The 143,780-nt window shown below is 36.7% G+C and overlaps 7 protein-coding genes, 1 long non-coding RNA gene and 1 pseudogene across 11 annotated transcripts; 3 read left to right on the top strand and 6 right to left on the bottom strand.

The window, feature by feature from the left end:
• Positions 1-40,528: 40,528 nt before the first annotated feature.
• LOC107824535 (uncharacterized) lies at positions 40,529-43,235 on the bottom strand. Its single transcript, XM_075251129.1, has 3 exons — positions 42,496-43,235; positions 41,088-42,210; positions 40,529-40,741 (listed from the first exon to the last, which is right to left on the bottom strand). Exons 2-3 carry the CDS (start codon positions 42,075-42,077, stop codon positions 40,694-40,696), a joined length of 1,038 nt encoding a protein of 345 aa, XP_075107230.1. The 5' UTR covers positions 42,078-42,210; positions 42,496-43,235; the 3' UTR covers positions 40,529-40,693.
• A 10,058-nt stretch (positions 43,236-53,293) lies between these two features.
• LOC107824519 (uncharacterized) lies at positions 53,294-70,737 on the top strand. Its single transcript, XM_075251381.1, has 14 exons — positions 53,294-53,689; positions 54,518-54,608; positions 54,741-54,825; positions 54,982-55,066; positions 55,626-55,695; positions 57,496-57,565; positions 63,324-63,369; positions 63,458-63,704; positions 63,794-63,999; positions 64,190-64,264; positions 68,588-68,657; positions 69,261-69,341; positions 70,219-70,298; positions 70,381-70,737. The coding sequence occupies exons 1-14, from the start codon at positions 53,574-53,576 to the stop codon at positions 70,457-70,459; spliced, it is 1,401 nt and encodes a 466-aa protein (XP_075107482.1). The 5' UTR covers positions 53,294-53,573; the 3' UTR covers positions 70,460-70,737.
• Positions 60,198-61,241, bottom strand: LOC142180255 (uncharacterized; annotated as a pseudogene).
• A 13,370-nt stretch (positions 70,738-84,107) lies between the features above and the next one.
• On the top strand, positions 84,108-92,238 carry LOC107824525 (uncharacterized). 2 transcript variants are annotated; one of them, XM_016651311.2, is made up of 5 exons: positions 84,108-84,544; positions 84,657-86,357; positions 86,505-86,697; positions 91,579-91,924; positions 92,008-92,238. In XM_016651311.2, the coding sequence occupies exons 2-4, from the start codon at positions 84,760-84,762 to the stop codon at positions 91,789-91,791; spliced, it is 2,004 nt and encodes a 667-aa protein (XP_016506797.1). In that variant the 5' UTR covers positions 84,108-84,544; positions 84,657-84,759; the 3' UTR covers positions 91,792-91,924; positions 92,008-92,238. The 2 variants fall into 2 exon arrangements, with proteins under 2 accessions (XP_016506797.1, XP_016506798.1); XM_016651312.2 differs by having other exon boundaries at positions 91,582-91,924.
• Positions 92,239-95,690: 3,452 nt separating this feature from the next.
• LOC107824524 (transcription factor MYBS1) lies at positions 95,691-97,686 on the top strand. Its single transcript, XM_016651310.2, has 2 exons — positions 95,691-96,510; positions 96,984-97,686. The coding sequence occupies exons 1-2, from the start codon at positions 96,089-96,091 to the stop codon at positions 97,450-97,452; spliced, it is 891 nt and encodes a 296-aa protein (XP_016506796.1). The 5' UTR covers positions 95,691-96,088; the 3' UTR covers positions 97,453-97,686.
• A 724-nt stretch (positions 97,687-98,410) lies between these two features.
• LOC107824523 (histone deacetylase 15) lies at positions 98,411-112,629 on the bottom strand. 2 transcript variants are annotated; one of them, XM_016651306.2, is made up of 19 exons: positions 112,351-112,629; positions 112,185-112,263; positions 111,405-111,709; positions 111,135-111,311; positions 110,906-111,020; positions 109,795-109,868; positions 109,509-109,584; positions 109,243-109,307; positions 108,655-108,710; positions 105,992-106,115; positions 105,785-105,910; positions 105,601-105,651; positions 105,077-105,145; positions 104,805-104,913; positions 100,970-101,049; positions 100,785-100,867; positions 100,644-100,689; positions 99,458-99,629; positions 98,411-98,813 (listed from the first exon to the last, which is right to left on the bottom strand). In XM_016651306.2, exons 3-19 carry the CDS (start codon positions 111,684-111,686, stop codon positions 98,680-98,682), a joined length of 1,839 nt encoding a protein of 612 aa, XP_016506792.1. In that variant the 5' UTR covers positions 111,687-111,709; positions 112,185-112,263; positions 112,351-112,629; the 3' UTR covers positions 98,411-98,679. The 2 variants fall into 2 exon arrangements, with proteins under 2 accessions (XP_016506792.1, XP_016506795.1); XM_016651309.2 differs by having other exon boundaries at positions 112,185-112,257; positions 112,351-112,569.
• Positions 112,630-116,794: 4,165 nt separating this feature from the next.
• LOC107824534 (uncharacterized) lies at positions 116,795-118,431 on the bottom strand. The gene is made up of 5 exons (XM_075250675.1): positions 118,225-118,431; positions 117,876-118,038; positions 117,435-117,528; positions 117,087-117,286; positions 116,795-116,979 (listed from the first exon to the last, which is right to left on the bottom strand). The coding sequence occupies exons 1-5, from the start codon at positions 118,282-118,284 to the stop codon at positions 116,795-116,797; spliced, it is 702 nt and encodes a 233-aa protein (XP_075106776.1). The 5' UTR covers positions 118,285-118,431.
• Positions 118,432-124,796: 6,365 nt separating this feature from the next.
• LOC107824533 (uncharacterized) lies at positions 124,797-127,290 on the bottom strand. Its single transcript, XR_012708518.1, has 5 exons — positions 127,151-127,290; positions 126,981-127,066; positions 126,579-126,724; positions 126,374-126,481; positions 124,797-125,030 (listed from the first exon to the last, which is right to left on the bottom strand). It is a non-coding gene; the product is annotated as an uncharacterized LOC107824533 (long non-coding RNA).
• Positions 127,291-131,876: 4,586 nt separating this feature from the next.
• Positions 131,877-139,752, bottom strand: LOC107824518 (uncharacterized). Of its 2 annotated transcripts, XM_075251382.1 has the most exons (9): positions 139,330-139,752; positions 137,679-137,852; positions 137,171-137,573; positions 135,231-135,511; positions 134,569-134,637; positions 134,411-134,467; positions 133,450-133,502; positions 133,269-133,344; positions 131,877-133,115 (listed from the first exon to the last, which is right to left on the bottom strand). In XM_075251382.1, the coding sequence occupies exons 1-9, from the start codon at positions 139,368-139,370 to the stop codon at positions 132,173-132,175; spliced, it is 2,097 nt and encodes a 698-aa protein (XP_075107483.1). In that variant the 5' UTR covers positions 139,371-139,752; the 3' UTR covers positions 131,877-132,172. The 2 variants fall into 2 exon arrangements, with proteins under 2 accessions (XP_075107483.1, XP_075107484.1); XM_075251383.1 differs by lacking the exon at positions 133,450-133,502 and having other exon boundaries at positions 135,231-135,351.
• Positions 139,753-143,780: the final 4,028 nt, after the last annotated feature.

A 143,780-nucleotide genomic window follows, 5' to 3' on the forward strand; every position in this document is an offset into this window, starting at 1 on the left:
ATGGTTCAAGGGCAACAAAAAAGTTATTAAGTCGGCTTATGAAGTACCCCCCCCCCCCCAATGACTTGGGACGAAATACATAATGCATATTGCGCCAAAGTCCGAGTAGATGAGAACGACCTTAATGGACCGACCCATCGACTGACCTTGGTGCAAGAAGAATCCAGGAAAGATCGAAGTAATGGTACCAGAAGAGATCCCGCAGCCTCACGACCCAACCGTGAACGGCATCTCCCATATGTCAAAACCACTGCTGCGTCCTCATCCCATCATGAAGAGGGCTCACCCCGATCAAGAACAAGGACTCACTAGAACGAGAGAGGTATGCCACCTTTACTATCCGCTCACAATTTTTGTGTGCCACCTACAGAGATAGTCTATGCCTTGGAGAATCTCGGACCAAAGGTGAAGTGGACACAAAAGATGAGGTCAGAACTGAACACTAGAAAATCAGATGCCCTCTGCGAGTTCCATCAATAGCGAGGGCACAAAACTGAAGATTGCATCGCCCTAAGACAGGAGGTCACCTCAATCGTAAACATGCTATGACAAGGACACCTTAAAGAATTACTGAGCGATCGGGGAAGGACCAACTTTGCCAGAGGACATGAACAACTTCAAGGGCCGCCGAAACCACCCTCGCCGGTCCGCACCATCCACATGATCATCGGTGGCGGGGACGATGCTTCCATCAACAGCGTGAAGTTCACCATAACCCACAAGCTCAAACGGTCGATCACTCACGAACGATATGATGAACTCGAAGAAAGTATCATCTTTGATAAGTCAGATACCAGCGGTTTGGCTTTCCCTCACTATGATGCTCTTGTTATTACTTTATGAATTTTAGATACCGACGTAAGACATATTATGGTAGACAATAGGAGCGGCACATGCATTATCCATCCTCGAGTACTTGCACAAATGAAACTCGAGGACAAGATAGTGTCGCGCTGCATCACACTAATAGGTTTTATAAATGCAGTTGAGAGAACATCCAGCGAGATCACACTCCCCGTCCTAGCAGGTGGCGTCACTCTGGAAACCACATTCCATATCATGGACCAGGACACAACATACAACGCCATAATAGGGCGACCATAGATACACACCATGAGAGCCATCCCCTCCAGCTTGTACCAAGTCATTAAATTCCCAACTCCATGGGGAATATTCAGTATATGAGGGAGCAACGCACGTCCCAGGAATGCTACCACATCGCCTTAGACATCATCAGAGACCCCAATATGGTCGAGGCCGCAGGATCGACCATAGAGGACCTCGACCGTGTTTAGTTAGACAACAACGATCACAGCAAGAAAGCTTACATCGGCTGCAAATTTCAGGAACTAAGTTTCATGAATTTTTAACTGCTAACGCGGACTTGTTTGCTTTTAGCCATGCAAATATACAAGGTATCCCAAAGGAGATCGACACGCACAAATTGAACGTCAATCCATTCCACCCCCCGGTGTGGAAGGTTAGGCATAAGTTCAACTCCGCAATCAATAGCGCAGTACACGATGAGGTGGAAAAATTGTTAGAAAACAGTTCCGTCAAGGAATTGAAGTCCCCCCCCCCCCAATGGGTCGCCAACTTAGACATGGTGAAAAATAAGAATGACAAATGGCGGATGTGCATAGATTTCACTGACCTGAACAAAGCTTGCCCCAAGGATTCATTTCCATTACCCCATATCGACCAACTCATCGACGCAACGGCCGGGCACGAGCTACAAAGCTTCTTGGATGCTTACTCAGGCTATAATTAGATCCTCATGGAGGAAGGGGACGTACTGCTACAGGGTCATGCCCTTCGAACTGAAAAATACGGGGGAAACTTATCAAAGGTTGGCGATGAAGATGTTCAAAGACCAACTCGGTAAAACGATGGAAGTCTACATAGATGACATGTTGGTCAAGTCTAAAAGGAAAGAAGATCACATCGACCACTTGAGAGAAGCCTTCGCCGGCATGAGACTGAATACCAAAAAATGTGTATTCAGCGTGGTTTCAGGAAATTCTTGGGTTTCCTAGTATCGCAACGAGGTATCGAGTTCAATCCCGACCTAATCAAGGCCATCGAAGGAATACCAGAGCACTTGACCACCAAAAAACAAGTTTAGAGATTGACTGGCCGTATCGCCACACTTTCAAGGTTCATTTCACGATCCTCTGATAGGTGCCATAAGTTCTTCGGCGAACTAAAAAAGGATTACAACCTCCAATAGACCCCTGAGTGCATCCAAGCTCTAAGGAGTTAAAGGTGTACTTGTCATCGCCACCGTTGCTTTCAAAACCAGAACCAAGACAACCCCTCCTCGTATATCTCGCCGTGTTCGAAGTAGCTGTGAACGCGGTTCTGGTCCAAGAAAATAAATGTACGCAATCCCCATCTATTGCATTAGCAAAACACTAGTCGACTCCGAGACAAGATACCCCCATCTCAAAAAACTAGCTTTGGCCTTAGTCGTAGCTCCACGAAAGCTTAGACCATATTTCTAATGCCACCCCATCTCGGTCGTCATGACTTTCCCCTTAAGAAGCACTTTGCATAAACCCAAGCAATTAGGCAAGCTATCCAAATGGGCCATCGAATTGAGAGAGCATGATATCACATATCAGCCGCGAACGGCGATAAAGTCACAGGTCCTCACAGACTTCGTCGCCGACTTCAGTGCAAAAATAATGCTCGAAGTTGAAAAATAAGCCGTCCACGATTCTCCCCAAACACAAGACCTCTGGGTCCTGTACACTGATGGCGCGTCTAACGCGTTAGGGTCTGGTCTAGGACTCGTACACGATGTTCCAACAGGCGAAGTGATTCGCCAGTCCATAAGATGCCCGGACATGACTAATAACGAGGCCAAGTATGAGGCCGTAATTGCAAGACTAAGACTAGCACTCAAATACGGGGCAAAGCGGCTAAGACTACGCTGTGATTCTCAACTCGTGGTCAACCAAGTCACAAGGAATTTCCAAATCAAGGAACAAAGGTTACAAAAGTACCAAACCGAAATCTGCAAGCTGCTACCCGAGTTCGAAGAATGTCAACTTGACCAGATCCCCCGAGCACATAATACAGAGGCAGACGGTCTCGCTAAATTAGCCGCAACCACCAAAAACATTACAACTGGAGAAAGAAATGTGGTCCACCTCCTCAACTCATCGATAGATCAAATTGAGGTATGAACCATAAACCTGACTTGGGACTGGCGCAACCGTATTATTGCATATTTACAGGATGGCGCACTCCCAGATGATAAAAAAAGAGGCTAATAAGTTGCGAATGCAAGCAACCAGATACAACATCGTTCATAACGACCTGCACAAGAGAACGTACGGCGTTCCTCTGGCGAAATATTTAGGCCCAAGTCAAACGCGGCGCATCCTTGAAGAAGTACACGAAGGCCACTATAGAGCCCACTTCGGCAATCGATCTTTGGTCAGATGCCTCATACAAGCATGATATTACTGGCCCACCATAAAAAAAAGAGGCTGAGGATTATATGAAAAAATACGAGCAATGCCAGAAGTATTCCCCAATGATTCACCAAGCAGGCGTTACCTACACTCAGTGACTTCCCCTTGGCCATTCATCAAATGGGGAATGGACATCGTGGGCCCCCTACCGGCAAGACGAGATAACATGCGATTTCTTTTGGTTTTAACTGACTATATCTCTAAATTGGTAGAAGCAGGAGCATTCGCCCAAATACGCGAACAGGAAGTGATTGCCTTTATATGGAAAAATATCATATGCCATTTCGGTCTCCCCAAAGAGATCAGCTGCGACAACGGACCCTAATTTGCGGGAAAAAAGGTCGCTGACTTTTTTGAAAAATGGCATATCAAAAGAATGCTCTCAATGCCCTACCACCCCACGGGCAACAAGCAAGCGGAATCCTCCAACAAGTTGATATTGAATATCATGAAGAAGAAACTTGAAGACCAAAGGACTGTGGCCGAAAATATTACCAGAAGTATTCTGGGCCTACCGAACAATACCAAAGATGAGCACTAGAGAAACACCATACTCGTTAGTCTATGGGACTGATGCAGTAATATCGGTCGAGGTCGGGGAGCCCAGCCTAAGATACTCCGGCGAAAGCGGACCCCAGAACGATGACAACAACATGCAGGAGCTCGACGAAGTCGAAGAACGAAGAGATATGGCCTACGTAAGAATGGTCGCCCAAAAACAACAAACAGAACGCTATTATAACAAAAAGGCAAAGATCAGGCCACTCAAAGTCGGGGACTACGTACTTAAAGCCAAAACACAAGCAAGCAAAGACCCACGGGAAGGCAAACTAAGAACAAACTGGGACGGCCCCTACAAAATCACGGCAACAACAAACAAAGGGTCATTCCAACTAGAAACAATAGAATGAAATCGACTACAAAACAACTGTAATATTACACACCTCAAGTACTTCAACTTTTAAAAGATGGTGTCCCCAAAATCGTACTCTTTTCCCCCCACTTAAGTTTTGTTCCAATTGGGTTTTCTTGAGGAGGTTTTTAACGAGGCGATGAAAGGGACACTTCAGTATTGAAGTGCGCACAGATGACAGCACTGGACGGCTAGTTCATTGCTCGACCTCTCAATACTTTTCCAGGTCAACCAATGAATGGACTAGATAGACTAGGACTGGGACTGGGACTGAAATGCCAGCCAACGCACGGAAAATATATAAATTTTAAAAAGTGTATGAACAAAGCATAATTACATGAAGTTTATTTCTATTCTCTCCAAGCATAGGTTATATTCGACCTCGTTTGAATCAACACCTAATCGGCCCTTGGCCATAACTAAGCATAGGTTATATTCGACCTCGTTCGAATCAACACCTAATTAACCCTTGGCCATAACTAATCATAGGTTATATTCGATCTCATTCGAATCAAAACCTAATCATCCCTTGGCCATAACTGAGCATAGGTTATATTCGACCTCGTTCGAATCAAAACCTAATCGTCCCTTGGCCATAATTGAGCATAGGTTATATTCGACCTCGTTCGAATCAACACCTAATCATCCCTTGGCCATAACTAAGCATAGGTTATATTCGACCTCGTTCGAATCAACACCTAATCGGCCCTTGGCCATAACTAAGCATAGGTTATATTCTATCGAGTTCGAATCAATAACTAGTCGACCCACTGCTATAACTAAGTATAGGTTACATTCGACCTCGTTCGAATCAACACCTAATCGGCCCTCGGCCATAAATAAACACACGATATGTTCGACCTCGTTTGAACTAACGTCTACTGTCCCCCGGCCATGATCAAACCTAAGTTTGTTTCAACCTCGCTCAACCCTACTCGAGCTAAGTTATTACGACCAAGAAAACCAAGGCAACCAAGCAGCAAAATCAAAAAGCATACAAACTCGAATAGAAGAAAAAATGATCAGGTACAAATAATAAAACTGGTATTTCAATACTTAGAATATATTTTACTTAGGCTCGAGAAGACTCCCACCAAAAAACGTACAAGTCTGCAGCAAAACAAGAGAAGGAAAAGAAAATCTACTAATCGCCGCCTGGCCCAGCAGCGCCATCAGCCGAATCGCCTAGGACATCCCTATCCGCCCCTTCACCATCACCGTCTCCATAGGATACTCATCATTATACCAGGCATCCTCTTCAATTCTCTCCACGCCCACATCCTCTCCATCATCACCGGCTTTCAGTGTAGCAGAATCATATCCACAAGCGACCCGAGCTCCACGTGCTTTAATACGAGCATCCTCGAGGACGGCTTTTGAAACGGTTCCTGCCCTCATCAGATATCTAGATATATCCAGCTGGGCCTTGGCGTGAATTCACTCCTCGTATAAATCTTGAGGAACATCAGGGAAATTAGAAACACGGGAAGAGGATGGTCAAGCCAATAATTGTGCCTTCTCGGCCTCCAGAGCGACGACTCGATCACAAAGGCCAGAATCCTCTTTCTCCAATTCTCCAATCCGTTCATCAATCCTTTCTTCTTTGAGTCTGGCCGTCTCCAAGGCATTCTCTCGCTCGGAACGGAGAACACAGATTACTATCTCCAAAGCCACCATCTTCCTCATAGCCCACGACCGAGCTAACTCCGCCTTCTCGAGATCCGCTTCCCTCTCGGCGACCTCGCCACTTAAAGCATCATCTTTGAATTCACACTCCTCGAGTTCGGCGCGCAACGAGAGCTCTTGGGCTTGTTGATCGCCGCACCGGGCTTTGACCCCCTACTAACCTCCAGCTCCTCTTCTTTGTCCCTTAGCGCCCCCTCAAGAACGCTGTATTTTTCAGTAACCTTCACTAGCTCATAATCCTATTCCTTCAGATTATCTCGGAGAGCTCGAAAATTGCCGCTCTCGCCAAACCGCCTACAAATCTCGTGATACTTACCGCGATACTCACAGTAGTTTCTCTCCATCTTCAGAAAAATAGCCTTACGCCTCTCTTCTCTTCGGGCGCTTTCAATTTCCAAAATCACAGTCTAAAAGAAAGAGAAAAAGAAAACGAAGAGTAAGAACGAAACAAACTTTGAACTTGACAAACAAAGATGAGAGAGATCGAAAATCTTACCCTAAGAGCGAGCCAAACTATGCTCTTAGATAAAGTAGCATCATTCAGCTTTTCGAGGGTTTTACCCTCCACATCAGAACAGAGGGGACCAAGGGAATGGAGCATGTTCTCCGTGTTGACCAACAAATCTCGATCCATGAGGATCGCAATGGTCCGCGTGGACACCTCTAATCTTACTTCGAGCTGGGTAAATCCCCCCCCATCATCCTTACCTCATCGGTATCAACATCAGACCTCGTCTCATAACCATCCTCGGCTAAGCACTTTCATTTTATGTCGGCCATCGAAGAAGGACCCTCGGCCGATCGCGAGTCTGATGGCTCATCTCGCCGCAAGTTATCAGAGACTCTCGCCGATGGCCCTTCAGCTTCCATGTGGTCTTTGGAAGAGACATACCCTCTGCGGTTTCAGTTGATGGCAGAACCACGAGCGATAACTCGGCGTCATCTTCAAGCTATATGGTCGCCATTTCATGGATGACAAAATCGCCCATCACTAAATCCACCGTCAGGCAATCCCATCACCGACATCAACCAATTTCCTCTTACGGGGAACCAAATTCCCATCACTCAGCAATATTCCTCTTCCTAGTCCACTAGATGAAGAAAAGGAGAAGTCGGAAGCTCAATTGACGATATATCCGCGGGCGCAGAAGAAGCCCATACGGAAGCAGTAGTAGGTATGGCCAACGAATGAGTAGACCTGGCCGCGACAGAAGAACGAATAGAAGAAGATGACCGAGCAAGCCTAGCCGCGATCACAGCAGGAACAGACTCCGAAGAAGCAGCTTTCCTCTTACGAAATGCAGGAGGAGAAGTCCTCGGCCTCCTCGAAGATCCTCGAACTGAAAAAGAATGATCGAAGGTTGTCACCACCAGTAATAAGCTATAGCGTGAAAATGACCATGCGGTCAAAAGAGAAGACAAATAATATATATATATATATATATATATATATATATATATATATATAAAATCGACGAACTCACCGCCCAAGGAATATATATATATATATAAAATCGACGAACTCACCGCCCAAGGAAGAAGCAGGCTCGAACCTCTTGAGAAAGCCCGGCCACTCACGAATCCGCATAGTGTGAGGCGGAATCTGGCCAACCCAGTCGGAAATGTCCCCGACCAAAAGAGGAGGCATGGCCTTGGCTGTAAAAAGAAGAGACAAAATGTTAGAGCCTACGACTAGAAACAGACAAATCAAATACCTTTCACAAAAGACGGATACTTACGAGCATGATTCCAAGTCTTAGGAAAGCTGTAACGACCCGACCGGTCATTTTGAGCATTCACACTCCTTTAAACTATTTAAAGTCTTGAATAACTTCCTACAAGATATTATGACTTGTGTGAATTGTCGATTTTGGTTTTAAGGTATTTCGGAGTTAGCTTGGAAGAAACAATTTCATGTTGGAAGCTTAAGCTAAAATAGTTGACCATATATTGACTTATGTATAAACGACCTCGGATTCAAATTCTGATAATTCCAATAGCTATGTATGGTGATTTTCGACTTAGGAGCATATCCGAAAAATTATTTGGAGGTCCGTAGTAGAATTAGGCTTGAAATGGCGAAAGTCGAATTTATGGGAAGTTTGATCGGGGGGTTGACTTTTTGATATCGGGGTCAGAATTCAGTTCTGAAATTTTAATAGCTCCTTTATATCATTTATGACTTGTGTGCAAAATTTGAGGTCAATCGGAATTGATTTGATAGGTTTCGGCATCGAAGGTAGAAGTTGAAAATTCTTAAGTTCCTTAAGCTTGAATTGGGGTATGATTCATGGTTTTAGCATTGTTTGATATAATTTGAGGTTTTGACTAAGTCCTTATGATGTTATAGGACTTGTTGGTATGATTTTACAGGTCCCGAGGGGCTTGGGTGTATTTCTTTTTGGATTATTGGTTGAGAAACTAGTAAGGTTAAGAAATTTGGGCGTTTGACCATGGTCAATATCAGGTCAAAACGACCTCTTTTCAGTGTTTTGAGTGCACGAGCAGGTCCGTAGCATGTTATATTATTGAAATTCATATATGGTTTGTGTCTGGGAGGTTTCGGATGGTTAACGGATCAAAATTTAGACTTAAACAACTGTTGGAAATTTATGCTGCTGGAAATAACCGAGGTCATGAAAAAAAATCGAGGTCATAAAAACTGAAGGCCGGAGGCCGAGGACCGAAGGCCGAGGGCCTGGACATAACTGTAAGTTATAAAGCAGGGGACTTCATCCAATTTTCCATTTTTGTCAAATTGGAGCTTGGGGAGAGGTAATTTTGGGAGGTTTTTCCAGAGAAAACATCGGGGTAAGTGTTCTTAACTCAATTATGGTTAGATTACCCGAATCCATCATTTGTTTTCACCATTTAATTAGTGTTTTGAGATTGAAATTTGGGAAAATTTTAGAAATCATATAGAAACGAATTTTTGAGATTTCGGTATTGATTTAGAGTCGGATTTGAGTGAAACTAGTATGGTTGGACTCGTAATTGAATGGGATATCAGATTTTGTGAGTTTCGCCGGATTCCGAGACATGGGCCCCACGGGTGATTTTTGAGCTAAAATTTGGGTTTTTATGGAAAATTAGCATTTTCTTATAGAATTAATTCTAATAAATTTTATTGACTGAATCAAACTATTTATGGCTAGATTCGAGGTGTTTGGAGGCCAATTCACGAGGAAAAGGCATAACGGAGTAAAGAATTATACGATTTGAGGTAAGTAACACTTCTAAACTTAGTTTTGAGGGTATGAATCCCCAAATTTGGTATGATATAAATTGTTTGGAGGTGACACTCACGATAGGTGACGAACATGTAGACGTGCACCATATAAATTATGTCTTGAATAAATCCTGTGCAGTTGTAAGATTAATGAATCACGTTATTACCTGAACATTCTCTACGTGTTAGGAAAATTGAGCTGAGGCTCCTATTAAAGATCATGTTTAAGCTACGTGCCAATATTTTGGGACCCATGGGGTCGTGTTGTTGTTGAATTAATTATTCAAAAATATACATTTCACACTGAGTAGTAATTGTCCATTGTGAGGATATTTATGGGATTGAGCCGCGCAACGCAGCATGCCATAATGGCTTTATACATCATTATTATATGGATCGGGGATGCCCGCCTGCAGCAGGCCTTATTGGCTTTACTATTTTATGGATTGAGGCTGCCCGCCTGCAGCAGGCCTTATAGGCTTTATTATTATACGAATCGGGACTGCCCGCCTGCAGTAGGCCATAAAGGCTTTATATCACGCTTGGGCTGAAAGAGCCCCTCCGGAGTCTGTAAAACACCCCCAGTGAGCGTATATGATTATACATATTCGGGGTGGATTTCCCGGGGCATGGACATGCCTTACGTATTTATATTATAATGAATTTACCTGGACATGCATCTTGTCCGTATCATTTACATTTGGGGATAAATTACCCCAGGGCTGGATTGGCCTTATACAGTACTGAGTGACTAACTGTCAGTCGATGTGTATTTATATACGGGTTGGAACACCCCTGGGCTGTATTGGCCATAAATTGTACCGAGTGACAGAATAATTTATGACCAGTATTTATATGAGGTCTTTCTACTGGGATGTCATATTCCTCATATCATGCAGTATTGATCTATTTCACTTGTACTGAGTTTAACTGTTGAACTTGAAAGCATGCTTACATTTTGTACCATTATTTATACTGGAATGTACCTGCGGAGCTCGTCACTACTTTCAGCCTAGAGGTTAGTCTTGTTACTTATTGAGTTAGTTATACTCATACTACACTCTGCAACTTGTGTGTAGATCCGGGTGCTTCCGGACACGGCGGCTGTTAGACCTCAGTGTGTTACCAGTTGGAGACTATCAGGGTAGCTGCCTGGCGCCCGCTGACCTTGTCTCTCTTTCCTTCAGTTATTGTATTGTTTTATACTTTCAGACATTGGTTTTTTATCAGTCATACATTGTATTCATATTAGATGCGCACGTACTTAGTGACACCGGGTTTTGGAAGTGTTATATTTGTATTTGTGAGATTTCTTCTGCTAATTTTAATTATCATGTTTTCAAACTTAAAAGATATGGTGGTTTATTGAGATTGTCGGCTTGCCTAGTATTGAGATAGGCGCCATCACGACAAGTGAGATTTTGGGTCGTGACAAGTTAGTATCAGAGCCTAGGTTGCATAGGTCTCACGAGTCATGAGCAGGTTGAGTAGAGTCTTGCGGATCGGTACGGAGACATCTGTACTTATCTTCGAGAGGCTACCGAACCCTTAGGAAAAATTTCACTTTCTTGTATTCTATCGTGCAAACTTGTTGATTCCAGAAAACTAAAATTTTGTTATTCTATTCTCTCACAGATGGTGAGAACACGTACTACCAGATCGGACGGTCAGCCACCAGTGCCACCAGTTAAGGCCGCGAGAGGCCGGGGCCGTGGTAGAGGCCGGGGCCGAGGTATAGGTCGAGGCGTCGCTCGTACAACAGTTGGAGCAGCACCTGTAGCACCACCAGTTACTCCAGCTCAGGAGCAGATTTCCACATATAGCTGAGCCGACAGGACCAACTCAAGCACCAGCTGTGCCAATTGAGATTCCAGGCCTTCAGGAGACTTTGGACCAAATATTGACAGTTTGCACTGGCCTTGCTCGGGTGGTTTCGGCTCAGGAAGCACCATCCACTTCTCAGGCCGGGGGAGGTACTCATACCCATATTGCCCGTTCTCCAGATCAGGTAGTACATGGAGTTCAGATACCGATGGCACTACCAGCCCAGCCGGTTGTAGCTGCTCAGGCCCCGGTAGTTCCTGTTATGGCAGATGATGAACATAGGAGACTTGAGAGATTTGGGAGGCTTCGACCTCCATCATTTAGCAGTGCTGAGTCAGAGGATGCTCATGGTTTTCTGGATAAGTGCCAGTGGATGCTTCAGACAGCAGGTATTCTGGAGACTAGTAGGGTCTCGTTCACTACTTTTCAGTTTTCTGGAGCTGCCTTCAGATGGTGGGAGGCGTATGAGAGGCGCAAACTGGTTGGTACAGTACCACTTACATGGCAGGAGTTCTCCATTCTCTTTTTGGAGAAGTTTGTACCGCAGTCTCGTAGAGAGGAGCTGCGCATACAGTTTGAGCAGTTACGTAAGGATGGCATGTCTGTGACGCAGTACGAGATGAGATTTTCTGAGTTGGCTCGTCAGGCAGTTTAGTTGTTTCCCACTGATAGGGAGAGGATTAAGAGGTTCATTGATGGCCTCACATATCAGCTGCGGTTGCTTATGACTAGGGAGAGGGTATCTTGCTCTAATTTTGACGAGGTGGTTGACAATGCTCGACAGATAGAGGTGGTTCGTAGCTAGGAGCGTGGTGACAGGGAGGCTAAGAAGCCTGGAGGTTCGGGCGGTTTTGGTGGGGTACCTTATGGAGGGCAGTTCTACCATAATAGGGGCGTCCAGTTCACCGTGGTGCATCATCCAGCCATGGTTCATACAGTTCTCATCAGATTCAGTCATCTCTCAGTACACTTCTAGCCCCGAGTACTCCCCGTGCACCATCCATTCAGGGATCATATGTACCAGGTCCTTCTGGTAGTTATTCTAGTTCCCGAGGTACGCCTCAGAACTCGCCACCATTCTTCGAGATGGAGTGCTATGAGTGTGGAGAGCTGGGTCATGTGAGGAAATATTGTCCCCGCCATATGCGAGGTCCAGTTCAACAAAGGAGTCAGGCTACTATTTCTGCACCAGTTGCTCCACCGCCCGCCCAGCCAACTCGAGGTGGGGCTCAGACAGTTAGGGGCCGCCCAAGAGGGGGAGGCCGATCCGGTGACGGTCAGGGCCGATTCTATGCTTTTTCTACTAGACCTTATGTTATTTCTTCAGATGCAGTGATCATATGTATTGTCTCAGTGTGCCACAGGGAGGCATCTATATTATTTGACCCTGGTTCCACATATTCATATGTTTCATCATATATTATTCATTATCTGGATATGCCCCGTGAGTCCTTAGTTTCACATGTTCATATATCTATGTCGATGGGCGATACTGTAATTCTGGACCATGTGTATCGGTGGTGTGTGGAAATTATTGGGGGGCTAGAGACCAGAGTTGATCTTTCATTACTTAGTATGGTCAATTTAGATGTTATCTTGGGTATGGTGAGTTATCAGATGTTTTGTTATATGACTTTGAGCTAAGTGGGGGAGTTTGCTATCTATGATTTGATTGAACGATTTTGTATGATATTGGTTTTTGGGCCTAAGCATACTTGTTGATTAGTTATGACTTGCAGAGGTTGATATTGGGGATGACTTGAGTAAGAAAATTTCTTGAATATGGGTTATATTGCACTTTATGAAAAATCATGCAATGATCAAATTATTATTTTGAAAGATGTAGTGCGCACGAAGTATGAATTTGACTGGTGGTGTTAAGGCAGGGTTCCTTCTTTAGGGGCCGTTGTGCTAATGGAACTTGTGTCTTTCGGCCTGTTTGTGTAGTTAATATCTCTGCGTTCACTTGATGATTTGAGTAGTGATAGCACACATTGGACCTACCTATTCTATGGCGTGTTATTTGTACTCGTCCAGGAGTATGAGAATCATAATTCATTTATCATATACATGTGTGCTTATTTGATCGCTCATGTATGATATGCTTGGACTGGAGGTCAGTGACCATGCCAGGCGGATTCTATTTTTGGCACGTGAGTTGTTCGTGCGGATCCATATACTGATATTATTAGCATGTGAGTTGTTCGTGCGGGTTCGAATATTTATACTATAGCACGTGAGTTGTCCGTGCGAGTGATGATAATGTGAGCTCTAGAAGAGATGGTTACTCTTATTAAATTCGGGTGTCTTGGTTCTACTATATATAATGAGCTTATAGCATTGCAGTTGTGGTGGTGCTTGTTAAACTTGCAATACGTTTCTCTACTTTGAGACATCTTCCATTTTGGGTACAAGGTTGCACAGTTGTGGCTTGAGTTGTATTGGTGTGGCATATCAGTGGGATAGTTGTGTTTAATAATATATGGTCATTGGACCTAGAATGGGTACTATCGGATTTCATTACGGTATATTGGGAGGATAATATTGAAAGTCGTCTTAGAAGGACATTATGATTCTGGTTGGGGAAAGAAAGCTCCATGACTTGTTGATTTAATAAGGGGTTATGAGATTCCACACGTTTCTTTCATTATCAGCAATGTATGAAGGTTTTGGAATGAGGTTTGGCTTGGTATAGGGTTTAATACTATTACCGGGTTAGTGTGGAGTAGAAACTATGATCGAAAATGGTGTTGCAAGCGTACGAATTGTGTAGTATGTTAAGTGATTATATCTGGGGGTATGGTTATGGCTTGATACAACTTGTTCAGATTGATACAATATGTTGATGTGAGATCCAGGTCTTGAAAAGAAATTCTGAATGTTGGAAATTGAATTCCAAGGTTTATGGGCTATGGTTGAAGTAATGATTTTTAATTATGTTGTGTTGTCAGGCCTATACAATTTACACGGAATAGGGTGATGTGGGATCACCCCCAGGTATGTGCATGGTAAGGACGAACAGTGATTTAAAGGCTTAGGAACAACTCTTGGCACGTTCGAGGATGAATGTATGTTTAAGTGGGGGAGATTGTAACGACCCGACCGGTCATTTTGACCGTTTACGCTCCTTTCAACTATTTGAAGTCTTGAATAACTTCCTACGAGGTATTATGACTTGTGTGAATTGTCAGTTTTGGTTTTAAGGTATTTCGGAGTTAGCTTGGAAGAAACAATTTCATGTTGGAAGCTTAAGTTAAAATAGTTGACCAGACATTGACTTATGTGTAAACGACCTCGGATTCGAATTCTGATAATTCCAATAGCTATGTATGGTGATTTTGGACTTAGGAACATGTCCGAAAAATTATTTGGAGGTCCGTAGTAGAATTAGGCTTGAAATGGCGAAAGTCGAATTTATGGGAAGTTTGACCTGGGGGTTGACTTTTTGATACAGGGTCAGAATCCAGTTCTGAAATTTTCATAGCTCCTTTATATCATTTATGACTTGTGTGCAAAATTTGAGGTCAATCGGAATTGATTTGATAGGTTTCGGCATCGAATGTAGAAGTTGAAAATTCTTAAGTTCCTCAAGCTTGAATTGGAGTATGATTCATGGTTTTAGTATTGTTTGATATAATTTGAGGTTTCGACTAAATCCTTATGATGTTATAGGACTTGTTGGTATGATTTGACAGGTCCCGAGGGGCTTGGGTGTATTTCTTTTTGGATCATTGGTTGAGAAACTAGTAAGGTTAAGAAATTTGGGCGTTTGACCATGGTCAATATCGGATCAAGACGACCTCAGACCGAGAGCCGAAGGCCGAGGGCCTGGACAGAACTGTAAGTTATAAAGCAGGGGACTTTGTCCCATTTTCCATTTTTGTCAAATTGGAGCTTGGGGAGAGGCGATTTTGGGAGGTTTTCAGAGAAAATATCGGGGTAAGTGTTCTTAACTCAATTATGGTTAGATTACCCGAATCTATCATTTGTTTTCACCATTTAATTAGTGTTTTGAGATTGAAATTTGGGAAAATTTTAGAAATCTCATAGAAACGAATTTTTGAGATTTTGGTGTCGATTCGGAGTCGGATTTGAGTGAAACCGGTATGGTTGGACTCGTAATTGAATGGGTTGTCGGATTTTGTGAGTTTTGCCGGATTCCGAGATGTGGGCCCCACGAGCATTTTTGAGCTGAAATTCGAATTTTTATGAAAAAATAGCATTTTCTTATGGAATTAATTCCAATAAATTTTATTGACTGAATCGAACTAATTTATGGATAGATTCGAGGCGTTTGGAGGCCAATTCACAAGGAAAAGGGCATAACGGAATAAAGAATTACACGGTTTGAGGTAAGTAATACTTCTAAACTTGGTTCTGTGGGTATGAATCCCCGAATTTAGTATAATATAAATTATTTGGAGGTGACACTCACGATAGGTGACGAACATGTGGACGTGCACCATATAAATTGTGTCTTGAATAAATCATGTGCAGTTGTAAGATTAACGAATCGTGTTATTACCTGAACATTCTCTACGTGTTAGGGAAATTGAGCTGAAGCTCCTATTAAAGATCATGTTTAGGCTACGTGCCAATATTTTGGGACCCATGGGGTCGTGTTGCTGTTGAATTAATTATTCAAAAATATACATTTCACACTCAGTAGTAATTGTCCATTGTGAGGATATTTATGGGATTGAGCTGCGCAACGCAGCATGCCATAATGGCTTTATGCATCATTATTATATGGATCGGGGTTGCCAGCCTGCAGCAGGCCTTATTGGTTTTACTATTTTATGGATCGGGGATGCCCACCTGCAGCAGGCCTTATAGGCTTTATTATTATACGGATCGGGACTGCCCGCCTGCAGTAGGCCATAAAGGCTTTATATCACGCTTGGGCTGAAGGATCCCCTCCGGAGTCTGTACACACCCCCAGTGAGCGTAGATGATTATACATATTCGGGGTGGATTTCCCAGGGCATGGACTTGCCTTACGTATTTATATTATAATGAATTTACCTGGACATGGATCTTGTCCGTATCATTTACATTTGGGGATAAATTACCCCAGGGCTGGATTGGCCTTATACGGTACTGAGTGACTAACTGTCAGTCGATGTGTATTTTTATACGGGTTGGAACACCCCTGGGCTGGATTGGCCATAAACTGTACCGAGTGACAGAATAATTTATGACCAGTATTTATATGAGGTCTTTCTACTGGGATGTCATATTCCTCATATCATGCAGTATTGATCTATTTCACTTGTACTGAGTTTAACTGTTGAACTTGAAAGCATGCTTACATTTTGTACCATTATTTATACTGGAATGTACCTGCGGAGCTCGTCACTACTTTCAGCCTAGAGGTTAGTCTTGTTACTTATTGAGTTGGTTGTACTCATACTACACTCTGCACTTTATGTGTAGATCCATGTGCTTCCGGACATGGCGGTTGTTAGACCTCAGTGTGTTACCAGTTGGAGACTATCGGGGGTAGCTGCCTGGCATCCACTAACCTTGTCTCTCTTTCCTTTAGTTATTGTACTTTTCTATACTTTCAGACAGTGTTTTTTATCAGTCAGACATTGTATTCATATTAGATGCTCATATACTCAGTGACACCGGTTTTTTGGAGTGTTATATTTGTAAGATTTCTTTCGCTGAATTTAATTATCATGTTTTCAAATTTAAAAGATATGGTGGTTTATTGAGATTGTCGGCTTGGCTATTTTTGAGATAGGCGTCATCAAGACAGGTAAAATTTTGGGTCGTGACAAAAGTCGTTCGTGTTGGCCACCACATCTTCGGTTCTGACGAAAACTTAGTTGAGCCAGAACTGACGATTTGCTTTGTCGTCCATCTTCATCACCAGGCATTTACTTCCTCGGTGGCGAAGATACAACATCGTCCCCTTATAAAAGCTAGGGGCGAAGAGATGCATCAAATGGCGGAGTGTGACCTCGACTCCGGCCAATTCGGTAAATTTTGAGAGCATCCTGATAAGCTTGTAAATGTACGGAGAAAGTTGGGTCGGGCAAACACCATAATAGCAGCAAAATTCCTCCGCCAATGGGAGAAGAGGGAGATCTGGAAAGGATACGCATAGAACGCATAATATCCGGGGCGGTGGATTTGCACCACGTTGCATTCTGCTGGGACCAGATCGATATGGGCAAGAATGTTGAATTTTGCCCTAAGCTCGGCCAGATCGGCCTCTTCCATAACTGATTTCGAGACTTCAAGCGCACCTCCAAGCGCCTTCGAAAAATCAGACCTAACTTTCTCACTACGAGGGATTATTTCCTCTACCATAGGAAAATTCTCTTCTTCACTAGCGACAAAGACTCTATCAGCATGAGGAGGTATAAGCACCGCCAAAGGGACAGGCTCAGTTGCCATACCGGAAATAGAGGGTACATTAGCCATATTGTTAAGGGAGGATATTCAAACAATGAAGTGTTAGAAGCAACGAGAATCGCTGAAACTGGTAAGAAAGTACATGACAATGGAGGAAGAAGAAGGAGGCTAAGGATTCTGATAAGAAGAAGACAACAATGGGGGAAGAAGAAGAAGATACATAGTTCTTTGATGCAAGGATTTCGTAAAAATTGAAACGTTACCCCCACACCCCTATTTATAAAAGCTCAAGAGTCGAAACTAAGGAATTAATCATCATTACCTGGCACTGTGATCGAAGCGACAGACTCATTCAGAAGACGGGCATGAAACGAATCAATGTATCGGGAAATTGTGTCATAATGACGTCTGTCGTCATGATGTCATCCTGATTCGTAGGACTTACAACCCCAGAAATTACGGCTTACAAAGGGACACGCTGCCAACTCGCCCCAATCATCATGGCTCGTTCAGGTCATCCAAATACTTTAACCATATTATACAATATCCGCTCATCGAGCCCGCCTGAGGCCGGCCTCACTAAGGAGAGGGACTAACTGTATAGGATAAAATCCGCTCTAGAATATTTAGGGTAATATAGCATTAAGGAAAGAGTCAGCCAAGGTCGGCTAGGGAGCCGCGAGATTCGTGGTCTAGATGTCAACAATAACTGAAGTCGAGCACCGCTGACAGAGCAATAACGACTAATTTTTGAAATAGGATATTAAAGAGAATATTCTAGTGAATATTCTCTGCACTTGTACTATTAGGGTTTGCTAGAGATACGTCTCAAATAAATAAGGAAAAAAGAGAAGGAATAGAGGCATGTAATATTCATTGTGATAAGATCAGACTTTATAAAAAAGATTCTCTCTCTCTGGTAAAGATACAAAGACTACCTTTTTATCAAGATTTTTACCCATATTATTCCACACTTTTCCACTAGATCCGAGAATAGTTCGAACAAATCTTGGATTTATTTGTCAGGAGGAACATTCGTCCAATCCATCCTTTATTGGGCGAATCATTTCTCCTATTTACTTAAATGTCATTTATTGCTAGTTACACCTCCATTATTGCTCATACTTTATGAACATTTTTTGCTTATCATTGTCAACACGTCATTGGATATGTCTCATCTCACACACGTTTTCAAGATTCACATCTAGAGTTATTATCATTAACTAGATTTAAACCGTTATTACATAAATTTAGTACTGTAGCCGAAAATTATACTTTTTGGTCAAACAATACCCCATTTCCAACCATCAAAAAAAGGATAAGATCGTATACCTTTTATATTAGTAAAATATAATGGAAAGAGTAGTAAATAATATCCTTGAATCGTTACTGAAAATATCCCGAAACTGATCTCTTTATCTCCTTTATAGATCAATAGCCTGTTTGGCCAAGCTGGAGAAATCAGCTTATTTTGAGAAGTGCTTTTTTCAAAAGTGCTTTTGAAAAAAGTACTTTTGGACAGAAGCAATTTGTGTTTGGCTAATCACTCTGAAAAGCACTTTTGAGCAATAATTTGTGTTTGGCCAAGCTTTTTAGAAAGTGCTTTTAAGTATCAAATTACGAATAAGGACATGAGTATATTTACTTAATAGTTAATATTATAAGTAAATAAATAATCTCAAAAATTTGTTATTACATGCAATAATTAAATCTTTTCATTTTATTTAAGTAAAATATGAAAATAAAATTTAAAAGTACTTAATTCTTTTAATATAAGTTAAATATATTAAAAATTATTCAACAAATATAAAAGCATTCACCCCTAAAGTCACTATATATTAGAAAGCTATCCTAAAAATAATAAGAAATATGTATACATTAATACCCTAAGTATTAGGTTTAACGGTTATTTTGGTATATACTATATTTTGTTAAGGGTATTCTTGGTAAGAAGAAAAGTCAAAACTGCTTCTGCTTCTGCTTTTGGAAAGAAACTACTTTTTTCTGCTTCTCAGAAACTGCTTCTGCTTCTTCCCAAAAGCACTTTTTTTCTCCAAAAAAGCTTGGCCAAATACCTCAAGTTAGAGAAAAAAAGTGCTTTTGGGAAGAAAAAAAAATACTTTTGACCTCTTAAGAAGATTGGCCAAACGGGCTAAGTCTCGTGTTGCATTATATGTTTAGTTTTAAACTATACATGTAGTTAAGATTTTTAAAAAATACATATTTGTTGTGAGCTTGCATCATTGTCACAAAAAAAAAAAAAAAACGAGTGCACGTTATGGTAATTTGAATTTACTGATTTAAAATCCTGAATCAACTTGGTTATAATACTCCATATTATAGGAAAACATAAATAAAATTTGTTAGGATCGGAAACCCGGGTAGTGCGGAATTTAGCCAAACAACGGTATAATGACAATAACAAAGATAATGGAAGTTGATAAAAACGGCAATTAAAGAAGATAAAGAAGACACAAATATAACGTGGTTCGGTCAAGGTGACCTACGTCCACAAGCGGAGAGGAGCAATTTCACTATACCAACAAGAGTACAAAAGAGAGTACAAAATTAGAGTAAATACTCTAATTAATCCCAAATACCCCAAGAGAATAACCTCACAAGATCACTCCAAAGAAAGGGTTCACACAAGTATTTTCCAACACTCATTCTCTTACAATATACTCTATAATGAAATAAAGGAGGAGAAAGAAAGACAAGAGTGAAAAGCTCTTGAATTGGTGTGTTTGCAAATAAGGAGAAACTCCTCTATTTATAGCAAGAAATCTTTCGCCTAATAATGGATATTATGTCATGGCAAATGTCATGAACCACAAATTTGTTATAATGGATATTATGTCATGGCAAATGTCATGAAAATTTGACCATATTACGAATCTCCACATTGGCCTAATTTCAACTTATATATAGTAAATTTGCTCCACCTTCTCCGCAAAAAAGTTCTTCATAAATGCCAATCAAGTTCAGGCAAAGCTTGAACTTGGACAGTGGAAGAGGTTTTGTGAATATGTCAGCAGGATTGTCTCTAGTGTTGATCTTCTGAACAGAGACTTTTCTTTCAGCAATGGTTTCTCGGATGAAATGATACTTTATATCAATGTGCTTCGTCCTCTCATGATACATTTGATCTTTAGTCAAGTGAATGGCACTTTGACTATCACAGAAAATGGTAATACCACTTTGGTGTAAACTGAGTTCCGCAAATAGACCATTCAACCATAAAGCTTCTTTGATCACCTCGGTCACTGCCATATATTCTGCTTCGGTAGTAGATAAAGCTACTACATGTTGTAATGTAGCTTTCCAACTAATAGAGCAACCACCGATGCAAAATACATAGCCTGTCAGTGATCTTCTTTTGTCAAGATCACCTGCATAATCTGAGTCTACAAAACCAACCAAAGTGTTAGTATTTCTCCCAAACTCCAAACATGTGTTTGGAGTATCTCGCAAGTATCTGAGAATCCATTTCACAGCATGCCAATATGCTTTACCAGGGCAAGCCATATACCGGCTTACCATGCTCACTGCTTGTGAAATGTCTGGACGTGTACAAACTATTGCATACACAATACTGCCGACTGCACTGGAATAAGGAACCTGTGCCATGTACCTCTCTTCTTCCTCTGACTGCGGGGACTGAGCAGTTGATAACTTAAAATGAGCAGCAAGAGGGGTACTAACTGGTATAGCATCTTTCATGTCAAACCTCTCCAAGACTTTCTTCAACTACTTCTTCTGGGTCAGAAATAGCATGTTGGCTTTTCGATCTCTTTTGATCTCCATGCCAAGGATTTTCTTAGCTGCTCCCAAATCTTTCATCTCAAATTCACATTTCAACTGACTTTTCAAGTTGTGAATTTCTATTAAATCCTTAGCAGCAATGAGCATGTCATCAACATATAATAATAGATACACAAATGAACCATCATTTAACTTCCGGAAGTAAACACAACTATCATACATGCTCCTCGAATAACCATGACCCAACAAAAAAGGAATCAAACCTTTTATACCATTGTCTTGGAGACTGCTTTAATCCGTACAAGGATTTCTTCAACAAGCAAACATGATCTTCTTTTCCTTCAATTTCAAATCCTTCGGGTTGATACATGTATATTTGTTCCTCAAGTTCGCCATATAAGAAAGCTGTCTTAACATCAAGTTGTTCTAATTCCAAATCATACATGGCAACGAAGGCAAGCAAGACACGAATAGAGCTATGTTTAACAACAAGTGAGAAAATATCATTAAAATCAACTCCTTATACCTGACTATAGCCCTTTGCAACTAATCGTGTCTTATGCCTCGCATCTTCAACCCCTGGAATGCCATCCTTTTTCTTGAAGACCCATTTGCAACCAATAATTCTTTTTCCTGATGGCGGCTTCACAAGAGACCAAGTACCATTTTTGTGGAGAGTCTTAATTTCTTCATTCATTGCAATCAGCCACTTGGCTGAGTCAGCACCAGAAATTGCTTCTAAATATTTTGATGGTTCTCCAATTTCTTCAGTTTTCTGTGCAACTGAAAAAGCAAATACAACATAATCTCCAAACCTTAATGGTTTTTTACCTTCTCTTTTTGGTCTATGTTTGGCTATAGAATACTCCTCTTCTTCTGGTTCAACTTCAGGAGTCTCAACTTCAGGAATTTCGGCTTTTATCTCAACTTCAGGAGTTTCAACTATATTTTTCTCCAAAGTTGATGAGCTTCGCTCAGAAGGAATCCCAATCTCAATCTCTACTTGGTTCTATGTACTCTTTCCTTTATCTGTATTACAAGAACTAGAAGACTCTTTTCTAGAATGTAACATAGAGGATTCATCAAAGGTTACATCTCTGCTAATTATAAATTTAGGTGTCATGGTGTCAGGATACCATAGTCGGTATCCTTTCACCCAGATGCATACCCAAGGAAAATGCACTTTTTAGCCCTTGGCTTTAATTTTCCATCATTTACATGCATGTATGCAGGGCAACCAAATATTTTTAAATCAGAATAATTAGCAGGAGTACCTGACCACATTTCCTCTGGAGTCTTAAAGTTCAAAGGTGCAGAAGGAGCTCGGTTGACAATATAACAAGTTGTAAAGATAGCTTCTGCCCAAAAGGCGTTTGTCAACCCAGCATTTGAAATCATACAACGAGCCCTTTCCAAAAGAGTTCTATTCATCCTTTCTGCCACACCATTTTGCTGAGGTGTCATTCTCACAGTACGATGTCGAGCAATTCCTTCATTCTTGCAAAATTTATTGAATTCATCATTACAAAATTTAAAGCCATTATCTGTTCTAAGCCGCTTAACCTGTTTTCCTGTTTGCTTCTCAATCAAAATTTTCCATTGTTTGAAATTTAAGAAAATATCACTTTTATTTTTCAGGAAATAAACCCAAACTTTCTTTGAATAATCATCAATGAAAGTTAACATATACCTGGCACCACCTTTTGATGGGGTACGTGAAGGACCCCAAAGATCTGAATGAATGTAATCCAAAGTACCTTTTGTTCTATGAATCGTTGGAGATTTGAAACTGACTCTTTTCTGCTTCCCGAACACACAATGTTCATAGAATTCCATATTTTCGGTACTTTGGTCACATAAGAGACCTCTTTTGCTGAGGATGGAAAGACCTTTTTCACTCATATGCCCCAATCGCATATGCCACAATTTAGTGATGTCAGAATCTGATTTATCTGATATTGAAACTGCAGCAGCACCTGTAACAGTAGATCCCAAAAGAGTATATAACGTACCAGTTTTGCGTGCTTTCATGATCACAAGACCACCGTGAGAAATTTTCAAAACTCCACCTTCACCTGTGTACTTGCACCCAAGAGATTCTAGAGTGCCTAAAGAGATGAGATTTTTCTTCAAGTCAGGAACATGTCTAACATCGGTGAGAGTTCTCACCACACCATCGTGCATTTTGATTCGGACTGTACCTTTTTCAATAACTTTGCAGGCAGCATTGTTGCCCATCAAGACAACTCCACCTCCAATAGATTCATATGTGGTAAATAAATTCCGACTGGGATACATATGATAAGAACAACCCGAATCTAAAATTCACTCATTGTTAGATTTGAAACTATTATTAGTTGCTAAAAAAATAGTTCTCCCAGTCTCATCAGCAGCTACACTTGTTTCGGCAGTGTCAGTATTTTTGTGCTCAATTTTCTTTTCTGTATGCTTTTCTTTATTTTTCAATTTAAAGCATTCAAAAATAATGTGACCTTTCTTATGACAATATTTGCACATGACATTTCTGTATCTGGATTTTGACCTTGATTTAGGTTTCTCACTACTTGAATCTTTCTTATTGGATCTACCTCTTATGAATAAGCCTTCCCCTTGGTTCCCACTAGTTTTCCCAGTAATATCTCTATCTATTTGTTCTTTTGATTTCAAAATAGATTTGATATCTTTATAAGAGATATTATCCTTTCCATAAAGCATAGTATCTCTTATATGTTTAAACGACTGGGGTAAGGAAACAAGCAATAACACAGCTTGATCCTCATCTTTGATTTCAGCATCTATGTTACTTAAATCCATAAGAAGAGAATCAAAAGTATCAAGATGAGTAAGTATAGAGGTGCCTTCAGCCATACGAAAAAGTGTAGAGTTTTTGCTTTAAGTAAAGTCTGTTTTCTACTATTCTTTTCATATATAGGATTTTAAGCTTTTCCCATATGCCTTTGGCTGAGCTTTATGCTGCAACTTCACGCAAAACCTTATTTGAAAGATTTAAAATAATACATGCTTTTGCCTTTTTGTCTATGACGGCAAACTCCTCGTCCGTCATTTTATCCGGCATCTTCTCCTTTCCTTGCAATGCCAAATCTAAGCCATACTGAATAAGGATAGCTTCCATCTTTAATTGCCACATTCCGAAGTTTGCACTTCGGTCAAATTTCTCAACATAAGACTTTGTTAGAGTCATTTTGGCTATTTAAACTAACCCGGTTAGATCTGGCTCTGATACCAATTTGTTAGGATCGGAAACCCGGGTAGTGCGAAATTTAGCCAAATAACGGTATAATGACAATAACAAAGACAATGAAAGTTAATAATAACGGCAATTAAAGAAGATAAAGAAGACACAAATTTAATATGGTTCGGTCAAGGTGACCTACGTCCACAAGCGGAGAGAAGTAATTTCACTATACCAACAAGAGTACAAAAGAGAGTACAAAATTAGAGTAAATACTCTAATTAATCCCAAATACCCCAAGAGAATAACCTCACAAGATCACTCCAAAGAAAGGGTTCACACAAGTATTTCCCAACACTCACTCTCTTACAAAATACTCTATAATGAAATAAAAGAGGAGAAAGAAAGACAAGAGTGAAAAGCTCTTGAATTGGTGTGTTTGCAAATAAGGAGAAACTTCTCTATTTATAGCAAGAAATCCTTGGCCTAATAATGGATATTATGTCATGGTAAATGTCATAATCCACAAATTTGTTATAATAAATATTATGTCATGACAAATGTTATGAACCACAAATTTGTTATAATAGATATTATGTTATGACAAATGTCATGAAAATTTGGCCATATTACAAAATTAATAAATGCATGAACAGAGAAGTTTGCTTAAAGCAAAAGGAAAAGTACTAATTAAATGAATGAAAAGCTGTTGAAGTATTCCACAAGGTTCGATTCTCAACCTTTAAATCTTTCCCCTAACCGTACATCCTAAAGAAAAGTACTCCCAATGTCATAATTCATTACTAGGGTCAAAACACTTAATGCTCTATGTAAATTCATGCATATATACTTTGCTAGCGTTTCAACATAGATTAGGTTGAATAATGAAAGAATAATTTTTGAATTTGTGTTAAAATATAATTTTTAAAAATTGAAGATGTGCTTGAACATGTATTTTATTTGAAAAAAATTTAAAAATTTGTTAGTGAAAAAATAATTTTCACCCAGAAACTGTCCTAAATAAATTTTTGAGAACTTAAAATTTTTTATGATTTATTTTTCAGAAACTGATCATATTTCCATGATCAAACGATGTTTTTAATTTTTTTTATAAAAAAAGTAGCTAAAATCTATGGCCAAACAAGAGCAAAATATGTTGTAAAATAATGTTTTCATATTTGTAAACAACATGAATAACACTAGTACAAGTCAACATGGCTAATGATTTTTGAAATATTATTTAAAGAAGTTTGAGAAAAATCGTAATATAAATAATCTGCTTAACTCTCGAGACTGTAATACCTTCACATAAAAGGAGATGGATAGAGTGGTATTATGTAACAAAAAGAAACAACGAAGAGAAAAAGGAAGACAAAAGAAGCTATTGTATAATTTTTTTGCAAGAGGGTAAAATGACAGCCCCGTGCACAATAGTGCATTTTGTACTCCGGCAAGGTTCGAGAAAGGGCCGCACCTCCAAAGGTATTATGTGGACAGCCTACCATAATAGGAACATTGTTGGCTACTTTCGTGACTTGAACCCGTGACTTAGCTCACGTTCAAATATGCAAAGAGGGTGGCAGGGGGAAAATGATGTCTATATAGGGGTGATTGATGCAATCTTTCTTTTGGGGATTTGTCTCTCTATTCTTTAGCTTCCCTTCACGCGTCTCTTGTCTCCCGTAAATTACGTCCCTCTTAGCTAGCTACTTCTTCTCTGTGGTCGTATCCTATGATATATTACACTTCTTTTGGAGTTGCCAGCATTTTTTATTTCTTCCTCTCAACGTTATTCCTTCATCAACAGCTTCTCGCTTTCTCACTAGCAGATGGAGAAACGTGCATGGACCGAAAGAATGAGCCACATAAATTGCTCTTGACAAAAATATTGAGAATGTACTATGTCAAGCAAAATATATAAGGTAATAGCAGAAAATGCCGCACAGCAAAATATTATCTTAGATGTTTTTAAATGTGAAAGAAGATCTTGGAAGCTCTTTCTAAATGTTTTGTGTTCCTTCACAATATGTAATGCCTGCTAATACGGTAATAGTACTTTATATTTTCATCAGCTGGCAGATGGAACTATGAAGATGGAAGTATTTTGATAGAAAGACTGGTAAATGAGCATATGATTTCAGGTCAGTCTTAATCACTTCTCATGATTTTCTTGTCTTTATTTTCTGCTTCTTTTAGGAACCTAAAGCTATTCTTAATTCTACTTTCAGCACTCTGTATCATACCCCGTTTTTCTTTTATACTATTTTTGTTTGGGGAGAATAAGTGGGACTTAAGTGAAGTAAAAACAAGAAGAGGTACGTTGATGTGACTTGGATCAACATTTAGTGCAAAGTAAAGTTGAAACTATTAAATTACAACTCTTTTCTCCTTTAAATCATACTCATAATTACGAAAATAGTAGTAATATACTACTACTAAACGACCAAATTATATGCAATAGATTTTCAAACAAGGAACATCAGGCGGCCCGATACCACGACCTGGCCTTTGGCCCATTTACATTTTCTTATTTGAAATTGGGTCGAATTTAGATCTGGGAGTTGTAGAAGACCCAAGTGGAATCGACCGTGACCACTTTAAATGGCTGCTATTTAAGACAAATAAACGAACACATGATGGAATGCCCTCGAAGAAAGCATTTTTTATTTTTTATTTTTTCCGTGTAAACAATTGAATCCCTATTTCTTTTCCATCCTAAACAAGCCATGTAACAATCTTTTCCTTTTCTTTTCATTATTCCCATTCTATTTATATTGCTATACCAATAACTAATGATGGGACTTACAACTATAGCTTTTTAAAATAATTTTAGCACATCAATCTTATTAAGGGTCATGTTATTAAAGCAGGGAATTTTGGTCATGTTTTGGCCAAAAGATGCCAACCGAATATTGATATCAATGTCTGCAACAGTACTAGAGTAATACGTACACATGAAAACAATGGCAGAGCTAGGGGTCCGAACCCCTTTGCCGGAAAATTATACTGTATATATAAGGTTAAAATTATTTTTTATGTACATATAGTAAATGTTAAATTTTATTTATATAACTCAAAAGGTGTTTGTTTGTTTGTTTACTTCTTTATATTTGTATTCCCCTTAGTGAAAATTGTGATTCTGTTACTGCTTGAAAAACAAGAGAAAAATAATTCGAGATAATGAACAAGTGATGAAGAAGATATCAGCAACGTTAGTGTTTGTGTCTCTGCTGAAGCACATAAATATCTTAAAAGGGTGCCCAGGCCAAAACTTGTTTGTTAAATTCGCTTTTGGGAATGTTGACATCTCTCATATCCTTTAGTATTCGTCTCTTAAAGACTGATGCAAAATAGCGACAGAGGATAAGGGTCCTCTAGGATTAGACAACATTTGGTACAAGCTTTTTATTCAATTATTTTGCTGGGCTATAATGCGTTACACTAACTAAACCACGGGAAAAAAAAAAAAAGAAGAAAAAGGAATGTGTACTTGACATCTACAGAGGATGAGATGAAATAATAAAGTGAAGTGATTGATCCTTTAATTTGACCCAAGCGTGACCCTTGGCGATCTCAGGTGTTATGCTTCTTCTTATTGGCTGTGTGTGCCACTTCTCCATTCGTGTCGTCATCTGATTTTATCTCAATCAGGTCAAGTATGTGTTTGAGGGGTTTATATAATAATATTATCTACAATTTCATGAACAAAATAAAAAGATGATAGATATTTTTAAATATTTTAAATACAAACTTTATCCTAAATGTTTTTCGTTTTCTTCAAGTACATAAATAACAAAATTGTAATTCAAGAAAAATAAGTAGAATTTGGATTGAATGTATTAATATCGAATGTATTTATATGTTCATAAAATAATATTATTTGCGTGCTTCTTTGAGTCGTATAAGTTTTCAAGTATTATTTTTTTATGAAAAAAATAATATTTAATATTTTTCGCGCAACTTATGGGAGGAAATTAGGAAAAAAGGGATTTGGATCACTATGTGATTTTGTTTTCAGTCCCTAAGTGGGATTTGAACTTCTATTTTTGCCTTACTATAAGTCACAAGTAGGAATGTCCATCTGTTACCATCAAAGATGTGGCCGAGATGCTACCGGTCACTTTTAACTATAGATCTCGGGTTCGATTCTGAATAAAAATTCCATGAGGCCACTCGGTCATTTTTCTATGTACCCTCCCCAGCGCTCCCTCAGTTGAGTGGTTTTTCAGGCGTCAAACTAGTAGCGTTGAAAGATCTCAATACTCTTCCATTGCTGTAGGGTTGTTTTCACTTCTATTTTCCTTTCCTTGTTTGTTTGAAACTTCGAATTGCCCTTGATGTTTTCTTGTCTATTAGCTAGAACAGAAGAAAAATGTTCCTCTGATCTGGACCAGCAACTGTAGCGCAGTTTCTCTCTCATCTTTTCCTCTATGCCTACCTTTTTTCTCTCTCTTAGGGGTTGGATTAAGTTTAGGGTTGTAAATTATCTAGTAATCTAGTTATACACAAAGTCAAGAAGATAATTTTGCATCTGATCCTTTTTTTAACTCTCACATCAGAAAAAAAGTTAGAAATACCCTATGGTATAATCATGGTACTTGGCATATATAGGGTTCTCCAGGTACAGTTTCAGATGCTTCTGCTTTAAGCCAAAACAGATCTGAAATGCTTTAGGCAATTAATAATGCCATTTTCACCCTTAGATCTCCATAGAATCTGAGCGGAAACTTATCTTTTATCTAGGTTTCTAGTAGATCTAATAAGTACTATTCTTCCTAGGGTTTCAACAAAATTACTAAGAAATTTCTGGAAAAGCTATCTGAGGAGTTATATTTGGAGAGAATTCAGGAAGAAGGGTCGATAAACAGCGCACGTGTATATACAGAAACCCTAGTTGGAAGAATTAACACCAAATAGTCCTAGGTCAAAAAACCTAATCTGCCCTAGCTGCTGCTTCCACCTTTAGGATGGGGACCAGGGTGAATAAGAACAGTACGTAGTACTTGCCGGTTTGAAACATTTTCCTTCATATCTTCATTATTTTGACTGGAAATGGTCTGTACTATGACCATTTACCACATGGCTTATGATACTTTCATCAATTAGTCGACCCTCTTTTTTGAGAAGAAGATCATGTCTTCGTGCTTCTGCACTCTGCTAGAAATTGTTGAACCCACCCTATTTAGCAGACAACAATATTTGGTTGAAGTTGGAGAAAGGTATATGGAGTGGAAGTTAAAAAATAGTGCTTCATTATTTTTTATAACCATGGTGTCCGGGTAAGGTTATGTGCTCGCTTCGACTAGTTCCACAAAGTATTCGCTATCTTTCACCAATGCAGGTGTTGAATAATTCTGTCCGCCTCAAGGCTTGAACAGAAGGAAGAAATCACCTACTATTATTTTACCTCCGCTGAGATTTGAACTTAAAATCTCATGATTCTCGACTCACTTTTTTAATTTTTTTATTTTTATTTTTTATATAAAGCTCCCAGTATATCTGGGCTTTCATTGATAATAGTAGATGACATGTGAGGAGGATGTGGCCTTGCCTCAGTAACAAATTAAGTTCTGTGCAATATTACATGAAGTTACTGATACAGTTACAAATAAGGAAATAAAGCACACTTAACTAACATAAAAATTTGTCTTATCAACCTACTTCATTGATTATTAAACCACACCTTTGGACGCAATGCAGAAAATGAAACTCCATTTGGAAGTTAATAAACCAAAAATTTGAGAATTTCTCATGCCACTTCAATAATTTCTATTTTTATAATAAAATGAAATTAAACTTAAACGGCTTTTTAACTAGGAGGATTTTATTAAAGAAATTGTCCGATGTTTCAAACAAAATTTTGTACTCCATTTTGTTGCTATGTCTGCTTGGAAATAGACATTAGCCTAACGGCTGCATTCTTTTTGGGCACCGACACACTGCCAAACAAGGAAAGAGATTCTTTTCTTAAAATGAATAACCTATATATTGTGGCACAGGGGAGTAGCACCACTGTCCCTAAGCAATGAAAGAGATCAACTAAAAAAAATAAGGTAGAAAACGCTTTTTCTTTAATAGACGTTACGTGATGCAAATTCGAATGAATTGGGGTCTGAATATTGAATATCGACTGAGAAAAAAAAAAAAAAAAAGAGATGAACTAGAAATTTGATAATTGAATCTTAGAATTCCTTTCCTGGCTGTAAAGTTCATCAGCTTGCTTCTTCCAAGTCAACTATTACTGCTATAACTACTATAGTAATTACCATAAGGCGGGGTGGGGGGCGGGGGTAAGCTAAATCGGCGTGCAGATTTATGTAAGCTTAGGAACTTTTTCATAGAAAAAAAGAAACAAATTATTGGCAATAGAGCAACATACAGACACACAACAATAAGCAAAGTTATAGCTAGAAGTGTTGACGTTTCTGTCTTCCTTCTTTTTTCCTTTCTGCTGTGCTAATTAACATTTACTACTAGTACTACTACTACTACCTAATTTAAATAGCAGAGGAATTCATTATTCAGATACATAATGCTCAAGTTGGAATGACGAGTCCTCCCCATTCAGCTAAAGATGTGGCGCGTGGCAAAAAATTTCTTTAGAGACTATTGTTGTTCAAGTCGTTTTGGTCCCATGGACAAAAAGGTAGATTTTTTTTCTGGTATCATGTGTGCAACACTATTTGTTTGAATTGGATTAAGTATATACACATAACATATATAAAATCTTTTAAGTAGTATTTGTCGCCACTTGTTAAGAAGAAAGGAAGAGAACATATAACAACGGATGACCTAATCACTGACGGGCGACGGCGGCCTAAGCTAAATTAACAATTTTTAGATTGCATGCGACTAAAATTAAGAAATGAGAAATCCCCCCGTGTTTTAAATATATATAATAATTCTCTTTTCCCGTTGTAATTTCTAGCGCAGACATATTTCCTATATTAGAGATATAACATATTTTTTCTTGTAAAGGCGATTATCAATAGCTAATTAGTTTAGAGAGTCTTGCCATCGAGAAAGAAGATAATCATTTTGGAATGTAATCTATAACTTAAGAGGATATGGTTTAGAGGCGGATCTAAGATATCTAAATAATGAATGCACCATAAAAAACAGGAAAGAAAAAAATGTAAAGTGAGAATTGATCCTTGTTTTTTTAAGTAAATAATCAAGTATTGAACCAAGTGCATCATTCAACCTTTATGGAGCATGGGTGCAAATACATAATATTGGACGAATTCTAGAAAATATATACATAAAATACCTAGTTTTTCGAAGGGAACATGAGTTCACGTGACCCATAATTGAGGCTATAGATCCGCTCCTGTATGGTTTATTCCTATGTTCCCCACTTTTGTGCATCTCTTTTTTTGGTTCATTTAACCTACACAATACCTTTTTCCCCTTTCTTTCTTCCTCACTTCCATTCAACCTTTATTTTCATTAAGCAATCATTTGCAGGGTCTTATCACTTTCTTGGTCCTGGAAGCCAGCCACATTTATCCTGATCTATTCCTTTTGTGAGTGCTCTTCTCTTTGCTTATTAATCCAGTACCGATCATTGAGGAACAATGTCTGCCATGAGAAATTAACTTCTGTTAAATTTTGGAGCATTTTCGTCCAAAATTTATCTGTTTATTAATCTATTTAAAACTATGGTAGAAGAAAATTAGAGAAAATTATTAATCTCATGCTTTTTGTGGAATTTTTATACACATATATTCATAAATTGACTAGTCTTTCTCATTTTAAAATCTTTGGGCAATGGATTTGAGTTCATATAACTTAGAAATCCATCTTTTATGTGACATTTGAGTTTCTTGTTTTTTCTGCTTTATTTGTAATCCTGATATATAGTTAAACAAATATTAATCACTTGGTAGTGAAGATTAGTTTGAGAAAGGCTAGCTTTTGTAGGAACTAAATTATGTAATGATAGCATATCTTAATTGAAGTAAACGGCATATCTTAATATTTGTTTCCTACCTGAAAATGCCGTCTAGGAATAGTGGAAAAGCCACTATAATTCCATTCTAGTAGGAGATTAATTAGTGTTCCTCAGATATGACTTCTTATTAGTAGGATCAAATACGATGAATGTAACCTAGTAAATCGTCCATAATATTACAACATTATCCTCTTCTTTGACTTTTGAGCCGTAAATGAAGAGTTGCATTTGTTATCTTTATGGTCGAGTAGAACATAATGCCATTTCTCAAAGCTCAGAACTAACTAATAGTTAGACTCTCTTGGCCACTCATCTTGCCAGGTTGTACTATAAGTAGGTAAATGGATATAAAAGAATCATAGTAATGATGCTGGCAACGATGATAAGTCGTAAAGAAACTAATTAAGCACTATAATTACATCAGATGTTGATATGGAGAATTATTTGATTTCGCAGAAACAAGATCTTAAGGCATTTACTTAATACAATACTCTGCTGAAAACAAAAGGACTGCAGCGACTTAAAAAATTATGGAAATTAATTTTGATGGCTTAGTCTAAAGAGAAACATCTTCTATATATGGTTCAAGCTGAGTTACTGTTTGGCCTCAACTCTCCTAATGATATTCTTAATATTGTGTTACTTCGCACATCTAACAATGTCCCCCTCGAACTAATTAATTTTACGTGACCCATCATCACGATTCACATGTCACCGCCTCAAACTAAGCTCCATGTGAATCATTATAATGATCCACATGATAATTTAATGAGATTCACTGTTTACCACCCACATTACCATGCATTTATGGCCACCGAAGTCCAGAACTAGCTTCTTCTTGTGTGCGTGAGTCTCCAAGCTACCTTTGGCAAGGTAAAAGTAGTTAAAAACAACTTCAGCATTCCGTCATCTCCATACTCCTCCTGTCAAATTATCGGCTCCGATTAAAGTTGTTGGGCTAAGTCAACTCAAAGATACTCTTAACATGAAGTGATATTGTCTACTGCATGCCAAACCTACACATTTTATTTTTCTTCAAAAGTCTTCACATCATTAATAGTATCACTACAACTTATATATTGTTATGGAATAATATGAAATAAAGTAAAACAAGAAGAATTTAGAGCGAGATAATACTAGATCCTTTCTTGATGATATTATTCAAATGAGTAGAGATGTCTCATATTTATAATAGAGTTGCTTGGTGACCAAGTAACCAATCTTGGTGACCAAGTAACTTCATAATATATGGATATTCACTCTTAATATTATTTATAACACTCCCTCTTGAATGTCCATTAGTAGATAATGTGACTCCTTAAAACCTTACTAGGAAAACCCCAATGGAAAAAAATTCTAGTGAAGGAAAAAGAGTACACATGTTTAATAATACGCATTTTGGTTGCCTCGTTAAAACCTTGCAAGAAAAACCCAATGGAACAAAATATGTAAGGAAAAAAGAGTACAACGCATATTTACTCCCCCTGATAAGAGTATCAATTGACATCTCTAAGCATTCGCATCCCAATCTTGTACGCTAGCTTCTTGAAGGTTGACGTCGGTAGAGATTTGGTGAACAAATCAGTCATATTATCACTTGAACAAATCTGTTGCACATTGATATCACCATTCTTTTGAAGATCGTGTGTGAAAAATAATTTGGTGAAATGTGCTTTGTCCTATCCCCTTATATGAATCCTCCTTTCAATTGGGCTATGCATGTTGCATTATCTTCATATAAAATCGTGGGTAGTTTGTCACACTTCAAACCACATTTTTCACGGATAAGATGTATTATAGACCTCAACCACACACGTTCTCGACTTGTTTCATGAATAGCAAGATACATTAGTGCACCAATTTTACTATGATATGGTACTTCAGGACCAAAAAGTTCTTTATTATTTTCTTGAGGTCGGAACGGATCCTTATTCACTTCAAGTGATCGAACCATCATCGGAGTACTTAATGGATGTGCTCCATCATGCAAAACCGTTTCAATACCTTTTCTGTGTAGGCAGATTGATGAATAAAAATCTCGTTTGCCAAATGTTCAATTTGCAAACCAAGACAGAATTCTGTCTTTTCGAGATCTTTCATCTCGAATTCCAATAAGGTTTATATCATCAACATGTACGACAAGTACAACAAACTCCTATGTCGTTTTCTTTATAAAAACACATGGACAAATGACATCATTTATATAACCTTCTTTTAATAAATATTCACTAAGGCGGTTATACCATATTTGACCTGATTGCTTTAGACCATACAAAGATCTTTGCAATTTGATTGAAAACCTTTCTCGAGACTTTGAGTTATGTGTGTCAGGAATTTTAAATCCATCGGGAATTTTCATGTATATTTTGTTATCAGGTGTGCCATAAAGGCAGACTGTAACCACATCTATTAAATACATGTCAAGCTTTTCATGGACAGCAAAACTAATGAGATAACGATATGTTATTGTATCCATAACATGTGAATATGTCTCTTCATAATCGACACCAGGCCTGTAAAAATCCTTAGGCAACAAGGCGAGCCTTATATCTTTGTACCTCATTCTTCTCATTTCTCTTACGTACAAAGACTCATTTATAGACATCATGCTTAACACCTTTAGGTGTTTGGACTACATGCCCAAAAATTTCACGTTTCGCAAGTGAATCAACTCAGATTGGATTCTTCTTACCATTTTGGCCAATTACTTCTTTGTCTGTAATCACATCCATTAAATGCATGTCAAGCTTTTCATGGACAGCAAAACTAATGAGATAACGATATGTTATTGTATCCATAACAGGTGAATATGTCTCTTCATAATCGACACCAGGCCTTTGTGAAAATCCTTAGGCAACAAGGTGAGCCTTATATCTTTGTACCTCATTTTTCTCATTTCTCTTACGTACAAAGACCCATTTATAACCAACAGGCTTAACACCTTTAGGTGTTTGGACTACAGGCCCAAAAACTTCACGTTTCGCAAGTGAATCCAACTCAGATTGGATTGCTTCTTGCCATTTTGGCCAATTACGTCTTTGTCGACATTCTCCAATAGATTGAGGTTCAAGATCCTCATTATCTTTCATAATGCTAGATGCAACATTATATACAAAAACATAATCCACCACTATATCCGATCAATTCAAATTCGTCTCAATATCAATTGGATTTATTGATAGTTCCTTATTTTCTTGAGTCTCCGGCTCAGTGATTTTCTCATGAATCTCAAGATTGGTTAAATCATGAATTTCTTCATGAGACTTATTCGTAGTGTCATCCTGATTATTTCTTTTTCTTTTTCTAGGATTTCGATCCTTAGAACTCATTGGTCTGCTACGCTTTAGGCATGCTTTTGACTCATTAGATATGCACTAGAACATTGTCCAACAGGATATCAATACGGATTGGAACATTCTCTGCAAGGATATATGATTTCGTTATGCGTCTGCATTTGATTTGCTATTTTCTACAAATGGATAATCTTTTGTACATCTTTTTCACAATAGAGGCACATGGATAAAGATGAAATAATTATGGATTTGTTCACAAAATTTCTCATTTGGTTTCACCATTTTCTCCCCCTAATTTTGGGGAAAATGCCTCATCTAATCGATAATCTGCAAGTCGAGCAGTGAACAAATCTCCCGTTAATGTTTCGAGGTAGCGAATAATGAAGGGCAATTCAAACCCAACATATATTCCCAACCTTCTTTGGGGGCCTATCTTGGTGCGATATGGCTGTGATATAGGCACATATACTACGCACCCAAAAAATTTTAAATGGGATATATTAGGTTCGTAACCCAAAACTAATTGCAACAGGGAATATTTATGATAATTTGTCGGTTTGAGACGAACATTTTACATCGGTTCCAACATTTTTTCCTACAGACATAACAAGGAGATCTCTTTATTCATTTCAGGTACCTGAACATTTCCTGGGGATTTATGAAATATTATGGCATGTACTCTTCTAGAGCACTTGCCTCTTTATTATGATCGTTTTAAGGCTTTTGCTCCTCTTCTTTATCAAGAATTTTATTTGGTACCGATTTGTCTATCTGCTTCGGGCGTTCCATAGACTTTATCATTCAATAACTTATTCTAATTAGAGCATTTGTAGTGAGAATATAATTGCTTTCTTTGGGTCAACAAATGAGCCTGGCATGCTTTGCAATATATTGTCGATGGATTATCGTTTTATGAACTTCAAGTTCATATTATCTTATTCAATGATCTAGATGTAAAAATGATAATTCATTTCACGTAACATTTTCTCAAATGTTTATATTGTCTCCCCCTCATGTTAGAATAACTAACTTGCTCCCTCAACTTTGAGAACCCATCTTTGTGCGTTATGGTGTTAATCAAAATATACATAGCACATCAACAATAATAATATGGAATTATTTGATTCCTAATCCTGAACCACTTGTGAAGGGAGAATGTAATATACTTTTGTATATAACGTATATCAAACTGATATAGATAACGTTGTTCTCATAAGCAATAATTTAGCTATTAAGTAGAGGCACTCAATAAATCGTTTTGCTAAATCAATTGTGATGTAAACCAACTTATCGATATGATGTAAACCAACTTATCAAGAAGAACTGTCTTGAATAGAAAATTTGGAAAAAAGAAACCTGACATTCAAGTTGTGAGTTGATAATAAACACACATGTAACCATCTCATAGATGCATCTTTATAAGGTTCACATGACAGGTGAATGGGCCCATATTCACCTTTGATAAATTTCAGAATTCAATGGATTCAATCCCAATTTTAGTTGGTATAATAATCGCGAGAACAAGCAACACAAGGAAAATCATAGAGAATCTTCTTCAACACTTACCTATGTGAATTCTCATTTATTTTTGCACATCATACGTATATCAAGATTGCTCAATAGGCCATGCCTAATAAAACTGTATGTATCAGTAAACTTCAAGTTCACATCATGACATGTGCAATTGTTAATTAAATTCCTAATTTGCTATGACATGGGTTATTATATCAATAAACATCCAGTTTATTATGTCATGTAATCTTTTATTTGTGTAGTACAAATTAGGCAATAAAGCAGTAGTTTTCATATACATATTACCTTGCTACAGTTGTAGTAATATAAAGATATTAAATCTTTTCATTATTTATAGTCTCAATATAACCAACCACTTTCGCGAATACTTTAGAATCTTTATAAGTTTCTTTGAGACTTAATACAACACAATGACTTATTGATAATCAATTTTATTCCTCAAAAATAGTGATAATTGGCTCTTCCAGAGCTCTCAATTAATTTTATACTATCATAAATTTATCTACATTTATATGCTAAATATCTCTTTTAAAGAGAAAGTTATACCATTATGGTCATGGTCAAAATTAGATGCAAGATCTGTTTCTTGCATTATTGTTGTCCTTTAATGATCACATTGCCAAAATATTTTATCGTACAATAAGTATGTGACCAATGGTCATTCATTCCATAATAATGACATTATTTTCTTATTTCATCTCAAATCCCCTTCTAGGGGTGAGTGCGGTATATTCACTACCACTAACACGTTCATATTCTTTTAAGAATGAATATGTATTCATAATGATTATCACATTGTATTCACATTCACTTCAGGAATGAAACATAATAATCCATGCGTACTTTATAAAATCTCATGCCATATCAATGGCAAACATCACTTTCACAAAGTGAATGATTATTTTGAGAACTATTATTGGTCTCATTACCACAATGATGACGATTATAATTTCGTCAATTACCACGTCCACATTCATTCATACCTCCACGGTAGCATCATGTCTTATTTTAGACTTATGGGGCGGGTTTTCACTATTGGTGGCGATTGAATTTAATTTGCATATACGATCTTTTATTGACGGAACTCAATCAAATAAAAAGTATCAAGCAAATATAGAAAAACATATAATCAATTAAAATCTACATGTCCTTTGTGATAATTAACCCACTTTAAGATGGATGAGATATGTGATAAAATAGAAAGTAAAAATATGAGCTCTCTCAAAAATCTTCACTTTGTGTTTCTTAATATTAACACATAGGAACATAATACTTGTTATAGGAAAAATATTTATTGTTCTTTACACCAAAAATCCTTGTATGACTTGATGAACTTTCAAGAAAAACCTTCCGTAAAACAATTTTGTTCATGTAGGGAAACATAAATAGGAAACTTGAAAATTGATTAGAAAAGGTTAACCGTGATGGCCGAATATATGTTGGCATTGTAATTCTTATACCAGATCATCATTCTTACCATATTATTAACATTAAATAACGCTATTGGCGCTGGCAACATCATAACAACTCAGTTGACTAGAACTTCGTGATGATAACGTGTTATGGAATAATATAAAATAAAGTAAAACAAGAGGAATCTAGAGAGAGAGAATACTAGATCCTTTCTTGATGATGTTATTCAAATGAGTAGAGAAGTCTCATATTTATAATAGAGTTGCTTGGTGGCCAAGTAACTAAACTAGTTCATGACTAACTAATATGCTCCAAAGTAACTTCATAATACATGGACATTCACTCTTAATATTATTTATAACATTTATATAGTTTTTAAATTTTTTCAACCACCAATATGGGATTTTGATTGCGCACCAACCAAATTAAATTAATCTTAGTGTTGTATAGTAGACTTTACTTTATGCCTATAACTAAATACGATAACAACAATGACTTAATCCCAAGTAAGTTGGGTCGGCTATATGAGTTTCACTGTTCATGTTACTCCATTTAACCATGTCAGATCGGTTCATATATTACAAAACCTATCGTAGTTGATCCAGTGCTAGAAATTCTTTTTATTTTCGACTAGCATATATATCTCTAACAAGTCTAAATGATGCATTGCAAAAATTGAACCTAAAGTAAACTTATTAGTATGACTAAAACTTAACCTTACTAGTAATTGATATTGCCAATATAATTTGTTTTTCATTGTACCCTATTTTTTCGCTAGGTCTACGTAGCTTTTAAGAGAATGTAGGTACATCCATTTTAACATTTGTATTTATGCAACGCTCATTTTCTGGATATGTTGGATTTTAAAGGCCAAAACATTTACTCTCATATAATATTAGTCTTACATTTGTTCAATAAAACTTGTTTTTTTACTCTGGCAGGTATATATTCTTTTATCACATGATATTCTAGTGACACTTCTCTATTTCAATCATCTTTGCTAATAAGCCTGGATATTTGAATTATTTGCATTTAGGCATTTCCCAATCTAGTCTCACCTTAGTTTCACTCTTCCTATATTTAAGCTAAATACATGGTTAATCAATAAATGTATTACGGTCGGTTTCTCGTGCATTGTTAGATTTCTGCTATAACTTGTTAGGAGAAGTTGCAAGTTGCTTACAGCTTTCAAAATGAAAAGGCAAATAAGAGTAGAGAATCATGTAAACTAGGTAGTGTGCATTAATCATGAATTCAAAGTAACTTAAAGGACTGAATTCAATTATAACAGTGACATGGACCCATATGTTGACGGTTTCTATGTTCTCGAATAATAACATACTATATGCTTCTCGTTGATGATATATCGAGTACTGTCAATCTCGTAATATATTAGCAGATGTTACGTGTAGAGAAGTTAAATTAAATCTTTGGAACGTCTTCTATTAGATTGTTGAATCTTAATTACTATAATAGCAGAAAACTGAAATATGTAAATAGAATCCATAAGACACCAGAATGCATGGAGTGTTTTGTGATTTTGCTGCTTCGTCACAAAAAGTTTGTTCCCATAGTGTTGATAACACTATGTTGATATAAAGTTAATTGGACCAAATTTTATGATTAGTTTGAAAAAGAAAAACTGGGAGATTTTGTAAAATTGATTAAGCAGGAAATGATCAAAGTATGGAACTTTCAAGTGGCGGTTATCCCATCTTTATTGATTAGTATACATGAGTACTATTCTCTTTTTGGTGTTTTTAGGTGGTTTGATTACATTATCGATATAACTAATTAACTATACATCAATACTAAACAAGTTACGGTTCATGTTCCCCACTAAAATTCAAAATTAATTTTGATTACATTTTTGGAATGACTTAAAAGAAAAAATAGATCAGTTTATTTTCAAACAAGTTATTCATAGAATACGCAAAATGAAATAGCTAGACAAATTTATTTTACATTACCAAGAGAACCAAATAGCCTTCTTCTGGTTGAGTTGCACTAAATCAACAAGAGGTGGCTCATTGAACTTCCTTGTCCTAAACTTCCCAAAACTTCCCAGAAAACTGGAAGTTTGTAAATTGTTGCTGCAGGAAGAAAAAATATAACGAAAATGAAGAAGTAAATAAATAAAGCTGATGAGAATATTTAAAACCAAGTACTAAAAGAATTTGGCTTAGAACTCATGAATCTCTAAACCTTAACTGGATGTCATCTTTCCAAGTTTCTCTTCTTATGTGGTTATAGTCATCGGTTGATGTAATATTCAAGCAATAGTTCAATTGAACCCACAATATTTTTACACCATATATATATATAACCACAAAATTCTATAAATAGGGTAAAACCGAGATGTTTTGTGCACCGGGCGAACCTTTTTTTTTAATCAGAATATAGAATAAATCTTGGATTCAAACGAAGTGTAAAACCTACCTCGTGAGAAATTTCAGTATTGTGGTGATAGTTGAAGATAGTAAATGGGTTCCAGTTGCCAGTAACAACCAAATTACAGCCATCAACATTCTCTTTAGTCCCCAAAAGATGCTCCTCGTGGTTCGTAGTGTGTTGGTCTTCTACTTGATGATTAGTACTATAGCCTTGAATACCTGATTCTTCACCTGTTTCAAAAGGACTCCAACATCCTAATCGTTTTAAATCATCAGCCGCCATAGACTGATCACCAATATTTAAAAGGCTTTTCTTTATTTTTGTTCTCTCCCTTGCCCTCGCTCTAGCTTGTTTCCTTGATTCCTTTGCCACAGGATTAAATGCAGCTCTACGAGCTAGTTTATTAGCCTTTTTCTTCTCCCCTACTTTACTTCTATTTGGCTGCTTCTGAATATCATTAGTGGTTGTAGATTCATCAATTCCTGATATCACTTCACACTCGGATGTCGTAGAGGATGTACTAATTGCACCAGTAGCAGTACTTTGGACGAGCTCATTGATAGCAGATTTGGACTTGGTAAGCAACCACTCCACAGTTTTGCTGGCCTTATCGAATCCAAGCAAGTCTTGCAAATTGAAAAATTTGCGAGCAACATCGAGAGAAAGTCTCATTCTTCGATCTCTAGGGCCGTGAGCTGTATTAATCTTGCTGTGTCTATCTTTCTTGTAAGCAACAGCTCTCTTATTTTCACCATTTTTGTTCTTGCAGCTGCCTTGTAATTCAACTTCTTTAGGACCTTCCAGTTGATTAATAGTACTACTGATTACGGTATCTTTGTTGGAATCTGCTGCCATGTAATGATCAGGTGTAGTCAAGAGTAGTTGTTGTTGTTGGGGTTGAAGGAGATGATGGTCGTGGAAATATTGGAAAAGTTCGTGTTCATATTGCATAGAATTAGGAGATGGAATGTGAAATAAGTTATTTGAGGAGGAAATATTGGGGTTGTAATTACAGATGTTGCTTGACGGATACATTTTTAATTTGCTTGAAGTGGGACTAGAGCTTGAGAAGGACGGATATACAAGCACAAGTACTACTCTTAGCTTTTTATTGAAGTTGAAAGAACCACAACATCTTCTGAGTTTGTCAATTTAATAAGCTAGCTAGCTGCAGCAAGATGCAAAACAAGGTTAATTAAGACTTTTGAGAGAGACAACATAGCTTTTTAAGTGCATAATAAAGTGAGAGATAGAGGGGAAGGATAATTATAGGTAATTTGTCAAAATGTTGATGATAACATAGCTTTTTGGTTGAGAATGACAGCTAAATTAATGTGTGGTTTTACAAAAATATATGTAGCTAGTGGCTATAATGTGTTCGTGGGAGTACTCTAAGCATTATAAGATAGCTGGAAATACTGGAGCTTGAGAAAGACAGGCAATGGTTTGTTACCTGCAGAGACAAAGAGAGCTGTAATATTGTCCTTCCATCTTAGCTAAATACCTCTAAAGTAAAAGAAAGGCTTCTTTTTCTAGCTGTGGAATTAAGCTTTAAAAGTATGAAAGGGAATTGGGGGAAAGAAAGAAAAAAAATGGAGGGGACACTCTTAGTACTTGTTGTAGTTAGAACTGATTTTATGGGAAGTGAAATCACATAGACTTCTCTAATTGTGCCCCTTCAGTTCACGTGATAGCAACTGACAGATATTTGACAAAAAAACCTTCTCTTTCCCTCCTTAGCTCAAGTCTTCAACCACCACTTCTTCCTCTCCAAAAAGAAAGAACAAAAAAAAATATCAAACCTTAAGAGCTTGCATGTTAGCTTTCTCCCTTTAGCGTAAACTCCAAAGAGGAAGAACGAAGAAATAAGAGGTTTTCTGCCTCTTTTTCCCCTTTCCTTATGAAAACGAATCCAGAATTTTAAATCTATTATATATATATATATATATATTGAGTGGAAAGCAATTATTTAATTGAATTCACATAACTCGACCTAAGAGTTACCCTAATTGCTGAAGTTACACGTGGCCGAGTCCAAGATCGACAAGCAATATCATTTCAGAGAAGAAGACAACAGTAAGAAACCATAGTATGGATAAATGAGACCTCCGATTTGGGGGTATATGAACAATAAGGGTCGAGGGAATGAGAGGAGAAGATGGCCAGTCAGGCCTTTAGAAACGTTAAGGCAAAAGCAACTTTTGACCAGGGTTCTCAGTCTAGCTATATATGTCGCTTTCACTAAAAAGAGAAACCTATCTCTTCCACAATTAAAACAGCAACCCCACCCCCCCCTCTAGCTCCTTGGACACTCTTTCTATCCCCACTTAAGTTTTTATTCCCCTTATAAGTTATATATCTTTCCATCAGCATGACTTTGTGCCAAGTCTATATGGTGAGTTGAGAGATAGTGATAGAGATATTTTTTAATGTTTGAAGCCTAACATATAACTATTATTGGAGTAGCATATATACTCTAATTGTACTTGCCACTGATGTTAACAAGACCTCCGATCCCTTAAAACCCTAGCCGTTGAGCCACTTGTCCATCTTTCATTTTCTTACACCTCTGTTATGCCATATTAAGCCATTTGTTTAATTCAGGGTAAAGTGTTTCTTACTAAGAAATTTTCCATTCACATGATTCAATCTTGAAATCTCATTAGAGTAAATCTTAATTCTTCCACCACACTTCTTGCTAGGGGTGCTTATCGGGCGGATCAGGCGCGAATAATTACGCTTAACAGTTATCGGATTATATATGTAGTAATCCACTAGTCATCCAATGAGACAACGGGCGGATTGATATCAGATTAATAATTATCGGACGGCTTATCGGCTAAACCAAATAAAAAAAATTAACAATCATTCAATCAATACCAAATTTTTAATATCATCTAAGATCTAACCAAATAGTGTTTTTTAATTGAAGAGTCTTCAAGACTACTCATATTGTCATTCACGTATTAACCAAATTTTTAATACCATTAGGACTACTCATACAGACATACACGTATTAATCATTGAGATTTCGATTTTTCGATTTCTCAGTTCAAGAGAGAGACGAGACTGGCGACTTCTCTGCCTCTGGTGGCGGCAGACAATTGAGAATTAGAAAATAGAAATTAGGGATTTAGTCATTTAGGGTTTCAATAGTATTTTATATACATAGAGGTAAAAGTATAAATATAAAAAAAATTAACGGTTTACCCGATAAGAAAATTGAGTAATCCGTCTCAAACCGTTAAGCCGTTAATTATAAAATCTCAATCCGTTCACCATCCATTACCCCGATAATCCGATATCAATAAGTCAATAAATCGTCGATTCGATTAATGGTTTCGGTTCGATTTTTAACGACCCTACATCTCGCTGGTATTTCTGCTTGTACTTGCTATTGATGTTAACAAGACCTCCCTTAAATCTCTATCCATTGAGCCGTCGTCTACCTTCTTTCAAAATGTTTACACCTTCGGTACGAAAAATTACTGATTCGATTAATTCAGACTTCGATGAATAGATCTACTAAAGGGTAAAGTGCTTTCTACGTTAAGAGTTCTTTATTTAAAAAAAGTTCTGAATTAAAATTTAAAAAGAGTATAGTAGAAGAATATTCCATCAGACTCCACAGTCTTCGGTGATAATACTGCATGTACTTGCTAATGATATTCACAAGACCTCCCTTAAAACCTTAGCTATTGAGCCCACTTGTCTATCTTCTTTCTATTTTTGAGTTATTATTATCCATCTACCCTCTTCTTCATTGTTAGGTATATGGTAAGCCCTTTTCCACAATTGAAAAGAATCATCTTTGCAAACCACTAACTTCTCTTTTCCATATATGCATGCCGGCTTAGCAAATGCCTACCCCCTGTACTCAACCCCCCCACCCCCACCCCCACCCCACCACAAGTCCTAAGAAGTAGTGAGAGTGGGGTGGAGGGGGGATGTGGGCTGTCCTATTTTAGAATTTTAGACTGTCTAGCATTATTATGAGAACCACAATAAATGGTCGACTTGAAGGGGTTGATTTCATGAGGTTGCTTTCAGAAGTCTAGATAACTATGAACCAAAAAAAAGGATGATGGATAATGTACCATTTAAGGTTGGGTGACAGTGAGAGCATATATAACATAACCCTTATATATCAAGTGCTTTCATTTCCATTGAAAAAGAAGGAAAAGCAATAAAAAAAGTCTTATTCTTTCATCTATTGCTTTTTTTTTTTTCACCCGGTATTAGTTATCCATTGTAGGATTAATTAATTGAAATTCGCGAGGGGAGAAGTTTCATTTTGGAGATTAAAGTGCTCGCTATCAAAAGCGACTTCAAACTTAATACTCGAATCTGAAACCTATGGTTAAGAATAGATGCGGACCTATGTGTTATAGTGAGGGGCACCGGACCCCGTAAGGTTGGGCAGAAATTTTATATATTGTATAAGTATTACCTTGAAAATAGTTAATTTAAAGCACTTGACACCTGAACACTAAAAATTTTTATGGGACATTAGTTGAATAGAATACCGTACTCTCATCGCCTAAAAATTCTGAGTCCGCCTCTAATTAAGAATGAAAAATATACTTACCATTCTACTACCACCTTCATGGTAGTCTTTCATCTACTACTGCCACATTTTCTTGTGCTCTTTAATTGTATTTGTATCCAAATTCAGAATCCTATTAAACACATAGTTAAGGTGTACCGTTCATTATTTGTCCTTCCAGCCTGGATACAGTGCACCTAGCTTGTACTCGGAAAATTTAGCAGATGAACCAATTTCTATTGGTAGTAAAAATCTTTTACGGGATTAGTTTGCAGGATCCAATAATATATATATATATATATATATATATATATATATATATATATATATATATCACCGGCGACGTCGCCCCGCTGCAGCTCCGTCGACGACCCTCCACTGCCAGGTAGGTTTCCCTCACCCTCCTTTGTTATTTTATTTTTTAAAATACACTGATTTTGTTTAATTGCTCCTAATTTGGTTGTAAATTAAAATTGATTGGTGTTAGCTAGCTAAAGTAAATCTATGACTATTGTTAGTAGCTAAATTAAAGTTAAGTGTTGGTTATTTAGAGTTATATGATAAAGTTATATGTTGGTAATTTAGGATTATATGTTAAACTTATATGTTGGTAATTTAGAGTTATATGTTGCTAAATTAAAGTTATATATTAAAGTTATATGTTGGTATATGACCTACTAATTTGGGGATAACATTACCAAGTTGGGGATAAATTTACTAAATAATTTTACTAACTAATTTGTAGAGTTGTTACATATATAGCAATTCATCCCATTTGATTATATTGGGGAGGGTACTAATTTTAAGAGGAGAAAGTATGAAGAATCTATTAAAACTCTTAGTGCTAATTGACTACTTTTGACAATATGTCTAACTCCTAGCTTTTTAAATATTTTTTGACTTTCATGGAATTAAGCTTAATTGAAATCTATTATCATTTTCATCCATTAAATTATTAAATTATTGTTATAGATTAGTCAATTATTTTTGCATAATTGTTATTGTAGATCCCAAATATTTAAAAAAAAATTACTTTATATTAAACAATTATGCTCTTTAAATTAAATGCCTCATTTTTTATCTTCTATTTGAATTCTTTAATTTTTATATGTTGAAATAGTTTAAATAACTGTTAATTACGACTATTTCTTTTGTTTGATAACAATGAAGCTCGTGGGTAAACTTATAAAATGTGATGTAGCTAGTATGATTTTAACAATAGTGAAGTAAATGATTGTAAAATTAAAGTTGATTAAATAAAAAGAAGAAAAATATTGTGCCATCCACGAGTGATCACATTCCTCCACACATGTCTAGGATGAGTCCTCCTCCTAGTTTTTCTCGTCCTTCTCGGCCGACGAATGCATTACCACCTGAGTTTTTCAGAGCTCCCCTCCCCGCTAGCATAGTACAGTATTATTCCATGCCGGCCAACGGTGGTTCAGCCTCAGCCTCACCCTCCACTACCATAAAATTTATGCCCACGCCTAATTTTTTACCTTTGAGTCCTTGTTTCACTGCTAGTCAACATGATGGCTCACCATTGATTCCATCCTAGGGAGGGCATGATGGTCCATCTTTTGTGCCTCCATCATCATCCACTCCATTATCATCTCCATCATCATCTACTCATAGTATTTCTAGACTTGATATTGGAGGATCTCAGGCGGTTGCATCCCCATCTACTAGTGCTGTTTCAGTTGCTCCTTCACGGAAACAGTATGCTAGTTTGACTATAGAGTACGATCATATGCATCGATTGATTATCGTACCCCATGGGACGGGTAAGTAATTCTTTAATTTTTAATTATTAGAATAAAGATCTACATATATTTAATGAATGTTTATTTTACATATAGTGCAGGTTTTTACCATCCTTTCAGGCCACACATATGGTTGTGGAAGCTATGAAGCCATTTTTTCATGAGCCGTGGAATTCCTAAAGAGAGATTCCATACCAAATCGGATTGAATATGTGATTTCAATTTAAGGTACGAATAAATATAATTTATATAATATTTATTGTGTTCGTCTAAAATTTATTTTAATTGCAGACTAAGTGTGTATGGCAGCCTTAGCATGAAATTTTGGTGAATGAAATTTTTTAGAAGAGAGCTCAGAACAGGATTAAAGATACTCATTTTGTTGCTCGGAAAGGTGGGAGCAGGCCTTTGTGGTTGCGCCAAGATATCTGGAATCAACTATTGGCGAAGTGGAATATCGAAGAATGGAAGCAGACGAGTGAAAAGGCGAAGGCAAACAGAGCCTCCAGTAAGGGTGGCTCGTTATACACCGGAGGTTCAATTAGTCTTGCAGCCCATCGATTGATATTGGTAAGTTATTTATAAAATTTTACTGCTTTACTTATATGAGATTCAAGTAATAAACTCATATTTTTTATTTTGAAAGGAAAAGGCACATGGGGGAGATGTGTCTCATGCAACCGTCTTTGAGGAGACACATAAGAAGAATAAGAAGAATGATGGTACAAGAGAGGCATGGGTCGAACCGCGTGCATCGGAGACATATGTAAGATTCTAACAATACTACCTTTATTCTTGGTTAAGATTAATTCGTTTATATAATGTTTGTCAACAATATTTCAGGAAGGGTATCACAGAAGAATGGAGGAGTGACAACAAACTCAGCCCGATTCTCAGCCGACGCCCGAAGATATGACTTCGATATGGACACAAGCAGCCGGAGAAGTCAATAAAGGTATAAAATATTTTAGTAATTTTTTAGATATGACTTCGTTTTAATATTATTTTGCACAAGTTGTATGTTTCTTCTCTTACTCATTTAAATATATTATTTTTATTTCTCATGAAAATAAATAAAGGTAGAGTCTACGGGATTGGAGTGAAGCCGTCGTCTAGCCGCATTATTTAGTGGTGCTTCTTCTTCACCCGAAGAAATTGAGACAATGCGTACGCAAATCAATGAATTGTCTCAACAATGGAATAATGCTCAAGAAACAATAAATATGATGTGGACATTCATGGCAAATCATGAAAAATAACCTAGGATGGAAGAATCTAACAATGAAGAGACTGAAACCGATGATGATCAGTAGTAATTTTGAATGTAATATGAATTTAGACTTTATTGGTTTCGGCTTGGTTGGGTTTACACTTGGATTGTGTGTTTTATACTTGAATGCCATATGGTTGAAGTTTTTACACTTTAATGTGTTATAATAGATGTGTTTTGACTTGTTTGAAAGTGTTGTATAGATTGGTAGTTTGATATTTGATGGTTTGTATTCAATTATTTGAGCAATTGTGACACATATTAGGATGAATGATTAGTTTTGAATTGCAGGTGGTGTAGCTTAAAATGCAACAGAATTCTACTGAAATTTTTTAGAATTTCTGACTATTTTGGTCGGAAAATTTAACTGAAAATTTCCAGATTTATGACTGAAGTGGTTGCAAAAATTAATTATTTTTTAATTTAATTTTAATTTTTCCAAGACCGATTTGGTTGGAAATTTCGAATTTAATTTAAATAAATTATTAACATCACCGACCAAAACGGTCGGTATTGGCACGAAATAATTAATTATTTAATTTAAATATACGACTGTTCTGGTCGCAAAATTACTGACCATTTCGGTCACAAAAGACAATTTTAGCCGGTCACCCAGATTTTTCCTCTTTGCGACTGTTTTGGTCGCAAATTTCCGATCGTTTTGGTCGAAATTTTTTTGCGACCATCTATATTCTGACCACTTATTTCGGACCGATTTAGTAGTCGGAAATTTGACATTTTCTAGCGGTGCTTTGTTTTACATTCATGTTTTGAAGACTGGCCAAAGTCCATGTTCCTTTCCATGCGCATGCCAAAACTATCTTGTCAAATAACGACCAAAACGGTAAATAAAAAATGACGTCGGCATCAAGATTAGAAACAGAATAGGAAATGATCAGTAATTATATCTCCCAATTTATATGGTGTATAATTATAAATACTTAGCTCCTTTTTTTCTCTAGAACATATAAGAAATGATTGACAAGGTGGCATTTGATTTGGAATTGATTTGAGGTTTGATTATTGGCAAACAATTTCTTATCTCTGAATTTTGCTTTTAGATGGATAAGTTTATAAAAATTCGTGTGTGCATTTAACTGTTTTTTCAAAATCTATAAAGATATAATTTTGATTCAACCTTTTGAAAAAATATAGTAACTATAATTAACTACATATAAAAAACAGTAGACATTGTTGTATGGCTAAAAGTTTAAAAAAACGATTTGATATACTTATTTGAGCTAATTGTGAGAGGGGAAGGTTCCAAGTAACTTTTTCTTTCCAGGAAAATAATACGACGTGAATTGGCAGTGCTATTACTATTTTCAGAAGTTCAAAAAATTTTCCAATCTAACCTGACTATTCTTTATGTTTTGACTATTAAATATAGAATTATTGAAATAATCATGCAATAATTTAGGTGATAATTGAACTTTAATTTGTAAACAAAATGCCAGACAACAGTACTAGAGCTGCACCAACTATTTTCATATATCATTGCATATATATGTTGTGGATTTCATTTATACAAAAGGAGAGGAAAAAAATAATGTGTTAGGTTTTTTGCTCTTCTTTTTTCGGACGATCTAATCTAATCGAAATCGACTAACTCACGTAGAATAAGGCGTTAGTAATTTTTATCGAGTTAGTCGATTGAGTTTGTGCGCCTATATATGTATGTCACCACAGTAGTTGTTCATTTGCAAATAGCATTTTCCTTTGTTTTCTTGTGCTATGGTACGATTCTGTAGAAAAAAGACCCCTTTACAAGAAGACTACAAATACAGCTATCCGTTGTGATAATTTGCAGCATAATGACAAACTATAGTTTAATCATTGTCATCTTAGCTATTCCTTTTAATTTTTTTTTTCCATATTTTTGTTTTTCCCCCTTTTCGTATTTTTATTTTTCTTGGGCGTTTACATAGCAAGGATATGTTCCGTTGACTTAAAGACTTTATAAAACAACATTATTTATTGGCGGGCAACTTTGATCCCTCAAAATTGTTAATATTGCTAGTTAAAATTAGAGCGTTATTAATATTCCAAGTTGCATTTTTTCTCATGTGACGTATACCTTATATACATTGAGCAGTTATCAAACAATTGCATGTGCCGATTCTCTCTATACCAAAATTGACTTTTCCACTTTCTTCTTTTGATCTTTATAAACAAAAGGAAAAAACTCTACACTCTTCATGACTTATTTTGCACCATTTATTAAGAAAATACGTCGAGAGTTGCTTCTCTGCAATTCTTACGCAGGGGCGGCCCAATCTTAAAGCAAGTGAAACACTTGCTTTAGGCCCCAAAAATTTAAGGGCCCCAAAATTACTAGTATTCTCTATATATAGTAGTATATTATTTATATAATTATCTTTTATTATTGATAAATTTATTTCTTTATTGTCATATTAATTTTTAATAACTCGATTTTTTTTTCTAATTAATATAACTAAAATAGTTTTCTGTCAATCTTATTTTACTTTTTTACATAATTATATTTCTCTATTCATTAGTTGGTCACGTAACTATATCTAATAATCTAACTTATTATTTATTTTCCTTACATAAATTATACTCTCTCCGTCCTAATTTATATGAAATTGTTTAACTGGGCATGAATTTTATAAAATAAAGGAAGGCTTTTGAAACTTGTAATCTTAAATAAATCTTTAAATTTTTTGTTTTAGAAATCATCTCATTAGTGGTAAAAAAAATAATTTAAAGTTGAATTGTTACCAAATAGAGAAAGGGACTTACTAAAAAAAAGGAGTCACTTATGTTTTTTGGGTTTTCCCATTTCAGTTGTGATGCAATCAACGTTAAATTCATTTAATTTTCTGTATTTTATAAAACTAAGTTCTCATTTTTTTAAATTCTACATCCTCACTTGTCTAATTTTTTTAAAAAACGATGTTCATTAAATAATATATATATATATATTAAGGTTTCTTATTAAGATTTTGCTTTAGGCCTCCGATGAGGTTGGGCCGCCCCTGATACTAACCAACAATTTTTAACCCCGTTTGAACAACATTCTATGACAACATTCAAAAATTTCAAAAGAAAGGTCATTGTTATTACCATTTTAACACACTTTTATTTAAATATAATAATATTTGAAGTGCTTTAGTAACTCCGTCAAACAAATGGGACAACTAAATCGAGAAGAAATGAGGGTTTTTACCAGAGGAAATTAAAAGAGTAATTGTTTGGAGAAGGTAATATTGTAATTTGAGTACAAATTGGGGGTAGTATCCAAGTCTGTATGCCTAACAAAACCTCGGGCCTGGCCAGCAATCCGAGTCCAGTCCATTCTCCTCCATACAAGATAAGAAAGCTTACGATGGGCCATTAGATAGGTAATAGGCCCAAAAGAGAGACTAACAACATACAGCTCAAAGTAATAATTCTAAAGCATATTTTTTTTAAAGTTTGTTTGATTAGTCGATTGATGCTATTCTATACATGTATAATTCAAATTGGTAAATATCACTTGTCAAAATATCTATCTTTTGAAACCTACCAATTTTACGAGAAGATCGATCTCAATTGAGCTTTAAAAATGTTAAATTACATGGTCATTTTTACAGAAATTGTTTTTTAAAAAATAGAACAAAAATTGAAAAATAAAATATAATAAATTTTTATACGATCATTTTCTTATAATCAAAATATAACTCGTCATAAGAGATCATTTTCTTTCCCGTTAAGGATATTATCTTTTTATTTATCTTTTACGTAATATATTTTGCATAACAACTAATCTATAGTGTAATCTACTAATCTTTTAGTGAGCTCGAGATGGGATAAAATGTGTCAGCCTAGTATTTATCAACGGATTGAGATATTTAGGCTCACATCAATTCTAACATTTTCTCCATATTCCCCCAAAGAAAAAATCTTGATTCTGAAATTTTGATGGAGACCGAAAATGTCTTTTCTAGGAATTTTTTTTTTTGAGGTGGATGTGTTTTATTTACACACTTAGAAATTTGGAATAGGATGTAGACATTCTTTTACTTGTCTCATTCCCAACCAGTGGTCCCCCAATTTTAATCAACACGAAAGAAATAATATATTTTACGTAGATTTTTTAAAATGTAAGCCTAATCAATATATTTGAATACTTTAAAATCTCAAGAATAACTCTACTAATTTGAAAATTAAATTTAAGTTTTTGTTTCTTTTCTAAGACCCGCTCTTTTATTTAGTTTATGTGCCCAAGTCTATATCAGATAGTCCGATTAAGATATTTTGAATTAAAATATTTTCCTTATAAGCATAGATACTTAAGAATTTTGAGTTTTCTTTAATAAAAAATTAATTTTAAAAAACTAACATGACGTAAATTATAGTTGAGCAGTGACGTTAACTACGTCGAGCCAATCTTTGAGCCGGCTCAAATTGTTACCCAAAGTCACTTTTTCGTAAGCATATTTATTACTTAATCATAACTGTTCTCACGTTAACTTTAGTTATTAAAATTGAGATTATCTCAATCCATGCAAATAGTAAGTGTGAGTAAATATTTAGTCTTGACATCAAAATAAAATTGATTGAATGATTAATAAGGGGAAAAAATTTATTGATTGACTCAAATAGTTAGTAGGATAAGATTTTGTCTTGTAGTGGACTTCTAAATATGCTGAAAAACATCGTGATTCGACAATATCAACGTTACTAACGTTATTTTAATGGCGTCCGTTTGTTGTGTTGAGTTGATATGAAACTTCCCCTTTAGCTTTCCTTTCCCGCAACTGCCACTTTCCTCTCCCACCCCCAACCCCCTTTCAATTCGTCTAAACCCTAAAGATCTTTTCTTGGAATTCACTCGAAATATTTTTTCTTCTCAAAATTGTACAATTGTGGATTAGTATAATTTATTCCGTATATATTGCTAGATACATATATCTGCGACTAGTAGTACTGTGTGTGAACGGAAAACAATGAGCTGGAGAAGAGTTGGGAAATCTTTTCAGGCACTGGCAGCTCACACCTTGCTTTTGTGTTTCACCGTTTTGCTGGTTCTCAAGCTCGATCACATCGTCGATTACTCCTGGTGGTCAGTTTTTCTTTTCTTTTCCCACTTTTAATTTAATTCACAAATTAAGGGCAGCCCGGTGCCCTCCCGCTGTGCGTAGCATCCGGGAAGTGCTGGACCAGAAGGGTCTATAGTTAAGCAGGCTTACCTGCATTTCTGCAAGAAGCTTTTATGACACCAACTTTACCAGTTACACAAATAATTCATTATAATAATTGATTCTCATGCCTGTATTTCCATAGATGTTTATATTGCTTGTTTAAACTATCTGTTTTTCTCCTTCCTACGAAAACTTATTTGTTCATGGGTTTGTTATTTGTTCCTGGGTTTGTCTATGGAGAAAAAACTAGGAAATACAATTATTATATATAAAAATAAGCTTAATTGGGTGTATATGAGTGGTCGAGGGAACAACCTTCTCTTTGCATATCTGTTATTTTTTTCTCTTTAAATATGGTAGTGCCGGGGCTTGCACGAACCTATGTGCTGCCTTTTACCAGCACAATTATCGGGTAACTCTGTCACCAAGGCGGAAAAATTCACCTAGTGTTATTTAGCATGAAATCTCATAGTTCTGTGACCACTAGGCCACACCTTAGGTGCGGTAACCCCAACGTTCATCTTCTCTTGAAATTTGGGTTATGCAATCTAGGGAGTAGGGAACAAGGATTAATGGGGCACTTGTATAACACTGGAATGAATTTTTTTTATAAGAGATGGAAAGATTCCTTTTATAGACAAAGGGGCTACTAGTATATTGCCCCTCAAATTTCCTTTATCAGTAACAAGAAGTCCTTTACAGGTTTAGATTTAGAAATGTTTCATTATGACTTTGACTTGGATATGCAGGATTGTATTCTTCCCTCTATGGCTGTTTCATGCTGTTGTTGCCCGAGGAAGATTCTCCCTGCCCGCTCCATCAGTTCCCCATGATCGCAATGTATGACTTTATGCAGCAATCTTCTTTAAATTTTGATCAGAAAAAGGAAGTCTGTCCAAGCAAAAGTACTTACCAAATTTCTATTCTGCTTTTGTGTTCTTTCTTCTGTCGCCGTTGCCTCCTTGTGAATAGTGGGCACCATGTCATGCTGTTGTTGGGATACCTCTGCTTATAGCCTTTGAACTACTTCTTTGTATACATCTCGAGAGCATATATGGTAAGAAAGACGAACTCCACAATCTTTGTAGTATGACTCCGACAGATTTTTTACTTCTCAATTTTCTTGTACTATCTCAAGGTGTGCCTATAGATCCTATTAGTTTGTTAGCGAGAATTGTCCTTTACTTACTTTTTCTCTTGTGTTTTTGTGCAGTCATCCATTCTGCAGCGGTGAATTTGAAAATTGTCTTTCTTCCCTTGTTAGCATTTGAATTAATTATTCTCATTGACAATTTCAGGTAGACATATTTTTGGTGATTTCCACTTATTTCTTTGATTGCTTTACTATGAAAAGACAATCTTGTGGTTTTTGTACTGCCATAATTCTTAAAATAATCTCCATAATGCCCTTCCTCTTAGAACCAAGCCATTGTTGTATAGCTTTTCATTGGTACATTTTAGTGTAATAAAGATGGCATTTGCAACAGAAAACTATTCATTTCTAACGAATATTAGCAATTCATGCCATTAAAGGCTTCAAAAATAAACTATTTGCTTCCTGATAGGGTTAGTGTTAACATTGCTTGTGCCTCCGAGTAGAAATCTGTCATTTGTTCAACATATTGGTCACTTTTAATATTTCTTGCCTTCTAGTCCATTTTCTGCAATATGAGCTGTTAAATTCTTTGTGCATGACCTGTTGTGTGTAAAATAATGAAAAGCATGATAACCAATAATGGAATGGAAATAGTAGTACACTTGCTTATCTAAAATCATGGTATTTGGATGCTACCTTCACCCTCTCACTTATGTGCCATGTCTGACTGGTGGATAAATACCTTTTACCATTTGGAGCAGAATGTGTAAGGCGTTATTACCTGGAGATGATGAAAGCATGAATGACGAGGCAATATGGGAAACACTTCCTGTAAGTTCATTTATTTATCCTTGGAGATACAGTAATAGTATGCTTTAGGTTTCCATAGCTGAATTCTTATTTTTCTGATTTTCAATTTCTTGATTTTGTGAATTCATATTGCAATTTAATTTGTTCAAGTGTAAGATATATTATCATGGTCGACCATACAGTTGAGATCATCTGACACTATCTGTACTCCTAGGCATAGTAATCTGAACTATGTTTTTATCCCCAGTAGTATCAATATACAACTGAGCGAAGTAAGATTTGTGTAACATTGAAATTTTGTGAGATAAAAACTGTTCTTTGCATAAACATTATCTTAGAGAAGGCTAACAAAATGCATAACTGACCACTAAATGCATTGTTATTTTCCTTTGCCCTTAACTATGAACATGCAGTATTCATCACTTAAATTGCAAGGATCGGAAATGAAGAAGCTAATAGATAGGGGGATCTTAAATTTAATGAGAACCAGAATACCTAACCATATTGATCTATTACTCTGATCCAATGATCATCTAACATATAGCAGTTAAATAAGAATGCTGGCAATATTTTCCCATATTTCTAAGTGACTAGAATACTTGTCTACTTTAGTTAATCCCTCCACAAAATGTGAATGAACTATCATCTTATGTTCGTTTCAGAAGACTCAAATTCTTTCTTTGAGGCAAAAGTTTCCCTCCAGTAATCCAGGATACCATAAAGTTATGCTGTTCTATGTTATTTCAAAGTTTAAGCCGAGGGTCTTCCGTAAACAACCTCTCTGCCTTTTTAAAGGTAGGGGTAAGGTCTGCGTACACTCTACCCTCCCATACCCCACTTATGGGACAACACTGGGTATGTTGTTGTTGTTGTTATTTCAAAGTTTAGATGATTTCCTTTAGTCAACTAGTCTACCTTTTTCATATTCTGGACTCCTCCCTCTATCCCAATGATTACATGAAGAAGATATTACCTTTTTCATATTTCGAACTCTTTCCCCTATCACAATGATTACATGGAGAAGATATGACATGTGAGTTGTTTAGCATTTGTCAGGGAACATGTAGGTTCTTTTCTTTGACCCTGTGTGCTTTAAGTATATATTAATTAAACAGTATTCTCATTAAAATTAATTTTTAAGGAGTATAATATGATCCATCTTTTTGTACCATATAAAAAAAGGGGGGGCAACCCGGTGCACTAAGCTCCCGCTATGTCCGGGGAAGGGCCGGACCACGAGGGTCTATCGTACGCAGCCTTACCCTGCATTATTGCAAGAGGCTGTTTCCGCGGCTCGAACCCGTGATCTCCTGGTCACATGGCAACAACTTTACCAGTTACGCCAAGGCTCCCCTTTAAAGATGATATTAAATTTGCAGTTTAAAAAAAGTTGTCTCCATTTCGGAATTAACAAATAGAACTATCTTTTTGAGACCGACTGAGTGTCGTTCTATCTCCAATTCAATCTAATGACTTTTTCAAAGAGCTTGCTCGATGACTAGTTAAATGAGTCATGTCTTCTTAGATGGCGGACCATTATTGATGATCGCATTTCGTAATAGATCTGGCTGTGGTTGAATGATTTAATGATGTGTCATCAAAGCTTTATGGCGTTGACACAAGTAACTTGGTATTGCTTATAACTTTACGTTATATAAAAAAAAAAAAAAAGGTAACTTGGTATTACTTATCTTAAAGCAAAAACGGATATTTATCAGAAAATAGTTTGGTTATAGCTGTTAAACTTTCTTCTTGTTTTCTTAATAATGTGGAGAATGCAAGAAGAAGGCTTTAACTGAATAATGATCTTATGCTTGCTAGCATTTCTGGGTGGCGATCTCCATGGTTTTCTTTGTTGCTGCTACAGTGTTCACCCTTCTGAAGTTGTGTGGTATGTACCTCTCTCTCTCTCTCTCTAGTTGTGGATTTTGTTTATTATATTTGTTTCTTTGAGAGGTGCAGCCCAAAGCAACTTCACTCCATTTTTTTATTTTGCCGCCTAACTTTGGGGGTGGGGGGGTTACTCTTTCCTAAAGGTTATCCATTCTGACAGTTGAAGTTTATTGATGTACAATTGGATTCCTCGAGTTTTTGTGTAGTCATTTTGACAAAAAGTACATGATTATATTTGTTTAAGTAACAGGATGACAGTGCAAGATGCCCTTAAGTCATGTTTATAGGAGAAGCAGGGGCTTGCAAAACAAGTCCTATTCATTTGTGGTTGCTTGTCAGTTTTTCTTTAAGCCTATGTCAGTTCATCATTTCTTCTCTTTAAACCCTAAATTATGTCATCTGAAAAAAAGAGTAAATGAAGAAACTGAAAGACTCCCAAATTTAGGCAAGTTCTTTTGGGAAGTGAAGTCACAAAAGGGCACTAATTATTTTCAGCAGAAAGCAACAAGGAGAAATTCTCAATGTTTTGTTGCTAATTTGTCAAAGGCATCAGAGACATTTCTTTAAACAGAAGCCTGAATAGGTAGATATTTGAGGTCCATTGTTGCATTTGCTGGTCATACCTTGATATTGTAGAAGCCCGTTTTAGTTCATTACTGTGAGAATGCACGAGAGAAAAATCTATTATTGATATTAATTGTAATTCAATAAACCCTATTTATAAGTACACATAATATATAACCTGCTCCTACTACATAATGGACTAGGACTAATTACATATATATTCACATAGTTATTCTAACACTTCCCCTCAAGTTGGTGCATATAAATCATATGTACCGAGCTTGTTACATATATAACTAATACGAGGACCAGTGAGGGACTTGGTGAAAATATCTGCAACCTGATTATTCTACTTTACAAACTTTGTAGTAATATCTCCTGAGAGTATCTTTTCTTTGACGAAGTGACAGTCAATCTCAATATGACTCTATATGTTTAGTTCTCTCAATGGAACACTGGATCCGATGCAATATGTAGGGCAACTTGACTATCACACGCAAGTTCCATTTGGCTGATCTCACCAAATTTTAACTCTTTGAGCAACTGTTTGATCCAAACTGGCTCGCATGTTGCCATAGCCATTGCTCGATATTCTGCTTCTACACTAGGTTGAGTAACAACATTCTGTTTCTTGCTCTTCCAAGACACCAAGATACCTCTTACTAAAACACAATATTCATACGTAGAACGTCTATCAAAAGGTGATCCTGCCTAATCAGCATCTGAGTATCCAATGATTTGCTCATGGCCAAGATCCTCAAACAATAGTACTTTGTCTGGAGCTGATTTTATATACCCAAGAATGCGGGCAACTACATCCCAATGACTATCACATGGAGAATCCATAAACTGACATACAACACTTACAGGAAAGGAAATGTCAGATTTAGTCACTGTGAGGTAATTTAATTACCAACCAGCCGCCTATATCTTGCAGGATCGCTAAGCGGCTCATCTTGCCCTGGCAGAGGTTTAGAATTCGGATCCATAGGAGTGTCAAGGTCTATAGCCTGTCATTCTTGTTTGCTCAAGAATGTCTAAGGCATATTTCCGTAACGAGATCACAATACCTGAGCTAGACTGAGCGACCTCAATACCCAGAAAATACTTTAATCTGCCCAGATCCTTATCTGAAAGTGCTGAAAGAGATGCTGCTTCAACTAAGTAATATTATCCTGATCATGGCCGGTGATAATAATATCTTCAACATAAACCACCAGATAAATACATAGATTTGAAGCAGAATGCTGATAAAACACACAGTGATCAGCTTCACTACGAGTCATGCCAAACTCCCGAATAACTGTGTTGAACTTACCAAACCAGGCTCGAGTAGACTGCTTTAGACCATAGAGGGACTGGCGCAACCGACATACAAGACCACTAGAATCCCCCTAAGCAACAAAACCAGGTGGTTGCTCCATATAAACCTCATCCTTAAGGTCACCGTGAAGAAAAACATTCTTAATGTCCAACTGATAGAGAGGCCAATGGCGAACAACAACCATGGATAGGAAAAGGTGGACTGATGCTATTTTAGCCGCGAGAGAGCATTGTTGTGAAAAGCGCTCGCTTCAGCGCTTAAAGCGTGAAGCGAGACCTCGGGCGCTTCTGTGATGTGAAGCGTAGCAGGTTGAATAAAGCGAGCGCTTCTGCGCGCTTCTGCAAAAAAAGCGAGAAGCGTAAAAGCGACAGAAGCGAGCGCTTCTACATATTAAGGGCTGCCAACGTTAAAAATTTAAAAAGTTTATCAAGTTCAAGCCCAAGTATGTCATTTCTTCCTCCTTCTTCTTCTTTTCCTTTTTCTTTTTCTTTCACTGTTTCAGTCCCAAATAGCAGCGAAATGTTGGCAATTTTTTTTCCCTTCAGTTCTTTTTCTCATTCTTTTCTTCATCTTCTTCTTCTTTTCTTTCACCGTTTCAATGATAAATTGCAGCGAAATGCTGCCCAATTTTTTTCGTTTCAGTTACTACCATTTTTTTCGTATACTTACTGTCATTTTTTTCATTTCATTTAATCTTGTAGAAGAATATGATGCTCATTTTGTGCTTTAATTGATGTTACTCTTTAGTTTTTACATTGAAGTATTGAACATTTGCTTACAGTTACATGTGTTGTCTATGTAGTATTTATTTTTATTTTTTTTAAAATTCCGCTTCACTTCAAAAAAGCGAGCGCTTCGCTTCTCGCTTTAAGCGAAAAGGGGCTTGTCGCTTTTCCTCGCTTCACGCTCTTCACAACACTGTGAGAGAGAGTATCACTGTAATTGAGCCCAAATATCTGAGTATACCCTTTGGCAACAAGACGAGCCTTAAGTCGATCAACCTGGCCATCTGGACCAAATTTGACTGCATACACCCAAGGACAACCAACAGTCAATTTATCCGAAGAAAGATGAACAAGCTCCCAAGTACCACTCATATGTAAAGCAGACATCTTGTCAATCACAGCTTGTCGCCATCCTGGATGAGACAGTGCTTCACTGCTTCACCTGTAGACTTAGGGATAGAAATAGAGGACAAAGATGATACAAATGCACAATGGGGTGATGACACACGATGGTAACTTAAACCGACATAATGAGGATTATGATTAAGTGTGGATCATATACCTTTCCGTAGTGCAATTGGTTACCTAAGAGGAGACAAGTCCGTAGTATTAGCAAGGTCAGATGCAGGACGTGAATCAGGTGGGCCTGATGCTGGGCGCAGACGACGATGATAAGTCGGGAGTGGTGGAGCTGCAGAAGGTTGAACTTGACTAGGTGGTGGAACTGGGGCGACAGGTGATGGAGCTGCAACTGGAGCGGTAGGTGGTGGAGCTAGAGTTGTAGAGGAAGATGAATGGGAGATAGTGACTGAATCTCCAAAAGATGGAACTGGCAACACCTCAGAAATATCTAAGTGATTACCTGGACCTGTGAAGTATGATTGGGTTTCAAAGAAGGTAACATCAGCATACATAAGGTACCGCCGTTCTCGAGTAACCCAGAAATACACACTTAAGAGCACGGGGAGCTTACTTATCTTTTCCTAAAGTAAGGTTATAAACAAAACATGTGCTCCCAAAGACACGGGGTGGAAGAGAGAACAAAGGTAAGTGGGGAAATATTACAGAGAATGGAACTTGATTCTGGATAGCTGAAGATGACATACGAAATAAGATAGCAAGTTGTAAAAACTGCATCACCCAAGAACGCAACGGAACATGAGATTGTATGAGTAGGGTACGAGCAGTTTCAATAAGATGTCTATTCTTTCTTTCAGCTACCCCATTTTGTTGAGATGTGTACGGGCAAGATGTTTGATGAATAATCCCACGAGGAACATAAACTGCTGAAATGGGGAAGACAAATACTCTAGGGCATTATCACTACGAAATGTGCGGATAGAAACCCCAAATTGATTTTGAATTTCAGCGTGGAAGTTCTAAAAATAGAAAACAACTCAGATCGATTTTTTATCAAAAATATCCAAGTGCACCCGGAATAAACATCAATGAGACTGACAAAGTAGCGAAATTCCAAGGTAGAACTAGCTCGACTAGGACCCTACACATCTGAATAGACTAAAGTAAAAGGTGACTATGCTCGATTATCAAGACGTCGAGAGAAATGGGAGCAAGTATGCTTATCGAGCTGACATGACTCACACTCTAGAGTGGACACGCGAGATAATCCAGGTACCATTTTATGAAGTTTTGATAAACTGGGATGTCTCAACCGTTTATGTGGTGAATCAGTAACATGACAAGTTGTTGAAGAAAGATAAGATGTGAGTTCATGTGATTTAGCAAGGATAAGGTAATAAAGTCCATTTGATTCACTCCCGGTACCAATGATCTGCCTCGTACTGCGTTCCTGTATAAAAACAAAGTCATCAAGAAATAAAACAAAACATCAATAACTCCTATGGGAAAACTGAAGAAATAGCTGGGAAAACACTGTTCACAATAGGAAAAAAACTGTTCACGCCGGAAAATCGCCGGAAAATTTCAAAGTTGTCGGATTAGAAAGAAAATTATATGGATATGCTCGGAATTACCTCCCGAGAAAGCTAGCCTGAAGAAGCTGGGCCAAAAAATGGCCGGAACAGTCTGCACGCGCCGGTGCATGGGTTGGAGATCTCGCAGGAAAATTCACTGTCAGCGGCGCGTGACAGGTATTCTGGCGGAGATTTTTTTCAGGGTTGGTCGTCGAAGGGTGATCTACCTCATGGTGGTGTTGGTTTTTGCACAACACCCACAGAAAAGAACTTTTAAATCGGACAGACCTGTAGTCACCGGAAAATTTTCCGGTTAACTGATTTCTTCTTCCCGGAGTCTGGTATTTTTGCACAGCGATGAATCACTCATGTTAGCTGTGATACCATGTGAGAATGCACGGGAGCAAAATCTATTATTGGTATTAATTGTAATACAATGAACTCTATTTATAAGTAGACATAATATATAACCTACTCCTACTACATACAGGACTATGACTAATTACATATATATTCACATAACTATTCGAACAATTACTTCCATTTAATTATGCCCACTAATGGTCTTGAATCCACCATATTCTTTTGGCACAATTGAGAACTTATCCTTACAAGTATTTAAATATTGAAAAGCAGTAATTTCTTCGGGGAAGAGCGAGTCATTGCCAGTGATTAGTGCTTTAAAACCAAGTGCTTTTACGCGACAACTTTTAGGTGTGATACGATGTGGCCAAAAGTGTCTTTTGTTGTAATGGAGCTAACTCAATTCCTTCTTGTAACTTTGTGTATTCTGGATGCCTGCAATGGAGAATCTTGAAAAATAAAGTGGCCGAAAGTGGTCTTTGGATATTCACTTCTATGTCTATTCATTGGTTGATGAAATATTGAGATGGAAAAAAAAGGGCAGCGGTACACTAAGCTCCCGCTTTGCGCGGGGTCCGGGGAAGGGCCGGACCACAAGGGTCTGTTGTATGCAGAAAATTGAAAATCCTGGAATTCATAGGGGAGTTATATTTCAATTCTAAATGTAATCCAAGGTTTGACTGGTTTATTTATAGTATGCAAGTGTTTTACGTCACTAATACCTATTCTTTGTTTTTGTTTTTTTTGATTAATTGATCTTTCTTCCAAAACATGTATGTATACATGTAGGGGTATATTCCTTGCAGCAATAATACCTATTCTTACACTATTCCTTTGTTGTTCCAGGTGATGTTGGCGCTCTGGGCTGGTGGGACTTGTTTATAAATTATGGGTACTTCATTTTTGTGATGCTCTTAGTCGTCTTTCTTCTTATAGTGGATTTGGCTAAAACTGACAGAGTTCAACATCTGTTTTGGCAGTATTGCTGAGTGCTTTGCTTTTCTTGTTTGTACGAAGTGGTCAAATCCAACGATTCATAGAAGCTCTCTCGCACATGGAGCTAGTTCGTCATCTACTACTATCAGATATCTTGACTGGAATAGTGGTTTAGTGGTTTCCTCAGAGGAGGAACCACAGAATAGACTGTGTGGCCTGCAAGACCTCGGTGGTCACCTAATGAAAGTTCCAATCGTATGTTTCCAAGTCCTCCTCTGTATGCGCCTGGAGGTAAGTTGCTCTGGTATAATTGTGTCTCAGCTACTGGTTGGAGGATATACTTGGAATTGTATCCATTAATTTATTCTTCTGAATTTCAGGGCACACCTGCAAGTGCAAGACACATTTCTCTTCCACTTCTATTCTTACCCATATTCCTATTGCAAGGAGCTGGGGTCTTGTTTGCTACCTTAAGATTTGTTGAGAAAATTGTTCTTTTATTGCGAAGTGGAGCTGTTGCGGGACGATATCATGTATTCTCTTCAGGAGTACGTGACTGCTTTGCGTTTATGCATCACGGTTCCAGGTAAAGTTATGAAGAACCAACAAGAGGCAGATAGATAAATCATTACAGGTTTCTTTTCTGTAAAACATGGTGTGCAAAAGGAAGAATCAGAAAATTATGGGATAACAAGACTTTTAACTGTCACATAATAGTGATTCTTGATGCTGCAGTTAAGTGGTGCCTAATATGTGTTGGTATTTTCAATAAGCAGGCTACTTGGTTGGTGGTCCATTGATGAATCAAGTCGAGAAGAACAGGTTCGACTATTCCATGATGGATTTCCGGGGTAAGAGTGGTTTTCCCTCTTTGTTTTTGCTTCTCCTCTGCCTCCGAGTTCTTTGCATTGTGTTTCATTTGCATGGTGAAAGGACAAGTTTGTTTTTTGATAAAGTAATAACTCATTTAGTGTGGCAAAAAAATAATATATATATACAAGTGGTCACTCCTCATGGCTGCTCCAAAATTTACTAAAAGAAAAGACATGCCATCATCTGTATTAGATCTTCCCAATCCTTCAAGGTTCTCCTGTCCTTTCCCCCCCAACTGCGCAGATAATAGCCAAATGGCTACATCATAAGCTGTGCATGTTCTTTTTTCTTCCCAGCTGAATATTACATCATTAACTGTATTGACCACTAACCTACCAATTTACCGCTGTCCACCAAACTGAGTAGCAACTTGGCTATGCAACAAGTGATCTTCAGCTTCTTCTTCCTAGAGTTTTTGCATGTGATGTCAGCTAATATATGTTGCTTTTTCTTTTCCTCAAATAATTAGTCCATTTTTGTTTTCCTTGGCAATGGACGCATTGACGCGACACATTCAAGGGGAGGTGCCTTGGTGTATATTATTTGCGGATGACATAGTTCTGATTGATGAGACGCGTGGTGGTGTTAACGTGAGGCTAGAGGTCTAAGAGACATACCCTCGAGTCTAAAGGTTTCAAGCTGAGCAGGACCAAGACCGAATACTTGAAGTGCAAGTTCAGCGGCGTTGTCCAGGAAGTGGACGGGGATGTGAGGCTTGATACGCAAGTTATTCCTAGGAGAGAGAATTTTAAGTACCTTGGGTCTGTGATTCAGAGTGATGGGGAGATAGATGAGGATGTTACACATCGTATCGGAGCAAGGCGGATGAAGTGGAGGCTCGCTTCCGGTGTCTTGTGCGATAAGAATGTGCCGTTGAGACTTAAAGGGAAGTTCTACAAGATAGTGGTTAGACCGACTATGTTGTATGAGGCAGAGTACTGGCCAGTTAAGAACTCCCATGTCCAGCAGATGAAAGTAACGGAGATGAGGATGTTGAGATGGATGTGAGAGCACACGAGGTTAGATAGAATTGGGAATGAAGTTATTAGGTACAAGGTGGGAGTGACCCCCGTGGAGGAAAAGATGTGAGAGGCGAGGCTGAGATGGTTCGAGCATGTTAAGAGGAGAAACACAAATACTCTGGTCAGGAGGTGTGAGAGGTTGGCCTTGGGGGTAAGAGGAAGGATAGAGGTAGGCCGAAGAAGTCTTGGGGAGAGGTGATCAGGCGGGACATGGCACATCTTGAGCTTACGGAGGACATCACCCTTGATAGGAGGGTGTGGAGGTTGAGAATTAAAGTAGAAGGTTAGTATGTAGTTGAGCGTTTCCCTTTGTCTTCCTTGGTTCAACAGTATTAGTATTAGTATTAGTATGGTATCCTTTTTACCCTTAGTTTGCTATTTTCACATATCTTGTATTGTTAGTACTTGCCATCAGTATCCTTTAGTTTGATATCATTATATATCTTGCACTGTTATTATTTGTGATAAGTACTTCTTTCATCTTCCCCTTTGTTATCTTGGATTTAGTTTTCTAAATATCCTGTATTGTTACTACTTGTTATCAGTGCTTCTTACATCTTTTTAGCGGAGGGTCTTCCGGAAACAGCCTCTCTACCCTTCCAGGGTAGGGGTAAGGCTGCGTACATCATACCCTCCCCAGACCCCACTTGTGGGAATACACTGGATGTTGTTGTTGTTGTTGCCTTTCCTCAAATAATTGGCTGTAAAAATGGTACCCCTTACTGCCAGTCAAGTGAAAAGTATACCCCTCAAGTGAAAAGGCGTACCTTTCTAGGAGCTCTGGAATTGATCATTTGTCCTCCCTTCTTACTAATCTGTGGTCGAAGGACTTCCCTGAAAGAATTCCGCTTCCATTCTCATTCCATTTGCATGATCATGGTCCAAAACTGTGATGTTCTGATCATAAAGTAATTTCATGAGGTTTTGGAACTCAATTTTCCAATTCTTTACATTACTTCTAAATCTCAATTCCCAAAGAATTCCGCCATCTTTTAGGTTTCTTCTGAATCTCAAATGCCAAAGAGTTCGATATACTAAAGATGGTTGGGAAGACATTACTGAGAGTATATTTGTCATGCCATCTAGGCTTCCAAATGATAATCATGTTTCCATTTCCCGCTTTAAGCATGATGTTGCTACTGAAATCATCTCGCACTTCACAATTTGTCCATGATCTAAGATTCCCAAGATGAAATTTGTAGATTTTGAACTTTTTATTTTATAAATTGAGCTTGGTTTTTCTGTTAGGTTCTATAAATTTACCTCCGCCCTAAAAAACTTATTAAATCCAAAATTAAACTCTACAGTAAGGGTGTTTGCAGTTTGGCTTTAGTATAGTTTCTGCCTTAGAGAGAATAAGCCAACTACATGCATTAGCTAAATAAGTTCCAAAATGGGTATTTAATAGGTTTCTATCAGAAATGCTGGACAGTGGTAAAAGATGATTTATGAAGGCCATATCTTTAAGATGGTTCTGCATAGGTGAAGGAGCAAAATAATGTAACTATTTAATTGAATAATTGAAATCCTTAATTCACTTGCAATGAATATGTCTAAACAAGAGCTGAAACAAACTTCATCAACTTGAGAAGCCAACCATAGTTTGGGTTGATAATCTCATCTACAAAAACAAATAGAGAGAAATATTGTCGGTTTGGTGTCGTTTCAACATTTTCTGTAAATAGCAGAGCCATACCAGATTGTCTGTTTCTCAGAATTAACACCACATTGACCAAATCAAAGAACACGGCGGTTTGTTACGTTGTTGTAAATTAGTTTGTTGTTCAGTCTTTTTTTTTAAACCTTTTTTGAACACTCCTACTCATAGAATTGGAGTTTGTTCAGTCCTTATAGTTCAGTGATGTTAAAGCTTATGGTAGCACTAGCGCCTTTTGCTTTTCTTTGCACGAGCAATTACTAGATTCGTGAATTGTGAATGTGGCTGAAATGAAGTCTGCTATTACTCCTGCAGTATTACGAGACTTTATTTTATTATCGTGATCAAAAGAAAAAAAAAAGAGGCTATTTGGAATGGCAATAAACTATCAAAGCCTATTTGCCTTGTAAATTGGAAAACAGTCATCAAAGACAAAAGGAAGGGGGGTCTGGGAATTAAGAACCTTAAGAATCATAATGAAAGTCTTCTGATGAAGTGGCATTGGAGATTCAACATGGAGGAAAATGCACTTTGGAGGAGAACTTTGGTGGAAAAGTTTTCGTTGGACAATCCATGGCGCACCAAAGAGTCTAGAGTGCCTCATGGCACCGGTTTATGGAAACATATTAGAGGACATTGGAACAAGTTTGAGTCAAACATGGATTTTATTCTTGGCAATGGAGGGAAAATCAGGTTTTGGGAAGATGCATGGTTGGGTCATACGCCAGTAAAAGACCAATTTTCAGATTTTTATAATCTATCCTTGCGTCACAATGGGGCAATTGCAGATTTCTATACATCGCAAGGCTGGAATTTGAGTCTTAGAAGGAATATTAATGATTGGGAAATGGAGAGGGTAGGCCTCTTGCTACAAATGCTAAGCAACGCTGTTTTGGACCACAACAAAATGGACTCTATCAGTTGGAAGAGTCACTCCAAGGGCATTTTTTCAGTTAAAAGTTGTTACAATATGCTGGGTTTTAGCAATAGTGAGTTATGGCCTTGGAAAAAAATATGGTACAACATGGCACCTTTAAAGGTTTCTTGTTTCGCTTGGATTGTGGCTAAGGAGGCATGCCTCACAGAAAACAATCTCCAGAAGAGGGGTTTCAAGCTGTGCAGCAGATGTCCTTTATGTGAAGAACAATTTGAAGATGTTACCCACCTTTTTTTTGCATTGCAACGTTACAAACCAGTTATGGAACATGTTCTTTTCAATATTTGGTATGTCTTGGACCATGCCAAACCCCATTTCAGAATTGCTGAAGTGCTGGACCAGGGAGGGTCTATGCAAGAAAGCTCAAAAGACCTGGAACACTGTACCTCAAGTTATCTAGTGGTCTGTCTGGCTTGAAAGAAACAATAGAATTTTTTAAGGCAAAAGAAGAAATTTACGGTGCCTTAAACTTAATTGCATTTTGTTGATCGCTTTTTGGTGCAAACTGGTTCTTGTACCAGATGTAGATGATATTTTAGACGCAATTGCTGATTTGCACAACCTGTACTTACGCCTGTTGCGCTGGCTTAGTGCAAATATTTATATAATATATTATTTACCCATCAAAAAAAAAAGAAAAAAAAGAGGCTTTAGTTCATTATAGTAACTACTTATTGTTTTGTAGGTATAATACTTTTTGTGGTTATCCACCTGAAATAGTCAAGAAAATGCCCAAGAAGGATCTTGCTGAGGAGGTAAGTTTAACGTTACATTTCTCTCTCCACTTATGAACTTTTCGGGATTTATATTTTAAAACCAAGTTGTGTATGATATTATATGACAATTTCCTGAAATCTAATAATCTCTGCCATGTATACCGATATAGCAAATAAAATTCTTGATAAAAAAACTATATACACAGTAATGATATCTCCCGGAGATTCCCTCACAAGTTCATAACTGTCACTTGATCGTACTTTCCTACAAAATTTTTATATGATCATACGTTCTATTGGATAAACAGTTGCTTTTTGTTCATCTAACACATTTTCCGTGAAATACATCTTTTTTTTTTGTGTGTGTGTGTGGGGGGGGGGGGGAGAGGTAGGGTAAGTGCCGACAATATTTTAATAGCATGTTCATACCCTTTTTTTGATGATCAGTTGCTTTTCATTGATAAAACAATTACTCTTGTAATAATAACTCTTGCTATTTACTTGCAATCATATTGTTTTCTTTTTTTACCATACATCCCCACAAAAATTTGAAATTGTGTTCATACCATTTTATTGATTGCTCTCTGTTCTGCTTATTCTGTATTTCCTTAACTTTTGTCTTTTGTTTGGGCTTTGTCATAGGTTTGGAGACTTCAAGCAGCTCTGGGTGAGCAAGCAGAAATCACTAAATTGAGCCAGCAGGAATATGAAAGACTTCAAAATGTAAGCTTCTTAATTTCGCTTAGGCTTTCACAACTCTGTGGTGCAGGAGATAAGATCTTTCATCCATTTTCAGTATATTGCATGATTATGTTTCATGGGCTATACTTGTACTTTCTAATTAATTATTATAGTTACATTATTGGCTATGGTATCTTTCAGCTTTGGTTAAATAATTTTGACTTCCATCGGACTATGAAGCTACATTTGTCTGAATCTTTCTATTAATATTGTTTCTTACTTTTAAATCCCGAACCTAGCCATGGACTACTAGAAATCTTATTGTTTTCAACTTGAATTTTTGATTACTATCATCATTATTACTTCCACTGTCTTCTGAGGGGAAAATAAAACATTTGACAGTTACACTAACTGAAGTTACTAATGACTGAAGAGACTGTAATTTAACTATAGCTTTCTTCTGCCTCTTGGCATGAAATAGTACATGCTAATGGGAATATCTTAAGTTGTACCTAGGACCACAACAACAGCTACGCCCAATCCGCTAATTAGTGATCCTTAGGTTGTACATCATTGACATTATCAAAAAAAATAAAAATAAAAATAATAATAATCATTGACATTCTCCGATTTATCTTCACATTTCGCTCCCAGGAGTTCTGGTAACATTTACATTTCATTTCTGGTGATCTAAATGAATACTTAGATAAATGTAATACTATGGTTTAGTTAATCCGTCTTAGCTTGAGATATATTGGATAATGGTAGCTGTTTGAGACGATGTGGGTGGTGGAGTTTGTTGTGTGATTTTGAACAATCTCATTTTTCTTGTGTGCAAAATGTTACATTTGTTAATGTGAGATCTTCTTCTTGTATAGTTGATCACATTAACTTCCAATTGATTTTTTATGCTCTGCAGGAAAAAGTTTTATGTAGGGTTTGTTTTGAAGGAGAGATTAGTACAGTGCTACTCCCTTGCAGGCATCGCGTCCTTTGCAGGTATTATGCTCTACCTTTGTGGGCAAGCATACTGTTTACTCGCCGATAATATAACTGTTCATTCTTTTCTGATGTGGTGCAGTACCTGCTGTGAAAAATGTAAGAGATGCCCTATCTGCCGTGTCTGTATTGAGGAGCGCTTGCCTGTATATGATGTATAAATCCATCAAATCAAGTTACTGCCTTCTTGAGTTGGAAGTCCTTTACAAAATGTCACATATGATACATGGCAAGGTAGTTCATAGTTTCTCTATAGAATTTTGGGCAGTTAGTTTTGCGTTGACTGAACTAACAACATTAGGTAGGGCATAGTCAGATTGCAGTTAACTCCATACTGTGATCTTCTGTAAATGTATGTCCTTTCTAATGAAGGAAGCTGTAAATATTACAGTATATGCCTTTTCTCAGTTTTTTTTTCTTCTAAATTTAGTTAAAATCTTGATTGTCCTTATGTTTTTGGTCAAACAGCATCATTTTCAGGTGAGAAGTCAAACAATGATCGAGTCTGAAAATGTGAGTGTATTTTGGTTTCAATATTGAAGTTGTGGTACGGCTTCCAGGTTGCTTCCTTTTGGTGAAACCATGTCTAAGAATACCCTATAGGCAGTTTTCTCCTTAAGTAACAAATATTTGCCAAACATGACTGAATCGATTGTGCAAATGAAATAAGCAAGCCGCTCTAATTATTGCCACAATAGTATAAGAAGCTGCTACAAAAAGATAGAGAGTATTAGCATGGTGTGGATCAGACGCACATAAATGGTTGGAATTCCATAACAGCTAAAAGTAGTCTGGATTTTAAATGGAAAAAGGTAGAGGGGTAAGTTCATTATCCATAGTTGAACTCTGTAACAAGTAAATGTCAGGTAATTAAATGATAAAAGATAGAATGGTAAGTTCATTATCAGTCGAATTCTGTATCGTGCATAAGTCATAACTGATACTCGGAAATTTCTTTGTTATAGATAAAAAAGAAAGTTACAAAAGGTATACTTTATACTTAAGTTATAAACAGTTTTGCGCAGTCCAAATGTCTGCCGAAGAATTAGTTGCCAAACTCAAGTAGACATGCAAGTTACATTTGACTCCCTATCAACTCGATGTGCTTAAAACAATTGAACTGCCTCAATTAGATCACAGTCAGCAAATAATTATGCAAGCAGAGTGGGAGAGCCTAATATTTGTTTGAAATTTACAAATTATAATTTCTAATACATCTCTGTATTATTCTATCTATGGCTTCATAGTATATTGTTTACCCGAAAAATCGGATATAGTTAAATTTATAAATTTATAAGTAGTTCTAAGGATATGTGATATAGCTTGACATAAATCGTACGTATAAGTGGAAATGTTTAGATTCTTGGCTATAAAAACAGATTATCGAACAAGAAGAGTGAGTATGCTGAGTAAAACAAGCTCAAGAGATTTATTCTTCAATAAGAGGAGTAGTCTTTTCTTACAATGTGTGAACCTGCCCTATGCTTACAAGGATTCCCCCTTTTATAGTAGAGGGATCTTACTTTATTTATAATAAAAAATATATAATGGAGAATCCATGATGAATTGTCTCTTCCTCGATTCCCGCCAAGATTCTCTCCCCTAGTGTGGTTGTAACGGCTCTTGTCTGTGAGCTCGATACTGGCTCGAGCTCGGTTATTGGATCGAGCCCTCGGCCTTGGTTCGAGTTCGACATTCGGGGTGAATGTCAATCGGTCTGTGCGTCTCTGACAACCTTCACATTGCCTTGCGGTTCGATTTGGTCATGAGCTCGATAATGATATCGAGTCGATTCCTCGATCAGTCTTGGACCTCGAAGCTCGTTTGTACTATCTTCGGAACTCATCTCGAAGTCTCACTTCGGTCGCTTACCATTCGAACTCGATCAAACGTACGAAGGCCGAAATCTATTTCGACCGTATACAGATAGTCCCCTCGTTTCTCAGGAAAAATGTGGTGAGAAGCGATATGATTTTCAATGGCTCGATCGGATTATAAGCTGACGCTTTCACTGGGCTCGATCATGACGTACGTGATAGTTGTCCCGTCGATTTAGTCTTTCAAGGTATTTAATGCATGTCAGACGGTGGTCGGCCACCGCTGATACTGAACCGCCACGGTATAAACCTATAAATAACCCTTCTATTTATCATTTACTACTTTTACATCTTCAATCTCCCAAATTTTCTTACTTTTTCTGCCTCTAATTCGCCGTTTGTAGAGCCACCTTCACCAGCGTTTGGCACCATCAACCTTTCATCTTCCTTTGCTTTTCTTTTTCTTATATCAATGGCAAAAACTTCAAAAACCGTACCTCAGAAGGAGAAAGCTTCATCTTCACGGCCGTCCGGCGACAAGGCGCCGGTAGAGCCGCCTCCCCACGAGTATGTTCCTGGCATGTGTACTCTAAAGATCGATTTTAAGGTTGAAAATCCTTCGTCGGTTCCGGGTCGATGTGAGCATGTGTCGATGTACATGTGCTCGATAACAGAGGGTCATCTCGAGGCTGTGAGGAAAGACTGCAACTGGGGTCCCGAGGTTGTGTTGCAAATTCCCTCTCCCGAAGAGAGCATCATCACTCATGTTAAGGGGTTTTTAAGTGTTTATACTTACCCCTTCATGTTGGGTCCCGTCGACCCAGTGATCATTGATTTTTGCAAAAGATATCAGGTCACCCTCGGTCAAATTCATCCTTCTCTATGGCGCATAGTAATCTTACTTCGCTTCTTCTCTAACAAGGCCGGGGGGCTGGATTTTACCCTAAATCACCTCATACGATTGTATCGGCCTCAAATCTTTCGAGGACTAATCAGGCTCCATCGTCGGGCAACGAAAGCTTTAATGTCGAGCATCGACGAAGACAAGGATCGGGGTTAGATGGGCCGTTATATTCGGGTGAGGACCCGTGACCTTATCCCGGAAGAGAATATGCTGTTACCCGAGGAATGGAATTTTGACTGTAAGTGATTTTCATAAGGCGATGCTTTTCTTCTCTCTCTGATTATATCTGATATCTCCCTCTGATATACAGCTGCCCCTTGGATGCCACAAGAGGTACCCGACCTCGAGGATTGGGTTCGGAAGTTAGCCTCGACTTCCTCTTATGCCGAACGCGCTTGGCGTGATTTGGCAAAAGGTAGGTGGGAGGCCAAGAATCACGGTAAGGGTCACTCCTCATGTTTTTCGAAACATTTTTTATGCTCCATTCGTTACTGACTTCCTCTCATGCAGGTGTAATGAATGATGTCATTTTGAGGCCTTCGAGTGATGAGGAAGGAACCAAGTCCCCGGTCCCGAAACCGGGGAAAGATAAAAAGCGAAAAGTTGTCTCTCGGTCAGAGGACCTCAAGCCCAAAACTCGAAGGGTGAGGAGGAAGACAATTGCTCTTTCGATGGACTCGGTCCAACGACTGAGAGAAGAAGAAGAAGAAGAAGAAGAAGAAGAATATGCTTTGGCTTTGGTGGTCTGATCCGCGAAAGCTATCAAGGTCGCCAGACCTTCTGAGCCGATGACGGCTACACCGGTCGGGGACAGTTCCGATACCCCGAGTCTCGATCAGAATGTCCCGAGCGATTCGCTCGGGGCCATGATAGTGGGTCATTTGCCTTCTCTTCCGACCTTTTCTGAGGAGGCGTTAAAGGAAACTCGAGAATTGAAGACCCCCGATATGGGCGGAGGCTCTAGTGTAGGGGATCCTTTTCGGGATTACTTTACTGGAGTCGGTGATGCCTCCGATATTAGTGACGCTTCTCTTCTCCTAGAAGAGGCCCAATGTTTTATTTCTCGGGTAATGATTTTACTGCGCTTGGTTTCTTCATTCTTTTCTAAACCTGACTTGTGTTTTTTCCCTTCTGTGCAGGCCATTAGCAAGTTTCGAGCCGACCTCAGCCAGTGTGAGGTCGAGCTTCAGAAGGTCTCGGGGGAGAGAGATTTTCAGCGGCTTCTTTGTGGCCAAAAGGACGAGGTTATAAGGGACCTCCAAGCAGATTTGGCTAAGGCTCGTGAAGAAGAGGCCGAACTAGATAAGCAGGTGAGTCTTGTTCTGTTAGAATATGGGTTTGACCCAACTTTGGAAGCTAACCCTTCGTTATCTCAGCTGCAGCAAAAGGTTGAAAAGATTGGGTTGCTTCGGGAAGAAGTCGATCAAATTAAGGCCGAATGTGATCGGTAGAAGGAGATTATCAACCACCTGGCTGCAGAAAAAGAAACTATCTTGGCCAGATTATCATCGGTCGATGTTCAGCTTCGAAGCATCAAGCAAAAAGGTTCGGCTCAGGCCAAGAGGATCGAGGAGCTTGAAACAAGGCTAGCTGAGGCCAAGGTGGATATTGAGTCATCGAAAGTCATGGCGGACAAGTCTATTGTTGTGTATCGAGCCGATGTCGAGGCTGCTCAAATGGAGGCAAGAGAGGCAGCGGATACTGCCGACACTCGAGCACATTGGGTTGTCGAACTTGCTAAGTGTCGATCTCGGAGGGAGACCCTCGAGGCGATACACACTAGAGGTTTCGATCTTGCTGAAGAGATAAAGAGGGCCAAAGAACTCGAAGCTGATGCTGAAGCCTTGGCTTCTGATGGCGACAATGATGATGATGATGATGATCGTAGCAAGAGCGGGTCTGATAATAGGGGAGCCCGGTGGAGAAGAGACCCATTTCGATGATAACCCAGAAGCTTAGCCCTTAGCTTCTATGTTGCATTTATTCATGTAAACAATCTTTGTATATTTATACTAATATCTTTTTCTTTTACTGACTTGCTTCTGCTTTCTTGCCTTGTGAAGATTTCATTCATGCCTTGCGAATGGTTTCATAAGGATTTAGGCGATTTCATCGAATTCGGCCTTCGTAGCCTTTATGGACGAGTGAGTGTTTGCTCGAACTCGAAATAAAAGTAGCCCACAGGCTTAGTAGTCAAGTGAATGATTCGAACTCGAACTTAAAGAATCGTAGCCCGTAGGCTTTTTATGATTGAGTGAGTGATTGTTTCGAACTCGAACTCAAAATATTTAGCCCGTAGGCTTTTTATGATCGAGTGAGTGATTGCTCGAACTCGAAATAAGATAGCCCTTATGCTTTAATAATTGAGTGAGTGATTGTTTCGAACTCGAACTCAGAGTATCGTAGCCCTTAGGCCTTTTATGATCGAGTGAGTGATTGCTCGAACTCGAAGTAAGATAGCCCTTAGGCTTTAATAATTGAGTGAGTGATTGTTTCGAACTCGAACTCGAACTCAAAGTATCTTAGCCCGTAGGCTTTTTATGACCGAGTGAGCGATTGCTCGAACTCGAAGTAAGATAGCCCTTAGGCTTTAATAATTGAGTGAGTGATTGTTTCGAACTCGAACTCAGAGTATCGTAGCCCGTAGGCCTTTTATGATCGAGTGAGTGATTGCTCGAACTCGAAGTAAGATAGCCCTTAGGCTTTAATAATTGAGTGAGTGATTGTTTCGAACTCGAACTCGAACTCAAAGTATCTTAGCCCGTAGGCTTTTTATGACCGAGTGAGCGATTGCTCGAACTCGAAGTAAGATAGCCCTTAGGCTTTAATAATTGAGTGAGTGATCGTTTCGAACTCGAACTCAAAGTATCTTAGCCCGTAGGCTTTTTATGATCGCTTATATCAAAAATCCTTTTGATGGTGGTTGGCCTTTAAGCCTGTTTGAATCATGAAGTAGGAAGATCTTTTCAAGGTGTGAGATATCTGAAAAAAGAAGAAGTTCTCCTTTATAAGTCATTATACATGTGTTTGTATCTTGTGCCAGAGTTCGAGCAAAACTACGTGGGCATGGTTCGTTTTGACCATTTGGCCCTTACACTTTTCTCTATCGAGACCCTGTTCGTCATGAATTTGATATGAAATAACTTTCTTGTGCCGAACTTGATTTATTCGAATGGTAGCCCCCCAGTATTCGAGGTTGATTACGAAGGAGACTCAGATACTATTGATTTGTCCTCGGGTAGCACATAGTTGTTGCCTCGTTAAAAACCTTGCCGAAAAAATCCATTTGGGATAAAAAGCCGAACTTAAGGGAAAAAGAGTACAACACGTGCTTTGAAACCAGAGGTCTTGATGTTTTTTGTCGAATTCCTGCAATGAGTTAGTGTCGAATATACGTATATAGACAATAGAGAAGAGAAAATCATACCTTAACAATAATATCGTTTGAGAAGCGATATGTTCCAATTGTTTGGTAATGGTTTTCCATCCATTGCTCCAAGTTTATAAGACCCTTTCCCGACTATATCGAGGACTTGATAGGGTCCTTCCCAATTTGGACCGAGCTTCCCTTCATTAGGATCTCGAGTGTTGACGGTGACCTTCTTTAGGACCAAGTCCCCGGTCTTGAAATGGCGGAGGTTGGTTCTTCTGTTGTAGTTCCTTTCGATTCGTTATTTTTGTGCAGCCATTCGAACCAGTGTCGCTTCTCTTTTTTCATCTAATAATTCGAGGTTAGTATTCATTGCCTTGTAGTTTGATTCTTCCGATATATGTCAGAACCTTGCGCTTAGTTCCCCTAATTCGACCGGAATTAAAGCTTCGGAGCCATACACTAAGAAAAATGGAGTCGCTCCTGTACTGGATTTAGATGTTGACCGATATGCCTAAAGGACTTCGGGCAAAATTTCTCTCCACTTTCCTTTAGCTTCATTCAATCTTTTCTTTATGTTTTGGATGATAATCTTGTTCGTTGATTCGGCCTGTCCATTCCCACTAGGATGATATGGTGTTGACATTATCCTTTTTATTTTATGATCTTCGAGAAATTTTGTCACTTTACCGCCGATAAATTGCTTACCATTGTCACATGTTATTTCTGCTGGTATACCAAATCTACACACGATGTGATCCCACATGAAATCTATAACCTATTTCTCTCTTACTTTTTCGAACGCTTGTGCTTCAACCCATTTAGAGAAATAGTCAATCATAAACAAAATGAATTTAGCTTTACTGGGGCCAATGGTAGAGGGCCGACGATATCCATTCCCCATTTCATGAATGACCATGTAGAAATGACTGAATGAAGCTGCTATCCGGGTTGATGGATCATTGGTGCAAACCTTTGACATTTATCGCATTTTCGAACGAACTCCTTAGTGTCCTTTTCCATGCTATCCCAGTAGTATCCTGCTCTCATGATTTTGCGAATTAGTGGTTCCGCGCCGGAGTGGTTTCCACATGTGCCTTCATGGACATCCCGTAAAACATAATCGGTGTCCCCTGGTCCCAAGCATACTGCCAGTGGTCCGTCGAAAGTCCTTCTGTACAATGTTCCATCTTCCACCAACGTGAATCGAGCAGCCTTGGTTCGTAGAACCCTCGATTCTTTAGAGTTCGATGGGAGTTTTTCGTTCTTTAAGTATTCAATATACTTATTCCTCCAATCCCAGGTTAATCTTATGGAATTTATCTCGGCATTCCCTCCCTTGATTATAGATCTCGATAGTCCCCGAGTCGATCTTATCTTCTTCGACCGATGACCCCGGATTTGCGAGTGCGTCGGGCTCACTGTTTTGTTCTCAAGGCACATGTTGTAGGGTCCATTCTTTGAAACGGTGTAGAGTTACCTGTAGTTTGTCCAAATACCTCTGCATCATACCTTCTCGAACTTCGAAAGCTTTGTTCACTTGGTTCACCACTAGCAAAGAGTCACATTTGGCTTCAATGACTTCTGCTCCCAAGCTCTTAGCTAGCTCGAGACCTGCAATCATGGCCTCATACTCGGCCTCATTGTTAGTTAATCTAGTAGTTTTTATGGATTGCCTAATAATGCCACCTGTGGGAGGTTTTAATACGATGTCAAGCCCGGATCCCTTCACATTTGAAGCACCATTTGTGTAGAGGGTTCAAACCCTCGATGATGTACCTGATTTTAACAAGAGTTCCTTTTCAACTTCGGGTGCGAGGGTTGGTGTGAAATCATCCACGAAGTCTGCTAAAATTTGGGACTTGATGGTCGTTCGAGGCCGATATTCAATATCGTACCCACTGAGTTCGACGGCACATCTGTCTTCGGAGTGTGAAGTAATTGTGGGCTCGATAGGTACCGCTTCAGTTTTTCAAGTGCATGTTGGCATTCTGGGGTACAGGTGAAATCGTTCTTCTTTTTGAGCAGAGAGAAATTTTTTTGGCTTCGATCTGACGACTTTGAAATGAATCGGCCTAAGGCAGTTATCCGTCCGGTTAGACTTTGTACTGCTTTCACACTATCCACGACGGTGATGTCTTCGATGACTTTGATTTTGTCAGGGTTGATCTTGATCCCCTGGTCCGACACCATGAACCTGAGGAACTTGCCCGATCCAACCCCGAAAGCACATATCTCTGGGTTGAGCTTCATGTTGTATTTCCTTAAAACTTTGAACGTTTCCTGCAAATGAGTCAAATGGTCCTCTGCGCGCAGGGACTTAACTAGCATGTCATCAATGTAAACTTTCATCGATTTACCTATTTGTTCTTCGAACATTTTATTCACTAGGCGTTGGTACGTACCCCCTGTGTTTTTTAGCCCGAATGGCATTACATTATAGCAATAGGTTCCATACTTAGTGACAAATGAAGTTTTTTCTTGGTCCTCCGAGTTCATGCTAATTTGATTGTACCCGGAATAGGCGTCGAGAAAAGTGAGGATCTCGTGGCCGGCTGTGGCATCGATCAAGCGATCGATGCTAGGCAGTGGAAACGAATCTTTAGGACATGCTTTGTTTAGATCTTTATAATCTACGCACATTCTAAGTTTGTTCCCTTTTGGGGGGACTACAACCACATTGTCTAACCATTCGGGATATTTTACTCCCCGAATTGACCATATTTTGAGAAGTTTAGTTAACTCATCTCTTATAAATGCGTGTTTTACCTCGGATTGAGGTCTTATTTTTTTCTTCACCGGTTTGAACCTAGGGTCCAAACTCAGCTGGTGCGTTGTTATCGATGGTGGGATCCCTGTCATGTCTAAATGGGACCAAGCAAAACAATCTATGTTATCAATAAGAAATTGAATAAGTTTTTTCCTGAGTTCGGGGGTCAACCCCGTTCCCAGGTATACCTTTCTATTGGGCAGACGTTCGATTAATATAACCTACTCCAGTTCTTCGATCATCAACTTGGTGACGTCGGAGTCGTCAGGGACGATGAGAGCTCGAGGTGTCGGAAACTCTTCCTCGCCATCTTCTATTTCTTGCTTCACCGATTCGGTCGAGACTGGTTGTTGTGATTGCTATTTGGTTTCTTGTCTATCTTTTGTGCTCGACCTTTATGAGGCCGATAACGTTGGTATCAGTGTTATATCATCGACCGCAAACATTTCCTTCGTGGCATGTTGCTCCCCGTATACTGTTTTCACGCCGTCCGACGTAGGGAATTTCATCACTTGGTGTAGAGTCGAAGGCACTACCCTCATATTATGGATCCATGGTCTTCCGAGTAGGGCATTGTATCTCATATCGCCTTCGATTAAGTGGAACTTGGTGTTTTGGATGGTTCCAGCCACATTTACGGGCAGAATAATTTCCCCTTTTGGTTGTTTCACTGGCCATATTGAAGCCGTTTAAGACCCGAGCTGCGGGCACAACTTGATTTTGTAAACCGAGCTTCTCTACTACCCAAGATCGGATAATATTCACAGAGCTACATGGATCCACTAAGACACGCTTAACTTGAACTTTATTTAATAGGATAGAAATTACCATAGCGTCATTGTGAGGTTGAGATATGCCCTCGGCTTCTTCAATTCCGAATAATAAAGTGCCCTTGGGTACATAGCCTCGTGTTCATTTTTCCCCTATGGCCGGTATCTTGCCATATTTGAGCATGGGTCCCTATGGAGTATCGACCCCACCGATGATCATATGAATAATATGCAGAGGTTCCTCTTGGTTATCTTTTTTGCTGGCGTCCCTTTCTCTTAAGTGATTATTGGCTCGGTCACTGAGGAACTCTCGAAGGTGTCCCTCATTGAATAGACGGGCTACCTCTTCTCTTAATTGTTTGCAATCCTCGGTCATGTGGCCATGCTTACCATGATAATTGCACATCGAATTCGGGTTCCTTTGGGAAGGGTCGGTTTGCATGGGTCCGGGCCACCCAGTATCTTTGATTCTTCCGATCGCCGATACAATGCCCGAAGCGTCGATGCTGAAATTGTACTCCGATAGCCGAGGTGCCTCTATAGGATCGACATATTTATCAAAGCAACTCTTGCTCATAAGCCCCCGAGAATATTTTCCTTGATCACTCCTTTGATTGTTCCGAGCGGCATTGTACGTTGAACGTTGTTCATTCGATTTGCGACGTACGGTTGATATCGGTCTTTGTTCGGCCTTTGCTCTCTGTCGATGTCCCTCTGGTTTTTAATAGTTGTCATGTTCTGATGCATGGATCCGGAAGGAGCTCCCAATTGGTCGTCTTCGACCCTAATTTTTTTACTGATATCGGTTGTGTGCATCTACCCAAGTTATTGCTGGATACTCGATCAAATTTTGCTTCAACCGACGTGATGATATTGAACTTTGCTCGTTCAACCCTTGGGTGAAAGCTTGGACGGTCCAGTCGTCTGTGACCGGTGGCAATTCCATGCGTTTCATTTGAAATCGGGACACGAACTCCCTCAGCATTTCATTACCCCTTTGTTTTACTTTGAAAAGGTCTGATTTTCTTGTTGCAACCTTTATGGCACCAGCATGTGTCTTTACAAACGAATTTGCTAGCATGACAAAAGAATCGATGGAATTTGGTGGCAGATTATGATACCAAATCATCGCTCCTTTCGAGAGGGTCTCTCCGAATTTTTTCAATAACACGGATTCGATCTCATCGTCTTCCAAATCGTTACCCTTGATGGCATACGTGCAAGAGGTGACGTGTTCGTTGGGATCAGTCGTACCGTTATATTTGGAAATTTCGGGCATACGGAATTTTTTGGGGATTGGTTTTGGGGCTGCACTCGAGGGAAAAGGCTTTTATATGAATGTTTTCGAATCCAACCCTTTTATCATTGGTGGAGCTCCCGGGATCTGATCGACCCTGGAATTATATGTTTCTACTTTTTTATCGTTGGCTTCTACTCATTTTCTGAGTTCCTCGAGCAATTTAGTAATTTCGGGAGTAGTCCCCGATTCTTGCTCGTTTGACTTCACTATGGCTGGCTCCGTTCTGTAGGTGATTTATCAAAGCGGATTGGGCTCCGGTCTGCTTTGTACCTGAGTTTAGCTCTGCAACTGAGCTATCGCCATTTGCTGGGTTTGTAACATCTCGAAGATCATCCGTAAGCTGACTCCAATCTCCTCCACGTTATGGGTGTCTCGAGCTACGGATCGAGTACCGCTCTGAATGCTTTTTTTCGGTTCAGAACGTTGGTTCGCCTCAAGAGCCACTTGTGAATTGACATCTAGCGGTACTTCGACTAAGATTTCAGGTACTTCGACTCGAGCTTCAGTGACATCGTTAAGTGGCCTTCCGGCCCTGGGTATCAAGTTGTTGGTTTCATCTTGAAGGCCGGCTTCGTGGTCGATAGGTAAAGCCATCAATCGAGGGTTTACCATTGCTGATTCAAAGTTGTAAACTGGTGTGTATTGCAGATTTGTATCAAACAACCACTATTACCCTTAGCCCCACGGTGGGCGCCAAACTATTTACCCAAAAAATCGGATATAGTTAAATTTATAAGTAGTTCTAAGGATATGTGATATAGCTTGACATAAATCGTACGTAGAAGTGGAAATGTTTAGATTCTTGGCTATAAAAACGGATTATTGGACAAGAAGAGTGAGTATGCTGAGTAAAACAAGCTTAGGAGATTTATTCTTCAATAAGAGGAGTGGTCTTTTTTTACAATGTGTGAACCTGCCCTGTGCTTACAAGGATTCCCCCTTTTATAGTAGAGGGATCTTACTTTATTTATAATAAAAAATATATAATGGAGAACCCATGATGAATTGTCTCTTCCTAGATTCCTGCCAAGATTCTCTCCCCTAGTGCGGTTGCAACGACTCTTGTCTGCGAGTTCGATACTGGCTCGAGCTCGGTATTGGGTCGAGCCCTCAGCCTTGGTTCGAGTTTGACATTTGGGGTGAGTGTCAATCGGTCTGTGCGTCTCCGACAACCTTCACGTTGCCTTGCGGTTCGATTTGGTCATGGGCTCGATAATGATACCGAGCCGATTCCTCGATCGGTCTTGGAGCTCGAAGCTCATTTGTACTATCTTCGGAACTCGTCTCGAAGTCTCACTTCGGTCGCTTACCATTCGAACTCGATCAAACGTACGAAGGTCGAAATCTATTTCGACCGTATACAGAGGTATACGCAATAATTGATCCGAAAGCAAAACAAGTAGATTATACCAAGAACTAAAAATGGTGAAGATTCCACCTTAAACTTTAATTCCAGTTTGTAAAAGGATTTATAATTTCTGGCTTATAGGATCAGTTTTTTCTGAAATAATACTGGCAATTCACCCAAAAAACACTTCATTAGGAGATGTGAGTTTCTTTTGGCTAGTTGTTTAGTATGACTCCACCCATTTCAATTTGTGATAGTGTTTGACGGAAAATCTAATATTAGTGTTAGTGAAACAAGGTATTAACATACAAGATTTGCATAATTCCTTCAAGTAGTTGTAAATTGCGTAAAACATAATATTGTTAAAACAATTGTGCCAAATATTTCGTCAGGTCCAAAAATTGAAAACAAGAGTATCATGTAAATTAAATGTTGGGAGTAATATTATTTTTTGGAAAAGGCAAAGGTGAGAAAATCATCAAAACATTTTTTTATTTTTTATTTTTTTAAGAAAGACAACAACTAGGGTTCTACAATTTAATCTCGACAATTTTTTTTAACTTTCATTTGGTAATTCATTTTTAGTTTATATGCATTGTCTTACTATTGTCTCCCAAAAGCGTAGAAATAGCGTGGGATAGCCACTTTTTAATATGGTATTTAGTTTTTATCCAATATTTTTAATGCTAAGTAAAAATAACCACTACTCTATTAAAATTAATACGAAAGTATATTTTCACCATTTCTTCATGAGTGCTGTGTAAATATTAAGGACATGGTGTCCTTAACATTTACACTGCACACATGAAGTTAAGGACGCAATGTCCTTAACATTTACACTGCACGTATAAAGTTAATGACATGATGTCCTAAAGTTTAACAACGGAAGGTGCAAATACAAGACATTTTGTCCTTAATATTTACACAGCATTCATGAAGTTAAGGGCACCATGTCTTTAATATTTACACAATACTCATAAAGTTAAGAACACTATATTCTTAATATTTATGTTGCACACATAAAATTAAGGACATCATGTCCTTAACATTTACATTGCACATATAAAGTTAAGGACATGAGGTCCTAAAGTTTAACAACAGAAGGTGCAAATATAAGTTAAGGACATTATGTCCTTAATATTTATACTGCACACATGAAGTTAAGGACATTATGTCCTTAACATTTACACTGCACACATGAAATTAAGGACGTAATGTCCTTAACATTTTACACTGCACATATGAAGTTATGGACATGATGTCCTAAAGTTTAACAACGGAAGGTGCAAGTATAGCACACTTTGTCCTTAATATTTACACAATATTCATGAAGTTAAGAACAACATGTACTTAATATTTAGACATTACCCATGTCTAGCACAGAGGTATTTTCGTTCGGGCGGATAAAAATTTATTAAGTACTAAATACATTCTAAATAGGCTTAAGAGTAAAAACATATGTGTGCTGACTGTGCACTTTTTTCCCCGCACCCCACAAAAAAGCAGCCCGAGTCTCGTAAAAACAAATTTATCTTATTTTCATTATTACTCTGGTTCAAGGCGAAACCAGCAAAAAAGGATTTTTTGGGTTGAGAGAGACGAGTATCCGAAAAAGAGAAAAAGGGAAATCCAAATCATTTCCATTTTCTGCTAAGTTCGATTTGAAAGAGACCTCTATCCTCCCTATAAAACCCAATTTCAAAATCTACTAATTTTGGATTATTTCTGCTGATAGTCGCAAGCCCGTTCCCAGCTGTTAACCCTCTCTGTTCCCTCACATTCAAATTCTTGGATAGACCCACTTGTTTGTTTCTTCTTTTTGCCCCCTTTGCTGATAAATAACAAGCGCATTGGATCCAGACGCAGTTGTTTTTTAATAACTGAACCGTGACCCACTTGTTTTTATTAATCACTCAAGCTTTTGTTTTCCGATCCTTCTACAGCAGATATATCTTTGTTGGATTCAGGTGCCAAATACATGTACCCTAGTTTTATTTATTTGGTTTTGCTTCATTATCCAATTGAGCTTTCTTTAATTTCCTATATGATGCTTAATGAGTTAATGCTTTAATTTTACAGGTTGAATAGGTTATACAAGTTTCTGTATATTTTTCTGGAATGAGAAATGGGAAGCCAAATTTTATTAGTATGAATATGTTGTAGTTTTTTGAAGTAGCCGGAAATGAGCAGATCACCATCATTTTCGGTGAAATCAGAAGCTGATAATTTGAAAATAGATGAAAAAGCTTTACAGCAGTGGGTAGTTGGGTTCTGCATCATTAGGTTTGATCTAGAACAAGGACAGCTCATTGAAGAATGTTACCCCTCGGGTTGTTTAACGCACAATGAGGAGCTTGAAGTTGCATTTAGCTCATTTCCGGATTCTGTTTCTCAGAATCATAACCGATCAAGCATCCATGATTGTATCTTTTTCTTTCGTGTCCGGAGGCAGGGGAATCCTCTGCCTTCATCCGAGATAGTTGAAGTAGATAATACTCGAGTGACAGCTACTGATAAGGTGTTAAAACACCGCAGTAGAATTCAAACCGGGGTGAATTCTAGATATTTGTATGGTTTTGTGTTTAATAGGCAGAGACACGATGAAAGGCTAAAACGGGGTGGTGAGCAGAAGTCTGTGGTAATTCTTTCACACAACCCGTTTTCTAGTGTCTTTAGACCTTTGCTGCAGATCATGGGTCCTTTGTACTTCGACATTGGAAAGAAAGCCCTTAATTTTATTGCTGCTTATGTATCAATGTGGCCTGCTCCTGTACCTGGTCAGTTAATGGAGCTTCCAATTGGTAATGCTACTCTTAAAGTGAACTTGCCACCTGCCCATTGTATGCCTTTGGATTGTGGAGTACTTTTTGAAGAGTTGGCTTCTCCAATAGCCCCGTTTCTTCCTTCCAATCAATCAGTTCCACAAGGTCTTTTCCATGACGCAGATCTCTTTGGGACGTTTAGGGGACTTTTAATGCAGCTTTGGAAGTTATGGGAATTGTTACTTATTGGAGAACCCATTCTTATCATAGCGCCAACGCCACCTCAGTGTTGTGAAGCTGTTGCTGGTTTGGTTAGTTTGGTTGCTCCGCTTCTTTGTAGCATTGATTTCAGGCCTTACTTTACTATTCATGATCCCGATTTTGCTCATTTAAACTCCCTTCAAGAAGGCGCTGCATTTCCTCCAATGATTTTGGGTGTGACCAACCTCTTTTTCTTGAAAGCCCTTCGAAGTATTCCACACGTCTTATCGGTTGGAAATCCTACCATGAATGCAACTCGACTGCCATTTGCTGCTAGAGCTTCAACTGGCAGAATTCCGGTTGGACCTGAAGGACTTAGTCTTCCTAATCTTTCTTTGAGGAAGTTTGCGCCTTCAAATTTTTTGAATGCTATGAAATTGAGGAGAGATGGCCCACTCTGCCTGATGACTGAGCACAAGGAAGCCATTTGGAGCAGTTATGCTCCAATTACAAAGCCAGACACTTCAATCTTGAATAGGCTAATTGATGCAGGTTTGTCACCCAGGGTAGAGGAATCAATGTCAGTTGTTAATAATGACATACTTCGTCGGCACTTCTTAGAGCTGACAACCAACTTCTTGGCCCCATTTGGCCCATATTATAGACCAACAACACCTTCTGAAGGATCTTCTCCATATGTTGATCCTCCTCCTCTACCCACATTTAATGCTGAGGACTTCCTCGCTAGCTTATCCGCAAGGGGTCCTGGGAAGTTTCTGTTGAAGAGGATGAAATCCAACTGGCTGGACCTTTACAGGTAAAAAATGGTCAGTGTTTCTTCTTGAATACTCTTCTTTTAACCACTTAGGGTTTTTCTCTTCAACGCTTACTAGCAAACTGTTATACACGTGATTAACAGATTGTCGCTTGCCTCAAAATGAAATGATTACTTGTACCCATACAGGCGGTTTCTGAAAGGGCACAACTTTTTGCCTTGGTTTCAACGAAAGCGTGCTGTTGCTGAACAAGAACAGTATAGGCTTTGGAGGCAAGCTAGAATGAGGGCTGACATACAACAATTGATATCTAGAATGTCTGAGTTGGAGATAGTTGATACGTTTAATGGAATTGAGAGGCATCTTCTTGGAGAAATGCAGGCATGTACTTTCCTAAACTTATAGTGACAGTTCCATTTTCTTCTCTCGAGGGTATTCTGACTATTGAGTAGTTTTTCACCTATAAGGGATATATACAGAAATATTGAAATGCTTATACTGAATTATCGAAAGGGTCTATTGGAAACAACCTCTCTACCTTCGCAAGGTAGGGGTAAGGTCTGCGTACATATTACCCTCCCCAGACTCCACTTGTGGGATTATACTGGGTTTGTTGTTGTTGTCTTATACTGAATTAGAAAATGAAACTAAGAAATTTGGTTATGAGTTAGATATGTGATTGTCAGATGATATTTGATCATTCTTTTCTAAGTGACTAAAGTATGTACTTATCACCCCCTCCCAAAAAAAGAAAAAAGAGACAATAATATCATGTTCTATAGAGAGATAGAGATTGTTTATTACTACATATACTACTGATACTAAACTCCGGTGCTAACACATAAATCTTCCTATATGTGTGTGTGTGTGTGTGTATTATCACATTATTTTCTGAAATATCTCATTGCGTTTAAGGCGCATCATTTACTTCCATGATGCTTGTCTATTTCCTTTTGTTTTTATCTATTTATTTATCTTTTGTGTGCCTGTGTAGAAGCTTTAATGATTCCATATTGGTTAATGAACAGATTAAGGACAAGCAATCACCTTCCCATCCCTGGGCTGGAGAGTTCCATAAAGGAATAACGTAAAAATAAGCGACAAACTTTATATGTGGTTCCAATTGGAACAAGCATGTGATGACATGACACCTCAAAAGGAAATTTATGTTGAATTTTCTAAAAAAGAACTAAATAAAACAATGAAGATATTGGACTAACTCTGGAGTTATTCTGCCATTTAAGGCATGTTTCTCCCCTTCTCGTTCTATATTGGCAAGTACAGAAAGCCATCCATTATGTTTACAATACCAACAGTTATTTGTCTTAATCATTTAGTGAATATATTTTTATCAATTTGATGTGCTGTTTAATTTATTCCTTAGTTTTCATTTTTCGTGAAAATGGGCAAATTTACTGTGGCAAAGCTCTTGTTAGATCAGTTTTAAGATTATTTTGTGTACCCACTAGAAGCAATTAGGGGCTAGTATATGCTTTTGGCCTCACTGTAAATACCGGTGTCTGGCTATGTCGTTTCTTAACCTCCTATACCATTTGAGTGTCAATGCAGAATATGTTCAAACATGACTTTTATCCTGCGACTTACTGCACATAGAAAGCAACTAGTCAGGACATCAGAGTGAATATGTCGGAGATTCGCTTGCTGCCATTGCACTATACTTCTTGTCATGTTAGTAGTTAGTTTAGTAAGTTATAACCTGCATATTCCTTGGTTGAATCAGAGGTCTGGGGCATGATGTGCGAGGCATTTACACGTTGACAGTGACGCGAGCGCCTGATTAATTTCTGACTAGACCTGTGAAGATGATAGAGTAGTGCAGATTAGATAACTTTTTATGCTTGGTTAACATAAGACGACATACATCTTATGTTCATTTGGAAAAAAACAGACACTTAGTGGGCGTTTGGACATAAGAATTGTAAAATTCCAAAATAGGGGGAAAACAATTTTCAAGTGAAAATGGTATTTGAAATTTAGAGTTGTGTTTGGACATGAATATAATTTTGGGTTGTTTTTGAAGTTTTGTGAGTGATTTGAGTGAAAATTTTGAAAAACAGCGTTTTGGAGTTTTTTAATTTTTCGAAAATTTTCAAAATGCATCTCCAAGTGAAAATTGAAAATTTTATGAACAAACGCTGATTTCGAAAATAGTGAAAATTTTTTGGAAAAAAGGAAAAAATTTCTTATGTCCAAACGGGCTCTTAATCTTGGTTAACGAAGATGAATATTGTGGATGGGTCTGGAATTGGTCTTATAAGGGATTTGATGTTGTAAGATATAGTGGTGTGCTTTTTCACTTCTACCAGAATAGGTTTCATACATTTTATTAGAAGTTTGTTTTAAACCTTGATCTTCCTCAATTTTACTGGGAACGTGTAAAAATAAATGATTTTTTTCAACACATGAGTCAAACTATGCAACAGCCCCGCAGTTACAATTTCAGTTCTTCTAAATTGAAATTAGTCTTTTCACACAGCAACCATGGGCAAACTTTATACTTTAGTTACTCAAAAACAAGTCAAACTAAGAAATTTGATTTCTGAGCTTTCAATTAAATTTTCACAGCCCTTTCCTGAATAATTCAGTTATCTTATCTAGATGAAAGTTTGAAAGGTTGAATGAAGCAATTGATTATCCATTGCGATGATTGACTATCTCCTGAAAATAAAAGCTGTGCAAACACCTAATGCATCTCAAGTACATTGATTGCTTGTGGAACCAGAGGAGCTCCTTGATAATGATTGTAGCGATAATTTTGCTACACCATGAGGAGTTATTATAACCCATTAGCTATGTCCATTTATAACAATTGCCAAGATAAATGGTAGGTCTTTCCTGTTTACTGATAAAAAAAGAAAAGATATATTCAATTTCCTTTTTGTCTTTCTCATAATTGGTATGTAATTAATTTAATTTATATTTACTCTGCATTTCTTTTAGTAATTTTCCTTTTGAGGAAGTTTTAGCATCTTTTCTATCTTCTACTATTCTACTAGATAGATGAAAGAGTGCATTAGGTTGATTAGTCTATGCAACCTAAGATTGAAGCTAGAATGGGGAGAATCCAAAGAAAGAAGCTACACTGTCAAGAGTGGATATGACAATCTATGCTCCAACAAGGAATTGATTGATAAATGGCCATGGAAACTTATACGGAAGACCAAACTCCCTATAAAAGTAATTGGTTTTACCTGGACAACTTTGTACGAGGCCTTACTTACTCTAGACAACCTTAGCAGAAGAATCATTCCTACTGTGAATAGATGTTATATGTGTCAAGGGGAATCTGAGAGTGAGACATGTTTCTTCACTGTACAGTAGCAGCTGACGTTTGGAGTATGTTTTTATCAGTTTTTGGACTTGCCCAGGTCATGCCTTACAGTATTAATGATGCTTATGAAAGCTGGTGTTCATGGAGAGTTGGGAAGACCATCAAAAAAAACTTGGCAAATGGTGCCTGCTTTTATTTTTTGGTGCATTTGGAATGAGAGGAATCATAGATGCTTTGATGGGATTTCAACTCCTATTCACATTCTTAAAGCTAATTGTATAATAAGCCTTTTTAGTTGGTTCAATCAGGCCCCTGTAACTAGTATTGAAGTCTTTTTGGGTTGTGTCTGCTCCTTAGTCATTCAGTAAGTTTTTATACATAAGCAGACACTCTTATGTTGTATAGTTTTGCTATGCATCTTCTTGATGCCTTTAAATGAAATTCTCTTACTTCATAAAAAAAAAGGTTGACTAGTCTAAGCAACGAATTTTGAAGCACTCAAACGGGGAAGGCCATATTACTCCAGGGAACAAGTTATCATGGTAGGCGACCCCATCTTTGCTTCAGATGAAAATAGGAGGATTAGAGGAGGTGGAGTCATATAGGTTGTTTCCCTTTATTTGGTAAGAGACTAAATGAGGAGGGGAACTAAATGTGAAGGGGTTGGATACCTTTTCATGTTTGCCTTTCCAACTCTTCCAAAATGCGATGGAAAGGAAGAAGCATATCACATTTCACTTCCTTGCAACCACACCAACAACCAGAAATAAGTCATCAAATAATTTTCTTCGGGGAACTAAACAATTTCATTTCTCTCCTTCACCCTCCTCCTCCCCTTCCTGGAACCAAACTTAGCATAAAAGAATGCATCATGATCAGCTTGATTGTGCACTGACAAATTTAAAGAGATATTTACAGGGCTTGGAAGGACTTAGTTAGTTATTTGATCTTGTAAAGAACCCAAGCCTGACAGATATTTAAGATGGGATAGAGGGTGAAAACATATCTAATTATTTGCAGTTCTGCGCATTTCGCGCTTTAACAAGAAAAGTCTTACCTGTGTGCAACTTATTTTTACCTGTACTCAGGGGTTATTTTGCCTCTATAATAAGTCTATTCTACTTTATTTTAGTTACTGAAGAAGTAATCATGCATTTATAGAAGCTAAGCAATTTAAACGAACTTCCATTTAGTCTTTTGTCATTTAAGCCTTCCAAGTCTTATAAGCTGAATCAGTAGACAAAGGAAAGGAAAAGGAAATAAAGAAGTGAAAGGTAAATCTTAGTTTAGCTGCGGATATATTGTTGATAGATCTTAAACTTGTTTGCACACGAAATTGCAGCCTCTAGCTGTACATCCATGCTGTATTTCCTTGTCACCTTCATTTTTCTCTTTAGCTGATGATAGATTCACATTTACCATATTCTTGTACATAGCCTCGACAAATATCAATTATTTTGAGCTGAGATAGTATTGCCAAATGCCAACTATAGTCATGTCATGTTTAGAATTTTGGAAATACTCACATATTATCCATTATTTTTGGATTCCTAGTCGCACTTCTTAAATAAGAGAAAGTGACCACCATCCATTATTCATACTCACATATTACCCATTATATTTGGATTCATATTCGCTGAAGATGGCTTTTTCCAGTTTAATTTTTGCACCTTGAACTGCAAACTACACTGTTTATTGGCTTTGATTTTACATGTTTGGTTTAGCAATGTCACAGAATTACAAATTAGAAAAAAATGCAACAGAATAATATGAAAGAATCGGACTTCACTGGTATTATATAAATTTTCAGCATGGGATATTTTTACTGTTTTTCAACTTGAGGTGATCTAGTCTTCTGCTCGACATCTTTTACCTTCATAGGGCCAGCTATTGGCCTATTACCACTCTCTTCTGTTAATCATCAATCGTCATGACAATATATCTTTCTTGATGGCAATGTTTTGCTGCAGCAGTCCAGCACTACCGAGACAGGTTCTGATGCCACTTGCTTCAAACTAAGGGGGGATCTTCAGGCAGTGTTTAATGTCCTTCCAAAGGACGTGCAGCAGCTTATGCTAATGAACCCTGAGAGGGCAGCACTTGTACAAGGAAATCATGAAAGTACAGGATTCCTTGATAGAGCTGTACAAGATGGTGAACTTCCCTCTAATTCAACCAGATGACACGAGCTTATGAGACGGATAGAATCAGACAGCTGAATTGAGAGTTTTATGATGCCGCTAGAAGATGTAGAATGTCCTCTTCTCCACTGTAATTTCTTGCAGGAGCTGGACTTCTCAATGATTCTGCTGCTAGGTCAGTTAAGTCTTGCCTCAGATTTCCATTTTGCATTCACAGGATATATTGATTGCAACCATGATTTTATACCTTTCCTCCAGATAATTTTGGCAAAGAACCCTCGTCTGTTGAAGCTGTGCGGTGGACTGAGATTACATTCTTCTTCTGAATTGGTATTCGCATGTTTCCAAAGAATGATTGTTATAAGATGTTTCAGGATGAATAGATATCTGTTTTTTTAACTCACTACTGAAAGGGAAAAAATTATGAGCCTTTTCGCTGTAAAACTCCAGCTTTGTCTCCACATTTCAATTTAAATCTTTCTTAATGAAGTGCACCCTCTTTGGTTTTTGTTTCCCCTCAACTCCCAAGGATATCAGTTCATATAGTGCATGATTAGACCAGTCATGTTACAAGTGGAGTGCCAATGTTTGCATTTCGTTGAAACAATGGAAGAAGATCCTGTATATAAAAACCTCAAAGGGGGTTTTAACTTTTTTTTATTATAGAAAACTTGGCCAAGTCTTGCTACAATCACACTCTGTCCAAGATAGTCCATCTCCACCCCCCCCCCCCTCTTCCCCCTCGGCTTTTTCTGTCATTTGGTATCCTTTAAATCTTTAATTGCAGCTCAGTTGATTCTCCTATAAAAGCTCAAGCATCCTTGCCTCATGTAGTTTCAAATCTGCAGTTTGCTACAATTACTGTATTCTATTTCTGAGAGTTATTGTTTCAGATTTATCTATTAACGAAGAATTCTCTAAGGTTGTGCTCAGTTAGAGATTGTCAGTCACAGTTATCCTGTTGATTACAAATATGGCATGTCAGATATGAAAGCACTGTCGCTGTGAACCTTATAAAAGGACAGCCCGATGCACTAAACTTCTGCTATGCGAGGGGTCTGGAGAAGGACCGGACCACGAAGGTCTATTGATCTAAAAAAGTCCAAGGTTTAGGGCGGTTAAATAATACCAAAATTTGTTTAAACCTTATCCTATAAAGATAATTGGTGGATGATATGTATGAAGTTTGAAATGTCATGTGATTACAAGTAAAAGTTGCTAGTATTGCGGTCCTTGTGACTTGTCATAAATATCAAGGAGACAGATTAGTTATCAAAGAAAGTGAAATTATGGTTTGACAGAGACTTGTTCTTTCAATAAAAATTAAAGTTTTTTAGTGCCACAAAGATTTATGAACCTTTGCCCTTTGAAAATATTTGAAATAGAGGCAACGAGCCTCGGATTTGGACGTAGTACTGGATTTTGATAGATTTTGAAGAGACGCAAAAATAGACTTTTGTCATCTTAGGTATCATTATTATGTGTATGATCGATGACTGACGTCGGATTTATATAGACAACATCTTTTTCTTCTTAATTGACCCCTCTTTTCTTTTCTTTTCCTTTCTATAAATATAACATGCTACATATTAGTTTCTGATTTAATGTTTTATCCTATAATCTTAATTTGAAGTTTTTATTTTTATTTGGGGACATTTAGAATTTTTTGGTTACATACTTCGACTACTTTCTTTGTCCCAATTTGTGTTACTTTGCGATTATTGAGAATCAGTAGATCAACTTTTACAGCCATTTCTTTTTGTTGAAAATAACTTTAGATATTTAGAAGTTACATGGAAATGATGAAAGAACGCATTTAAAAGAAATTCTAGCAAAATGAGACATAGTTTGATGCTCGGGTGCAAAATTGACAACTATTTTTGAGACAGCGTTGTCTAAAAAGTTGTATTCAATCGTTCACATAATTGATTTCCTTCTACGAAAATGAAACAGAATAACTGCATTATTATTTTATAATATCTATTCATACATAAATTAGTTGGCGCAACTCCTCGCCCCCTCTCCTGTTCTCTTACTTTTCGATGTCATATATTTTATTCAAACTTTTTCTAATTTTTTTTTTCTTTTGACGTTTTTGATTATTTTATGTTACATCTCATTGACAAGATGGGCATACTTTGGCATGAAGTAGAGAAGGAGAGAAGGCCACGTAGTACATGAATAATATGATTGAAGACAAAAGTGCCAAATTGTGAAAAAAATCATTACTCAAATTCTTTCCATATACGCCTACTTCCTCAATTTATGTCTTTCAGTTCCATATTTCCACGTATAACCATTCTTCTCCTTTTTTACCCTTGTCCTCTTTTTATCCTTTTTTACTGTGAGATACAGTTTGCTTCTTTTGCGTTTGTGTATCTGTATTCTGTGTTAACATAATTCATTTGAATTTTCCACTTAAGGGATTCTGATACTCCAAGCCGATCTATAGATAAAAATGTTTAATTTTTGCAAAAAAAAAATGAATATATTTCTAACGTCGAAACAGAATCAATTAGGACAAAAACAAAGCATTACATCAAATTGTTTTTAAGTATCAAAGTAATAATTATAAATAGTAATCAATAAGTATTTGGGAAAGAAAAAATTGAACCTATTGGACCAAAAGCCAGTTGGGTTGTGATTATGATTTTATCAGACCTTCATGTTTGGTACAAAATATAGAAGATCTTCATAACTTCCATCCCCGACCCTACATAGATGCGAGATATTTTTATTATCCAGTAAAAAATAAATTAAATAATAATTTTTTTAAAATAGATCAAATATGTACAAGAACCATATTATCCACTTAGAAAATGGATAAGCAATGAATAACTAATGGGTTTAACTTTTACATTTGTAAATACTCAAATTGGGTTTTCTCAAATTTGGGAGACTAGAACTTCTCCCAAAAATGATTATATTCAAGAAACCATGAATAATATAGATATTCATATTATCCGTCAGTTAACCCATTTTCTATCTATATTAAATATGAGCCGGATCAGATAACTTATCCGTTTTTGCATTACCTACTCGACCCGCCCGTTGCCACCCCTGGTTCCAGGCTTCCAGCGACCCCTATCGCACTTCTTCCCATTTTTAGCCACCATTACAAAGCTAAGAATAAACATGTCGGACCAAAAAAAAGGGTACATTAGCTAGAGTCTTAACTAAAGAAATCATGAAAAAGAAAACCCTTATATTTCAAGAAATTAGCTACGGAGAAATAAGTAAAAATTTACTTGCATCGGATATTTATACCAAACAAATATCAAACAACCATAATTAAGTAATTTAATAATATAAAAATATAAATTAATTAATCATAATTTAATTATAAAGCTTTTGTTCAAATATGTGTTATTATGTATTTATAAATTTAATATAAAAATTGTTGCAAGTAAATATTTTACCGCAAATACTAGTCATATATACATGATTGTCAACTGGTAGTGTCAGACAAGACTTTTATAGGAGCCTCTCATTGCATTTAACGCCATTCACCCTCTCAATCATTGCTAAGTGTTAAAATAGCTATATCAGATTGAGTCAAGTCACAAAAAGGAAGAGGCAGTAAGTTGCCACTTTTCAAATGGATGCCAATTTTTACTGCATGTTTCTATCTTTTAATTCCACCCTCTTAATCATAGCTTTCTCTTTTAATTATTCTTCTTGCTTTTGGTCGACATGAGCTTAATATATATGTGAAAATTAGATCTTGAATTATTTTCCTTTGTATACTAAATTTTAATTAATTTTGTCTTATCTATTTTCCTTTTTTGTACATAGGATATTTCGTTTACTTATTAGTACCCGTAATTGATTTCCTGCATAGCATCTTTTACTCTTTATTTCCTTCTTCAAATTTTGCTTTCCTTTATATAAGATCTTGTATATACAACTTTATATTAGTTTCCCCTTTTGTACATATAGTAATATTTACATTACTTAGAATCCTTAATTGATTCCGTGTTTATTTCCTTCTTAATTTTCATTTTCCTTATTGTAAGCTAAAGTTTATACCTATATATTGACTCCAAACCGGAATAAAAATACACAACCAAAGTTATTCTCGAATATTATTTTATTTCTTTTTTTGTAATTTTGTTGCATGACTTAGTTACGAACGTGACAAATCAGCCCATCCCCTTCAATTTCCCAAGTGGTCCTCCTTCTCCATTAATACAATTGATACCTCCCATTCTTATCCTGCACTCTCATATTTTCTCTCTACTACCTTTCTATTCCTGTGCACCAACTATTTTCCTTCTCCCTAATTGGAAAAAAGTTGTATTAAACTGAAAAATAAAAACGCAGCAAATAAAAAAGAAATATGTCAGTTTCAGATTTACCTTCAGAAGTGTGGAGCAAAGAAGAAGAAAAAGCTTTTGAAAATGCAATTGCAATGCACTGGGTTGAGGATTCTGAACAACAATGGGAGAAATTTGCTGCAGTGGTCCCCACAAAAACCATTGACGAAATCAAACGACATTATCAGCTCCTTGTTGATGATGTTGCAGCCATTGATGCTGGTCACGTTCCACTTCCCAATTACATAGGAGAAGAATCTTCTTCCTCTTCAAATAAGGAAACCAATTTAGGTTATTCTGGGTCAGTGGACCGACGCTCCAATTGTGGTTATGTAAATGGATTTTCGGGTCCAACACATGACCCGATTGGCCATTCTGGTAAAGGAAATTCTAAGGCTGAACAAGAAAGACGAAAGGGTATTCCTTGGACTGAAGAAGAACATAGGTACGGAACTGAATTTTTTTTTCTCAATTGCACTAATTTAGACTTTGAGTTGAGGATTAAATGGAAAAGAATCATTTTTTTTGCTAAATATGCCGTATTTCCCTAGATTGTAGTTCAATTGGTGAGAGTCATAACTTGTTTGGCATTGGTACTTAGTTATTATTGTTGCACTAATTTAGATATAGGAAATTTCACTATAGGTACGGCAGTAAAAAGGAAATTCAATTGCACTAACTTAGAAATTTTTACTAAAGATCCTGGAGCAATTTAGTCTTTTAGAAAAATTTTAGTTATACAACTTCTAATAAAATTATTGTATGTGCATAATATTTGATATGAGATAGTTTAAATAGAGTAACTTGGTCAGAAATAATTCATTCAGGCGACGTTATATTTATTATTATTGTTGTACGTACTAATTCAGACAATTTGTAATGCTATGTCTGATTTTATCTCTTTTGTTTGGTTTACAGGTTATTTTTGCTAGGTTTAGACAAATTTGGGAAAGGAGATTGGAGAAGTATCTCAAGGAATTTTGTGATATCAAGAACACCAACACAAGTGGCTAGTCATGCCCAAAAGTACTTTATTCGTTTAAATTCAATGAATAGAGATAGAAGAAGGTCAAGTATTCATGATATTACAAGTATTAACGGTGGAGATGTATCAATTCATCAGGCTCCTATTACGGGCCAACAGCCCAATCCAAATCCATCAAATCCAGCTGCACTTGGGCCCAATATCAAGCATAGAAACCAGCCCAATATGCATGGTTTCAGCATGTACGGTGCTCCGATGGGACATCCCGTCGCTGCTCCGCCCAGTCACATGGCGTCCGCCGTCGGAACTCCAGTTATGCTTCCTCATGGACACCATCCTCCTTATGTTCTTCCAGTTGCATATCCCATACCGCCGCCGCACCCGCCACCTATGCACCAGTAAATTGTGCATATTACTCGATTTTTTTTTTTCTAATTCTATAGACTATAGAGTCATAACATAAATGTTTTTTTAGCTGCTGGTGAAACTGAATTTTTGAAAGGCTCCTGCCTTGTTTTAAGTATCTTTTAGTTGTTCCAATTGTTCTTTTTTATGCAATTGAGAAATTTGTAAATACTAGAGTTTAGTTTCTATATGTTTTTGAGGGGTTAATCAACAATTCTTTTGCACAACGTACAAGGGGTTCTTTTTGGCATCTAATTTGCAATTCGAGTACATTGGCAGCCAAAAGTAGAGGAAGTGTACAGTACCCAAATCCACCAATAAGAACAGGGAACGCAAGAAAAATAAAAAGCAATAGCTTCAGTGGTACAGGATGGTGGGGGTCCGCGGAAAACAACAAATGAAGGTTATGTGGAGAAAAAGAAGAGAGGAACTTTGGAACTTTCTCTTGAAAATCTAGAATCTTTTTTTTTCTTTCCCTACATCTTTTATAAAATAATTTCCAACAAATAAAACCCAATATAATCCCATCCCACAAGTGGGAAGACTGTGTTGCTCAAACAAAGCAGTCTTAACACTTTTAAAAAGAAAAGAAAAAAAGGCAGTATCAACAGTTATAAAAAAAATCAAGTGTAAATTAAAATATAAAATTAAAGTGCAACATATTTTAATCCCAATTGAAGTTCCATAAATAATGCGCAAACCCTTATAACTTAAACCTATTAACCGTTGAGGAACAGCGATGTTTAACCTACGAGGCTACGAGAGTTCCTCTTTCCCTCCGTACTTTAGATATTTATAACCAACAGCGCTCTCATGCATCATACAATTGGACTTCTGCTTTTCTGCATAGCAATTCCCAAAGGGCAAATGCCAATGTAATTCTTGACGGCAAGCTATTTCACTAAAAATATTATGAAACAACCTGCCAATTATATGAATGGGCACAGTAAACAAATAAGGGAAGTAACCATTTTTCAGCTCGTTTGTTGATTACTGCAAGTTCTTTGAAACCATAGTCGTTCATACACATGCTGGTAAATTAGAAAATTAGGCAGTACTAGAATTAGACCACTACAAATTGAAACTACTATTCCAAGTCTGTCCAGGGGGCGATGGAAGTCTAAGCATAATGACCAAAAAAAGAATATTAGGCGACGCTAGTTTCACTCAAGTACAAAACAGCAGCATGGTCTAAGACCTAATGTATGTAGATTACAAAGGGAGTCAACATCCACAAGAATAGTTACAACAGGATTTTGCTCGCAGCTGCTTGGACAGTATCTGATACAACCACCTCTTTCGTCCCCATCGCCACCATATTGGTAGACCAGTCCTGCGTCTTCGCTTAACCTGTTTTCCTGCATCAGGGCCAACAAGGATATAGTTAAACACACTAGAAGCCCAATCCTCATCAACACCATTGCAGAATTTAGTGTCTAAAAGACTATACAGAAAGCTAACTGTCCTGAAACTTATCATTCAAAGAAATGATCAATTCAACACTCAACGACCAATGCACTTTATACAGAAAAAGTATTGGGAATTATCAGCTGATATGCATAAGGCCTCCACATTTATATACTACCAACAAGTGCCAAAGGATTTCAATTGGGGTTTATTTTGATCCTTTACCATCCTCAGAGTTGAAACTATTTTTGATATTAGGTGATCATTCAGCTTCACATTTGATGAATTTTTACCATATTTTAGTGAAGAAAATAGAAGCTGCACCAATCAGTATATGAGAGGCCAGCTTCATTCTGCTATAGAATATTGCATTTCAGGTAGGTCACAGAATTGTTGTATATTTCTCGAATTTTAACTGAAATTTTTGAATTGTTGCACATTTATAAAGCAGTGACAGTTGACACAAAAATCACAGGACTAACTGGAGAAACTCTATAGACTAAAAGAGAAAACAAAAGCTTATCATCCAAACTAGAGACAAAAAAGAAAACACGGACCTCAGATATGGAGCCCAGAGTAAATTCAAGTAACTTACTTGTGTCCTGAAAAACATAGTGTCCCCATTTTGACTGCAATTTGATGAAGTTTGTCTCCAATGTAGGCCAATAGTTCATCTGAATCTTTAAAACATCCATAACACTTTGCAATCCAGATTTGGAAGGTACAGTATTGTCTAGGTCAATCACAGGACTTTCACCAAGCAAAACCTACATAAGAAAGGACAACATCAGAAAAGAAATCAACTTCTGCACACACCAGCAGTTTGAAGGATAAATCTTCAAAACAAAATGTTCTGCAGTTTCCAAGTCACCACCCCATCACTATTAAGAATGCAGCATCAACGCATGTTCAGGATCTAGAATAATCTAGTTAAAAGTAGCATTACCAAAAAAGGAACAAACTGTGTGATATATCCACAATTTGTAATCTAGACTTCTCCAAACATACTGCCAGAAAAGCTCGCTTCAGTAAAAGATGTAAATCCTAGTCATGAAACCTTAAAATTATCCAAAGAGTTGATTGTTCTAGTCGCATTAATAATTTCTCTGGTTTATGTTTATCTGCTCGTGAAGTGAACTGAAAAAGATGCTGGATGCATAGTCCCCTTGTAGAAAAACACATAAGAATGTACAATTCATTCTACATTGCGCAGCCAGGATTTCAAAATATGCTTGATGCACAAAGCAACGTGTTTAAAAAAAACAATAGGTCAAAGCATGCCATCACTCAACAATTCATTCTACATTACTCAACCAGGATTTCAAAATATGCTTGATGTACGAAGCAATGTGTTTAAAAAATAATAGGTCAAAGCATGCCATTACTCAAAAAGATGACTAATACAATATCAAGCCACCTGGTCCTGACCAAGAAGCCTGAACTTTTTGCACTATGCACGTACAACCGGAAGCAGTTGAAAGATTCATCACACTGAATTAGTAGTGATAGTCATGATAGAAGTGAAGTAAGACTAGAGGGGAAAGAATAATGTCTTGGTTTTTTCCCCTCGAGTCTTGACATCCTCTATGTATTTGTCCACACTGATAAAAACACACCCTCCTGACACTGCAAGTTCTTTTCCTCTTTCAAACTGTAAGTTTAATGGGAGACAATGTAAGTTCTTTCTTTTGTTCCAACAGTAAGTTCTTTTACATGCGCTGTTTGTCAGTTCTTCCCTCTCCACCATTCACTACCTCTGCCTAAATTAGAGTAAATTTTACCTTAATCACTGATGTAGCTGATGATGAAATTGAACGAAGATTGTAGCTGCAAAACATTGCCATTCAAAACAAGCAAACATATAAATCTCCAGTTCTCTTGGACTAAACAACAAGATAAAGGAGCAGTGAAAAGACACAAACCCGCCCTCAAGAATAACAAGCAATTTTCCACCTGACAATGCACTCAACCTTTGAGTCATTGATGCATAACCAGCAGGAGTTACCTGCAAAGATGATCCCAAAGGTAACACAACGTAGCACATGCAACATACAAGAGGAGAAATGAGTACAACATTAAACTAGTCGATACTTAGAAAAATTCTTACATCACAGCAACCAAGGGGATCACCCCTAGCAGCATCAAATCCTGCTGAAATGATAGTAAAGTCTGGATTGAAGTCCAAAGCTGCAACAAGGTGGAAATAGAGAAGTTAATGAGTTCGCTTTCTTTCTTGTTTTTCCTATTTTCTAAAGAGAAATAAATCTATGTCAATATCTATATTTTATTAAAAGCACGAAGCCCCTTAGCGAAATGTATGTTCATTTTTTTAACACTTTAAAAACTTGTTTTATATCAGGCAAAATTATAATTTAGTAATTATTTTCCTAATATTTAGGACTTTGAAGTTAACAAAAATTTTGACTATAAACCTTTCCTTATTTGAACTAGACAAAAACTCCTAATATTTAGGACTTTATAATCATGAAGATTTTACCTTTAATAGGGATCTTTACACAAATAGCCGGTCATATTCATTGTTTACTTTTTCTAGCCATATACATAGATTATACATTGATAATATACAATTATACACATATAATACATAAATTATGCATATATTATACCTCCACCGGCTATTTTTAGTTTAAGTGGTTGGATGCGCAGCTATTTGAGTAATTCTTCTTAATAAACTACCCTTATCATCTTTAATTTACTTCGACTAAAATATAGGATGATACGAACGATTCCATAAATTAGAAAAATAGGAGAAATAGTTATTTTAATCTTATAAGAACATCAATATTAATTTACTCATTTTAAAATATAGGATGATACAAACGATTCCATAAATAAGAAAAATATATAGGAGAAATAGTTATATTAATCTTATATAAGAACATCCTTATCATCTTTAATTTACTTCGACTAAAATATAGGATGATACGAACGATTCCATAAATTAGAAAAATAGGAGAAATAGTTATTTTAATCTTATAAGAACATCAATATTAATTTACTCATTTTAAAATATAGGATGATACAAACGATTCCATAAATAAGAAAAATATATAGGAGAAATAGTTATATTAAACTTATATAAGAACGATCTACGGTATATTTATTCGATTCAGGCACCATAGTTACCCAGGTCAATAAATAGTAACAGTTTACAAAATTAAATTTCATGTGTTCTTTTATCCTTGGGGTATAATTTTAATTTATAGTAATAAAATATATATACATATACAAAGCTATGTGTTAAAAAATTACACTCAACACTTAGAACAAACAACTAAAAAATATTTTTAATAATATAAAAGAGAAAGATAGAGAAAGAAAAATGATTGAAGAAAGTCAATAACACTAACACTTCAGCAAACACAAAGTGCAAAAATGCAATTCCTTTACCATTTGGAAATCGAATTCTTTATTGAGAATAATATAGAACAATTAAATATTTAATATTTGATATGAGCTAACATTAAGAATTCGAATAAGCAAAAAAAATATTTATTTTAATATTGAGAACAAATAAATAAGTATTTTAAATTCTTAAAAGTAAAATTATTTTTCAAGTTAACTCAAATCGTGGGGACCATAAATTTGTTGCATAAAAGACCGCTGATGATGAAACAAATAAAAATAGAGCAAAATTAGTTATAGTTCAGTATTAAGAGTTAACTTGATTAAAATACACACTTGAAGAAATGAGAATGAAACAATAAAAGACAAAATGAATTCAAAATGAGTCGTCTAATTATTTTCCTTTTTTATTTAGTAACTAAAACGTGCACCGGGCTGCCCTTACGATCTACTGTGTATTTATTTGATTCAGACTCCATAGTTACCCATGTCAATAAATAGTAACAGTTTACAAAATTAAATTTCATGTGTTCTTTTATCCTTGGGGTATAATTTTAATTTATAGTAATAAAATATATATACATATACAAAGCTATGTGTTAAAAAATTACACTCAACACTTAGAACAAACAACTAAAAAATATTTTTAATAATATAAAAGTGAAAGATAGAGAAAGAAAAATGGTTGAAGAAAGTCAATAACAATAACACTAACACTTCAGCAAACACAAAGTGCAAAAATGCAATTCCTTTACCATTTGGAAATAGAATTCTTTATTGCGAATAATATAGAACAATTAAATATTTAATATTTGATATGAGCTAATATTAAGAATTCGAATAATCAAAAAAATTATTTATTTTAATATTGAGAACAAATAATTAAGTATTTTAAATTCTTAAAAGTAAAATTATTTTTCAAGTTAACTCAAATCGTGGGGACCATAAATTTGTTGCTTAAAAGACCGCTGATGATGAAACAAATAAAAATAGAGCAAAATTAGTTATAGTTCAGTATTAAGAGTTAACTTGATTAAAATACACACTTGAAGAAACGGGAATGAAACAATAAAAGACAAAATGAATTCAAACTTTTCCTTTTTTATTTAGTAACTAAAACATGCACCGGGCTGCCCTTTTATTTAGTAACTAAAACCTCACTAAAAGGGTAACAATGAAACCTTTGAGGGAAATAAATTGAGAAGACATATGAGTCAATTCTTTAATTAGTGTTATTTGAAAAATTGCTGAAGAATCGTAATAAAAGTATAGTTGAGCCTACTTTTGTCTTCTCGAATAAACTTGATAAAAATATTTTTAAAACAAACTCTTAAATCTTCAAGGATTATGTGTCTTGCTGAAACTAAAAAGGAAATATGATAACTTGTGAAAATTAGATAATAAAATTATAAATTGGAACAAAATTAAGGTGAATACATTGAACGATGAATGAGCGACTTCTATGAGACAGAGCTTCCTCTTTCAATGAGTTAGCTATATAAGATCAACATTTGTTTAAAACATATATCAATTTTAAGAGCTTGGGCTTTTATTTTATAACATCCAAAAATAACTTTTAAATAATATTTATGTGATTTTTTTTTTTAAAAATTACTCATTGAAATTGGGTATACGCGCAATGCGCATAGATTAAGACTACTATGTTCATAAGAACAAGAAACCAAGTGAGCTACAAATAATCAACCACTAAAATATGCATAATGCATATAACGCTGATGAAAAATATAACAAACTAATTTGATCAACATGCAGAAGGGTCAAGAATTTGATAAATGTACATGAAGATGGTGTTCAAAATAAGCCACCAAAAATCCAACCATCAACACAACATGGTATTTCCTCTCTACACAAAGTAACAACGGAATAAAAGCGAGTTTTTGAATGACATGAATTAGTTTTTCGAATCTTCAAAAGTTCCTCAACTTCTCTCTCCATATTAGCTGAAAAAATACATAGTGGTGCCATTTTTCATGTGACTTTCGTCACAACATCTAGTTTATCCATCCTCCTACCTGTGTGAGCTTGCTCATATGGCCGGTCACAAACCTAAATAAAGGAGGAAGGTTGCATGTTGACACTCAAAATAAACCTAGTAAAAATTCATGATGACTCCTCGAAACATGAAGTACGTAGGTACGTGCTCCCCAAGGTACATGTTAATCAGTATCCAAGTGTAAAAAAAATGTGGAAGGGGTTCCATTTACCATTTATCAATAAGCTCCAATTTTTTATTTTAAGAAAAGGTAAACTAAAGACATCATGCACAAGTTCATTTGTCTTTGATGGAGTCCTCTCTGTGCAAGTAAGAACTAGCTTTTGGAATCCCAGTCATAAACTATCAAGAAAGGAGCATAACATGCCCACATTTACTTGGCAATCATGGATGCTTGACTTTGGCTTATGTCAACAAGGGATATTATCTAGCCTCAGCCTGGCACTTCACTAAATCACCTTTTCCAAGTATCCTCACTTTCTTTTTCTACTAGTTTATTTCATAGTTTCTTTTTAGTAAGGTTTGATTTTACATAATTTCTTCATAGATAAATAAAAAATACCTATAGGAAGCACAACTTGCTCAAATGCAAAAATGTAATCCTTGTCACCCACTCCCCCACGGCTCCAAGGAATATTCACACAGTATCCTTCTGCGCCCATGGAACCAACCTGCAAAATAGGAATATAAACTGTGACATCCAAATGCATCTCTAATGAATGTGATTTCAAAACAAAACACACATGAAAATCATGATCTATGGACGCCTTTTCTAGAAAGAGCTTAAAATGAATTAACTCAAATTTAAGGGTTATTTTGATGAGAAACGAGTACCTCATCGGCAGCTCCTGTACCAGGGTAGAATCTTCCACCCTCATGTCTGTGCAATGATATATACAAAACCTGCTCAGTAAGAGTACCACAACATTCAGTCATAAAGAATTTCTCCCTACCAAATAACAGATTTGCACTGTAGGGAAATGATTTATAATGCACTCCCCGTGTCCCAAATCATGTGATAAACATTCTCATTTTAAGATGTCTAAAAATTTTTGGAAATAAAATTATCCCAGTAAATTAATATTCTGTTTATAATTCGCGGTGTAGATGTTTTGCTTATCAATTAACTTTACAAGATTTCCAATATTTCAATAACTGCATTCAATAAAAATGTAAAGTCATACTAATTTCTTAACATATTCTGCTAATCAAGATATGTGTACAGAAACTGGGACAAAGACAGTATTATCAAAGGGATAGAAAAGAAGGGTATCTCGAGTGGCAACATGAAGGCCCATTTCAGTGTTTAGCAAAAGATTGATCATAACACAAACTCAGTTTAGCAATTCATAGCTTACAGATTTTCTTCTCTCAAATATTTCTTGTGTACCATTCCCATGATGAACATCCTGCAGAAATGAGAAAATAAATTACCGAATAGGTTAACAACTTTTGCATTTCTTGTGTATTACACGAGTAAAATATCCCATGTTAACTGAAAGCAAATGCAATCAAGGATAAAGATATAGCATTAGTAATTACCCAATCAACTATTAACACCTTCTTTGCACCAGCGGCCTCAGCTGCTGATGCAGCAATTGCTGCATTGTTGTGGAGACAGAAGCCCATGGCCTGTTTCACACCAGCATGGTGGCCGGGAGGACGAACCTGACTCATTTTTTATAAAGAATATATGAGGGTGGATTTTCTTCTTATATGGAGAACGCCAAATCAAATGCAAATTATTACCAGAGCAAAACCATTTTTGACACGCCCGGAGAAAATTGCTGAAGCAAGGTCAGCACATAAACCTGCTGCAAGCCTGGCAGCACACGCTGAATGTTCATTTGCATATGTATCAGGTGTAAAATAACTGCCATTTTGAAAAGCTCTTGATCAAGATAAATACTAATTATAAGATTTTCTATATCATGAGAATAGTCCCAGTACAACGATTACCTTAAAACAAAACAAAAAAACAACAACAAAACCAGTGCAATCCCACTCGTGGGGTCTGGGGAGGATAATGTGTACGCAAACCTTACCCCTACCTTATGAAGGAAAAGAGGTTGTTTCCGATAGACCCTCGGCTCAAGAACAGTGAAAAGGACACAATAAACAAACAGTGACAATGAAAAGGAAATAAGATAACAGAAACAAATAGCACAACATGTAATAGCAAAGAAACTAGGAATACGAAGCAATAAGAGTAGTGCGAAAACTACGGGCAATAATGCCACATCGTCTAACAAGGAACTCGGAATATGAGAATACAGGACTAGGACTAATACTACTAGTACGACTAGAAGAGACTCTCGACTACCTGTCAACCCACAACCCTAATCCTCGAACTCCAGACCTCCCTATTGAGGGTCATGTCCTCGGTAAGCTGAAGTAGTGTCATATCCTGCCTAATCACCTCTCCCCAATACTTCCTAGGCCTCTCTCTGCCTCTCCTCTGACCCGCCATGGTCAGCCTCTCACATCTCCTCACCAGGGCATCGGTGTCTCTCCTCATTTGTGTAGCCTCAACTCTCGCAACTTGTCTTCCACGGGGAACACACTCACCTTGTCCCTAATAACTTCATTCTTAATCCGGTATTTCCTGATATGCCCACACATCCATCTCAACATCCTCATCTCTGCTACTGTCATCTTCTGGACATGAGATTTCTTGACTGGCCACACTCGGCTCCATATAACATAGTCGGCCTAACTACCACTTTGTAGAACTTGCCTTTAAAGTCTAAGTGACACATTCCTATCACACAAAACACCAGACGCAAGCCTTCATTTCATCCACCCGCTCCAACATGATGCGTAACATCTTCGTCAATCTCCCTGTTCCCCTGAATAACAGACCCAAGATATTTGAAACTATCTCTCTTAGGGATGACTTACGTATCAAGCGTCACCTCCGCTTCTGTTTCCTGCGTCCCCACACTGAACTTGCACTCCAAGTATTCAGTTTTTGTCTTGCTCAATTTGAAACCATTAGACTCCAGGGTCTGCCTCCACAGCTCCAGCCGATCGTTAACCACGCAGCACGTCTCATCGATTAACACTATGCCATCTGCAAATAACATACACCATGGCACCTCCCCCTGAATGTGGCGCGTTAGCAGGTCCATCGCCAGGGAAAATAAGTCTGAGTCTCCTCCCACAATCCTCACCCGGGTCTTCACTCCATCGTACATATCCTTAATCACCCTAATGTATGCTACCGGAACACCACTAACCTCCGGACATCTCCATAGAACCTCCATTAGGACTTTATCGTAAGTTTTTTTCTAAATCGATGAACACCATATGCAGGTCCGTCTTCCTTTACCGATACTGCTCCATCAACCTTCTCACAAGATGAATGGCTTCAGTGGTCGAACGCCCCGGCATGAAACCGAACTGATTCTTCAAAATAGACACACTCCTCCCCAGCCTCCTCTCCACTACCCTCTCCCACACTTTCATTGTCTGACTCGGTAACTTGATACCCTTGTAGTTGTTACAATTTTGGATATCACCCTTATTCTTGTACAACGGGACCCTCAAACTCCACCTCCATTCTTGAGGCATCTTCTTAGTCCTAAAAATGACATTAAACAGTCCAGTAAGCCACTCCAAGCCTACCCGTCCCATAGCCTTCCATAATTCTACCGGGATCTCGTCTGGCCCGGTCGCCCTGCCTCCACTCATCTTTCGCATTACCTCCTCAACCTCCCGGTACAACGGGACCATCAAACTCCACCTCCATTCTTGAGGCATCTTCTTAGTCCTAAAAATGACATTAAACAGTCCAGTAAGCCACTCCAAGCCTACCCGTCCCACGGCCTTCCATAATTCTACCGGGATCTCGTTTGGCCCAGTCGCCCTGCCTCTACTCATCTTTCGCATTACCTCCTCAACCTTAATACGCCTACAAAACCTAAAATCACGCTGGTTCTCTGAGTTCTCCAACTCACCAAGCACAATGTCCATGTCCCCATCCTCGTTCAAGAGTTTGTGGAAGTATGACTGCCACCTGCGTCTAATGCACTTCTCTTCATCAATACCTTGTCATCCTTGTCTTTGATGCACCTCACTTGGTCCAGGTCCCGAGACTTCCTCTCTCGAACCTTGGCTAACCTGAACAGTCTCTTGTCACCGCCTCTGCCCCCAAGTTCCGCATACCAACGTTCAGATGTTGCAGTCTTAGCCGCCGTGACCGCTAACTTAGCCTCTTTCTTAGCCGTCTTATAACATTCCCTAAGCATCCTCCTCTCCTCCTCGTCGGCGTTCTCCACTAGCTTTATATACGCCGCTTTCTTGGCTTCTACTTTACCTTGGACCTCTCTATTCTACCACCAGTCACCTACCTTAAAACAATAAAACAACCACCAACAAAAATGAAAAGTAAATGATCAATATTCTCAAACCTGGCAAGCATACGCCTGGTAATATCAACGGCTTCGATATTCTCCGTGGAGTGGACCTAAAAGATCCAAATATAAAATTAGAATATGAAAAATCTAATTCATTTCTAGAAGTAAAGAACTTCGTCTCTCGATACATAAATCATAATACTAAAAATTGTTGGGTGTCGTCGCTGAATAAGAAGCCTTCCATTTTCCATATTTTATTTGTAGAAAACTTGGTTTTTAGCAGTCCCTAAAGATCAAATAAACCATAATTTACCATGACTGTGATTTTAGAGAAAGCAAAACCTATAAGTAGCAATAAAACCATCTTTACAAGGGATGTTTTGTTTTTGCTTCCCCCTTCACTTAAAGGTAGATAGGACGCTTAGCCAACTTTTTAGATTGAAACTAGTTAAGCTATTCACCTCAACATTGCAGAATGTAAAAAACTTGAGAAAAGTACAAGCAAAGTCTAGCATCTTCACTGACTGCAACACTTATGGGTCTCAGAATGCACACTAGTACAGATAATATCAAATAATGCTGAATACAACACATAGCAGAACCCTTCGCCCACTAAACAACAAGCACTTGAAAGCATCTCACCATCTGGAGTTCTTCCCTTGTAATTTCTCTTGCAGCAATGGGATAGCACTTCCCCGGAAATATACCTTAACATTTCAAGAAACCACAAGTAACAAGACAATCATTTTCAGAGAACTGATGTCATAGATTTTAAACAGCATTAAACCACTTAAATATTCTACAACTTCACATAAAATAGGGGAAAGTGTGGATGCCCATATTACAATACTAGGCTATAACACTGTAATGTTCCCTACGGCATGCGGATAACAAGAATAGGAGAAAACCTGCTGTAGCGAGGCTAGCTGCAATGGCTCGGAGGCGGTCTGGCCTTTCAGGATGTGGATGAGACTTCATTACAACCTTTTCAATCAAAAGAGAACCCAGAAATAATACCTTTATCAAAACAGGAAACTGATATTCACTAACTAATATCCTAAACAAAATGCAAAAAACAATAATTGAATTCTTCTTTTCTCTTTCTCATTTATGGGACTAGATTACTAGAAAAGTCATAAGAAAATATTAAATAAAAGATTAACCCAGAAGATAAAAAATTGAGAAGTAACATACTTCAGTGTGAAGCAACATCCTTTCATCGAACCCTACAGCAGTGGAGGATGATAAAGAACTCTGCTTGCACGGATCTACAGCGGTGAAGCAGAATCAATATACTAGCTATGCTAAAACAAATGAAAAGAGAGAGCATAAACAATATCGTGCAATACACAGACAAACATAAAACTAGTAATAGATACATGCACCAGTGGAAAAGGAAAATAATGAGTTTTACAAGTTAGAGGCTATTAGAAGTGGTACGTCTGCTCAAAATCCAAGGGACTTCACTTTGCAATCAATTAAATAACCTACGACAGTTCATCCACAAAATTATCAAACCTCAAAAACAAACGCCATCTCAATCACGTCTTCAGGTCTCTCAACCACCTGAAGCCCAAATATTTGATTGAGAACTTCCATTTTCTAAAGAGCTCCAGCTGAGCTAAATATTTTACCCCTTACCTTCACATATTCTAAGTTCACCCCTGAGCTCAGCTTTTGCTTCCACATAACTATATACTTTTTCATATGGTAGATACAAATCTGCTTTGAGTCATCAAAAAAATGGAAAATACTAAAATTTAATTATACTTGGGTGAACCAACAACTTTATTCTTTTTAATGAATTACATTGGTTCTAGAAGCATTTTGAACAATGACTCCTGAATATGAGGTTATAAACATATAAGCTCACTCTTACATTTTGGACTTCCATTCTAATTTAAAAATATTTGACCTTTTCTTGCTGTGATGGGGTCTATCTGAATACATGGTAAAGCAAATGGAACCAAGAAACATGGTTACCGCATTGGCAGGAGAGGACACAAAAGGCGAAGGCTCACCCATAAATAGCAGATACATAGTGGACCTCAACATCCAAAACATTATTCCTTCCACCAGTAAATAAATTTCACAGCTAACATGATCGGTTGACTGTCATCCACAACTAGATTCCTTGTCTAAGACTATTCTAGGAAAGTTGCAAAATTCCTTTCCTACGGGCATATTTTGTATGATGGGATAACTTCAACTAATCATGATACAGTTCATTGCACAAGAAAGTCAGTTTTTTAATCAATCAAAAGCCCAAATAAAATGTATTATTTTAATAAGAATTACTACCAACCTTCAGAATTTTCAGTTACAGGCAACTCATCTTGGTTGACATCCTCTACAGGCAGATATGGAGAAGCAAAAAATCCACGTGTAAGGATTCCAGATTCTCTGTGTTCTCCGCATACCTGCATAGGCAGTATTCAAGAAATAAACCACAGCCTATAGAATGTCTCCAGTAGAAGGAGACTGGACATGCTGAACAAGAGCAAGAAGAATAGCCAAAAAGATACACAACTTACTTCACAATTGGAAACATCCTCTACATTGACCATTGTACAATTGACACAGAACCACCTCGGAACTTCTATTTGCTTTTCTGATGGTTCCCAGTCACTGTCATCGTCATCCTCGTCAAAATTGTACCGAGCATTGTACATATCCTCCAAGGTCATGTCATTTTCACGCTTCACACTTTTCTGCAGTGGTAACAAAATTACAATAAGGAATCATTAAACACACGCCTTCAAAATCACTGAAAAATACAAAATGAACTATAGCAGCTGCCTCACAGTTATAGCAGCTCGCTCAGGGTTCAAATCGGAGATGCCATCTGAATCTCTCGTACAATGTTGTGACACTTCCGCAGAGTGTCCATCATTACGACAGGTATAATCACAAACAGATGTGGACCCAACACCGTTCAATCTTCCATTTAAGTCTTGACATATAACAACTTCTGATTGATTTGGAAGATTGGTTTCAGTCTTTCCACCAGTTAAATTGCCCATTTTAAGTGTCTCTGAGACCTCGTTGTCTTCAGAATTAATAACATAATTCTCCACCAAGATCATTTCTCCACAGCAATCACAATCATCTGTGGCAAACATCAAATACTAATTAGTATCAAAATGAAATTTAGACAAGCACTTTCAAATTTACAAACTGCAAATGCCAAAGCGGTCTGCACCATTACACTTTACTGTTATAACACTAACGTGACACTACAAAGTGTTTAACAAATTTGTTTAATTGCAACGACTAGATCTGTGTAGAGATAAGTATTGTAATTGTGGTAAGTTCAAAATCATACAAATATTCAACCATAATAAATTATCAAATTCCGATACCAATTCGTCCCTCAAATCATGATTTTTCATTTTGAAAATTTTCTTCAAAAACCTCCATTTTCCTCAACTCAAAACACAAATTAAATGATAAAAATAAAGATAAATCATGGAATAAAATAAATTCTAGGTGAAGAACACTTACCCCTCTCAAGTTAGCCAAAATAAGTGCAATGTAGTTGCGGTAGGGGAAAATATACTAACTGTTTCTTATAACTTACGAACCTGTATCGGTAGCAGCGACGACGGTAAAGTATTTGTCGTAATCAGACCAAAGACGTCGTATAATTTAGGATACCTGGAACTTTACTCCCATTAAAGAAAAGATTCGGAATAGTTAGAACTTAGAAGTGGAATATTTCTGAAACACAAAAGCAAAATTTTCTCCTACCTCTGGCAATGGAACTGCTAATCTGTCTGTGGGCGGAAGACGAGAGGGTTTGTTAGCCGAGGTTGATGAACGGTTCGATGGACCGAAGGTTTACCTTTTTATTATTTTTTTAATTATTTACCCCCTTTCCGCAATAAATAGGAGTGTTATTTTCTAGGGTTTTTCTTTTTGTTTTGTTTCAAGAAAATTGGGAAGCCGACTGTGAAACAACTTCTCTAACGCAGGCAAGTAATATTTGCGTACACACTATATACTACACTCCTCAGACTCACTAGTGCTATTATAGTGAGTTATTATTGTTGTTGAAGAAAAGAGGACATCTAGATTTGGTTATCAGCCCATTGTTTGGCTCAAACAACATAGGAAGCTTACAGCCTGTTTGGCAAGAACGTATCCTTTTTTTTTTCTTTGGAACATTTGATTAACTAGAAATCACAACCATTCAATGTAATTGCGAATGAGCAAGTAGGGGGCGGCAACTAAAGTCTCGATCATGTCTTCAAGGGATAGTTGAACTAGCGACTCATGAATACTATCACTACCTTGGTCACGATTCCAGATCCTATGGGTCACAAATGACGACACGAACCTGTATGCGTTGCCAAATTACTTCATAGATAGAAAAAGAACTAATAAGTCCATTATTTGTGGTACCCCAAGAGACCTTGAATTTCCGATCCTGACGGACTTAAGACACTTCAAACTTGGATTACTTTAGAATTAAAGTGGCATCCTCCAACGAAAGGACACTTCACAACCATTTTAACTACTACTAATTGAAATGGCATAACTCACTATAGTTAAAATGGCATAATTATTAGCACTATTACCTCATTTGAGTCATTGGAGATGACTGAAAGAGGTAATCATTTTACATTACTCTAATGTTATTCATGATTGCATGTCCTTAGTGAAATAGCTCGGAGATCCACTGATTGAACATGACTATTGGAAGCAAAACGAACTGGCAGATCAATTAGTCATATATGGTAGTAAGATGCAGAAGACTATTGTTCATATATTACATTTTGTAGTTCCCTTCTATGTCTGTCTTAAGTGGTCGTTTGGTAGCGGTTAGGAGTAAAGTTATCCATGTATTGGGGGCAACATAACTTATGCAATGTTTGGTAGCCATTAGTTATTTTGTACAAAATTCAGCATAACTAATACCATGTTTGGTTGTCATTTTCCAATTCTACATAAATAATACATGTATAAGTTATGAGTCAATCTGTGTATTATTTTATGTGGGGTAGAAGGTGGAATAACTAATACATGTATTAGTAATACATGGATGAAATATTGAAATGACAAATTCACCCCTATCATTTTACACATAAAGGCTTCCTTCTATAGATTTATTTGTATCAAACCCTTTGGAGAACAAACATTGAGATACTGATGCCTCACTACTAGGCTTTTCCTCTTCTCAATCGATTAGAGACAAAATCAGTAAATAAATATTTTACTTTAAAATTTATATAATGTATATCAATTTCTAATACAACAAACCAAATATTTAAAAAAAAAAAAATTGCATAACTAATCCATGTATAACTAATACCTGCATAACTAATCCCTGCATTACTTATTCCTGCATAATTAATACTTGTATAACTAATACCTGGATAACTCTAACCGGCAACCAAATGATCCCTAAATGTTTTGGAGGCAAATAAATTGGGTATTATAAATTTATTATCTATCATATAATAAATTGGGTATGATAATACTTAATACAATATACTACTCTTTCCACCAAGAAAAAAAGGATAAAGAAAATAGTTACATCAAAGTATCTTATGAGTTAGATCAGATTATCTCATTCAAACTTCCATCAATCTTATGAATCAATATGTCATTTATTTATTCAGAAACAGATTATTTCTTGATTGCGCCTCTCATCTATTATACTTTAGGTGTTTTTCTCGTGTCGACGTCATTCTAAAAAGGTTATTTAAACAAGCTCGGTTCATGCCGGATCGTTCGACTATGGAAGTTATCCGCCTTATTAGGAAGCTGGTGGAACAGTACAGGAATAGGAATTAGAAGGATCTGCACGTTGTGTTTATTGACCTGGAGAAAACGTATCACAAGGTCCCTATGAAGGTTCTCTGGAGATGCCTGAAAGCAAAGAGTGTGCCGATAGCATTCATTAGAGCGATCAAGGATATTTATGGTGGAGCTAAGACTCAGGTTAGGACTGTGGGAGGCGACTCGGATCATTTTTCGGTTGTTATGGGGTTACACCAAGGAATTCTGCTTAGCCCGTTTTTATATGTCTTGGTGATGGATGCACTGACACATCATATTCAAGGGGAGGTGCCATGGTGTATATTATTCGTCGATGACATAGTTCTGATTGATGAGACGTGAGGCGGTGTTAACAAGAGGTTGGAGGTTTGGAGGCATGCCTTTGAGTCTGAGGGTTTCAAGTTGAGCAGGACTAAGACAGAATATCTGGAGTGCAAGTTCAGCACTGAGTTGAGTGAAGTAGGCATGGACGTGAGGCTTGGATCACAGGCCATCCCTAGGAGAGGTAGTTTCAGGTACCTTGGGTCGGTTATCCAGGGGACAGAGAGATCGATGAGGACGTCACACACCACACCGTATATGGGTGGGGTTGATGAAATAGAGGCTAGCATCTGGAGTCTTGTGTTACAAGAAAGTGTCACTGATACTCAAAGGTAAGTTTTATAGAGCAGTGGTTAGACCGGCCATACTGTATGGGGCAGAGTACTGGCCGGTTAAGAACTCTCATATCCAGAAGATAAAAGTAGCAGAAATAAGGATGTTGAGGTAGATGTGCGGGCACATTAAGATGGATAAGATTAGGAATGACGATATTCGGCAGAAGGTGGGCTTGACTCCTGTGGATGACAAGATGCGAGAGGCAAGACTCAAATGGTTCGAGCACATACGATGGAGAAGGCTTGATGCTCCGGTGAGGAGGTGTGAACGGTTGGCTTTGGCGGGTACAAGAAAAGGTAAAGGGCGGCTTAAGAAGTATTAGCGAGAGGTGATCAGGCATGACATGACATGACTGCAGATTTCTGAGGACATGACCCTTGATAGGAAGGTGTGTAGGTCGAGCGTTAGGGTTGTAGGTTAGGAGGTAGTCGAGCATTATTTTCTTCAAAGCTGGGGTGAAGCTAGTTTGATAGGGCTATTCCTAGACAATTATTGTGTTCACCCTATCCTTCCGCTTTTCATAGCATCGTGCCTTATTTACTGGTTATTGTTACTGTATGTCATTTATTTTTTGGTTCTTATGTTGCTGTTATTATTTCTATGATTTCTATTGACTATACTGATATATTGTCTCTTCTCGTCTTTTCCATCAATTGAGCCGAGGGTCTATCGGAAACAGTCTCTCTGCCCCACTGCCCCATAGGGGTAGGGGTAAGGTCTACGTACACACAACCCTCCTCAGACCCCACTTATGAGATTTTACTGGGTCGTCGTCGTCGTATTTAAACCCAGTTTATACCTAAATTGCATAGAGATAATATATATTCTCATCTATGCTACCACTCATTTGTTGAAGTATAGATAGAACTAGTCTCATTTATCTGGCTAATAAAAAATGCCCGTTGCAAAGTGCCACAATCCTGATAGATATTTAATTCCCAACGTGGGCGGAGGCCCGTATTTACAAAGATCGGCACTTAAGCTGCTAGAGAATGTAAAGCTCATCTGCTGTCAAAAGTATGACTTCTGATTCAATTTGAGTCAAGTGTTCCTCTTTCCAATTTGTACTCGTACTCGACACCATCTTGAGAATATGGGGTGAGGGAGTGGGGAATAAGGGGGCGGGGGATGGTTGGAGTTATGGTGGAACAGTACAAATAAGGAGAACTGTGCACGACCCTTGTGTTGCTGAATGCTGATAAACGTAGTTACTGATATGGTCACCTGAGAAAAATTTACAATTATCTATAAATATACGTGCTAAAGAACACAACAATGATAATCAAACTAAGCTGTTCACTGGATCGTTCACATGTTCACCTGCTTTACTTTGAACACTCTTAACTAGAACTAGAAGTGTTAGAAAATCTAGCAGCAACGAGTCAAACGCATTATTTCACATTTAACTACTATGAAAGTTTGGAGCTGAAAGCTTTAGAATTATTGAAAGTAATCTGTTGACAGATTCAAGTACGGCTAACTTCAGCATACAAGTGACTTGAACAACTATCACTGGTCAGCGGATTAAAACATTACCAGCTCCAGATACCTGCTAAAGATGTGGGACAAAATTACAAAAGAGTCAGAGATGGCACTAAACGGAAAGCTTGAAAGAAAAGCAGAGGAAGATTACCATTTCCTGCGTTCTGGCCAACATAAGTGAAGACAATGTTCTCTTTAATTCGTCAATATCTTTGAGCAGTTTCTCATTCTCAATATTGCCACTTCTTATTTCGACGTCTAAAGCTGTGATTCACATCAAATTCCAATTTAGAACAACCAAAGGGTTTGAAATGAAACACCATTTGTTGTATCTTTTACCAAGCATACACAATTTTAAGTTCTTGCAGAGTTGTTGATAAATAGAGCAATGATATTTCAAGCTGTTCACACGTAAAACAGAAGCCCAGACGAAAAAGAAAGAAGAGGCTATAAGAGCTATTGACATTATATCACAAAATTCAAGAATAGAACAACAACAAAAAAAAACAGAAATGATACCAAGATAGAAGATAGAAACGTAACTAACGGGAAGAGAAAGTTACCAGACTTCGCTTGCTGAAGATCTTCAAGAACCTCTTCCACAAAAGCTGTTGTTGAACTTTCCAATGCTTTGGTTTTCTTGTTTAAACTACGAACTTCATTTTGTAGCAGCTTTTTCTCTGCTAGCAAAGTGCATACTTCATCATTATCTTTTACAGAAACTTCATTTTGAAAAGCCAGGCACGACGCCATGAATGCATCCCTGCAAAAGTCAATGCTAAAGATTCACTAACAGTTATCTTGAGATATGGAATTTATCAACAGAAAGAGGCTGCCCCTTATTAAAGATATATAAACTCTTGTCGTTTGCATTTCCACACATAAAGTGTCACATAGTTTAAGAAAAGCACCTTCTGTTATTCATACTCATAAGTATGTCATCGCTCCTCGTTCTTAGACAACAAATCTTTTCGTCCAAATGTTTGAGAGAGGTCTCTGAATCAGCTAAAAACAAAGACAAGAATTCAGAGGAAAATAGAAAAGTAATGAAAATAAAAGTCAATCATCAGTTCACAACCACTTAAACAGCCTAGAAAAAGTTTTATGTATATGTTTCATGTATTGTTTAAACCCTAAAACAACTAATACTATTGGAAGTTCTACATTTAGTTTTAGGCTCATATTTAGGGCAGTAAATCAGAGGATCGTAATATTAGCATAAATTAAAAAAAAAAAAAAAAAAGAATCTGAAAGCAAGTAATTGACAGATGAACACAAAAAATGAATTACCAAAAAAAAGAAGAAACAGATTAAAATGCTACGCAAAGTCTCTATACTCTTAACACAAATACCATAAACTCTCATCAAGCCATCGATTTCAAATTGCAGTGCATATGCAGTTCTCATCAGCTCCGATTCTCGAGCAGCCAACGCGCTTTCGACTTCCGCAGACTTCACTATTTGTGATTCAATCTCTCTCGTTGCCTGAATGTTCGCCTCAATTTCTTCGTTCACCTGAATGAAATTCCAACAATATAAGCTAATTTAAACCATGTGATTCACCTATCACACACACAGACATACACAAATATACAATTACACACACAGATAAATACACAAATATACAACATATATATATATTTACAGTTTTACACACACACAAACACACACAGTGAATGAGATAAAACTGCGTGGAAGCACCTGATCAAGCATATCCTTGAGCGAAGAGATCTGACACAGAATTGCACCCGAGTCTTCCATTGCTTCAGTTCTCGCTCCTTCCTTTGTGTTATGTGGAACCTCTCTTAGTTTGCCGCGCTTTTACGAGAGGAAGCTGTAAGCTACAGATTTTTCGAGATTCAAAATTTGACTCCTAATATTTCGTTAGGACACTTTGCCCCTTCACTAAATGTCATATGCACTTCGTTCCCCCCTATTGTGTCATGATTCAAGGAATGTAAAGTGTCGATGATATAAAAAATTATACTACTCCTACTCCAATAGGCAGTATTAAATTAACCGGTTTTCCCTTTATAAGCTGCTACGAAATCAGCAATAAAACATAATTTGGGGGCGCATATATGTATGCTATGGCATTTGGTACAAAAGAAAACATTTTCTATGAAAATATTTTCCATATTTTAAAAGTATTTGGTCAAGTAAAACTGCAAAACTAAATGATATATGTTATAAGAAAAATCAAATTATGGTGGATGTCTACTCTTCCTCCATGATCTTCTCAAATACTTAATGACATATTTCTATGCGTAATGACATATTCAATGACATATTTTTCTTCACTTTTCATGCTTATATAAAGGCCTTGTAATAGATAAGAAAATACACACAATTGAAGAAGAAAATCTCTTCCTTCTCTCTATCTCCATTTCTTGTTCATGTTTTACTAAATTGCTTTTATTTCATAACAACATTTCTTATTCATATTTTACTAAATTGCTTTTATTTTATAACACGTTATGAGCACGAATTGCTCATTTCATGATCTTCTACGTCAAGACTATGTAGATTATAAGCAGACAATGAGATCAAGTACAATGAAAAATGGTCTTGAAAAATAATACAAAGATAAGTTTTACTTCCATCTAAACTCATTCATACTTTTAAATCTTTGCATTAACCTTATGTGCAATATTTAGTTAAAATATTTTTTTCAATTGTATCCAGTGAAACAAAGAACAGGAAAGGTATGTCTTTATTTGCTATATCTCTTATAGGACAAAATTAATATTCCAACGTATATATATGTTCTGACCGTTTACATACTATGTTAGATAATTATTAAGGTAATTTAGTAATAATATTTTTACCATCACATGATGTATTTCATTGAAAGCAAAATTATCAAATATGTAGGCGATTTTACGGTACCTTGCAAATTTGGCATTCGAATATACAATCAATATAAACTCATTATAGTTATAATTTATAATAGTCACGGTTATGCATTAAGTCTTAAATATTTTTGCTGGAAACATAAGGCTCATTCCTCCGTATTGAATTTTTTTGGGAAGTTCTTATAGTCTTTGAAATATAAGTGGTTATAAGTTATCTGCACTTTTTCCCTAATTAATTTATTAAAATATAAAAGTGATTGTATCATTTTTTAAAAAATGGCATATATCCTAACTAACATTTTTGTTGGAGAGGAACTGTTTCAAGATTGAAATAGTTATATAAGTCTTCTTGAAAGTTAATTTACTTATGCCTATAATTATGAAGTAATAATATTTTAAAGGCTCGAGTGCAAGTCCTAGTGAATTTTGGCCTATTATGCCAAAGATTGTGGATAAGACGATGTGTTCAAGTCCCAACGCACTATGTTGATGAAAAGATGTTGGAATCAAGTTCCAACGCTTTATGGCCTAGCATGCCTTTATATGGGTAAGGCATTGGGTTTGAGTCTTAATGCACCATATTGATAATAATAATAACTAAAGAAAAATAATGTATCTTTCATGAAAAAGCATGAAGCTTGTCCCACTTGATTTACTCCATTCTTGAAGTGAATGTGATAGTAGTGCATGATAAGTCTAAATAAAGACAAGTGGTTGACCAATGAATGTGAGCGAGCGAAAGACCAAAATAATAATAGTTATCACTATAGTAATTATAAAAAGGGAGAAATTCTTTGAAGAGAATGTGACTTGTGATAAACATTGACATTGCATACTCATTCCTGAAAATGAATGTGAAAATATATATGTGATAAAGATTATGCATAATAATATACTTGTGCATGGTTGGATAAATACTACAACTCACCTTTAAGAGAGGTTTGAGACAAAGAAAGATAATGAATATTACTGTGTAGTTACATGAATATATCATTGGTCGCATACATGTGATACGCCAAAAAATAAATTGTCAAGCCTTATGAAAGTTATTAAAAGAAAAATTATAATAAAAAATTATTTTGCTTATGATGATTTTGAACATGACAATTATTATGATATGATTCTCATTGTGAAGGAGACATTCATTATATAGATGGTGTGACAAAAGATCTTGTAGTACAAAAGCAGTTAAGAGTTATGAGAGAACTAATTTGTTACTACCCGGATGAATGAAATTGTTCATGACATTAATATTGTAGTAAGTCTCAAAAGAAACATTCTGATTTACAAATATATTAGCCAAAGTGGTTGGCATATTGAGACTATAAATAAAAAGAAGATTGAATATCTTTATATTACTATAATCATACCGAGTAAATATGAAATGTTACCTGACTTCTCTTCTATTTGTACTACACAGGTATAAGCATGATGATGTAATTACAAGCCACAAGTAAACTAGAGGTTTACTGAAATAAATATTAGTTGGCATGACCGGTTGACCATCTCGGTTCAATTATGATGCGAAAAAATTAATTAAGAATTACATTGGCATATATTGAAGAGATATAAGATTCTTCAAGAATTCTCTTGTGCTGCTTATTCTCATGATATACCAGTTAAAGTTGGGATTGAATCCCTTGATTTCTGGAATGAATAAAAGGTGATAAATATATGGGCCCAGTCACCTTCCATGTGGACCGTTTACTATTATATGATTTTAATAGATGCATCTATTCTATGGTCACACGTGCATTTGTTATCAACTTGCAGTTTGGCTTTTGCAAGATTGATTGCTCAAATTATTAGAGCACAGTTTCAGAATATAAATTATGATGATTTATCTTGATAATACTGGTTTAAATCCAAGTTGATTTAGCAGAAATCGTATGCCTCCAATTATATCTAAACCATTGGTTATGAGAACAAAACTGCCAAAATAAAATTTAGTATGTGATGTATTATTTAATATACAACAACACTTGTACGCATCTAGCCAAGTTATGATAAGTTCTCCCTATCACAATCGGTTCAGTGTTAGGAACCAAATAATTTTCATCTAGAAATATGAATGTGCTATATGAATTAATTATTCCACCATAATGCACAAAGATGGATCCCCAAATAAGGCTAGGGATATGTGTTGGTGATCCCAATAATAGGGGGAGAAAATGGGCAGCTGAAAAAGTAATACATGTAATGAATTATTATGAGTACATCTAGATCCTCGTACGAGAAAATGTGAACTTGAAGTTCAAGTGATAATTCATTTGCAAAATATTGCCAGACGTATTTGCTGACCCAAAGCTAAATGTCATATTCAGCTGCCAATGCTCCAAATAAAATAAAGTTCATAATGAATAGAGTCTATGGCATGCATGAAGCATAATAGACTAATCGGTTCCAAAGATAAAACTCCTTGAAGAAGGAGATGAGCAAATATTCAAGATGGTCATAATAAGGAGGCAAGTGCTCTAGAATAGCACCACGACATAACACTTCATAAGACCTCATGGGAGAGGCTCAGGTACCTGAAAATAATAAGATAAAAAGATCTCAATAAGTTATGTCTTTATTGGGTAATAGTAGAACCGATATAAAATGATCGTCGACGATATTGTTAATATAATGTAACGCTCAATATTATTAATATTGACGAAGATCTTGAGCTCAAGTCTATCATAAAATTTGGACTGATAAATGATTGGCCAAATGAAAAATACACAATAAAAATTGATTTCACCTGAAAAATTTGAAGTTGGACGGATCGTCCCAACACCTGAAAGTATAAAACCAGTGGAGGTATAAATATGTTCTTGTGCAAAAAATAAAAAGGTCAAGTCGATAGACATAAAGACGACTTGTATCACAAGAAGATTTGTAAATATCCTGGCATTGATTATATAGAGACATGTTCTCCTGTGGTGGATGTCGCCATTTCAGGTTTTAATCTGGCAATAGAAGAAAAACGTGATATGCGTATAATGAAAATTATTGAAGGATTTAAATTGTTCTGAAGCATATTAAGGTTTCCAAGAAATTTATTAAATAAAGTTTCAAAAATCCTTATACGGATTGAAACAATCAGGGCGCATGTGGTATAATCGCCTAAGTGAGTACCTGTTGAAAGAAGGGTACAAGAATGATTCAATTTGTCCTTGTGTCTTTATAAAAAGATCTGGATCTAAATTTGTTATAATCACCGTGTATGTTGATGATTTAAATATCATTGGAACTCCTAGGGAGCTTCCTAAAGCAGTAGAGCTTCCTAAAGCATTAGATTATTTAAAGAAAGAATTTAAAATGAAAGATCTTGGAAAGACAAAATTTTGTCTTGGTCTATAAATTGAGTATATGAAAGATGGAATTTTTGTCCATCAATCAGCATACACTAACATGATTTTAAAGCGATTTTATATGGATAAAGCACATCCATTCCGACCTCATGAAAATAATGAAGAGCTTCTTGGTCCCGAAGTACCATATCCTAGTGCAATTGGTGCACTAATGTATCTTTCTAACATTACAAGGTCTGACATAACTTTTTCAGTTAATGTCTCAACAAGATATAGCTCTGTTCCTACAAGGAGACATTGGAATGGAATCAAACACATATTGCGGTATCTAAAAGGGACTACCGATATGAGATTATTTTTATGGCAATGATTGCAGTCTCGATCTTGTTGGTTATGCCGATGCTGGGTATTTATATGACCCACACAAGGCTCGATCTCAAACATGCTATGTGTTTATATATGGAGGCACTGCCATATCTTGGTGATTGACTAAGCAATTAATCGTGACTACTTCATTTAATCATGCTGCGATAATTGTTATTCATGAAGCAAGTCGAGAATGTGTATGGTTGAGGTCTATAATACACCTTATTCGAGACAAATGTGGTTTGAAGTGTGACAAACTACCCACAATTTTGTATGGAGACAATGCAGCATGCATAACCCAGTTGAAGGGAAGATTCATAAAAGGGGATATGACAAAGCACATTTCACCAAAGTTATTTTTCACACATGATCTTCAAAAGAATGGTGATATCAATGTGCAACAGATCCGTTCAAGTGATAATATGGCTGATTTGTTCACCAAATCTCTACCGACGTCAACCTTCAAGAAACTAGTGTACAAGACTGGGATGCGAAGGCTCAAGGATGTGAATTGATGCTCTCATCAGGGGGAATTAATACGCGTTGTACTCTTTTTTCCTTACAAGGTTTTGTCCCACTGGGTTTTCCTTGCAAAGTTTTTAACGAGGCAACCAAAAGGCGTATTCCTAAACATGTGTACTCTTTTTCCTTCACTAGAATTTTTTTCCCACAGGATTTTTTTACCTAATAAGGTTTTAACGAGGCACATTATCTATGGACATCCAAGGGGGAGTGTTATAAGAAAAATCAAATTATGGTGGATGTCTACTCTTCCTCCATGATCTTCTCAAATGTTTAATGACATATTCAATGACATATTTCTATGCTTAATGACATATTCAATGACATATTTTTCTTCATTTTTCATGCCTATATAAAGGCCTTGTAATAGATAAGAAAATACACACAATTGAAGAAGAAAATCTCTTCCTTCTCTCTATCTCAATTTCTTGTTCATGTTTTTCTAAATTGCTTTTATTTCATAATAACATTTCTTATTCATATTTTACTAAATTGCTTTTATTTTATAACAATATATACTATAATAATTATACAAGCTGTAGGATTGCGAGGATACAGCTTTTGTGTTGCTTTTGGTATTATAAATTGATAACTATACCTACGTGTTGATTTTGACAAGTAAAATTGAATAAGAGTTACAATCTTTTTAGAGGATAATTACTTCCATCCGCTAGTCCTGATTTTTGCATTTAAAGTAGCCCTCTGAACAAAAAATAGCTTTGGACCTTTGAACATAAATCACAATTGGCTGATTGGACAACAACAATCAATGAAGATTTAACTCGCTTTTTTTTACAGGTTATCATGACCATACTCTCCCTCCTCTTTGGCTATAATTTCAGCTTTCAAAATTATTCCATGTCACTTAAATGAAGCTGTGTTTTCCTGGTGATTAGAAGGAAGAACCACATGCATTTTATTTACAAAAAGAGGCATAAGAAATCTGAAGGTAATTTGCCTCTTTGAGATACATGATTTGTGCGATTCTCTCTTACCAAGAAAATACAGGTTTTAAGAGCACACTGATGAGAGTACAGTTAAATGATTGTCTATTGAACAAGAATGGTCTAGCCATATCAAAGGAAAGTAAAATAGAAAATTTGAATCAACTTTTACCAAAGCAGAAAACCCAAAACTTCACTTATCACTTAAATTTAAGCCAATCCATGGGCAAAAAAGAGGAGATGCATGGGAAAAAAGGTTGGCTTGGAAAAATTTGGGTGGGGGTGCAGAATAAGTTAAACGTTATTTTCCTCTCCTTATCTCACTTCAAATAATATAAATCACAAAATCACATCCCTGTGTGTGTGTGGTGGTTGGGGGGGGGGGGTGTTCTCTATGATCATCTCTTCACATGATAGCAGCAACCATCTCTGCTTTTCCCTATCTACCTCTTCAGAGATACAAACAACAGCTGAGGTTGAAACTCGAATCACGCCTTTGAAAAATTACACAAAGATTTGCATACCTGCACCAGTCATTTCTATCAATCAACAACAAAGACAGCTAACTGCAACTAACAATTTGAAGCGAGAAAAATGACCTGGGCTACAAGCTAGAGAAGGCAAGGCTAAAAGCAAACACACGCAGCTTTCTTCCTAAGCAATTTCCAGTTGGAAAAAAAGGATTTAGATGGAGATGCTAGCATTTCAAGTAGTTTTGGATTAGATTTAAATCAATACAATGATTTTACATTTACGAGTAATTGGAAAGGAGATGAGTTACATGAAAATCACAGAAATGTTTTTCAGAAGTAAGATAATTTGGAAACTAATCAAAGGAATTTGGAAGGGACCTTACTTTACTTTTACTTTCTTCATTTTATCAATATCCTGACTCCTGATTTATTATCATCCTCCTCTTGTTCTCTTTCCCCATTTCTACTCTACTTCAACTCCTTCCCATCCCAGGTACTTTACACACAAATGACATGAATATTTATTCCCTTTAATAAGTAGAGTTCATCCAGAAGAAAAACTCATATAAGATGAATACCACACATTTAAGGGCAAAATAATGAAACTTAAATCAATTGACGCACCCATTCACCAATTAACTTCAGTCAAAGGTTTTAAGTTGTGATTTCTTTTGGAAATATCCCTGGAAGAAATGATGTAAGAAGCATTTCTTTTTCCTTGCAAATAAAATAATGTGTGTTTGTGTAGATAGTATGTCTAACTATTACATAATGTTAGTGAATGAGACTGACAATGAGTGTCTGGCCATGTAAACAACAACAACAACAATTACTACTACACCTCAATCCCGAACAAGTTAGAGTCGCCAATATGAATCCTCACTTATTTCATTAAGCTACACTTATATCATCATCATTACCAAAATAAATAGAAGTGAACGAAAATAAGATATCTATCTATATATATAATGAGAGTGATAATAATATTGATAGTTCTCTACCAAGTCTAAAACCTATTCTCAACTAGTGGATATCACCTAGTTGAGGCCATGTAAATGTGAGGCAGAAAAGCTTTTCTTTCCTGGATCTCAATGAACCAAAAGACTATGCTGGCCACAAAAACCTAACACAAAAGAGAATCCGTTTACTGAGATTAACATGAGCCTGCACTTACTCATCCTGTTGGTTCTTTTACCAGGGTCGGAGTAGTTCACAATCGTCAAACTTTCTGCTGATCAAACCCTAACTTCAGAAGTATGACCGTCCAAGCAGTGTATCCTAAAGTCCTTGTACTAAAGATTTCGTAAGCTCCAGAAGCTTGAAATTTCCTAACTTTATCTAAGCTATAAGCAACAGAAAATGAAAAGATTAGGAGGTAGGTATTTAAATAGTACCTATCTCGGAAGAGGGTCTCCTGACAACTCAGTTGGGGCATGCGTCTCCGTACTTTGCTTCATTTTGAGCTCCTCTTCATATTTCTTCAATCTCTCATTCCACATTTCCTACAATCATAAATTACAGTGATTTAGACAGATAATTGTGCTTATGCTTCAAAATAATTGAAGTATTGAACATATAAAACGAAGAAGAACAGAAAACCTTGTACTTGAGTTCAGCACGATGCATAGCATAGAATCCAAGTATGCCTCCAAGAATGGTTCCAGTTATTATTCGAACATAACCCCATCTCGGCGATCTCATCGGCGTCGTCATTGACTCTTCCCTTTGTTCCGCGAATCCTAACTCTGAGATTGTTAAAAAATATAAATACTATTAACTGTGATGCATTAAAAAATATAGCTGAAAATAGAACATCCACAAAATGCAGCTCCATAGAACATTCTCAGTTTTTAGCTTTTACCAATCTAGTAGAATGGGCCAATGGAGCACCTATCAAGTTAGTCAAAATAAGTGCAATGTAGTTGCAGCAGGGGAAAATATACCAACTGTTTCTTCTAACGATCAGTAAATAGGACCATAATAGGTCAATAATTTACGAACCTGTACCGGTAGCAGCGACGACGGGAAAGTATTTGTCGTAATTAGACCAAAGACGTTGGTACAATTTGGGATACTTGCAACTTTACCTCCAATAAAGAAAAAAGATTTGGAATGGTTAGAACTTAGAAGTGGAAATATTTCTGAAACACAAAAGCAAGATTTTCTCCTACCTCTGACAATGGAACTGCTAATCCGTCTGTGGGCGGAAGACGAGAGGGTTTTATTAGCTGAGGTTGATGAATTGTTCGATGGACCGATGGTTTACCTTTTTATTTATTTTTTTAATATTTTCCCCCTTTCCGCAATAAATAGGAGTGTTATTTTCTAGGGTTTTTCTGTTTGTTTTGTTTCAAGAAAAGGACATATAGATTTGGTTATCAGCCCATTTTTTTGGCTCAATTCTCAAACGACGTAGGAAGCTTTATAGAGCAACTTACGTAAAACACCCGTTGAATTAAATTAATTATCATTTCTATCCATTTGAAAACTAATTACAATATATACCTACCCAATTAAAACTAGAGAAAATGGCCAAATATACCCCTTTACTTTCATATATTATCTACATTTTACTTCTGTTATACTATCAGACCAAATTTACTCATACTATTATACTATCGGGCCAAATTTACCCCTACAATCAGCAAACTTTTAAAAATACTCCTTGATCTGTTAAGTAATCTAAAATCTCTCGAATTCTTTTTATTAAATCACTTGTTGTTCTTCTTGCTCCATTATTTTCAAAAATTACTATTGATGTGAATGATAAAATTACTAGACTATACAAATTATTCATAATTTTTTTTAATTACCAATGCACCAATTTCTCTTCTTGTAATAAATAAAATTGGTTTATAATTTTATTTACTTTTAATTATATACACGCCGTAGAATTTAGTGGGTCTATTTATTATGTATTATATGCAGCTGATCATTATGTATGTACATGTATATTCAAATATATTTTATCATTGCCTAGTTAATATAGAGTTCGATCAAATAACTTAAGAGTGCACAATGTGTATGCATTTAATTAAAGCAAAATTAAATTAGACAATGTGAAGTCTCCGAGAAACTTCAACTTCAATCACTAATACTTGCAAAGTTTCCATACATTTGGTGCAACGAATTCATTAAAATTGGGATGTTGTAAATACTTTTAGAATTTAGTAAAACTACATAATTTAGATTTTTTAATTTACTGTACTTTGTTTATTCGATTGTATTATTTAATATTTTTTTCTCTTATTTTTTTTCCTCTAATTCAGAGAGCAGGCAAATGTCAATTATTTAAAAAATAGTGGACCAAGAAGAACAGCAAGTGATTTAAATAAATGGAATTTGGAAAATTTTGGATTACTTAACATATCAAAGGGTATTTTTAAAAGTTTATTGATTGTAGGGGTAAATTTTGCTTGATAGTATAATAGTAGGGGTAAATTTGGTCCGATAGTATAACAGAGGTTAAACATAAACAATATATGAAAGTAGATGGGGTATATTTGGTCTTTTTCCCTTAAAACTAATTATCCCTACCTACCCACTCATGCCAACTTTTTTTTTTTTTTTTACCCATTTTAGCTTGACTTGGCTTGGCTTGACTTAATTTGTTTTGGCTTGAATTGGCTTGTCTTGAATTGACTTGATTTATAGTAGTTTGAATTGGCTTCATTTGGCTGGATATTAAAAATAATGGATAGGGGGGAAGGTAATGGGTAGGGGCGGGTAATTTTTTGGTATTTTTACTTTCATATACACTATTTGAAACTTTATTATCCTCCCTACTTAAGTTTCAGTTTAATTGCATAGGCATGCACAATTTACCAATTATATACATTTTAGGAATTAAATGAATATCCCTTTATATGAGGAATTGAATAAGGAATCAATTATTTCTCATCCTTATTCTCTTTCCCTCCTTCGCTCTCTCTCTCTCTCCTGCGCTCACTCTCTCTCTCCGTCTCTCTCCGTCTCTCTCCGTCTCTTAATCTATCATTCTTTGTTCTCTATTTTTTATCCTTTTATGTTGTATATATTTTTAATAGAATCCATCAATGGATTTTAATCGTTTTATTATAGAGTTTTAACTTAGCAATTTTTTTCATATTGCACAATTGGTGTTCAAACTGAAATTGTCAATCAATAATTTTTGAAGGTGTTTGACTCTCCACCATTGACAATCATTAAAAAACTGATTTGAATTCGAATTTGGGTTTTCAAAAACCATTATTTGTTTGGATTGGGTGTTGTTGCAAACAATTGAAAATATTTTTTGGATTTTATATCTTAATTTTGAGGGTGTTTTGGTGAAGATTAGACTTGATTTTGGCGGAATTTCAGATTGAAACTCGAAGAAGAAGAAGAAGAAGAACACATGACATACAATATACTTACGAAATTGTAGTAAAGTTGTAGTATAATTGTATGTAAATTGTATTATGTTGTAGTTATATATATATTTTTTATTTGAATATTGTATGAATGTTCTATGAAAGTTGAAAACAGTTGTATAATATATGAATCGTTGTATAAAATTTATATTTAAGTGAGCAATACTATCTTTTTTACATAAAGTTGTTGATATGTATCAAAATTGTATTAAGAGAGAAAGTTTTGATTGGAATTTTAGAGAGGAAGATGCATACACTACATACAAAATATATACAAATCAGATACAAAATATACAAAAGACATATTGTATAAAATTTGTATGAAAATTATATTTAAGTTGTATGATGTTGTAGATGTATTTTAACAAGTAAAAATAAAGTATGAAAGTTGTAAATTAGTTGTAAATAAGTGTATACTGTATAATTAGTTGTATGAAATTTATATTTAGTATGTATGAAAGTTGTAGATAAGTTATAAATAAGTTGTATATTGTATAATTAGTTGTATAAAATTTATTTTACAAGAGATATATTGTATAAAATCTGTATGAAAATTGTATTTAAGTTGTATGATGTTGTTGATGTATTTTAACAAATAAAAATAATCTATGAAAGTTGTAGATTAGTTGTAAATAAGTGTATACTGTATAATTAGTTGTATGAAATTTATTTTTAGTATATATGAAAGTTGTAAATAAGTTATAAGAAATATATAATTAGTTGTATAACATTTATTTTTAGTTTATATGATGTTGTAGATATATCAAATTTATACGAAATTTAATTTTTAATTTTTATGCCGTTGTACCATACAAATTTATCATCTCTCTTTTCTACTTACGCTTCAACTCCAACTAATCTCGAGATCATTGATATATATGTCATGTTTGCGATATTCACCACTATAATTCAGGTTGGGTACATAGCTATTGTTGGGTCCTTCCCATTCTTAGAAGAATTGTAACTTTTGTGATTATCTGAACATATGTAAGAAACAAAAAAAAAAAAGATTTATTGAATGATGAGGGACAAAGATAGAATCTTGACAGCAGTGATTTCGTGTGTTTGTAGGCACTAGTTAACTAATAAGAAAGAAATAAAGAGGAAAGTATTTGCCTACGACGCATACTGTTGCTTTTCCTTTTCAACGATTTAGCGAGATCAATCAAGAATATGGAATTTTGGGTGGAGAGAGGTAGAAGAGAATAGGGAAATTGAGGGGAGGAGAGCAAAAAAAAAAAGAAAAATGGTGTAACTAAATCCCCTAATTTAAGGCACTAATAATGAATTGTATATAAATTATGAGAAAAACTTGTTTAGGGCGGGTAATATACTAATTATAGATAATGTTAGTAAATAAGTTTTAAATATTGTATAGAAAGGAAAAAAATCCGTAATTTGTTTCGTGCGCATGGGTATTTGCCAAGTTTTTCTTTGGAACATTTGAGTTCCGTCCTATAGGGACCAAAGCGAACTGGCAGATCAATTAGTCATATATGGTAGCAAGAGGCAGAAAACTAAAAAAAGTAATCTTATACATTAAGCTTCCGTTATGTGCGGGGTTGAGGGAAGGCCCGAAAGATACAAAAGACTATTGTTCACATATTATATTTTGTAGTTCCCTTCTATGTTTCTCTTAAATGTTTTGGAGGCAATAAATTGGGTATTATATATCATAGAATCTCTATGGTATGATACTATTTAATACTCTCTCTGGTCCACTTTAATTTAATTTTTGACTTTTTTTTTGTGATTCATAATATTTAATTTTTTTTTAAAAGTTACCCTTAGAGTAAAGAATCTTGGAGTATTTATTATATTTTTAATAATGATCAAAGTAAGGTTAATATGATCAATTTTATATGCTAGAAGATGAATTCCTTAATATGTGTGAACAACCAAAAAATAAATTAAAGGGACCAAAGCAAATACTATATAATATGCTACGCCTTACCCCAAAAAAAACGGTTAAAAGAAGAGTTAGATCAAAGTATCTTTTCCCAACATTCAAACTTCCATTAACCAAAAAACATAAAAAAATAAATCTTATGAATCAATATGTCATGTATTTATTTCTTTAGAAGCGGATTACTTCTTGATTGCGCGTCTCATCTATTATGCTTTAGGTGCTTTCTCGTGTAGTTGTCATTTTATAAAGTTTATGTAAACAGAGATGTAAGTATAGATAGAACTAGTCTCATTTATCTGGCTAATAAAAAGTGTCAAAGGCCAAACCCTGATAGAAAAAATAGTTTCTCCATAAAAGCATTTTTTTTAAAAGAATTTTTTTGAAAAATATATTTAGAAGTACTTTTAAAAGGTTTTGTCAAACACTAAATATTGCTGGAAAGTGCTTTTTAAATTAAGTACTTTTGAGAAAAAATACTTCTCATAATAAAACTTGGCCAAACAGGCTAGTAATCTGAGTCTAAAAGTACCAACATCAGGCACTTCGAAGGAGAATACTGAACGAATTATCTGGGAAGGGGTGAAGAAAGAGGGAAAAAGAGGTAAACGACTGTTTCATTGAAGCTTCAACATGTCACAATCTTACAACATACATACAGCAATATTCACAAAACCACACCTAAATCTCTTACACTACACCATCCAACACAATTCTATCCCCTTGGAAAAATATGCGGGAATGTACAAAGGAGCCAACGTTCTCACTGGTACACTTTCATGACCCCGTATTCTCTATATTTTCTGTATATGTAACATACATGTATTACATGGAACACCAAATAACTTGGAGCATCCAAAACATCAAAGGTGTCAGGCTCTAGCAGTGTGTACACTTTAATTGCTGCTGGCTTCCCCCTCTTTTCTCCTCAGCTTTAACAATCTTTGCCCAAGTTGCTGCTTCATAGAAGCACCTACTAACAATAATCGAGACATAACATAGGCCAATAGTTCTTCATGATGAGAAAATGTAAAATCCAAATGAGCATACTCAAACTCATTATATGACACCTCCACACCTGCATCCTTCATCAGCTTATAATGTTTCCTTACCATGGATGGCCTGATGACCTTGTCCTTCCGCCCAGCAACAAGATCAACAGGAATATCAATAAAGGAATAGTACTCCCCCAAATCTAAAGGCTTAGGGGAACCATAAGCTTCCATGTTTGCAGCTGCACTCCCATAGTCAAACATTATAAACTTCCGAGTGTGCTTGATCTGTGCCAAATGAAGAGCCACACGGAATGAAACAGCTGGCATATCATTCATATTGTAGTGTGGCAACCCTAAGACTCCAACCCAATTTGAACTGTCTCCACCAACCCCATAGCTTATGAGAGTTTGCACAAGGCCTCCAACTGCTGGTAAGTTGTGGAAATCTCGGGCCAACTTGTTAAGCAGCATGCGGAAAAAACGAGTGGGTATATAGAAAGCTGACACAAAGGGGGCAAGTAGAGGAGACAATAGTAGGAATAAGTATTCCATCATTGTGAATACAGGATTGGAATCATGATGAAAGCCAGCAGGTGATAGTAAGATTAATCTTGAAAGTCTATGGGGCTTTTCCTCAATTTGACGCGTTAGGACGTACATTAGAATAGCAGCTCCTCCCAAACTATGGCAAATTGCACAAAGTTTGTAAGGCTGATCATTGTCGCTCTCTTCCTCCACAGCTTTTTGGCTATTTTTCAATTCAGTAACTTTTGTTTTGTGGATCTTCTCTATCATTGCAGGTATATCATGTGTCCCATGCTCATTTATGGAGTACTTCCAGTACCTGCATGAACATCCACATTTAGGAACTAAAGTAACTTGATAGCAATTCAACAATCACCAAACACACAAAATATGAAGAAACTTTTTTTCTCTTCAAAAAGAAGTCTAACGACATTTTAGACATGATGGGAGCTGCATGAAGTAATACACTTACTGGCGTGAGGATATGTTCTTGTCAACATGCTCTCTTGAGACCAATCCACGGAAATTTCCTAGGAAAACATCATACCCTGTAATCAAGAAAGACAAGCTTGAATACTACATGATTATCTCAGGAGAGTTTATAGTATATGCACACCCAATAAATTAGTTGACACAAAAGCACAAAGGACAACCTTGATCATAGGCTGCAAATGCTGGGGAACCAACAACTCCGTTCGATACCCAACTATAAGTCAAATCACCAAGTGAGAGATTAAATAGAATGAACAACGATGCAATTGACAGTTAGAACTGATAATCGCCTTAAATCTTAAGGATGCAATTGAAAGTTAGGACTGATCTTCACAGTATTAAGAAAGGAAGGAAAAAATAAGAACTAAAAATTGAAGGACTACTACGTCTCAATGCAACATAGATCAAATGATATCGACAAATAGATGCCTCCTCAATTTGTATGATTTGGCGGGGGACGAGATATAATGCACACAATCCACAAGATCAAAGTGCCAGATATAGTCGATCTCATCCTCGGACGATATAAATTGATAGCCTATACCAGTTCTACACCTTCATCAAAGCCCATATAGAAAATAGACCCTCTCCAGGCAAAAGAGTTACTTGAAAATACTTGGCTTCGCCCAGAAGGTAGTTCAGCTACAGTAGCAAATTATCCTAATCCTGCTTTCAGGATCACTCTGATATTTTGACATTATGAATATGTAAGATTAGAAAAGCAAAATACTGAACTCCCTGCTCAACATTCCATAATCCTAGCCCTTTATCCCAACTCCCTAGTGAGCTAATTAGCACATACGCATATCATAGTTTGATCTACTTAGAAACCTGTGAAGGGGAAAAAAGAAAAAAATCCATAGTTGTTCAAGTGTTGCTTAGACAGTCAACTGGCGTAGAACCAATAATTTGGTACTTCCCAAGTCCTTCTATCTGATCTGATCGACTGCCATTTCACCCAAAATGTCACGCAGTAGTTACTTATAAGCCTAGCGGATCTCAAAGGACAAATTTGCAATTTATGATGAGACATCAATGTTATCCCAAGTATGCAACAAGTTGAATATGACAAATAAGAAAGGGAAAATGATTTTGAAGAGTTAGAAGAGAAGTTAGGCTCACCCCATGGATGAATCAAAAACCCCATGTTGTAGATAAACAACCTTCCGAGCATCACGTCTGCAAAATTAAGTTTGAAACATCAAGCAATATCTATAAATGGGCATCCACCTTAAAGCTCTGATATAAAGTAGTGATGATGATCAAACAGAAATGCAAACCTTGGAATTCTCTCCAAAAGGAGAATATATCCATCATCAGTAACCACACGAAGAGCTTCATATGGGTATCTACAAAGGAAAGAGTAGCATGCTGAGAATAACTGGGATGCCAATTTTATTTGAAAAGCAAAGCACTGCTTAGTTATGAATACGAAGGGTTTAGAACATGCTTCAACAGTCTAGAGGACAATATCTACCCAAACAACACTGGCTGGTCCAAAATAAAACTGGGAAGTCAATGATTTTCATTTTCCTGTTTACAGTTGTAATCTCAAAAAATTTTGTAATATAATTCTTGTCCAAAAAGCAGTATGTCCAATCAATTTAGAGGTCATTATAACTTAAAAGTTAGTATTTCAAGAGAATAAGCATTCTCTACGCTCACTGGATTAGTTACAGCAGACACTAACACTATAGAAGTACAGAGAAGATGCAACTCTTATCCCAGCACTTTACAGACCTTTAGCGATTTTGGTGAAATATTTTAGATCCAAACTTTACAAATATATCCTCTTATTAATACGACAAACTTAAGAAATATTTTAAGAAGAATTGGACATGTCCGATCCCTTGAACTGTGTCGGCAAGATTTGTTTTAGGGAAAAGATAAAACTGTGTAGGCCAGATCTTAGAAGAGGTGAAATGCAAGCAAAAACCCTCACCCAAGCTCTGTAATGACATCTTGACATGTCCGAGCATCTGTATTGAGGGAATTAAAGCCTGTCTTCCGTTCTCTAGGAGTAGGATCACTCTCCGCGAGGGTATCCACAGGAACAGAGACACCTGAACCAACAAAGGGAACATCCTCGTGACCGCTGTTATAAGAATAAAACCACTTCACCACTTTCTTCAAGGTGCCTATTGGTGAGAGAAGACAGTGTGCTGCCTTGTCAACAAATTCAAAAACAGCCTCAATGGTGATCTCAATTGCTAAATGGAGATCCTACATATAACAAAATTAGACCAAGTCATATTCATAAGAAGTATAATCGGGTAGAAAACAAAAACAAATAGCATCTACTGGACAGGACAAGGTAGTTTCTAAGAAGACAATTTTTTATTTTCACTTTTCTCCTCCCGAACTCCTTCTATTATTCTTCACTTTTGGTATTGTTTTGGCAGGTAGGACGAGCGAAGAAGAAACAGGAACGGGTGTTGAATAAAAGAATAAACAGAGAGTATTAATTTGTTAGTGAGAAAACCAATTCTGGAGTTAGTTCAGCTGTTTGGTTTCTTCTGGTTGACATAAAAACCAACGAATTACTCAAATTCAACTTTTTTAAGGTTGACCCCAGTGTCAGAAGGCTCCCGCTAAAGTAGGTTCGGGAGAAGACGAGTGTAGGCAGCCTTCCCTCCTTAATGGAGAGGCTGCAAGTTTCAAACCCTAGTTGCCCGTAGAAACACATAGCACTTCTCTGTCACTCCAAGGCCCACCTTTTAAGGTCCAATTTTCCGTGACATCAAAATGGTAAATAGGAGAAGTTAAAGCTAATTATAGTCGAAATACTTCTTGTTTCACTCTGTTTTCACCTTATATTTTCTAAATTTTGAAACTTCAAATTGCTTTTAATGTAGCCCACACCTGCAGTCTTCCATTTATTGAATTATAAGCAATGCTTGCCAAGCCATAGTCCAACGAAACAACCACAACAATAGCATGATTCTTTTACAACCTGTATTACTTAAGGTTGAAAGTTGCAACAGTTTTCTTTCCCTTCTTGTATAGCATCAGTCTTTCACCCAGAAACCAAACATCTCACCGATTTCCTCTTGTAGATTGCTTAAAACCGAAAGATTCACCATACAAATCCCCAAACACAATATGATCAAGACCGAAGCTCATCACCAACCCTTTCTTCACCCACTTTCATGGCTTCTTTCTTTAACCTCATTCTCGATCTTCTACCTAAATAGAGGAGCCTTTTTCGACCACCACCGCAATCGCAACCCGACTTATCATGGATAAACTTCTCTATCTCTCCCCCCTACCATCAAGGACCAAGAGCATATTTTTGTCTCTTTCCATTTTCAATCTAGATATGTTCTTTGCGGCCCATCACATTTCTTCCTCCGTGTATTTTTTCCTTTTACTTTTGTGATAATATTTTTTTTCAGGAAAAAAAAGATATGTCGCGTTGGATCCGAGGCATACCAAAAAAGGGAGGTGAATTATCTCCCTCCCTCACAGTCTCTCTTCAGAATTTGTCTAGGAAATCGTAGATGAAAGAAAGTGAAGGTAGCAGCTAAGCACACTTACATCTTGTGAATATTGGAATATTTTTGCACGCTTCGGGGAGTAGGTTGGAGAGGACAGTTAATAAGTCTTCGTATTCTTTGTTCCTTTTTCCTTCTATCTTTCAATTTGCTACCCTTTCTGTGAATTTGGTTCACCTAATCACCTCTCCTTACAGAGAATAGCAGAAGTGTAAGGTAAATTGGCACGTTCAAATATTGGCCAGACAATGATAACATGAGGAATCACGTGGATAACCAATGAGCTGTCAAACCTACTCCCCCCCCCCCCCAAAAAAAAAACACACACACACAAAAAAAAAGAAATTAATGGATGAAGAGTAATGTTGTATGAAAATGTCAAACAAACCTCAACAACACCACGTCTTCTGTCAGTGGCACGCTGGACAACGTGATCTCTTAGTGTCTGTAATCTCTTCCTAGCTTGTACATGAGAAGACTGGAAACTCTCAGATGTCCGAGAGACTCTGCTGCCCGTACCCAAAGCATAGAGATACAAAGGTATGCCCAACATAAATTTAATTGGGAATAGGAGCCATGAAATGATGTATCTGACCCAATGCATCCAGTGCCTGCTCCGCCTTGAAAGACTGCGAGCTCTAGATACCCGAGAACTTTGTGACAGTGGAGATGGAGGACAAATGTTACTATCAGTATATTCATCTTCTGATGATGATGAATAATCTACACTCGAGGAGGTATCAGAATCAATAGAAAGTTCATGAATGAACTGGTTAAAAGAAGAGGCACCACTGTGATCACCAAAAAGGTAGATGTTAATACAGCCGCATTATTCAAAAAGTGCTAAGTTCAAAAGCCAAAACAGGGGTAAAATTGGAAAGAAGATAAAAACTCACTTCTCCATCCACTGTGGAAGCCGAGGTCCACGAAATGTTGGACGAAGCTCCCAACCATGTATGCCTTCAAGAATGGTAGATTTCCCCGGCAATATCGTCAATAATAATGCTGACACTCCATTAATCAATCTCACAACATTATTCAGTGACTCATAAGTCACTGTCTTAACTGACCTGAAGAAATGTTGACAAAAAACAGAAACATTAAATACTGCATCAATTACCAAATTTGCTGAAGAAAACAGAGTGAGAGTAACCCTAAGGATTTCAAGCTGAATAAAAATTACAATATATGAATGAAATAATACTGCTGAATATGAGCTACTTTTATGATTAATGACTTCTGAGGTCATTCAAATCTATCTGCCAAAAGTAATTGTTCTCACTTGTAAAGCAATGGTAGTGCATTAGAGTATCTATAGATATTGAGCTTATTATGTTGCAGTGCACTCAACCAATGCCCTTAAGGCTATCATCACCAATGAAAAACGAATTTTGCAATAATTTCCCATTTATTCCACTGGAAGGATAGGGGGGATCATAGCCGAATCTATCCACGAAACAACTGTTGTATTGGTTTGACTTCCATGATCCCGCTTCTTGCTACAATATTGCCATTAGTCTGCTACTTGAATGGCATCAAGAGCAAAATACAAGCAGCTAGAGGGTTGTTCATTAAAATAGACATCCTCCCCCTGGATCTCTTCTAGAAGAAGCCACTTAATTGCCGAAGCAGTTCCAGGCAAATAATAAATATAGAGGAAACTTTTTTCTCCTTCCAGCTAAGGGAGCAAGAAAATAACCAATCACAGAGTTCCAGATCATAAATACAAGTCCTAGAATGTTGTTAGAAACATTTTTTAAGTGTCAACTTAGGAGATATACAGATATCTGCTTTGAATACACCAATACGATCTTCTTGAGTAGAGGTAAGAATCATATCTCGCCTAGCTCTCCCTTTTTCTCTCGATTAATTCTAGTACTTTCATATGCGCTAATAGTATTGAAAGAAATACAAGCCACGTCAAGTTCACTTCTTCGAGATTCAGAGTTTCTGGGAATAGCTTGAGATCAACGTGATATATAGACATAAAGGATAGTCTCCAATCTGCAACATTGTGCTCCCAAATCCGCCCCAATGTTATACCGCAACAACAACTACTGCTATGCCTCAATCCCAAACAAGTTGGGGTCGGCTATATGAATCCTCATTTCTTTTTTTACGCTCAACTCATATCATCTATCATACCAAAATAAAATAGAAGTGAAAGTAACATTCATTTTTCAATTGCACATTTATCTTAACCTTATACTACCACAAAATCTCAAACCAAAGGTATACTACAACTCAATATATCGCTGTATTTTTTATTTTCTTAAGCTCCAAAACAATATTCACATTCTTTTTAAAACTAATTGCGAAGAATCGACACACCACCACTTCACTGTAGAACAATCAATCAATTAAATTCGTCTTAATCCAATATCAGTTGGGATCAACCACATATATCTCCCAAACATCCATTTCATTCCAATTGGAACGAGAATATGCCTGAATACGCATACGGGCATCCATGTAGATGTACATCAATGTAGCTGTATCAGGTGCCTGTGTATTTATACACATAAAGAAGGAGAAATGAAAACTTACTCTTTGGTGACAGCGAGGGTATGGTCAACGAGCCGTTGCATCGGTTGCGATTATATTTGGATTAGATTCGGTAATTACAACAAATAATTGATACCGATTCAATCGATATAACTCCTGGAAAAAAGTAATCAATCGAAATAACTGTAAAACTATTTCCCAAAATGCTCTGGAGAGAGAGAGAAGGGGTCCGAGTCCGATAAATTGGGATTCCGTAGCTACAACACCGCCTATTCTTGCCGTCCACGGAAGTTATGGTCCCCTTTGCAACGTGGCATTCTATGGTTGGATATAATAATCTCTCTCGCTTTCGAAGTTCCTCCCGAGTGACGTGTCACTGACTCCCCGTATGTGTTTATATCCATTCGTGATATGCAAATAGGTAACAAGTTGCAAATATTTCCTCATACTGCAAATGCAGCCCCTGAGTTAGTTCGGAATGACGAGTGCCCTACCTTAATAAGTAAGTAGTATAATATAGTATTTAAGTTATTTAATAATAATATATTAACAATAATATTCTTTTAAGAAAAAGGGAAAACTAATTTGAGGTGTCTTCTTTAAAGTTGAGTTTAGTAACTTCTGTTATAAAATAAAGATTATAAAGTAAATAAACTGAAGACAAGTATACAGAGATTGATATATTATTCAACTTCAAACTGACGTATATAATGAACTGAAAACTCCTCTATTTATAGAAGAAAGGAAGCATCTGCGAGGTTTTTCTTGAGCTGCTTGTAAACTGTCTGCAGGCTACATGAGCTGCTTGCAACCTACCTGTTTAATAAGAAGTTGTTGCAAATCATCTCATTGAGTTGCTTGCAACCTGCCTGTAGATAAACTTCAATGGAGTACCAAATGGATAATCTACTTCAAGAAGATTATCTATAACGGAGTAATAAATGGACATCCACAATATAATTATTTTCATAACACTCCCCCTTGGATGTTCATTAAAAGATATTGTCTCGTTAAAACCTTACTAGGAAAAACCTAGTAGGAAAATCCTAGTGAAGGAAAAAGAGTACACATATTTCGTAATACGCATTTCTAGGTACCTCATTAAAAACCTTACAAGAAAAACTTCATGGGAAAAATTTTAGTAAGGAAAAAAGAGTACAACGTGTATTTCACTCCCCCTAATGAAAACCTTATTTCAAATATTTGAGTCTTCACATTTCAATTTTGTATACCATCTTCTCAAAAGTTGAAGTTGGCAAAGATTTAGTGAACAAATCTGCTGGATTATCATTTGAACGGATTTGTTGCACATCGATGTCACTATTTTTCTGAAGATCATGTAGGTAGAATAATTTTGGTCAAATGTGCTTCGTTCTATCTCCTTTTATAAATTCTCCCTTTAATTGGGTTATGCATGCAGTATTGTCTTCGTATAAAATTGTGGATCTTTTATCACATTCCAAATCACATTTTTCTTGAATAAAATGAATCACTAATCTCAACCATATGCATTCCCTACTTGCTTCATGAATAGCTATTATCTCAGCATGATTTGAAGAGGTGGTAACAATAGATTGCTTTGTGGGGCACAATGATATGACATTAACTCCACATATAAACACGTACCCGGTTTGAGATCGAGATTTATGAGAATCAGATAAATAACATGCATCTGCATAACCAACAATATTTACACTATCTTTGTTAGCATAAAACAAACTCATGTCAAGAGTTTCCTTTAAATATCGCAAAATATGCTTAATCTCGTTCCAATATCCCCGTGTAGGAGAAGAGCTATATCTTGCTAGTAAATTAACAAAAAAAGATATGTGAGGCCTTGTAGCATTAGCAAGATACATAAGTGCACCAATTGCACTAAGATAGGGTGTTTCAGGACCAAAGAGTTCATCATCCTCTTTTGGAGGTCGGAACGGATCTGTATTCACTTCAAGTGATCGAACACCCATTGGTGTACTTAATGGGTGTGCTTTGTCCATGTAAAAGCATTTAAATACCCTTTATGTATAGGCAGATTGATGGATAAAGATCTCGTCTGTTAAATATTTAATTTGTTGACCAAGACAAAAAATTATTTTTCCAAGATCTTTCATCTCAAATTCTTTCTTAAGATATTCAATTGCCTTTTGGAGCTCTTCTGGAGTTCCAATAAGATTTATGTCATCAACATAAACAGCAAGTATAACAAATTCTGATGTCATTTTCTTTATAAAAATACATGGACAAATAACATCATTTATGTAACCTTCTTCCAGCAAATATTCACTGAGGCGATTATATTACATGCGCCTAGATTGATTTTAAACCGTACAGAGATCTTTGTAATTTGATCGAGTGCATTTATCGAGACTTTGAATTATATGCTTCAAACATTTTAAATCCTTCAGGATCTTCATATAGATTTAATCAAATGAGTCATATAGGTCATGACTTGCACTTAAATGACATGATATCTTCAGGTGTCTGGACTACAGGTCCGATCCTCACAATCTTTTACAATATTGTGCACCATATTATATCAAATATATCGTCGACGATCATTTTGTATCGGTTCGCAAGCGACATAACTTGTTGAGATCTCATCACTTTCTTTATTTTCAGGTACCTGAACTTCTTCTGGAGTTTTATGAAATATCACGTCGTGGGCTCTTCTAGAGCTTATTTCCTCCTTATTATGATCATTTTGATCATTTGCTCCTATCCTTTTCAAGAATTGTTATATTTGGAATCGATTGGTCTACCACGCTTCATGCGTACAGTAAACTCTATCTTTCAGAGACTTTAATTTTAATAGGAGCATTTGCAGCTGAAATATGATATTTTATTTTGGATCAACAAATGCTTCTGGTATTTGACTTGAATTATCTTCTAAGTGAGGATCATATTAATGATAATTTGATTCATATAGCATATTTTTTAGTTGTTTATTCCATCCCCCAAATGTTAGAAAAACTAACATATATCCCCATCTTCTTTGGGAAACCTATCTTTGTGCAATGTGGTAGAGAAATTAATCATATACTACATATCAAAAGTTATTAGATAGTAAAATATTTGGTTTCGGATCCTAAACCAATTGTGAGGGAAGGACTTATTATATATTGTTGGTCTGATGCATACAAGTGCTGCTGTATGCAATTTAGAAAATCTTAGACCAATACGGGAAGCTTTGTTCTCATAAGAAATGATTTAGCCATTAACAGAAGACATTCAATGCTAAACCAACTTGAATATACCAGCATTATCAAGATGAATTATCTTGATTAGATATTCTGGAAATTATGCTTTTAATTGAGAAAAGCAATTTCAAATGCCAAAGTGTAGGTTGACAATAAACACACATGTAACCATCTCATATATGCATCTATAAGTGGTTCATATAATAGGTGAATATGCCCACATTCACCTTTTATATATTCCAAAATTTAGGGGTCTTAGTCCCAACTTTAGCTGGTATAATCAATTTATTACGAGAACAAGCAACACAAGAGAATTTTTGAAGAATCTTCTAGTTCTTCAATTTATGTTTATCATAATTCTCAATTAGCTCATCATATTTAAACCAGATGGCAAATGAAAACATATAGTTTATCATGGCACGTGCTATCTTTTAGTAAACTTCTGTTTTACTATGACATAAACTTTTGCATTAGTAAACTTCTGATTTACTGTGGCTACTTTTGTACCAGCAAATTTCTATTTTACTGTAGCTATTTTTGCCGCAGTAAAATTTCTGATTTACTGTAACTGCTTTTGCATTAGTAAACTTCTGGTTTACTTTGATACATGATGTAGTACAAATTGAAGAATAAGGTGGGTAACTTCTCACATACATATTATTTTACCCCCTATGATTATGGAAACATGAAGATTTTCAATCTTCTAGTCATTTGTAGTTTCATTATGATGGTCATTTGTATTAGTAAACTTCAAGTTTACTACAATATATGTTTTGATCATAATCATATAATATGAATGACATATTTGTATATAAGCTCTTCGAGAGCCTTCATTTATTATCCACAATCTAATATTTATCGGACATTACTAGTGTCGTGTGTCTTCTAGACAAACGGTTAGCTCTTCATGAGCTTTTGATAAATTTTGTACTACCAAATATTGCTTAGACCCTTCTGGTGTCATGAGAGAAAATCATAATCAAATGAATAATATAAATACAATTCTAAATTTATAAATGACGAAAATTAAGAATTTTAATATTTTTACCACTACATAATATTTTCCTGCTTTAGAAGGAAATTTTAATTATTTACTACTTCAGGAGAAATTTAAAATATGAAATATTGAGAATATATTCTCTCAATAGTATTACCTCTTTTGGAGGTGAATCATAATATATTTACATCAAGAACGCGTTCACATTTAATATTGTCACATTCACTTCAGGGAATTGATTAATATTATCAAAAGTTCTATTCTTTTAGGAGATCGAACATAATTATCTGAACGTGCAT

Source organism: Nicotiana tabacum, chromosome 4 (genome assembly GCF_000715075.1).
Source record: "Nicotiana tabacum cultivar K326 chromosome 4, ASM71507v2, whole genome shotgun sequence".
Classification (NCBI taxonomy): domain Eukaryota; kingdom Viridiplantae; phylum Streptophyta; class Magnoliopsida; order Solanales; family Solanaceae; genus Nicotiana; species Nicotiana tabacum.

Bases quoted from the DNA above. Each gene is read 5' to 3' on its own strand.
- LOC107824523 (XM_016651306.2), bottom strand. From the start codon at position 111,686: ATGATCTTGGTGGAGAATTATGTTATTAATTCTGAAGACAACGAGGTC. The intron at 109,585-109,794 runs GTATGTTACTTC...TTGATTGAAAAG, and splicing joins GGATGTTGCTTCACACTGAA to GTTGTAATGAAGTCTCATCC. The intron at 100,690-100,784 runs GTTTGTGTCTTT...AATGTTTTGCAG, and splicing joins CTTGTTATTCTTGAGGGCGG to CTACAATCTTCGTTCAATTT.
- LOC107824534 (XM_075250675.1), bottom strand. From the start codon at position 118,284: ATGGAAGACTCGGGTGCAATTCTGTGTCAGATCTCTTCGCTCAAGGAT. The intron at 118,039-118,224 runs GTGCTTCCACGC...AATTTCATTCAG, and splicing joins TCAAGGATATGCTTGATCAG to GTGAACGAAGAAATTGAGGC. The intron at 116,980-117,086 runs GTAACTTTCTCT...TAATGTCAATAG, and splicing joins TCTTCAGCAAGCGAAGTCTG to CTCTTATAGCCTCTTCTTTC.
- LOC107824518 (XM_075251382.1), bottom strand. From the start codon at position 139,370: ATGCAACGGCTCGTTGACCATACCCTCGCTGTCACCAAAGA. The intron at 134,468-134,568 runs GTTTGCATTTCT...TTAATTTTGCAG, and splicing joins CTTTTGGAGAGAATTCCAAG to ACGTGATGCTCGGAAGGTTG. The intron at 133,503-134,410 runs GTGAGCCTAACT...TTTGACTTATAG, and splicing joins GTTTTTGATTCATCCATGGG to TTGGGTATCGAACGGAGTTG.
- LOC107824525 (XM_016651311.2), top strand. From the start codon at position 84,760: ATGAGCAGATCACCATCATTTTCGGTGAAATCAGAAGCTGATAATTTG. The intron at 86,358-86,504 runs GTAAAAAATGGT...GTACCCATACAG, and splicing joins AACTGGCTGGACCTTTACAG to GCGGTTTCTGAAAGGGCACA. The intron at 86,698-91,578 runs GCATGTACTTTC...GTTTTGCTGCAG, and splicing joins ATCTTCTTGGAGAAATGCAG to CAGTCCAGCACTACCGAGAC.
- LOC107824535 (XM_075251129.1), bottom strand. From the start codon at position 42,077: ATGTATCCGTCAAGCAACATCTGTAATTACAACCCCAATATTTCCTCC. The intron at 40,742-41,087 runs GTAGGTTTTACA...TTCTTCCTGCAG, and splicing joins ATACTGAAATTTCTCACGAG to CAACAATTTACAAACTTCCA.
- LOC107824524 (XM_016651310.2), top strand. From the start codon at position 96,089: ATGTCAGTTTCAGATTTACCTTCAGAAGTGTGGAGCAAAGAAGAAGAA. The intron at 96,511-96,983 runs GTACGGAACTGA...TTTGGTTTACAG, and splicing joins TGGACTGAAGAAGAACATAG to GTTATTTTTGCTAGGTTTAG.
- LOC107824519 (XM_075251381.1), top strand. From the start codon at position 53,574: ATGAGCTGGAGAAGAGTTGGGAAATCTTTTCAGGCACTGGCAGCTCAC. The intron at 53,690-54,517 runs GTCAGTTTTTCT...TTGGATATGCAG, and splicing joins ATCGTCGATTACTCCTGGTG to GATTGTATTCTTCCCTCTAT. The intron at 63,705-63,793 runs GTAAGTTGCTCT...TCTGAATTTCAG, and splicing joins TCCTCTGTATGCGCCTGGAG to GGCACACCTGCAAGTGCAAG.